Genomic DNA, 144,179 nt, shown 5'->3' with positions numbered 1-144,179 from the left:
ACCGCATAAATTGACTTTCAAGATGAACTCTTTTGTGGTTGTCATTCTTTATTATTAGGAATTTGTAACCCATTCCAAGGGTGCCACCAAAGTCATATCTGTCGAGAGACAGAGATCATAGCATGAGCTGGATTCAAGCCCTTGCCCAAGAAGAGATGGGCTCATCTGTTGTGATGATTCCCTCCAGCATGCATCTGTTTGAACAAGTGTTATTCCCTGTTTGGCAATAGGGTATTTAGCAGGCACCAGTCATCAATCAAAGCATTATCATTAATAATCAAAGTGAGACATTGGAAGAATGGGAAATTAATCACAAGTGGCAGGTGAAGCACCTCAGTGCAAGATGAGCTTTTCTGCATACTGGAAAAGATTTATTTTTTTTTTTCAGCTAGCCTTTACAAAGGAAAAACTGGGTTTAATCCTGAATTACGTCATATACCCCTTCCCTTTGCTGTGTAAAGAGATTGGAGTGCAATCACTCTATTGCTAAAGGATGTAAACTTCAGAGTGGCATAAAGTGTCCTTACACAGTCCAACAACAGTAAAGCAGGGCCACTATTTCTTTAAGCATTAAGAATTGTAGTTTCCACTGCTTGGCAACATGATTTGGATAATTTCAGGACTCATTGTATCTGAAAAACTTACTGTAATTATCATCTTTCTCCTTCCTGCATGGGCCCCTCAACAGGTACCAAAAGAACAACAATGATCAAAAAGACAGAGTAATAACTTTGATTAAGGGTGATTAATAAGGTAATAAAGATGATTGAAAACTAAACCCTTCAAATGGAGGTCCTGCTCTATATATCAACAGGTTGAACTTACGTCACTAATTACAGCCACTTTTTTTTACCCTCTGTCCTGGAATGGAAAATGATTCATTCTTTCATTATGATAGTTACGACCTAAATATCATGCTGAACTAATTGAAGCTTGCCTTTATGTTAGAAAAATCTTCAAGAGAGAGATATGGTGTGTCTTTCAATAACTGCTGTCCTAATGCTTATTTATTTATTTATTTATTTATTTATTTATTTATTTTTAACCAAAGCCTGTTTTACTCATGTAATTGCATGACATAAATTCATTCAGAATGAAAATAAATCAATGTATACTTACATTAAGTCACAGAATATACATTTAACCAAGAAACTTCTGGTATAGTTTTCAGAGCTCTAATACATAAACAATTACAAATCTGTTACTGGTACAGTTTCATTTTTTATTCCTCCAGCTTTTATCTCAGAAAGGCATTAGGCACTGGCTGGTGTTGTAGGATGATGGTGTTGTAGGATGATGGTGATGTAGAATGATGGCAACTGCAGTCATAAAAGCATAAAAGAAATGATGGTAGCTAGCATAGGACTTTGAAGATCTACTAGTCCTTTACTATACTACCAGCTAAGAAGAGCTGGACAGTCTACATTTGAAGCACTTGATATAGGTCTTCCTTTCCAGTTAGAGCTGTTTCAGTACTAAACCAAATACTGGCTGGGGGCTGAAATGGAAGGGTTTTACATTCTTTCTGAGATTCACATCCCATAAAATGGTATCCTGATCTAGTGTATTTGCCAGTATATAAGACTCTGGTTTTGCTGACATATTCTCTGATGACAGTAATGATTTGAAACATAGGACCATGAGACGAACATTCAGGGCCTGATCAAAAGATCAAAATGAATGTTTCCTCTTTTTTTTTTTTTTAATTTACTTATATTATTTAAAAGTGAATGATAGTGTACACTGAGAAAAAGAGAATAGTTCTTCCTTTGATCATACATGGCTTAGATCACCACTAGATGAAACTATCTGGAGCATAATATGTGATAGCTTTGATAGATTATTTTATTAATTTGATTAGTTTCTTCCCTAACTCATTCATTCATTTGGCTTTCACAACATTCTGTGGGAATTAGTTCTACAGAAGCATGAAAATATATTATCTTTTTCGTATCTTAAAGGGGCACACAACATTCATAAATGTATATAGATAATGAAAATCTTCAGCAGATTCTTTTTCCCAGGTAAAATCTTACTTTGTATTTCCTTTGTATTTCCTATATTGTATTTCCTTAGATTGTCTTATTTCAGCTGATCAGTATATCATTCTGCAACTGTAAGGAAGAGGATGCTTGAACCATAAAGACCTAACTTCTTACCACTTCTACACCACACGTAGGGACAAACAGAGAGAAGTTTAACTTGGCAATTAGTTAGAGCAATTAACAACCAGCCTAATAAACATAGAAGCACTGGTAGCACTGAGACCATAAAATGCCAAGCCTTCAGGCTCATTGCCCTATGACAAGACATTGAAATGACTTTTTATGGTTTCCTGGATTACAAATAACAATGTGTCTCTGATCAGCTCCTCTGAACTCCAGAGCAGAAGCTGAAGGAATGTTCAGGAACATTCTTTGGGGTTGCATTTTGCAAGTTATGGGGAAAAACTTTATAGATCACATGTAGAAACTAACTTTCCTGCAGAAATTCAACTAAGTCTGACCAGATGTAAAACTCTTTCAATATCTAATTCTCTTGTACAAGATATGGGCAATTTCTTCAGGAGCTTTCCTTTCCTTCATATCATCTGCCTCTGTTGATAAATTTTCACCAGAAGTCAGAGAAAACCTTGTTTCCCATTAGAAAGCATGATATGCATTAAAGACAGCTAACCAGATCTTATGGGTATGAGTGCTTATGAAATCTGTACAATAATGCATTTTAATGGTTACATTCAATAATAATAACAATAACTAGTAACCAAACCAGGCAGATCTTGTTTTGCACTGCAGGGATGTTGAGTTGTTTTAAAGTACTTGGTTGTGCTTCATTGACACAGAATTTGGGGTTCATAAAGACACTCAAAAGTGAGGCACATTCCTTAACTGGGGTAAGATTACCTTTGGGGTTAGTGAGACTGGGAAAAGTGCCTGTTGAAATATAAATGACTTTAAGTCAATAGGGAATATCCTGCTGAAAAAGAAAATCAAAGACTAGTGGTAAGCGAAATGTACTGTCATTTTCTGTTAAGAAGTTCATTTTTTTGCTTCCAGTTACAACCATTAAAAATTACTTCAGGCACAATTTAATAATCTACATCAGTATCCCAGGAGTTAAGATAGCAAATGATATTATGGCAAAAATACCTTAAATAAAATAAACCTCAATAAGCCCAGAAATGTTGCTTTTTCATCAGATCCCTGAACAATTCAAGAGCTGTACCATTCATTTTTTTTAAATTTAACTTAGATGGGAATATTCTTCCTCCTAAATGACAAATGTAGTTTTCTGCATTAGGCATATACAGTGGAGCAGAATTGGGTTAAGATTAGGTGTTATGTAAGAGATTGTGTAATATAACTCTTTCACATGTGATTGTGAAATTGCCAGTATTAATTGTAAGCAATTATCTATGTTCTTTGGACACTGTTGTTTCCATGCTACCTCCTGGATTCTGTGGGTCACATTCCAAAATCTCCGTATGGAAGAGAGAAATAGGGAGCGTAGGGTGGCAGTGGTGAAGGGAACTCCTGCTGTGTTTCACAGCCAAGACAGCCACAATTGCCCCAGGGTTCCATCACGCTGTTGCACAATGGAAGTGGGCTGGGTGATCCTGCCTTACCAGCCCTCCTTAACTTCCTCCCATATCTAAGAATGTAGCTACTTGAAAACTCCCATCCTATGCACAGACTGTCCCACAACCACAACATTATCCTGGTACAAGAGTTGTCACACAGGAACCCCATGTGGCTCAGGTCACAGATTGGTCATCCTCGCCCGCCACTTCATGCACACCATGACTTGACTAGAGGGAGGAGTTACTTCTTGCAGCCTCATCTACTAAATGCATGATAAAGAGACAGGATAATTCCAACAGAGGTTGAATGCACTTAGGGGAACGGTCTGAGATGATCTGAAACCTTTTTCACACTCTTTTTGCCTTAAGCTTTCAGCAATATGACTCCAGCAATGGACTGTTGATCTTCAAAGTATTTAAATGTTACAGCATCCTTACTTTTTAGATGTTAAATAAACCAAATTTGCAGGCCAGCACACACTTTTTTTTTTTAGCACCCCTGTTGAAGGCCATAAGATATTTTGGATAACAAGATAAAGACTAGGAAGAATGGAGGGAGAGTTACACTGTGTCCTGGTTTCAGTTAGAACAGAATTAATTTTCTTCCTAGTAGCTGGTGGAATGCCACACTGGCACTACCTTTGACAAAGCCTTACTTTCAGGTCTTTTAAGGGTGGTTTGGATACTGACACGGGGGAAACTGTTTTATTGTGGTCTTCTCAACTTGTCACCAAAAATGGATGGGAATCACCTGACCAAGTATAGGTGTTGACAATGAATGCATCTATATCTGTGCAAGTCATTCTAGTTTCTCTTTACATTCAATGGAGATCTAGATGACATATCGCGCAAAGCCCAGAGCACTGTTCATCACATTCACAAATATTCTTCTCAATTAGGTCAGATGAATCACACCTAGAAGTGCCTATTTTTCTCCCCTTAAGGCATGGAGAACTGAAGAAGAAAAGTTCTGTTGCAGTTATCAAAAATACACATGCATGCCTAAAATTTGATTAAATGAATCATATTCTAGTTTTCTGTTCCTCAGTGTCTAGTGTGAAAAAGGAGATATTATTACAGCCTTAGCATTGTAAGGTTCACTACTTGAAAAGTATTTTTTTTTTCTTTACAAAAACTCACTTTAAACTCTAGCTTATAAACTTTACAAGTGAAATATCATGTCCTACTGGCAAACAAAACACCTTTCTAATCTTATTGACACAAACTTTCCTCCCAGTTGATGTTATCTCTTTTGAAATTGCATCAGATCATATCTTACCAGGAGAGCAGGCTGGTTAGGTATAAGACTGTGTCTGATGACACACCAGTTTTACTGCATTTAGCTACAAAATTTTGAATAGAGATTCTGCTATTTGAATAGAGACTTCACCAAGTAGATAGAGCTAGATACACATTCATGTCTTCATTCTTTCTCTAGAGAAATCATGAATTTTACCTGTAAGAATGCTTAAGAGCAAAAGTTTCCAGATTGGAAGGACAGAAACAGATAAAGAAAAAGATGTAGAAATCATTGACTTGAAACCTGTAAATTTAAAATTGCCATTATAGAGACAAGTGTTGTCAAAAACATTCTCTTTCTGGCCTACATGATGCCTCAATACAAGTCCGACAAATCTTGCATTCACAGGTACCTTCCTTGTGCTCTCCAAAACATGTAAAATATGCCTTTAGCATCCTAGTTCAAGAATACCTCTCTGGGGGCTTGTGCCATAGTTGTCACATTGTTCCAAACCCTTTGAACTGAAATAGAGGTCTATTTTAATTTAATTAATTGTGTATCTTAAGGTCTATGATGCAACATAGAACACAACAAAAACCTGAGCTGAGTTTGAGTGTCACTGGTTAGCCATGAGAGGATGAACTCCAAGCAGTGGAAGAATGATCATCAAGTCCTTGCATTCAGAAGCCAAAAAGTTTTTTATTCTTTTTGAACTGTCTCCTTCAGCAAGATGGAAGATGAAGAAAATAAGAAAATAAGAAAAGAATTAAAGAAGGAAGGAGAAAAGAAGAATAAATGAAGAAAGGAAGGAGAATAGAAGAAGAAAAGAAAGGAGGGAGAAAAGGAAAGGAAAGGAAAGGAAAGGAAAGGAAAGGAAAGGAAAGGAAAGGAAAGGAAAGGAAAGGAAAGGAAAGGAAAGGAAAGGAAAGGAAAGGAAAGGAAAGGAAAGGAAAGGAAAGGAAAGGAAAGGAAAGGAAAGGAAAGGAAAGGAAAGGAAAGGAAAGGAAAGGAAAGGAAAGGAAAGGAAAGGAAAGGAAAGGAAGAGGAAGTCTGTCTGATTTGAGATGTAATACAGTTCCTCTGGTTTGTACGTCACTTTCAGAGCATCAAAAAAGACCATTTCCATGAGACCAGTGTACTGAAAATTGTGCAAAATTCTATGAGAAACAGGTTTTATAGCCATTCTGACACTCAGGTTATCAATGAACTTATTCATTGATGTGCTACTGATGTGCACTGTAACTCCAGGAACATAAAGCATGCCAAAATAATATTACATGTGAAACATAAATCTATCACATATCTCTTTGCATCAAGAACATTAATTAATGGTGTGATGAGAATGTGATTTTCATTTTACAGTGTGAGCTGGGAGAAACTACTAGTGATTCTTCTGGCTTTAATAACTGCATTTAGTTCAGGGAAGGAAAAAATAATTTACTTATTAAATTGAATAATTTTCTTCATCATTATGAGATAGAGCTGTAGGTAGAATTTAGAGTCTTATTGCAATGAAAGTCTATATGACTCTCTTGGTATTGGTATTTTGTTTTACTGTATTTTAGAATACTATGTAAATTCAAATTCAGGTTGCTTCAGAGTGGGGAACAAGGCACTGTGTGTTCTCTGACAGATAGCATGGGAATAACCATACAGTACTCCCCATATCCAGTTTCATCTAATCCTAATATTCAAATTTACATGCATATGAAACTGAATGTGCCTGACCCTGTTGCTTTTACTTAAAACACTTCTTCCACAAAACGATTTCCTTTGGTTGGTGAAAACCCATTATCAGTAAATCCCGTGTTTGTTACTGCAGATCATGTTGATGAGAAAGTTGAAGATTTTATTGATTTCAAAGACTGTGGGATTCTGTAACACAGTGTGACCAGGAGATATTTTTGCTAGCAGTAGAGAACAAGAGTACATGTACTTAAATCTTATAAAAATGGGTCCTCACAACTTACTCAGCTATTCCATTTGTAACTTACAATAATAAAAAAATCCAGGGTCTTTTATTAGCTGGCAAAACCCTGGCTACATACTTTTCTTAGAACAGCACCTCTAATGAACTCTCAGTGGTGCGACCTAATTTCATCATGCACTAACATGTCTCACTGAAGAGAAATCCCATTGATGTCTTGTTGATCTTTGAAAGCTAGAGATAAGAAAGTCTGTGTCAACGTCAATAACTGTATAATGAAATGAACTGCATATGTGCACCGACAACAGCTGTATCTATAGGGGGAGCAGCTTAGGAATTTTCTCCATGGGAAATTTTACTGTGGAAAAAGTGACAGCTCATTGCACCTACTTTTCCTTTCTTTCTTCCTTCCTTCTTTTCCTTCTCTTCTCCTTTCTTCCTTCCTTCTTTTCCTTCTCTTCTCCTTTCTTTCTTTCTTTCTTCCTTCCTTCCTTCCTTCCTTCCTTCCTTCCTTCCTTCCTTCCTTCCTTCCTTCCTTCCTTCCTTCCTTCCTTCCTTCCTTCCTTCCTTCCTTCCTTCCTTCCTTCCTTCCTTCCTTCCTTCCTTCCTTCCTTCCTTCCTTTCTTTCTTTCTTTCTTTCTTTCTTTCTTTCTTTCTTTCTTTCTTTCTTTCTTTCTTTCTTTCTTTCTTTCTCTCTCTCTCTCTCTCTCTCTCTCTCTCTCTCTCTTTTTCTCTTTCTCTCTTTCCTTCTCTCTCTTTCTTTCTCTCTCTCTCTCTCTCTCTCTCTCCCTCCCTCCCTCCCCTCCCCCTTTCTTCTCAAGACATTATTTTTGTTTATAGACTGATTAGCATCTAAGGGAAGATGGGGTAGAACAAGGAAGATATCAATCATATGCTATTCACAACAGTAAACTGGGAAGAAGCTTCTTTGAGTCCCTGTTCTAAATCACAAGGAATTTAGTTTTCTAAAATAAGGATAAGTACACTAAACATAAAACTTCTAATTACTTTTTAGAAAAGAGACAGAACATGGAGAATTTTGTTATGGAATAAAGCACATTCAAAAAATTCACTGTTTTTCTCCTAACATTAGGAAGAGTGTCTTTCTATAAGTACACTCTCCTGTGAGAACATACAGGTGAAAGAATCCTACATGATATGTATCTACAGGCGAGCAATGCCATATCTCATGAAGAAAAGGATTTTTGTCAAAGAGCTTAGTTGTTTCATGGACTTTGCTTCTGTATTTGGAAACCACCACCACCAACAAAAACAAATACACACACACAAAAACAAAACAAACAAGCAAACAAACAAACAAACAATACAACCAACCAAGCAAGCCTTTACCCAATATATTCTTTCTGTGATCTGGGTACGTCCCTTCCAGCAGTGCAGGTCACAATGTTTGGCAAGGCTTTGTTAACACAATGATGTACTTATGACACTGCTTCATTGACTGGACATTTTGATTGGAGAGTCTTATCAAAATAGAAAATGATAGATAAAGACCCTGCTATAACCTCTGGAAATTCCTAAAAAGAATAGAAATCTGTTTTCTATGTCCTTAAACATCCATGTGGGGATATACTTAGGACCGATGACAACTGCTGTTACTATTTTATTTATTTTATTTTATTTTATTTTATTTTATTTTATTTTATTTTATTTTATTTTATTTTATTTCAGTTATTTTTTTATACTTTATTTTTGGTAAAAATTTAACAATAGTTTTACTGTTGAAAACCTTTTCAGAATGTTTCTCTGTACCTTATTGAAGGAAGTTGTTAAAGTCCTTTTGTTTTGTTTGATAAGTTTTGTATTCACTTATATTCACTATTCTTTCTTTCTTTCCTTTTCTTTTTCTTTTTCTTTTTTTTTTTTTTCCTTACTGCATATTAAGAATATATTCCCATTTTCTAGGAAGAACAACTAAAAGTGGTATTAAAAAAAATTATAGTTTCTTCTGTTGGTAGCTTTTAAGAGAGGTAGAGATTTTTAAATCCCAATAATACATGTTTAAACATTTTTGAAGGCCAATATATAACTGATTAGATCTCTGAAAAAATAATTAAATAATGTTTTGAAACTCTACAGCAAATTGAAGCATTATCCATGGCATAAAATTGAAAATTTATTTAAAACAAAACAAAACAAAACAAAACAAATGGCCAAACATTTAACAGTTAACAAAGCTTGTTAATTATTTCAGCACAGAAGATCTGAACACATCATGAATTATATAAAGCAGCCAATATTTTGAAATAAGAAATATTATATTAGACTATCCAAACTGATTCTTATTCTGTGTACTTTTATTTGAAAACTGTGTGGCTACTGTTTCACCTGAGTTAATTGTGCTTCACAGTGATAAAAATATTAAAAGGATCAGGGTTAGGATATTGATATATCTTCTGAAATATGAGTTTCATAGTGCAAGCAGGGCAGCCAATAACATTTGCAGAGCATTTCTTGAAAACAAGCACAGCTTGCTTTAAAATGAAAAAAAAGTAAAGTGAAAAACTCATTTAGTTAAATGTCTGAATTTGGCTTCCTGTTCGCAGGGACTGATTGCTTATACTGATGTTGCTTTTTTAGGTGCAAGTTACCTTGATACAGAGAGAATAGAGAAACTATCCAGATTCTTTCATTTCAGCAGTGCAATTTGTCCAGTCATCAGCTGGAATCAGTTTGTTCATCATAGATAATAATAATAGTGAAAAACAGAATTGCAGGGGGTAGGAGATATTTTAAATGATTCACCAAAATAATTATATGAAAGTTTTGAATATAGAAATCTTAGCTTGCTCTGTTGTTGGCTACAAATGATGATAATAATAAAAGGGTAATTACATTAATTGATGTCTTTTTTAGTTTTCCTCATCAGGAATTGTCTCATTAGACTCAGAAGCTGTCAAACACTGTGGAGCAATTTATTTATTTAAAATGAATTCTTGTTTGTTTGTTTGTTTAAATTTTATATTTTGCTGTTTTGCTTTTACTGTCTCATAATCTGCTCCAGACTGTGATATAGTTCCCTTTTAGCAATATTTATTTTAACCAATTTTTGTAAGATATTCTTTCTGGGAGGATTTGATTTATCAGTGCTTTTTAAGATATGCTTCACAGTCTTTTTTTTTTTTTTTTTTTTTTTTCTTAAATGCAGGTAAAAAAACATCAACTACTGTTGAGTGTTATATGAAAACCCAACTAAAACAGACCTTGCCCAGAATAAAATGGCAATGGCATATTTGAGGAAACATTTGTCAAAGGAAGCAGAATGAAATACCTTCTTTATAAAATGTCATTTTGCTCATACAAGGGCCAATCTGTTTCATTTGTTGATGTTCACATTAGGATCCATTTGATTTAACCATATCTTCACTTCGTAGGAAAAAAAGTCAATGCATTATTAATGCCTCATAGTATATGAGAAATGAGTATATGAGTCAATATTGCTCCAGCACCGTGCATTATTAAGAATAAGTTAAAGTAGGTCAGCACAGCACATGAAGCTAAATAGACTAATAATACATTCTATGGGTAGACATTCATCTACCAGGAGTCATGCGTTATGTGCTGGCATCAATACAAGATAAGCATTTTGATTTGTGTATTTTCAAGATCACATTTATACTGAATAAAGGAAAAGAAAAAAGAAAACGAAAGAAAGAGCTTCTTCAGTTTCTCCAAAGTCTACTCATACTTTTATTAAAGGGGCATAACTGAGTCTACTTTTGCTCAAAATCCAGGGGTTTTGCAAGGGTTGAGGAGTGGGGGGAGGAGGTTGTTTTCATTTTTCAAGAAAAAAATCTACTTAGCGTATATAAAAAAGAGATAAGAAGATAAAACCCATAATTAAATATTCCCTTCAAGTGTTTACAAGGTAATCACAGAAATTTTATACTAGCTCATGAATGTTGGAACATACAACAGACTAGAAAAGAAATAGAAACTAATCAGTTTATTCTTTCTCCAAATTAAGAGACATGCCAAAAACAAACTAAAGAGCACCAAACAAAAAAGAGCTTCAAACCAAACATTTTTTGGCTAACTGGTATGTCAAGCACTGATCAGTAGCAAATTATTTATTATTATTATTTGATTTTCATCAGTAGCCATTCAGGGAAATTCCTCTCCAGAATGTATTGGAAAATAATAATATGGCATTCCATTGTTATTAAGTCTGAAAGTCCACAGAACATATCTGTTTAGATTACAAGTTAAAACTAGGTTATCATGCTCAATTTTTGTTTTCTTTCTTGAGTATCATTCATCATCAATAGGAGAGATATTATAATTGAAAATTATCCTTCCGTTCCTAATCTCTGAGCCAAAAGCTGAGTTGTCTCCCCAGAGCTAACTCAGAACAGTACTAAAATGCAGTTAAAATGATCTAGTGTGACTCAGATACATAAAGAGAAAGGTGGATGTCTACATAAAAGCAAGGGGATGCCAGCCTTTAATGGACTTTAAGCACTGTGCTTCACTCTCTGGCTGGCTGTGTTATAAACCCAAAAGGAAATATCTCCTCTTTTGTTTGTTTTTAAAGGATAGCTTTAGAGAGGTTTAAGTTAAATTGAAACAGCGTGTTGGATCCATGTTTTCCCAAACACTGAATAATAGTCCATGGGACTCTATTTGTTTCCGTAGCCTAGATTTGGGAGTGTTTTAGGACCATCATGTTTTTAGTGACCATCTTGCAGTTCCTGACAAATGTACAGCCAAGCATGGTTCCCAGCTGAAGTATGTTCCCTTTTTTGCTCAGTGGAAAGACAATACCATCCCCACAGGGCCCTAGGGAGCAATGTGCTGAGAGCTGTTGCTCATATTAATGCCATGTTTCACCTGGTTACTTGCTGAAGACTTGTTCCTCTCCCATGTTGGACTCGACATGGGAGTTGGGGAACCACAGGCATCTCCTGCTAACTGCTCTCGTCGACCCACCACTTCAGCTCAACTACAAATGCAATCAAACTCTGACACAGGTTAAAAAAAAAAAAAAAAAAAAAAAAAAAAAAAAGTCAGTAAAATTTAACTACTGAGTTCATACATGAAAAGCTCTAGAATTCATATATTTATTACATGTCTTTAGTGTCTAACCTATAAGTAACTTCTCCCAATGGCTGCCTATCATCTAATTTTGATGTGTCTGAAGCCTGAATGGTATGTTGTCAGAATATCATACTATGATTGTTTTTTGTCCTTAAAATCAAGTTAATAAAGAGGAACTTGCCAAAAGAATTGGGCACTCCCTGGTAGAGCAAAACAGAGGATGAACTCGGTGCACTTCTTAGCAGAACATATGCTTGCATAAGTATTTAATGAATCATGTATATTGCTTAAAGATGAGCTGCAAACAAGAGAAAAACAAGAAATCATGTGAGATTTTCTCCTGCTTTGTTAGTTTCAATGTATGTGTTAACAGTGAAAGATATTGTCAAGTTTATTACTTTAATAATGTTGTTTTTTTTTTCCTTGCTTTTTATACGTACCAAAAAAACAGATGGGTGGTAGACAATTAGAAGAAATAATAACAATAAATACATTAAAAAATAAATATTTTAAAAACATTTTTTATTTTTATTATTTTTTTTTTTCCCACTGCCTACTGAACACTTGGACATAGAACATCTTTTTTATATACTTTTAACAAATCCCATGTTTGATTTTTCAATTAAAGAGCTACAAAATCTCTCCATAAGAGGCATGCTGAAGTTCTTGAACTTACAGGAAAACAAAGAAAAAATAAATAAATAAATCTAATGTTTCTAGTATTTCTTAATTTGAAAATATAATCAGAAAAGTCTTATAATAAAATACTCTAGAATGAGTCAAATTAAACTGCAACTGGGAGTTTTATTCTATTAAAAGGCACAAGGAACGAAATCTGAATTCTAAAAATACCCCATAGTATGTTAACCTAATTATATTCATAAATAAATAAATAAATAAAAAGTAAGCATTGTAAATCTGCTCTGAAATACCAGTGTGCTTATATGCATTATTTTACAAGGTATTTTTATTATTTTGTCATGTAGGTAAACTTTGCAAAACTACTTCAACTTTTTTTTTTTTCATATAGAAAGAAGAATCGTCCCTTCTGAGTATGTCTTAAGAACACATCATTCTAAAACAGCTTGGAGAATACAGGAGATTGCTTATCTTGCTATATTTAATAGGATAGTCTTAAATTGTGAGTTCTGGTTTTGCAATAAGAAAAACAGATCTCCTGCCATCATGTGGAATGTAGCAGTATCTCCTTTTTGAAATGATCTCCTGATATTTGAATACCATGACAATAAATGCATCGTGACAGTGACATTATTTTGTGCCTCATTTGAAAACCGAACCACCTTTACAGAGCATGACCATTTTAGGGAAGTAGTGTCCTAGGCCATCCTCTGTGATTGTGATGGGGGAGATCTGATTATGAAGCACTGGTAAAATAGATCAATTTCTTTTATTTCCTGATGTCAGGAGTATTAAATTACATGAAAGTTTTGAGACTCCTCCTTGCAGGATTGTGCCTGTATTATGTATTTAATTGATTTTGATAAAATTATATGAGGAGGAGGTTTGTTTATATTGCTTTCTTTTTCTTGCTATCAGACTATTTGAAAACATGCCAGGCCTGATACCTATCTATTGGTATCACTTATACTGTTTTATATCTGCAGGGCAGAACAAAGCCAAGTTTGTCTATAGAATATCTTGACCAAATTCCAGAGTCTTTATGCATACAAAATATACATGTATACAAATTTTGCTGTCAGAACCTCTATGTCTTTAAAGAGAATGGACACCTCCTTGCCACCCAGTTAGAGGTAGATGAACATTGTAATCCTAAGGGAATGCAGGTCTTTGGCATGTAGAGATTGATCTTGATGGGACAAAAAATAAAAATAAAAATAAAAATAAAAATAAAAATAAAAATAAAAATAAAAATAAAAATAAAAATCTAGCACATCTCTAGTTATCAGGTCAATTGGAGAATCACAGTATGGCTGAATTTAAAGAGAGCCTCTGGAGATTACAAAATCACAGACTGGTTGAGGTTGGAAGGGACCTCTGGAGGCCATCTGGTTCTACCTCCTGCTCAAGCAGCAACACCTAGAGCAAGGTACCCAGGACCATGCCCAGGTGGCTTTGGATAGTCTCTAAGAAGGGAGAGTTCACAGCCTCTCTGGCAAACCTACCTCAATGTTCATTCACTCACACAGCACTTCTTGATGTTTAGATGGAACCTCTTACAGTTTGTGCCTATTGATTCTTGTCCTGGCACAGGGCACAACTGAAAACAGCCTGGCTTCTTTGCATCCTCCTTTCCGATACTTATAGACATTGGTAAAATATTTTTCTCCAGGCTGAAAGTCCCAGCTCTCAGCTGGTAGAAGTCCTCTCAGGAGTTCTCCCAGTTCTCTCAGGAGATGTCCTTATAGGAGAGGTACTCCAGTTATCTTTGTGACCCTCTTTTGGACTCTTTCAAAGTCCCTGCTTGGGACAGGATCAACTACGGAATCAGGCTCATGTCCACTCAGGTTTTAAAAAACTCCAGATTCCACAAGCTTTGGATACCTTTTGACCTCCTTTTTTTTTTTTTTTTTTTTTTTTTTTTTTTTTTTTTTTTCCCCTGGAGTGACCTTAACCCCAATTTTCCCTCTTTCTGCTGGCATTTGTCTTTACATAGGCCTCTAGAAATTGAATAGAAGGGATTAATCTCCATCTTCTCACTATGCTTACTACTCTACTCTGCTCAGTCTTTTCCAAATTAATTTTAAGCTTCTTTCTGTGATATTTTTCAGTACTGAGATATTCTTCTTCTGTTTATTTATCATTTTATTCTTTCCCATCACCTTTTGTAGCACTTTCTCCTTTACATTCCATTGAAGTCAGTACTCCTGTTTTTCCTGGTAGAACCTCCCTTACCCTTCTTGGTTACTGGCTGATGATTTTCTGAGCTGAATCAGAAGAGCCTTCTTTACTCAAAGTGAAGGTGATATATGAATTCTTTTGGAAATAGAAATTGTTGATAAAATGGGAATACAGCCTTTCAGCTATCTCTGAAATTTCACATTATGTCCTTCATTAAAGCTACCACTTCAGAAAAAAAACTCTAAGAAAATCAACATCACTGTGCACAGGTTTTGTCAGATAAGGTGATTCTGACTACATATCTTAAAATATCTAAGCTATAGGTTGCCTCATCGCTGCAGGAACAATATGCTATTGAGGGGTTATCTCAAGATATGTTGTACCTCCTTCAGTTGAGTATCAGTTCTTCATTGCTTTTGTTATTTTGTGGCTTTCAATCTGTTGATGAGTTGGTAGACTTGATATAACAGGCAGTAATGCTAACTGCTTCAGAAGTTAGAAATCTTAATAGGCTCTGCATGTGACCTTATGTCTTTTTCACTGGGAAAATTGACCTTTACAAAATATAACATCCACTGAATTTGGACACTAGAGCTCTGTTGGTGTCTTCACCTGGGTTTCCGAAAGATTAGATGCTTGGTTTGCACTTAAAAGTTCACTTCAAAATTTAAGTTTTCCCTAGCAGAGGAAGGTAAAGTGTTTTGTAGGTCCTATTCATCACACCTCAGTGGAGAGCCTTCATCTTTTCACTTTCCTTCCGGGAAGACAAATAATCTACTTGAGGTAGATATCCTCCTCTTCTGCTGAAAATAAACGTTAAGTGTGAACACATTTTAGGATTCTGCCCTGTTCAGCATACGAAGGAGACGAGGAGAAGGTGAATTTGTGAAACTTTTGACCATGTCAAATCTTTGTGTTTGGAGCTTGTATCTGATTCTGGAGTCTGTTCTTGCTGGCTGCTTTGACCATAACATGAGGCAACTTTTCCCATCCCGATATCAAACCATGGAATAAATCATTATCTTATTTTTTCCTTCCCCTAACCAAATGCAGTTGGACAAGTTGTATAGGCTGAATACAAAATCTTTTAAAAATAAACCAGTTTTGTCTAAAGAAAGTTGAAAAAAGATGTAATGTATTGTATTTTTCCAATACTGGTTTTCTCAGTGGATAAACACTGAACTGAGGAAAAAGCTGCATTCAAGCATAAGAGAACTTCTGTCTTGCTCCCATGGTTTTCTGACTGCTACTAGCTCTGATTTTGCTGTGGTGCAAACTCTAGTTTGGAAAGTAAAGGGATTAAGGCAACAAAAGACTTGTTTGTTTGTCACATATGATATTGAATACCTTGCAAAACAATTTAACATTGGACCAATTTTCTTGACCATTGTGTAATGCTGGCTGCTTTTGTGGCCCCTGCAAACCATTTGTGAATTCTTCATTCTTTCAATGATTTTATATGTAACAGTGATTTTATAGGTTTCATCTAAGCAGTGTTTTAGCTTTCTCTTGTGTAACATGGGCTTTTTATTAGTCCACATTATGGCTGTGAAGTCTCAATCAGTTTTTATTCTTGGCTTAGACTCCAGGCTGAGAGGTGTCCTTGAAGAAGTCTTTTTTTGTTGTTTAAATGCTGTTAGTACTAAATATTATGGTAATTCTTAGGTCAGATCATGAACTCTTTTCTTAGTCAAGATTTAAACTGACTTAACTTCTGAAGTTATGACTGATGATAAAAAATGCAATATTATTTGGATTTGTTATTTACAGTGAGAAACACAGTGTGTATTTACTTGTGTGTTTTTTTTTTTTTTTTAAAAAAAAAGAACCTTGTGAATTCTTATCTATGTTCATGTGTACACTTATTTATTTCAAACTGTTTATACAAGATAACTAAAATGACTAAGAAAGAAAAAAAAAATATCTTACATGTGTTTAAATAGACCAATGTGATGCATTGGCTTTTTACAAATACAAACAGTACAATGAATATGTAGACTTCATATTACAAGTTCAAGTGGAAAAGTAACACAGAATCAAATTAATCAGGTCTAAAATTCTTTCTGCAATCTCTTGCCAGACAAATAATGTTCCTTGTGGCTGATGTCAATGGTATTCTAAAGTTTTAAAATCAATAAATGTGCTGTAAAATTGCATCTGTAATCAGGATAAGGAACACAAACATTTACAGAGTAACATGCAAACATAACAAAACACTGCAGCCAGCTAAAATTGAATGAGACACCCTGTTCAAATGCCATTATTTTTAAATGCATGTTTAATTTAGAATCTCAGCTAAGATAAAATGCAGACAGAGCCATGCTAAATTGGTAATAACAATTGCCTGAAGATATTCCCAGATTAACCCACCTATCCACAACCCATCTATAGTAAAAAATAAATTAAAACTAAACAACACAATTCAGGCTTTTTCGTCTTTTTCTTTTCCCCCCTTTTGGTATTGTACATCATTGTTGAAACATTCAGAGATAAAGTTTAGCATTGCAGTGAGCTGGTTAGTATTTAAACAAGCTATAGAATCATCACCAGGAAGTTCCCAGGTGAAGATGTGTCTTAAAAGGTCTCTATGTGTTACAGCAAGTCCCTGTGAGTGAAATGTTTTGGAGCATTATAACAGGTGTTTTGGGAACACATTGTGGTTTAACCTAGAGCTGCCGCTGCTCTGCAATCTGGCCAGCTTGCTCACAAATCATGTAATGTATGACTGATCTTTCCAGAGCTTGGGGGAATATCTCACAGGAGTGTGAGTTAAAGAGAGAGAGAGTGAGAGAGAGGGAAGGAATATGGGATGGGGTGGAGATATGAGATGGGATGGGGTGTAGGGGAACTAGAATAGGAGAGTGGGAGGAATGAGGTGGGTGATGAGCTTCTTTGAAATAAAACGTTAAGGATAAAGGAAGAACTACATCTTTGGGAAAATGAGCTGCTTTTCTAGGTAATACAGAAAGAGTGATACCAGATAAGCAATGGATTTTTTAGGGGAGATTCACCTTTCATTGTTGATGTTTGGGGGATAAACCTGTAGCACTCATCTCTTTAAAGGGAATGCTAAATTGGACCAAAGATGCAATTTGAAAAAAAGGATTATGTCAGTCTCTAACTTGCTGTAAATTCTTATATTTACAAGGGTATACTTGTTTGTTGTTTGTGATTTGCATTAAAATCTCAGGTCCTAGAAGAATGTGATTATGAAACAATCTCAGACTCCAGTGCAACTGAAAGAATGATTCTCTAAGGCGAATGATGGTCTTGGGTTTTCAAGTCCTTCTCTTCTGTGGACTTCCTAAGTGATCCTTCAACAAGTTGTTTTTCCTTTCTGTACTTCAGTTTCCAGTCTGTGATATGGGAATGAGTGTACTTGATTTCCTCATAGGAGTGATGTGAAGATAAATACATTCAAAAGCATGCAGTGCTCCAGTAATCTATTGCATAATTGACTACCACAATATATATATATACATATATATATATGTACAGGACAAATGAAATGAAACTAGATGATGTGCCTGTACCTGAAATCCCCTAAGGGTGCAATAATCAAAAAACAAATGAAGGAAATAATTTGATGTCAGTCTCATACGTTCTTGGAACTGGATTCTGGTTCTTGTGTTTGCTTGACTGGCAGTGTTGCCATCAAGAAATTTATATAAGTTATATCTGCACTTTAGATTGAAGTATAGTGTTGGGATATCTGTGTTAGCTTTAAGCAAGCTAGCAGTCTAACCACTTCCGCACAGAGCTCAGAGCAAGGAATTGTATAAGTGAAAAATTGTGAAAAAATATTCCTCTGTAGGAAAAACACCAAAGAATATATGGTTTCTCAATACAATCATACTGTTTGCAGGGAACGTCTTTGGTACAAGTGGTTTCCAAACCTGTTTTGCATATTTCAGTAATATGGCAATAACTATGAGCAATCGACAGTGCCAGATAAACAGACGGAAAAGTGGGCCAACAGGGTGATAGACAAAGGAAAAAGAACAAGAGATTCATCTTATTTACACTGTACTATTCATTTAGGGTTCTTATGTGTTCCTTCTATTGTCTCCAGAGAATTTTCTATGCAAGAGATGCTCATACTTCCAGATAGTGAATCAGACGTTTAAAATACCTAAAAAGCCTGACCTAACTTCGGTGTTAGCCCTGCTGTGACCAGATAACCTCCAAAAGTCTCTTCTAATCTATTTTTTTCTGCAATTCCATTATTATCCAACTTGCTGTCTGGGTGTAACAACTCTCTCCACTCATTGTCTAGAAAGAGAAGGAGAAATGTTTTCTTACAAATGCTTCTGGTAAATTAAATGGAACCTGGGCCAAGAAAAAGGAATGTTTTAAAAATGAGTAAGAGAGTAAGGTAGGTGATTGCACATAGGTGGAGTCCTTGGATGAGCATTGTCATTCTAGAATACAAGAAATCCATCCACCCTAAAAGCACATGGGATGGATTTATTATTTATATTTTATTTTATTTTATTTTATTTTATTTTATTTTATTTTATTTTATTTTATTTTATTTTATTTTATTTTATGTAGAATGTCTTCTAGAAAATTAAATTTATCTCATTCATGAACACTTTGAGAAGGCGTCTAAACTCTCCCATATGCTTTTCTGAAGAAAATTCTTAATGTCCATTGCACCTCACAGGAGCTGCTTCAGTTCAGATACTAATTATAAACCAGGATATGTCAGTGCTAATCCATCTTTTAGACAAGATGAAATCATATTGCTTGCTAGCTGGGGGGAGAGGGGGGGAGGAAGGAGGGGAGAAAGGCAAAGGAATACTTACTTTTTGGAAGAATATATATATATATGTTTTCCATGGAAGAGAAATACAAAAATATTTATTTTTGAAAATGTCATTGAAAGTTTAAAGTTTCTTACTGGGTAAGAATTAAAGTTTCCTGCAAGGCTTTTATCTTATTTAATGCAACTAGTGACTAATAAAACTTATCTTGTTTAGTAATAGATGAACTAATTATCCCTATACATGTTTAATCCTTCTTAAAACCTGCTAAGCTCTTGGACTTGGGGCTATCATGTGGCAATCAGTTCCACAGGTCAATTATCCATTGTGAAAAAGTGTCTTCCCTTTTATCATCTCTGAATGTCTTGCTATTCAGATCCATAAGGTATTTCATTATTCTTGTAATATTAAATAGGGTAACTGGGAACAACCAATTTCATGATCTCTATCTCATCCCTCATGTTTGTTTATCATCTTTATTTCCTAATCTATGTTTCATTATAAGCATGTTTTCTGTGCCTCAAACACTTTCACTACCAAGCCAAGCCCTTGTTTTGCTCTGTTTAGAAGGTGACAAGAAGTTAGCTCAGAATTCTACTGTTTTTTTTTTTTTTTCTCTCTGTTTATGTGATAACTCCCTAAATTGCAATGCTGAATTTGTCACTGTCGTGGCCAGTCTTATAAATATTGCAGAGGTTATAATTAATGGTTTTACTAAGTTGCTTAGCCCATATGCAACAATTGTTATTAATAAATCACCACATATCTACAGTTACGTCACTGGGGAGTTATTCTTTCTTTTTTTTTTTTTTTTCTTCTCTCTTTTTTTTTTTTTAATTAAAAGAAAATAATTCAGATAGCAGTGTTTTAGGGACTAGAGCTGCAGAACAACTAGAGAATTGCAATGCTCATTCTGCTAGTGTCTAACTTTCTTTGCTGACTGCCATATGAAACTCTAAACGAAGTTTATAGTCTTCCCACATAGAAGTATACATATCCTAAATTAGTTTCACAAACCCAGTGCATCATAATCCCATATCTGTTAGATATGGGATTATAACCAAGTTTACCTATTCTACCTATGTCTAGAGTTGTTATATCTTCATAAGCACAATGAATATTTAATTAGAGTGGAACAGATTTACTGGAAAAGATTATGAGACCCACAATCTTCAGGACTATCTTTTGGTGGTTAGGGTATTCTCCTGGGAGGTAGAGAAATAGAGATGTGGTTTCAAATCCCCTCAGGAACAAGAGAAACTTGCACCTGGGACTGCCCTGTTCCAGGTGAAGCCATGAGACTTTTGAATAAAAAGAAGTCAGCAAGAGGGTTATAAATCTCATTTTTCTTGGATGTGTTTCTTTGTGCTCTGCAAATGTTTCTGGCTTAGGTCCTGCGGGCCAGATAGGCAGGGAAACCACCTACTTTGCAAATCACATCCACAGAGATAGGTGTGGAGCATCTTGGCAATACAAGACTGCCAGAGAAATGTAAGAGATTTTACTGGAAGCATGGTAGCTGTGATAATTCTGTTCATCTGGGAATATAACGTGAGGTGAGGTTTGTGAACAGGTAATATCTGTATTCAAACCAACAGATATCAGTGGGAAAAAACAGGTAAGTGTTTTAAGCAAATATTCCCCTCACTTTTTATTTTATTTTTCTTCAGGTTTGCTCTAAGCACAGGAACAGTTAATGCAAACAGCAAATTATGAATGGTTATTCTGAGTTTAATAACTTTGGTTGAGCAAACTAGTATAGAGGGAAGGTAGAAACTGGTTGAAAACTAAGTGTCTACAGAGTTAGGGAAAAATAGATAGTTTTGAGGGTCTAAAATATGACCTTTGTCTTTTGCCAAGTTTTTCTATGGCCATGCTTTTGACTTTTTAACACTGTTTTTCAACAAAAATCTTAAAATAAGTCAATAGCTACACCAGGCTCTGGATGCTTGCAAGCAGAAAACGTTAATTAGTGTTATTCCAAGTTCCAGTCCTCCATGAGGGAAGCACTAAGGACAACACAGAGAAGGATGACAGTTAGAAGCAGATGGTGAGTAAACTGTTAAGAGTCCAAATTCATTAGCATTGCTTTGATAGATTAATGGTGGCCTGAAATCCTGCCAGGCAGGCTGTTGCCAAAGGTACCATCTGTGTGGAAAAGCATACACATCAAGAAATTCAGTGGAAAAAAAAAAAAAAAAAAAAAAGAACAACTAGCTCCATCAGTCACACCCCAAGATATTTCCACCCACCATGTGCTGATGGATAACCAAAAAGTCAGTAGTAATCATAATAATGCTGAATTACACTAAAAAGGAAAAATGATACTTGAATGTCATGCTCTGTATTTCCAGGCAGTGGGTCTTCTCAAAATTAATGTAATCTTATTTTCTATTATTATTGTTATTATTATTGCTGTCAGCAACATCAGCAACATTTTATTTATTATTTTACCACTACTTGCAATGTAGTGGTAATCTGGAAGCCCAATATTTGTATGACTGTGCTTTTAACTGGCAAGTGGTAAATGCTGTCCCAAAGAGTTTAGCAGAGGATTTTCAAATTCTGTTCTAGTTTGTATTTAGTTTTAACTGAAGTTACTTTTGTTTTGTTCCAGTTTAAGTCAATAATAGTTTAAAAATCAGTTTATTAATCCTGAAGTAGTTTGGTATGGTTCACAATCAAAAACATAAAATATTTGGGAAGAGGTAAGAGGTGGGGAGAGGTGGCTATGGCTTCAGCTGAAGGAAGTTTGAACCTCCCCTGACAGATCTGTTGTATTTGTTGTATAAGGAGCTTTTTCTTAGCTCCTTTCATCTGTCTGAAAAGACTGACAGCTTTGGTGCTGCACTGGATTACAAACATGAGTGAGATCAGTGTTGTGGTGGGCAAGTAGGAGATGGCAATTAAAAGAGCTAAAACTCTTTTAGTTCTTTCTTCCTCCCTGATCACTCTACCTGCAAATAAATCAGTGATTCATTTCTGTATAACAAGATACAACAGTGAGATTATTGCAGAAACCTCATCAGGCTTTTAGGGTTGCAAAGCATTATCTCTGATAACAAGAATCACAGATCCAGCCCTTTCCCCATGGAGCCAGTTTATATATATATCAGTCATCTACAGTATGATCAAAAAGTTTGTGGGCTACATGAGTCTAACTTAGAGTCTTTAAAGCTGCCCAACCATGTGATATAGAAACAAGGACCAAATAATATAACACACCACATGGAAAAGAAGGGGAAAGCAAAGGGACAGAAAAGCTGCAACAAGTCTTGCAGACAGAAGGGACACCCAGTTGCCTAAACACAGGTATCTAATGCTATTTGAGGTGACCTGAGGTATTCAAGGTGGATGGCAGATGAACAACAGAAACATGAAGAGAGCTGTGGGAGGCAATCACCTGAAATATCAGCTGAGGTGGAATCTGGTGGGATGCCCTTGCATATCTCAAGACATTTTTAATGTAAACAATAGAAACAAACCCAGGTAAAGAATATCTTGACTCAAGGCTCAAATGTCTAAAACTCTATTCAGGTGTGTATGTCAAATGTCTAAACTTTTTTTTTGCTTTCTTCCCAGTGAGAGTGATTCAACTTAACAAATGTAAGCATGTGATCCAGATGCTTAGCCATGAGTTTCTACTGGCATTCACAGTGCCAGAGGGTATCCCTTCTGCCTTCTGTCTTTCTCTCAGAACGAGCAGGGGTCTACTCTAAGACCTGGTCAAATATGTTTGGCCCACAAACATTTTAGGTGTGCCATGGTGTCTCAAATTACATTAAATGTCTGTGTGGGCAACTGACTCAACTCTGTGTTCATATAATTATACCCCTGAATTTAAGTGTCTGAATCTGAAGCTGATTTACATATGATAAAACAATGTGCTGAATGAGCCTTTGACAGAAGACTGTAGATTTTTCTGGAGAAATAAATAAATTAATTAATTAAGACTTAAAATTAGTGGTTTACTACTGAGAAGGGTGAATGAACACCAGCATATATTTCCCAGAGAAGTTGTGGAGTCTCTCCTTACCGTTATTTAGAAGCCAGCTGGACATCATCCTGGACAACCTCCTCTAGGTGTCCTTGCTTGAGCAAAAGGGGATTGGACTAGCTGGACACCAGAGGTTGCTTCAACCATTCTGTGATTCTGTGATTGTTCAGTTCAGGCAGGCAGGTAATACATAATGGGAAATATTGCCTAAATCTCCTAACTCTGAGTCCAAAGAGGTTAATAATGTATGCCAACTGTGTATGATGTATTAGGGAGTTCATCACAAGCCTAGACTACATTCCAGTAGCACCTAAGCAAAATTTCAGTCAGTGGTGGCAACAGACAGAAGGAGCAGATGAAAAGACAGATATCAAAGAGGAGGATAGTAATATTGATGGCATATAATTATCTGCAATGTTAGCAAAGGTTGTGCAGGTGGGGCAGTCTCCATTACAAATGTTGGCTGTGTTTAACATGTTGGTGAAGTTTGAGTCACTTGCACAATGTTGACAGTGACCTGAAGTCAGTTTAGACCAAGCTAAGTTGCATTCAAAGCTTAGTTCTCAATTCTCTACCTTGCTTAAGAATGTTCTCAGATCTCACCAGCCTCAAACCTAGTTAAATCAATGCATTAATAGAAATTAGTTGGCATGATGATACATACGGTCTTTCATGACTTGTGGTCAAAATCTACAGCAGGTATAGTCAGATGTACACAAAATTTCCCAGGAAAGAACACATCCAGAATGTCCAAAGTTCATGTTCATGTTGATTCACAGCACATTGATTTTCCAAGGAAGCAATAAATCTATTGGGTATTTAATGTTTATTCTGACCTATCCTGAAGCATCCTGGTAAAGAATTCAATAGAATCAACTATTCTCCATTAAAGCATTCTTTCAGCAGTGTTTTTACCTTCATGATAAATTAATAGTATCTGGATTTGTAAAAATTATTTTTATTATGAAATAGTCTAGACTAAATTTAGCTTTGCAATTTACATACTACATCATTGGTCTGTAAGAAAAAAAAATTCATTATTTTTTATATTTTAACCTGTTAAGTTTCTTTTTACTGTTAGAATATCATTTCTGCATGTACTCAGTTTGCTAACAGACTTCCAAATTTTTCTTGACATTGTGAAATCAGATATAAAATATAGATTCATAAAACAAAAGAGGCAAAAGAGAACTTGGAACAAGAACCTGATATTCTCTATAATAGCCTATTAAATATGTCTTCACTCTTTTTACACTGAGTCTCATAACTGTAGCCACAGTAAAAGATCTCCATTCTCTTGAGTCTGAAACTGGTGTTTCCTGGGGTGGGGACAAGAAGCACTTGGACTAAGAGGTGGGTAGGATTTTGAACTATTGCTTTAAGTCCTGCTTATGTCCTCATGTCACTTTTTTCACTGTTAGTAAAGTTCCAGGGAGACCTCGGCTTCTTAGAGAGCTTGTGGTCTGGCTTATTAAAAGAACCCTGAAAACGCTGCTGGTTTAGGTTAACACATTCCGTGGTAAACTGTGGTTAAGCATGAATGGCTGGTCCCTGGGGGATATCCATAGAAAGTCTTGTGGAGGATAGAGAAATTGTAGAAACCACCATATCTGTCCTAAAGTTGGATAGGGCCATTTGTGACTACAACTGCGAAATGCCAAAAATATTTTCAGCCCTTCAGGAAGATATAGTTGCTTAGATGAGATCTTCCCAGATCTTCTGGACACTGGAAAAAGAGGAGGACACACCAGATGAATGTTCTAATGACAAACTCATCAGAATTCTCTACATCACTTTTGAGGCCTAGTCTGTCTTATTAACTACCTATATATTTTCTATTGGTATTGATCTCCACTGTGCCTAAGGTCTACACTGAAAAAATTGTCAATATACTAAGGCATATCAGATTGTTTGATATGATGTACTTCAGATACCTTGTGTATTATACCACTTTATATTTCAATAACTATTCATGGTGTCCCAGGATATCACATATTTTCAGTCTCAAATATAGTTTCCTTTATACACTCTGATTTAAGGATAACAAATTTTCTTCATTTCCCCCCGGTTTTGATGAGAATAATTTCTGTACTTTCAGCTCTCATTTATTTTCAATTTCTGAAGCCCAGGCTAAGGAGTGTCCACACCCAAATAACAGTGACTAAGACTGAAATAACATGAGGCATCTTTAACGTATTCTCCAAACGTTTAGTAATGAGTGAGGTGCTGCCTGAAGAAACTGGGTGAGACAATTTCCCAAGTAATGAATTAATAAATGTTGCAATGCTTGTTAGTGCCAGCCAAGATCTCAGCTTGGCAAGCTAGAACGTGATCAGAGCTCTTCTCAGACACCTTAACTTTGCTAGACAAGATGTTCCAGTTGTACGCAACTAATATTAAAAAAAAAAAAAAAAAAAAAAAAAAAAAAAAAAAAAGGACTTGGTAACTGAAATGTGTTTTAAAATTAATTATTTTGAGGAGGTTCATGGAACAATAACTGGAATACAATACCAGGATTAAACTGTGGGGCTGTGAGATATAATTCAGATATATACCTGTTTCACAGGAGAGCAAGACTTCATGTGAGTCCCACACCAGCTGACATTGATAACAACTTAACTACATAACCATTTGCCCTCACCAGTTACAACAGCAGAAGTCACCATCCCAGTTTATCACAAGTGATTTCTTTAGCATCCTATAAGACAGAATGGTATATTCCTCATTTATACTATATTTGCCTGATATAAATTTAACTATTTTAAGCTTAGGTCTCTAGTCTAGACTAGCTATCTAAAGTGCATCTGTTGGCTAGAGGGAGGGTGGAAGGAGGAAAGGGAGAGAATGAGAGGGGGGGAGAGAGAGAGAGAGAGAGACACCTTCCGGGCTAGTGCCAGGAAGATGGTGACTTCATTTGAGCTAAATTACCTTGGAGGTGCTATACATGTATGTCTCAAAGGACAAGAAAGGAACTATAACCAAGTAGTCTTGGATAAATACATAACATTTAGGTGACCAAAGGCCATCATAATATCACAGAGATTCAGCTGGTGTACTTTGAACTAAAGGAACGTTGTGAAATAGTTATGAAGCATCATCTGCTAGTTTGAGACAGATACAGTTTGTGGTGAGAACACCTCATTCACTTAAATGAAACACAAAGAAGCAGAATGAGCCCTCCCAGAGAGATCTGGGAAACACTATGTTTTGAAGAAATCCCACTTATTAGTTTAAGAAAATTCATCATTTTATAAAATTCATCATTTTATAGAAGCCTACATATTGCAGGACTGTGTGTGGCCTAGTTTACACCAGAGGACGGTTCAGGGCAGAATCCCTTAAGATGCTCAAGAATATCTCTACTCCCTGAGAAGGCCTGGCTTTCCTAGGTGAGGGTTCTTCTGTGAATATTTCCCCCCACCACATCGGTCCAAAGGGTCTAAATTTTCCAACTAAAAAGTGAACCAAGAGATTCTGAGTTTCTAGTCAGGCTCTTGAAATCCAAGCCTGGGATCCAAGCGGCTTTTTGACTTGCCATCTCCTCAGTTATATGTTTGCAGTGGACCAACCATTAGCTTTTCCACGTTATTTGCATTTCATGTGAAACATATGTTTAAGGGCCACCCTGGCTTGTAGTCTGCAAAACATTAGTCTCCTAAAGGCAAATTTTCAACAGCAGCCTGTCACATAGTAAGGAGGGAGACTCCAGCTTTGGTGACCAACTTTATCCCATCATATTTGGTGTCAGAGGCCTGCTCACTTCCAAACCAAAGCACACAGTATTCAGGAGCTGGGGCTTGTCTCGTATTTCATCTTCTTTATGTTTTAAAAAAGGATATTAGTCCTTACTTCTCATCCTCAGATGGTTATTATGAAGATTTGTTAATGCTTTTAAAGCACGGTGAATATGTAAAATATTACTATATAAAAGTATTATTAAATGCCTGCAGGGTTCTGCTGTCTAATGTGGCTGAATAGGAGAAGCTCTGAATCAGGGATATTAGATAATTTTTAAAAGTTCTTTTCAAATTACATTATTTTGCATTATTTTCAACTCTCTCTCTCTTTCTCTCTCTCTCTCTCTTTTTTTTTTTTTTTTTTTTTTTTTTCCTAATAATATCTTCTTAACATGGTTGGAAATGTTTACTCTGTTACTCTGTTCATTTGTCTTTTTCTATTTTCTCTAACACACACTTCTAAATAAACACACATGGCCTAAGGTTTTATCTCCATACTGAGTTGTAGTGGCTTAAATAAAGGTGTGATTTTACACCAATTTCATTTATCCTAATCCTTTTATTTCAATTTTAAATTAAGCTCATTTCAGTTCGGCATAAGCAGATTCAGAATAAGTTTATGATAAATTGAGATAAGCCACTCTAAAACTGAAATTAGTGTGTCCACATAGGGATTTGCTCTGGTTTAACCAAGGGTATGAATGCACACACAAGTTATCATGTTATAAGCTAGAAAATGAATTTACAGCTTGAAATGATTAAGCAGTACCTGCCGGTGCACTTACCCCCCAGCACCTTCTCTCCAAAAACCTTCTATTTCAGTGAGAGATAATCTACCTCCAATTACTGTGTAACATAACACAGGGTGAAAATGTTCACACAGGAAGCACTGTGAAGCCATCAGGATTTGACATATGCCGAATGTGAACTGAAAAAACAGGGCAGACATTTGGGCAAGGGACCGCAACCCACAGCTTAGGTTGCGGTCCTCTACTTCACAGGAACCTACAAGGGGTAATGGAGGAGGGGGTTACGATACAGCTTGATGGTGTGTGTCTAGCTGCTAAACAAACTGCAGAGTCACCTTTCTTGTTCAATCTTATTAATGTGCCTTTTTGCTGCTTTGTCTGACTTAAATCCATGCAAATGTGTGCATAGAAACACTCTGAATTGCTGCTGTCCCAATGAGTCAGTGTTACCCTAATCAAAATGGTGGCATTCAACACTGTTTTTGTCTAAAGACATGTAATTGCACAACTAACAGATTGATGGGCGGTTGATGGAAACTCAAATGTATGCAAGGGTGTTAACAGAAAGGGAGAGAATGGAGCTGGTTCTGTTACAAGAACAAGAAAATATAAGTAAGGAAAGAAAAAAACAATAATAATTAAAAAAAAAAAAAAACTTAGAAGAAAAAACAGAAAACCTTCTGTGCCAGTATTATTAATTAAAACATTGTATAAAAATAAAACAAAACATACTGAAATATCATTTACTTTTCTATTATTGGATAATATTGGGTCAAAATATCTGATATAGAACTCTTCTAAAGAATCAAAATCAGAGTACAAATAAAAGAAATATACATTTTTCTACTGTGTACATTTTCACTCTCCTTAAGTGACTGGATTTTTAGTTACCTGGTTGTTGTCAAGTACAGATAAATTTGATTAATGAAATAAATAAAAGTATTTATAGTTTTCCCTTTCATTTAAATTTTTATTCTGTTCAAAATATACTGATGATTTTATAAAATCAAAACCTAAATTTAGGTTCCCAAATCCTTATTTAGAAACTTAAGTGAGAACCTTATTTAGCAAAGATCACAAGCATATGTTTAAATTGATCCTGGTTCAGGAATGTGTTTAAGAATATGCTTTAATCTGATTAAATATGTGTTTAATGTTAAACACATGGTGAAATGCTCTGCTGAATTGTGGCCTGATTTTCAAAAGTGTTAAGTACCTTGAACATCTCATTAAGGTCAAGAAAAGCTGCATGTGTTCATGCTCTTACCTATCAAGGCACTTACTTACAAGTTTAAATTCAGATTTAGGAGCCTAGCCATTTTTTTAGTAAAATTTTGGACACAGTAATGCTGAAGATAAACACAGAAACATCTGGATTCATACCTTATCTGAACTATCTACACCTAATGAGTTTTCAAAGTTGGACTGAAGGACTGAAAACTCCAGCTCAGCCTTGGTGTGTTTGGTTTTGTTTTGTTTTTGTTTTTAAAATGTAATTTTTAGTGCTCTCTTTTTCCATTTGGAAATTCTCTGCTCTTTCCAGTCCCAGCCAGCACCAAGAAGTGAAGAGGTGTGTGAAAAGAAGTATTACTATTAACATTATTTATGAAGTGCTGACAGCGTGCTTAGTTTGGTACAAGACACAAGTGAAGGCAGACCCTTCTTTGCAGATCTTACTCACAGGTAGCCTGGATTCATTTCAAGTTCCAGATGGCTTTTGAAAGTGGTTTCTGTTTTATCAATAGCTCTCTTCTTCCTGTGAAAAACAAAGGGACAGTTTAGGATTAGAAAGATTTTTTCTCCTCTAATCCAAGATTATAGCACGTTTAAACCCACCCATATTCTGAATTCTTAAATTTAATATGTCTGCTCAACCCTTTTATTTTTCTTTGTCATTGTTTTTAAGAGGAAACAGTTTTTAAACTGCTTCACAGTGCACAAACCTATATTTGCAAACTTTTTGCATTTTTTTCTTTCATAAGGAACTTTCCTTTCCAATAATCTTTTACCCACATATTATGCTTTATATCAATGGCAGTTTTCTTATTGACTCAGAAAGGCTTTAGATCTAACCTAAAAGCCTTTCTACATCTGAGCCTTGCTAAAAGTAGTAAGTCTTAGCCTGTTCCCATGTTTCCACCTGCTTTTTTTTTTTTTTTTTTTTTTTTTTTTTTTTCCAGTCCCCTTCCTTGCAATATTAAGAAATTTCTCACCTTCAACTCACAGACAAAAAGTGCCATCAGAACAGCTGCTGCCTGACCAGGTTTTGTTAATGTGCTCTGGAGGAGAAACCTCTTGCTTTTAAGCAAGCCTGGAACTGTGTGATATAGCAGCACCATGACCACACTGAAGCTTATGTGTATGACACCAAAGAGTACCCAAGCAATCAAGAAATGAGTCCTAATGACCTGTTGCATTAAAGATTCCAAAATGGAACAACTTCATCCAGGAATGAGCCATGATTGTTCCCGAAGGTTCACATCAGCTAGGAAAAAAAATTACCCTAAGCCCTTCCCCGCGGTTCCTCCCTAACACTGAAATACAGGGTCTTCTCGTAAAATATGTTCAACTATTTTGAGATTCTTGGTAATACTTGATATATTTTTGTATCTTAATTAAAAATTTAAATGGCAGTTCCCCAAACTATTGTGTGGTCTTGTTGACAATCCAGATAGTAAATTTTTAGGGTGCATGAATGTGGTGACAAGCACTTGGGAGCAGACTGGCATTTGTCATTTTTCTACTGTGCTCCAGTGAAGGCAGAACATGACATTTGACTATAGTCTTTTAAGACAGTTCAGAATCTTCAGCTTGATCTCACATAACTTTAATTACCTAAAATACTTTTTGTCTAGTTGTCTAGGCTTCTTCAACGGATAATGGAGAGAATCCATAAAGTGATTCATCCCAGAATAAGTAGTTGGTTGACTCATTTGATGCATGATGACCATTTTCATATATTTCGACTACAGAGGAAATTTAGACAATAACCTTCTACTAAAGGTTAAAATTTTAGATGCCTAACATGAGATTAAGCCATCATAAAAACCTTTATCAACAATGCTTAACTTTCAGATGGGAATTGTTTTGGTACTCTCGCTCCACCTCAGATGAATCACAAGCTTGTTTCTTTATCGGGACTTGTTTTGTGTGTTCCAGATTAATGATAATCATGATAATTCTTCAGGGAGATTAAGTAATCCTTGCAGTCACCATGTGTAATAGGTAAATATAGATATCACAGATGAGGAAATAGACAGTGAGAGTTTAGGTGACTTGTTCTATGTAATTTAATCTTGTCTGAGCTAATCTAATCTATGTTTTATAAATAAATCACCCTATCACTGTGATATGTAGGCAATAGACAATCAAGCCAGTGCTGAAGATGGTATTCAGGAATTCCTAGCTCCCAGGCCTGTCTTTGTCCCATAAAACCATTGCCTTAAGAAATAATACATACCAGTAAATGATATTAAAGATTTCCATGAAGTATTTCTAGGTCATGTACTTTAATACAACTGAAGTTCTGGTAAAACTGCATTTTTTCTTTCTTTCTCCACATACGTTAGGATGTTTGTTGCTGCATAGAAGAGGAAATAGATGAGAGATGCATAACATAAATGACATTTATGTTATTTCATTGGGATATTATGTGAGAGAAGAGATATCTGAAGAGAGAAGAGGGATCTGGATAGGTTGGAGAGCTGGTTGATCACCAACCGCATGAAGTTCAATAAGAGCAAGTGCCGGGTCCTGCACCTGGGACGGGAAAACCCTGGCTGCACGTACAGACTGGGAGATGAGACGCTGGAGAGCAGCCTAGAAGAGAGGGATCTGGGGGTCGTGGTAGACAGCAAGTTGAATATGAGCCAGCAGTGTGCCCTGGCAGCCAGGAGGGCCAACCGTGTCCTGGGGTGCATCAAGCACGGCATCGCTAGTAGGTCAAGGGAGGTGATTGTCCCGCTCTACACTGCGCTGGTGCGGCCTCACCTCGAGTACTGTGTGCAGTTCTGGGCACCACAGTATAAAAAGGACATGAAACTGTTGGAAAGTGTCCAGAGGAGGGCTACGAAGATGGTGAAAGGCCTGGAGGGGAAGACGTACGAGGAACGGCTGAGGTCACTGGGCCTGTTCAGCCTGGAGAAGAGGAGGCTGAGGGGAGACCTCATCACAGTCTACAACTTCCTCGTAAGGGGGTGTCGAGAGGCAGGAGACCTTTTCTCCATTAACACCAGTGACAGGACCCGTGGGAACGGGGTTAAGCTGAGGCAGGGGGAATTTAGGCTTGACGTCAGGAGGGGGTTCTTCACAGAGAGGGTGGTTGCACACTGGAACAGGCTCCCCAGGGAAGTGGTCACTGCACCAAGCCTGTCTGAATTTAAGAAGAGATTGGACTGTGCACTTAGTCACATGGTCTGAACTTTTGGGTAGACCTGTGCGGTGTCAAGAGTTGGACTTGATGATCCTTAAGGGTCCCTTCCAACTCAGGATATTCTATGATATAAACCTCTTTGAGAACAAGGCAATACAACTTCAATATTCACTCTTTTTCTTAGGAGCATTCCCTACTAAAAGTGCTATTAAAATTAATAAATTAAATCTATGTTCAAATTGTTTTTCTATGTTTTATTTATTTATTTATTTATTTATTTATTTATTTTCTAAACAAGAAGTTCTAGTGAGGTAGTACTTACTCCTGAAAACTGAAATCCAGTTGTGAGATGGGCCTGTATGGGCAGTACCCCTGTTGTGAAACAGAATTTCAGATCTATAATTCACTTTTGACTTATATAAGTGAAAGAATGAGGTCCACTCTGAATGAGTTGTGGCTTGCTGGAGCAAGGAAGATGTAGGTTCAATCCCCTTTCCCAGCTCAGAAAAAGTGCAGATACAAACAGATACAAACCAGTCTGGAATAAATGTTTAACCCTACGAGTATTTATCTCAGAGCAAATCTGTCTTTTTTTTTTTTTTTTTTTTTTTTTTTTTGTGTGTGTGTGTGTGTATTATGGGAAAAGGTTCTGGAATCTCACAGAGACACTTGGAGGAGGAAATAAAATTTTATTCAATTTTTTCAGCTGCTAACACAGATCTGACAGAGTTACGCTGGAATAGAGTACATTATAGTCCATTTGAGGGACTGGTTTCTGGAGGTTTCCCAAATGATAGGGTGCATTTGCAGAGTGAGATGGAGTTTTCAGTCTGTTCCATGAGAAACTGATATCCTCTGTTAAATGAATGATTTCTTCCCTGTTCAGTTTTTACTGCAGGTATAATCAGTGCGGCCGTCTGTGATTAGCTCTATCTCGGAAGTACGGGGCAATCACTTCTCCACAGAAACATGTTCTACCTCTTTCAAAGCCTCTGGTTAAATTTTTATCTAAGTCATCAGATTTAGCAATTTGTAACTGATCTAATCTCTCTGCAAAATCCTTGCTCACCGAAACTGTATCCAACAGCTCTTCACTGTAAACCTTGTTGTTCATATAAAAATAGAACCGCAAATTATGTCATTGTCTTTTCTTTATTCTCTCTCTCTCTTTCTCTTTACTTCTTATGACCTATCGCCCTTTCTTTTAACCTAAATCAAACAGATTTACAGATTTGCTTAACAATACCTCTTTATGAATCATATCACCAATTGCCAGCTATCATTCTGTGAAACACCTAATAATATATAATTAACATTATAGGCAAGTAATGAATCACATCATCATCACTGACTGTCTACCACATTATTAAAAGGAAAGATTTAGGCAATCACAATGACCTTTTTATTTTCTTCCCCGCTTTCCCCAAAGTACTGCAAAAAGAAAAAGAAATTCCAAGTGTGTATATCAGCTGTTATTTCCATGAAACAACATGACACTTCAATATGTTATCTGTAATAGTTCACTTAGGAAAAAAAAAAAATAAGATGGGTGGATAGGTTAAGACTTTTGGTAACTTATAGTTACTGTCAGTATGTGCATTCAAAAAGAAAATTTACTGAGCAGAATATCTGTGAGCAGAAGGAATAAAAAAATCAGTTACGAAGACACACAAAAATATATCTTTAAGAAGACACTTTCTACATTAAAAAGCCTAGAATTTGGAAAATTATTAGAAAAAAAATCACCTCTGGGTTCCTGTTAGGCAGTGTTCACCAGCTGTTGCCTAGAAAGCTAACAAAGGAGTTCATACATGTATCTGAAGTTGAGGTCCTAATTTTTTCCCAAGGTAAGCAAGGGATTTGAACAGCCTGTTTCATATCTCCTGTACTAAATTCTCATTTCGATTTTTTTCCTTTTTTTTTTTCTTTATTTTTTCATCTCAACATTTTTCAATTTTGCTTAATAATTCTGCCCAGATCTCAGCAGAGACATAGAGACATAGTGATTTTTCAGCTCATGTTTCCCTGAAAATAATGTTTCTGTGGAAAGCTCTTCCTCTTCTTCACATAGAGGAGAAACATTTCACTGTCCCATGAATGTCACCAGAAACCTAACATCTTCTCTTAATGTCTTACAGCCCTTAATGTCTTCCTAATATGTGAATGAGGAGAACCACGTTAATACAGCCTTATATAATACATGTAATAGGTCAGACTAAAAGTGCTTGCCAAGCAGTTTCATTGACCTATTTGCCTCATTCGAATTAATCAGTGGAAGAGCATTGGAAGAGCAACTACTAAAGCTAATGAGAAAGCTGCACAACAGTCATCCTCCATGACCCTAAGAGGAACCGAAGAACTCACCTCATTAAGACTGTTTACACAGAAGCTGAATAAATAATGAACATATATGAACATATGACATTTTCACTATTTTTCATGGTCTCTTTTCTCACAATGTGGAATCTTCAAAATACGTATCTTTCCAACATTTCTTGCATTTGCCTATATGTAGGCAAGTTGATCTTGTAGTTAAGTATATAGAGAATAAATCCCTTCTCAATCTAAGTCTGTATCAGCCAATGGTATTGAAATGTAGTCTTCTGCTTCCCTACCAAATGGTTTAGATACCAGACTCGCTCTCCCTCCATAAAACTTTTTTTTTTTTCTTTTCCAAGTATTTTAAAACAAATTACAATTTATTTAATGAGCATATTTTCAGCTCCTTCAACAAATTCATTTATATATATGTATTATTATTATTATTATTATTATTTTTAGGAACAGAAACTTAGAAATCTTCAGTTTTAAAATATTTTTCCTTTTTCTTTTGCCCCCACTCATTTTTATTTTTATTTTTTTATTATTATAATTTTTTTTTCTTCTGAGGAATTCTCTCCTCTCTTTTAATTGTCTATTTTGTTAATGAAAAAAACAGAAACTCTGGATGAGATTCATCTTCTCTGATGCTAAACTAGTCACTGCAGTCTGCTTTTTCACTAGTGGAAGCACGTGCAGAAGGAAGATCCTCTGATTTAGCTGCTACCTCTTTCAAAGATACTTGTAGCTGTCCTTTGAATACACAGGATGCCTATGGCAAATACCTAAGTATAAACACATAAATTATAGAAATACCACCCAGGAATGAAAACATGAAAACTTGAAATAAATTTGATATTCTCTTTTCCTTTGATATTTTTCTCTCTCTCTTCTCTCTCTCTCTCTTTTTTTTTTTTTTTTAAATTATTTTTATTTTTATTTTTTTTATTTTTTCCCTTTTGCAAGCTGAAGTAAAAATGGGAAAATTGAGAGAACATGAAAATCACTAGCAATCAGATCACTAGAGGAAAACTGGAAACATATGCTTATGAAGATTGCCATCATTAGCTTTACTTTTTTAAAATAATGGTAACAAAAACAAACTAAAGCAGAGCCTATCGTAAAAACACTGAGTTCAGTATACTACAATGGTGTAGTATATGACTGATTTCTGCAAAGTAATGGGCAGTTAAAGTCAATCAGAAGGGAAAACCAAGCTCATTCCTCCCTGAGTTTAAGAAAGTTTTGTATATTTAAGACTCATTTCCCTCAAGACTGAAATGACACTGGCGAAGAAGAAAATTGCAAAGAAACTGGAAAATGGGAGCTTGACTTGATCTTGTAGCTGTTCAGATGCCCAGTTGAGAAGGATCATGTCTGTATTATGACCTCTCTTCCCAGGATTGTTTATGTATTTTGCATTAGACATTCACTGAATAAAACAAAAATGGGAGCTGTGTCATGATTTGTCCACACCCATCTAATTACAGAATTGGGACCTCAGTTTTTTCCCACAGATATATTGTGTCATCCCTTTCGCACACACATGCACAAAAAAAAGTAGAATTTTCTCCTATAGGGTCAGTATTTATTCCGATAGTATTTAAAGCAACTTAAATAAGCTTTTTCATTGATTTGTAAATTATTTTCCCCATCAATTTTATTTCAGATGTGTTTTTGATATTGTTCCCATTTCCCAGGCTTCTTGTCAGATATGATTTTTTCTTCTTAACTACTGAATAATTTATTGCTTTAGGTATTATAATATCCAAAAAGCAAACTAATTCTAGTGACTTTTAGCTTTAAGAAAAGCTTTCCACAATCTACTAAATTATATTTTAACATATCTCATTGAATTTAAATAGAATTTCTGGTGTTGTTTAATATACTATTGAGTTGACTGCTGGAAAAAAATAATGAAGCTGGTATAAGTGTTAATTTTGAAGTAATAATTATAGTTTTATGTAGTAAAGTATTTATTATACTATCAAATTAATACACCTTTTGGCATGTCAGGGTCTGTGGGTAATTACAGTTTAGTATTGTGGTAATAATTTGTATGATTTATGTTACCTATAGAGCAGTACTGAAAGCCAAAAAACTGTCTGGCATAATTACTGTTAAGAGGGAAGATCAGCAGATATCCCTAGCCAAAGGAACACAGCCCTAAGGGTGATAGACACAAACAAGCAGAAGTCACCTCAGGTATTTGCTTTGCAGCGTGCCTTTTCTCACCTGAGAGATGGCCCACCCAAGCTACATTAACAAGAATCACTTGCTTTTGAGCTGTTGTTTTCCATCGACCCTGGAGTTCTCATCTGAAAAATGAGATATGTGTGGTGTGTGTGTCAGAAGGTGTGTGTGGGGCCCCTTTGCAATGCTTAATTCTTCTGAAATGGCAAGAAAAAGTTGACAAGAAAAGTGTTTGCCATGCAATGAAGGTGGGTGAATGATTTTGGATCTTCTTTCCATCTAGGCACTTTTTTTCTTTTTTTTTTTTTTTTGGGGGGGGGGGGAAGGAATATATACTTGGTTTTATTATTATTTATTTATTTATTTATTTATTTATTCTAAGCATTGTGCAAACAGAACAGAAAGTCTTTACAAAAAAAATTTTTGCAAAGTTGATTCCGTGTAGTTAAGGTTCATTGCAGTTAAAGCACATTCAGAAGTGACTAAGCAGCTTGGATAGAAATAGTTGGGGATTTTTTTTCCAAGTTACTGTATATTTGTTTAAATAAATGCATAGAAATGTTAAAAGTACCTTCATCCCCTTTCAAAAATCAGACCTTTCCTGGCAAACACTTACCACTAATTTTTTTTTTTTTCTGAAATAAATATTCTCCAGCAATTTTACATAAATAGGAATATCTCAGGAACAATCTACAAATCTTGCCAATAAAATCATGATCATACAGTCCAACTAAAACTGTAAAACTTTTTTGCTTCCCTCTTACTTCCATTCTCAACATTACCCTTCCAGACAGAAAATATGTCTGGTGTCATGTTCTCTGAGGGTTATGGACTGAAGCTTTGACTAAGGAAGATTATGAACAAAGGCCAATATCCACAGAGGTATTTAAATGCATAATTCTAATTAATTTATGTGCCTGATCCTGAAAGCATTTGTCTATGTTCTCAACTTTCACTGACTGTATGATCTTCTTGAAGTCAAAGACTCACCTGCTAAAATAGAGGTCTGTATATCATGGCTCAGTAGAGATATATCAAATGGACAGTGTCCTGCCAACAGGTCCCTCTTTTATTAAATTAAAGAACGTCACAAACTCTTTCTGAATCTTGTCATTTCTTCCTTCCCTTTCTTGTGCTATTTTACATGTATTTCTGAAATTCTGCCCTACCTAGAGAGAAAAGTATCAAAACCAAACCAAACTAAACCCACAACAAAGACCCTTCAACTTCTACTTTTTCTCCTTTTTCTACTTGTTCTATTTTTTTTTCGTGTGAGACTGTGAAATTGTTGGGATGTAACTTGAGGAAAAGAGGATTCATCTGACAGTATTTTGTATCAAAAAAAAAAAAAATTGCCCAAGTGTGATCTAGGTCCACTTCTTAGTCAAGAGAGAGAAATGGGCAACTTCAGGGTCCCATTCATCCAATCATCCAATCTATATGAGACATCTGTGACGGGATAAGATGAATCATTCTCTGGAGGTGCCCATTTCTCTCCGCAAAGGGAGCTTGGGTTGACGAGCTCAGACTTAGCAGTTTAGTTTTTAGACATCCAAGTTAGGGCAGATGAATTTTACCTCAAAGGCTTGGAGTGTTTTCCTGAAACTCGAATCAACCTTTTGAAGTTTGCTCCTCATCCTTATAGAATACAGGTGTGTCAATAGTCAATGTCTAATGTTTTTAATTCTATAGGAGTAAAGTTATGTGTGTATGTGTGTATGTCTATACTTAATGGGTACACTGTCAAGTTGACCTTCAGCAAATTATTAAAATACATTTTCATCCTGCTACATAATGTTTTTGTTGGCAGGTACTCCAGAGAAGGTACTCTCCTACAAGGAGGCAGCTAGTGAATTTCTGCCCACTGTATCATCATTACACAATAAGTGGGAGCTTAAGTAACTTATAGGTCATCCTACTGCTTGATAAGGTTGCTTTGTAGTATGAAGCTAATTAGTATAAGGCCTTCACTTGGACAACTGTTATGCTTTTCTCTTTGCTTTCTCTAACTACCTTATATAATTAATGTCATTAGATATTACCAATGGTTATGCAGTATCTCTGAGCATAGTTCTAAATACAAGCTGGCCAGTGAAGTGAAGAAATAGAATTAGTTCTTCAATGCATGTTCACATGGCATTAGATATCTATACTATTGTATAACCTTAAGAGATAGAGCTATAAATAGTATGATCAGGCAGATTTTTATTTATTTATTTATTTATTTATTTATTTATGGACTATAAAGGAATCAGAAAGGTTTAATAAGCAGGCTCTAAGATAGTTTTTATTATTATTATTATTATTTCCTCTTTTTCATGGTGGTTAAATATCCTTTCCATGTGTCTTCCTTGCCTTGAAGAAGTAGAAATTCAGAGTGCTTTATTGCAGTAAAGTTTGGCTGAGAAATAATGCCAACACAATGAAGCACATGAAATTGAAGCAGCCAAGGCAGTAAATTATTTCACAAGCCTGGTGAATCTGGGTGACTCATTGAATGGCATGGAGCAGGCTGGTTGGTTAGGGTCCTTTAATAAATAAATAAAGCATAGTTGATCCTAAATATATATATATATATATATATATATTATATATATATATATATTATATATATATATATATTATATATATATATATATATATATATATATATATATATAAAAAATCCATCTTGTTTTGTCATGTTAGTATTTAATGAAGCATGTAATTATGATGTTACCAGTGATGTTTCCCAGGCATAAGGCATGCTGAAGTGGTCTCAAAACAGGTCAGAAAACCCTGTTTCCTAATGACTGAGCTCAGGTGCTCTTTCTAATGCTCTCTATCTCTTTTGGGAGATAGGATAAGTAACTTAACCTTGTTTCCTCAAGTAATAATCATAATGATATGTATAATGGGAATAATAGTTGTCTCACCTGCCTGACAGGGAGAAGGTGCTGTGAGAATTAATTAGTTTTTGAAGCACTTTGAAGATAAGTGCTGTGTTATTAATAACTAAAACCCACTGCACTTAGATACAACTTGTGCGTGATTGTATTATATTACAGTGCTTAGATAACACAGAGATAGTTGCCTTAGAAATACCAATAGGTGATAGAGTGTTGAAGACATAAATAATCACCAGATTTCTTGTGTTTTCATTTTGCATCACAATTCTACTGCCTTAATGATATTTAGCTACTAATATATATTCCAGTAATGGAAATTATTACTCCCATTTTAAAGATGTCACAAAAGAAAGGAAAAATAGTGGGCTATGGTGAATAAATACTGCTTGCGAATGAAGAGATGACCTTTCCAGGACACCTTCTGGCTCTGTCATGCAATCTTTAAAGATAGTCCATTAACCTTCACAGAATCACAGAATCACAGAATTTTCTAGGTTGGAAGAGACCTCAAGATCATCGAGTCCAACCTCTGACCTAACGCTAACAGTCCCCCCTTAATTCAGGTCATCCAACACTGCTCACCAGCCATGTCTATTATATGGAAGAGTATGGCTCAGAGGCTGAGTGGATAATATTGACTAATGAGCAACATTGCAGATGTGTGAAAACTGTCAAGAAGAGTCACCTCTCAAATGTAATTAAGTCAGTGAATGAGGAAGTTTAACATCTTCTGGGTCAGTGATACAATCCTGTGATGTGAATTATTGATACGGCAATGGGAGCTACGAAATATTGTAAATCTGGAAGTCTGACAAAAGCTTATCAGAGGAAAATCAGTAAATAGGTAGAAATAAGTTAACGTAAAATTGCTTGCACTTACCTTTCGTTGTCAGACATCATTAGCCTGTATGATGGAAAGACTAAAAGGAGGTAGAAAGGCAAAATCCCTCAGAAGAAAGGTAAGCTAGCTGTCAATGTTGCAAGGCTCCTGATTCCACCAAGTTGACCTGACCCTCGAATAACAAGGTCCTTGGACAATGTTATTGAAAGTTCTGTCTCCATGTGCAACCTTATCATGTTGTCACTGGGAAGTATCTATTATATTTTTACAACAACATTAATGCTGTATTTCTTACCTGCTTGGCCAATATTGAAAATGAGGAGCTACCTGAAGAGCTCAGTGTGGCTGATGAAGTTTGCATCCAGTTTTAAGTGTGATGTAGAACATCTACATCCTTCACAATCTCTCCTTATTTATTAAATAAACAAACAAACAAAATTCCATTATGTATGCACATATAAATAATGAATACCCTGAAACCCCAAAACCTTAAAAAAATAACATGATGCTGAAAAATGTTAAGCAGTCAGAATTTAATAGAGATGGCAAGGATAGCTTCCTGATCCTCTTGTGTCTAAAAATCAGGAAATTTCTTGTTTCTAAAAATCGTGAAAGAAATGGTGCTGCTTCTAGATTCAGCAGCACAGGACCTCCAACACCCACCTCAGCAGTGCAGATACCACCCAGAGGAGGGTGGTGGTATATGCAAACAATGACGACTTGATTTTCTTTGAAGACTGAGAGAGACTGGAGATAAAAAAAAAAAAAAAAAAAAAAAAAAAAAAAAAAAGCCTTTTTATTCCATTCTCTGCTGAATATGGGGCTGTAACTGCCATAAATGTTAATGAGAGATCACGTGCATTGAAAGAAACACATCCTCTTTTGTGAAGATGAGATGAAAGCCTTTTATACACATGACCTAACGGTGAAAAAGGCATATGTTCAGATGAAACCTATGGGTTTATACTGATGGGTTAGATTTACTTTTTTTTAATACAATACATTTTGTTAAGAAGAAGGATTAAAGTATTTGCCAAATGATTTGTGTTGACAAAATGGCTTAGTACATTTGGCAGGTTTATTTTATGAAGCAGAATAAATTAAGGTGTCTAGTAAAAAGTGTGGGTTATATCCAGTGAAACAATTTCAAGTATTTCAGAAATTCTATTTTTATTCACTTTGCAAATGTGCTTAGTTGAACTGCCAGTCACTGTTACATTTCCATTTCCAAGCAATTAATTAAAATCCCAAATCAGGTTTTTTCTTGATCATGCCAGCAGGAGTTGGTTGCCATGGTAATAGGACGATCAGTAGCATTTGGGAGGGAGGAGAGGAAGAAAAAACCTTCTGCATTTGGGCTTTTATTGTTGAATCATAAGTGCAGGTCTGGAGGAGTGTGTTGGCTGATCTGCGCAAGCCTGTGGCCCCAACGGTAACAACTGGAAATGAGTGAGGGTTCCCAGGATTGCATTATTGTCAGGGTTATCATTTGGTCCAATGTAGAAATCAGTGAAGCCTTTTCAGTCCTATGTTCTATAGGTTGAAACTGTGAATGCAGCTGATCACAGAATTTCAGTGGTGCTAATGAGGATTTTTTTATCTGTAATTGCCCACATTTACAGAGATCTATCAAACATAATGTTTTGTCTCCCTCACAGGCTTGCAAACCATTAGATTTGAAGCTCATTTTCAGATTATACTCTAGATCCAGAGTGTTGTAAGAGCGGTTGCATATACGGGCTTAAGAAAACATTAAGTATGTAGTCAAGGTGGCAAAGTTCTGTGGGTTGGTGTTGGGACAGGCAATTTTTGAAGGACATCTGGCAAACCAAGTAGTAGAAGGAGGGGAAAAAGTCCTTTTCTGAGGCAAGTACCAAAAACCGAGTCCTTCCTGAAAGGCAAAAAGTTCAGGAGAGAGGAGACCTTATTGGGAAAACTCGCAACCCACAGCAGAACTGCCTGTGATTTTAAAGCCATTTCTTTCAAATAAGACCAAACTTCCTTACAGCAGCAGGAAACATGGCCTGTACATCAGGCATGATTCACAAAACCCACTGCAGTTAATAGAGGTACTCCCATGAATATCTTTGAGCTTGGAGTCAAACATCTGTGTTGACAGAGACATCCAGATGAGTAGATAGTTCAGCTCTGGATCCTAGGTTTGTTTGTGACATGACTGCTAACATGCCAAATGTGTTTTACCATTTGATATAATATCCTATGCTGACCTCATCATTACTACTGTTAATGATTCTTTTCTCAGGTCAGAACCAATAGCGGAGAGATGAGAAGCTCTTGCCTCCAACTGTCCCCAGAACCACCTGTAGTCCTCTGTACTGAGAGCTATTTAATGCAGATTGAGGTAATTTGGAACTCTTACACAATCCATTAGTTGTGCCTGAGTTTCCAGCATGAACACAGCAATAGCAAGGGTTAGGGAAAGTGGCATCCACCTAGTGCGTCACCTGTGGAAGGGTATCAACTGGAAGCCTATAGGCCAAACCTCACACTGGCATAACCGTCAGCACAGCCACACTGTGAAGTGGTCCTAGGGATGCGACCAGATTAAATAAAGCACCAAACCTCAGTTTTCCACACCAAACCTGATCATTTTTAAATGTAATCAGTTTCACTACATGTTCATAGGGTGTCCCGGTGGTGGGAAAGTAAAGCAAGAAACAGATAAGAAATGTGGAGGAATAAATTAAGGGAGTATGAGCATAAAAGACCTGTGAGTTCAGAGCCTTGGCTGAAAGGGAATGGTCAGCAGGACACACTGAGTTGTGAGTCTAAAGCCTTCTCCTGCTCCTCCCACCATGCTGCTCAACACACCAGCTTGAGAATGTTCTGGCCTGGTTGATGGATGGATATATGGTGCATTAAGGTCCTTTGCAGCCTTGAGACACAGAAAATAGACATGAACATGGAAAACATATTTCAGCAGACCTTGGAATTGCCACATTTGAGATTCTGATGGTGTTGTAAAGCAGGATAGTAGCACAGAGATTCCCTGGATCGTTAGGCATTATTAACGCAGAGGAACTCAGTGCTTCACATATGGTGTTTGTTAAGCCCCCCATGAAATCAGGAGATTGGTAACAGAATTACAACATGCTTAGGGTTATAGGTCATGAGCCAAATTTTATCCTTATGTATTAGTTGGAAATTAATCTGAAAATAATTAAGAAAAAATCCAGATATTATAAAGAAAAGATTTTGAGAACATTGGGATTTCATGTCTTGCTGCAGCATAAAATTTCTGCATGAGAACAAGTCTGAAAACACTGATGACCAAATAGTTTTTCTGGAGGGAAGAATGACTTTAATAAACATAGATGAAAAGGTCCTAGCTTTGCCATTGCTTCACAAAATCTCACCTGGCCCCAAGATTTGTTACTTGCTTAATGCTTGCACTGTCTTGGTAGGGGTTCAGTGTGGCTGGTATCTGAACAAGTTCAGACTGAGTTAAAGAGGCCAATAAGGGATTTATTGATTTGGATATACCAATTTGCACTAGTCCAAACAAGTTGGGTTCAGGGTCCTGCAAACTCTGAGAGCTGCAGGGCAAAAGTTGAGCTTTTGATCTTGTATATATTAGGATGCAGTACAATGTAATGATACAGGGTTTCTCTAATGTCTCCAGATGGGGGTGGAAGGAACTTGAGAATAATTGCCCTCTTTGTCTTTCCCACTCTGAAGAACTTTATAAAAGTTTCATTGTATAATTATTCTTATCATTATATGCTGAGCTCATTTGTGTTATTTTCCCTCTTTTCCCTGACATTTATCTAACTCTTTATTGACCTCAGACACCCAGCTCATTTTCATGATCCATTGTATAGGTATCTAAAATTTAAGGGCTCTAACATGTAGATTAAGATATTTGACCCACAAAATAACAGTTTGCCCAAAGTATATTTCTGGTGCCATTTGAAAGCTCCCCAGATATTCATATAGGGATGGGGGGTGGGATGAGATGCCCCTGTGGAAAAACAGTTGGAGGTCAGGTGAATATTTTACAGTACTTCAGATGACACTTGATACTTACTCTGAGTCAAGCCCTAGATGACCAGAGTAGGCATTAATATTAAATATGTAAGTGCATACATATTTAGGTTTATGCAGTATATATGCTATGCTTATAGAAATGCTACATGACAACTAGCATGTTAAAGTGAAAATATGAATTTTAAATACCTTAAATAATATTAGGTTAAAATATCTTGAAGGCATATATTCAGAGGGAAGAAAAAAAAAAAAAATATATAACAGAACTAGAAATCCAAATCTGTGGTTTTATGTAAAAGCATGATTATGGAGAAATTAAGGCAAGAATCAGGCTCTATTAACTCAGCCATGTAGTTTTATTACATGCTAGATACGTGTTTAAGTCCACAGATCTGCTTTTTTGAAAGTGTGTTGTTTTTGTTCCTAATAGGAGTGAAGCTAAAGTTTGTTCATGGAGTCCAACCATCCTGCCAGAGAGCTAGAAGATCCACTGTGAGAAAATGTTAACATCCTTTCTTGAAATACCAGTCCCATTAAGTGTTGTGGGGGCACCAGACTCCTGCAGAAATTGGAATAGAAAAAATCTGCAATCTCTGTTGAAAAGCAAGCTTTTAGAGTAGAAAAATAAATAGAGAAATAACCTGTCCTAAAATAATAAAAATAAGCCTCTGTTATTGTCTGTGTATGAGATCCCATTGAATTTCAACAGCATACAATATTTGAAAAATGTTTTATAACTGAAATCATTTGGCACAAAAACAGCCCTAATAACAGATAAAACATTTTTAGAGGGCTTGTTTTAAAATTCACAAGGTCCAAAAGTTTATTTGACATTTAAGGAATAAATGCCGTGATTGTGGAGGTCATGTTACTTTTTTTTTAAAAAAAAAAAAAAAGCTAATCATATATTTAACTCATTCTAAATGTCAGACAACTCCTTCCAAATGAGAAGCCAAAACTATTTTTTTCTACATTTGAGAGCTTTAGTTTTCTTCCTACTATCCTATCACAGTGTAAATTGTATGAAGTTTTACCCCCCAAGGCCAGAATAAAATCCCTCTATTTAGCGTTGGACTGGTTTGAATTATTTGCTATTTCTCATAGACTTACTTTGGACAATTGAGGTGTCTCTCATATTTTGTTGGTTGAACACTCTGTAATTTTTTCAAGAGAATACATTTCAAAATGTACTTTTGAAATTTGTTCTCAATGTACCTGGTACAAATTTAATTTAGATGGGGTGTTGTGTCTTTTATTGCTGTCAAGCTGAGAGGTATGGTGTGATTCCGGTGACATAGTTGTGTATGTTCTCATGAAGATAGAGCTAAGTCTACATGTTCAAATAATTTTGATTAAACAGTGTAAATGTGATCCTTATAAATTTACTGTATATAATTTACTGTATATACTGTATGACTTGGAAGCCATTAAATAGTTTCAATCAAAAATTACATAGAAAAAGAAAACTTAAAACATTTAACCACCATAAAGATTTATAAGTACAAATATTTGTAAAATTATATATTAATGAACATATTGCAAGATAAATATTTTGTACAATCTCAGATATCAGAAGACTTGATTCAGTTCTGTGTATAAAATTATCTAGCATCATTTGAGATGCCATAGAATATTTGGTCATAGACATTAGTATGGGGCTGGAAGATATAGGACCTATTGTGGACTGACATCTTTCTAGAGCAATGCACCTAACAATACACCTACTAACAATGCACTTGCTGGGATAAATTATCACCTCAAATACAACTGTACCCCAACAAATGTAAACTGAATTGAGCCCTTTTAGGTGCTTTAGGTTATGATAAGTAAGTTCCAGGCATAAATATAGGTATCCATATTTGGAACTGAATTCTAATGGAGGTGTTCAGAAACAATTTATCTACTGAGACCATAACGTTGATTGGGCTCAAGGGCTCTAAGTTAGCTAGAATTCACTATTGTCTTTACTTTTTACATGATACAGTGTAAATGCAGTTGTACATCATGCAAGCTTCCTCAATACAGCATGAAGTTCATTGTTTCTGTTACTATACCTGAAAGGTTTTATCATATTTAAAAAATATGGTAATTCAGTGAGAAACAGAAGATGTTGTCTGGTTTTAAGTGAAACGTTATTTAAATGATAACACAATTAATTACAATAGAAATTACAATTAATTATAATAGAAAGTTTTGGAGGCAGTAAGATTTAAAGGTGAGACCCTTCAAATAACGTTTGCTCATCAGCATGAAAACGGATCTTTTTGTCACTTACTATCTAAAAACAAAAAATGGCTTGACACCTCTGTGTCTGCTTCTCTTCTTGTCCTTTATGTATTTTTTTTTAATTATTATTATTTTTTGATATCTAGAATCAGCTTTCTAGAGTAAAAAAGAGAATAGGAAGTACTTTGACCAGGTATCTCATGGGATGGATTGGTGGCATTTTTTTACATATAATTTTGAGAAAGCAACTAGGAGTTCCTACCAGTGAAGAAAGTGAAAACTGGTAGAAAACACAATGCCTGATGGCAGGGTGCATGAGAACACACATGGAACAGCAGAGATCAAGGTGCATAAGAAGTGAGCAGAGAAAAAAATATAACTAAAACAAAGAAAGAAAAAAAAAAAGTCTAATAAAGTAAAAGAACTGGGAGATAAGATCTCATGGAAATGAAGGGTCAGGAGGAAAGTTCCTCAAGGAACCTGTATTAAAGGACTAACTACTCTAATATACAGGAATGAAAGAATAGACCATGTAGGGGTGAAACTGGAAATAACAAGTAATAGACCAAAGTACTGCTATTAAGGATACAAAGAATAAACAAAAAGCATTTTTCTATAGAAACATTAACAAACAAGAACCAGAATAAAGAGTTGATCTGTTATTCAGTAGAGAATGAAAATGACAGATATTTTATACCCTGAAAATAGCAGAATATTTTTAATGTCTTTTAACTTCAGTTTTAAATAAAATGACCAATAATAATAAAGCAGCTAATATAATTAATACTACTAACAAAGAGAGTACAACTGTTGAGAAGAAGTGAGGATAAAGAGATTAGACAGTACTTGGATCTTTTCAAATTGCCTGGACCTGGTGAAGTTCAAGTATTTAGGCAACTTCTGGAATTGGTTGCAGCAAACTCCAGAACATGGGTGTTTTGTTTGTTTGTTTGTTTGTTTGTTTTTTCTTTTCCCCAGTAATTATGGAGTATTGACAAGAAAATGATTATCACCTATTTTTAAAAAGGAGGAAGAGGATAAATATAATTTTTGAGAAAATATTGAAAGAACTAGTCTTTTTAGAGCTTACACTAAAAGCTGAAAACAATGCGATAATGATATTGAGAGAGAGAGGAAAAAGAAGGTAAGGCAAGAAGGCAGGAAGGAAGGAGAAGGAAAAGAACAACTGCTGTGAGGAAGGGAATTGTTAATAGTTAATTCTTTACATCTATTGTGATCAGCAGTAAAGATGGATCAGTTTAAATTCATTTGCAAAGATTTAGTCTAAATACTGTGGAGGAGGAACTTCCTACTTGTAAGGATAAGTAGAGTACTGAAGAATCACAGTGGGAACTGCCATCTGTAGTAGTTTTGTGTTTTTTTTTTTTTTTTTTTAAAAAAAAGGCCTAGACAAATATCAATCCAAAATTAAGCTGCAGGGATTCTTCCTTGGACCAGCTACCAGCTGAGATACTTGGTGACCAATTATCTGAGTTTAGTGTAGTCCAGGAAAGAAATGATTTTTCCTCTATGCTCAGGAACATATAATGCATATTACATCGGGTCTCTAGCCTCTTCTGTGACATAAATAATAAATTAATTTTATTTTTCTATTTTATATACCATTCTTAAATGTCACCAGCCCCATAATGATTCCAGTCATTAGACACTCATCAAAATAGTAAGATATAGATTATTCTCATCTGAATTCTGCTTATTAAGAAGGTCTGGTTAATTTGATAGAAAATGGGTTCTGTTTAAAAAAAAAAAAAAAAAAAAAAAAAAAAGGGTTAAAAGAATGAAAATCTAATAAGCAAAATATTTTTATTGTCACTGTCACTGCTCATGAGCAAAATATAAAATGTGAAATACAGGATATAATGCATTTGTCTACATAAAAAGTCTACTTCAATTAAAACATTTTATTTTGCAAGGTCTTGCAATGTCAGAAATAAATACCTGGGCATTTATTCATATAGCTGACATGAGTTTTTATTAAGGCTTTTTGAAGGTTTGCCTAGGACAGCCTATCATCAGATACCTCAAAGGATAAGATGTTGACATCCATAGCCAGGCTTTATGCTTTATCTACAAAATAAACATATATATATATATATATGTATATATATATATATTTTTTTTTTCTTTTCTCTGTGATAATTCAATTCCACTGGCAAACTTGAAGACAGAACCTGGATCTTGGACATTTCTTACCACAGTGTCCTCTATGGATTAAACAACACAGATTAAAAGGTACTTCCCTGGTACTTACCTTATTAATCCTGCACCACTATTCCTAACAGAAGAGTGACAGTGAGAAAAGAAAGAACTTTTTATTGTTGATATAATCTTAACCATGAATGTGTTCAAACACAGAACAGACCTATGAACAAGCATTTTTTTTCTTCTCTTCCCTACAATTCACCCACATACTACAGCTAATCAGGCTAGTCATGCTAAAATCATCCCTGAAGATGTTTCTGCTATTCTGTTACTACTTCTGCTCATTAACTATTTTCCAGCAATATCTGTAAAACAATAAAGACTTCTAACACAGCATTGTGCCAATACTGGTGTGAGGAAAAAACAAACAAACAAACAAAAAACACTGATGGCCCTGCAATACTTTTAGAAGTCCAAATGACCAAAAATTGATTGCAGGTATTCACATATTCAGACGTAACTAATCTGATGGCAAAAGAGATTTTTCTTATGGGAATGGAGTTAGAGAGTAATTTTCCATAAGAGAAATTACAGCTGTAATCAGCTTCTCAAGAATCAGATCATGCTTCTCAAGTCATTGCAAGGTGGCCTATTATGGTGGGCAGCAGACAAAGGAAAGGCTTACTCAGCTATAATAAGGAAAGATTGATGGAAATAAAGTTTTAGATGACAACCTGAAAATGAAGTTGATCCAAAATGGGATGTGCCTCAAAAGACTGAAATTTCTTATGTTCTCTATAATAAAAAGCTATTAACAAAGCATTTTAAAGAGTATTTTATCTAGTATATCATGGAATAAAGATCTAGATATTGGCAGTAATTAAAGATCAACTTTGATTTTGATAATCCTTTTTAATTGCTTTTTTAATTGTGGTGAAATTTTAAAACATTTCTGTGAAGTGCTCTGTGGAAAAAACGCTGATGTAGAGAGATTAACTAATCAAGATTGCTCTATTCTGTTTGAATAACTAGAAAGGAACTTTGAGTGGGTAAGTGTAAAATAAATCTTCTAACTAATGTATGGCTCCATGTAATCTCATCTCACCTTCTGGGAACAATGTATAACAAATTAAGCTTGGATCATGAAATGTCATACAAATCTGGCAGTGAGATTTCATTTGGAGAGAAGAACTTCTATTCTCTTGGTTCTTAACAGCCGTAGAAAATTTCAATTATGTGAGCATCTTGACAAATTCTACCTCCAGGGTATAGAGGATTTTTTAAAAGTTTTCTTTAACTGACTACAGTGTCCTAAAGAATGTTGCCTGGTTTATCCACCTTGACTTGTACCTATTTGCAGCGTTCCTAGAATATTTGATAGGAAAACCTTGAGAGAAAATTAGATTATGATATAATAGATTCATATTTTATGCATCACAGTATATGTCTTCTAAATAAGCAGTAAAATAAAGGCATTTTCATAATGGTATACAGACTTCTTTCCTCTTATTCCAAATTTGATGAAACATTGAAGGACTGAATATATACCTTGAAGTTGAACAAAATTATCCTGTTAAGAAAGGAATAAATAAGTTGACTCAGAGAAAGATTCCTAAGGAGACACCAAGTGAAACAAATTGAAAATTTATATGAAATTGAAGTGAGGATGAAGGAGAGGAAACAGAAGAGGAAAAATGTAACCTAGTAGTATGCACATAATATATACCAAAAATATGTATCAAGATGGCTTTTTTGCATCTGGTTCTTCTATTGCTTCTACATAGAACTGGTTTTGTTAAAAGATCTAGTAATTGTAGTACATAGTAGTATTGCTTGTTTAAAAGAATTTGTTCCTGGCAGCAGTGAGAGATATCTTTTATGTCAGAGAAAAATATACTAAATCTGGATGAATTTGGTAAATCTTGTACATGTTAACAGTTTTTCTTGGGGGGGGAAAGTTGGTCAAATTCCAATGCTGTGAAGTTTAGTGTGAGATTCAAAGAATGACTTTTATGTTCCATCTGCATGAGTTCCATACAGTTCAAACTTGGACCAAGAGGAGAAAGAGTAGGAGTGTGGAGCGTGAGTTCATAATAATGAAAGACTTACACTCTTGTATCCTCCTCATTGCTAAAATGTACATCCTAACAAAATACATAGTCACTTCCTATGTAATTCCTCTCTTTTAAAACATAGGAATCAAAGTCATTTTAGAGTTTGCAGTTAATGGTTAAGTAAAATGATCTCCAACTTAAATACTCTATATAGATCTTCATATAAAATAAGTTCAGGATACAAACAAGTAAACTTCAGCTAAACTTCAAATATCACCATTATTTAAAATATCAACACACACTTTTAATTTCCATTGGTAAAATCAAGAAGCTTTCATTATTAATTAAGCATCTAATTTTCTCTTGCTATATGAAAGAGGGAAAAGCAGCTAATTGCATTTGAGATTCCCTTTAGCATAATTAGATCTAGGCAAATAGATAATCCCCTTGACACCAATGACATGCATCGGATTCATTTTAAGCAACCATTTCATTTGGGAATATCACACCTGGAGTAATTAGTCAAATGCATCTCATTCTCTTAAGAAACTATTTGGGTAACACATGGAATTACCTTGGGAAATGGACAAAATGAAAGACCATGTGTACAAATAATAACATAGTTGCTATAATTAATGTGAATAAATTATATTTTAATTTTCAAATATGAGTTTAAAATACAATAAAAATAACATTGTGATTAACGTATATTGTTTGGGAAGAGATAATCTATAGCTCAGTGGATAGAAATGTACTTAAGAACAGTAACTCCATCTTACACAGAGCTTTGAAATGAAAAATTGATTCAGGCTAGAATGAAGTTCATTAGAACTTCATTTTTTATTTTTTATTTTTTTTTTCTGTCTATTCTATCAACAATTTTTCTGCCATTCCTGAATAAGTCATTCTTTCTTTTCTGTTTTGAAAATAAATGGAATTTATTTTTGAATTTCTTATCATTGTGTTTATAGTAAGTATATGGTATAATACAAAGTGTAAAAATTCCAGTTTGATCAGCCTAATTTTTTTCCAGAGGGTTTTTCCTTCCAATTCAGAAAAAAGCTATTTCTTCCATATTTCAAAAATGTCATCATTTTTAAGTTGTCACCTTTTTAAGTTGAAATACCTGTATGTGTATATGTGTATGGATGTATGCATGCTTAAGAGAAAGATGGAGAAATTTTTCTAATGGTAGGAAAAGATGTTCTTGTAAAAATAAGATATTAACTGTGAAATTATCTCTACTACATTATTTTACTCTTCTCTGTGGCTATACTGATTCTTATAAATCAGCTGCTTACTTAAAACTACTTCAGGTGTGATTGCACTCCATCCTGGGAGACATACATCCCTATATCTTCCCTGATAGACCATGAGCATTCTCTCTTCAGGAATCTGAGGTCCTTCTTGTCATCAAGCACTCTTTATATTTAAAGGTGATTTGTAACAAGACAGAAGAAACCAAAATCTGATTTTATTGAGGTTAAAACTATTTTGATAGAAGTTTTCAGCTTTCACTTCCTAACGAGTGCATTCCAAACTGAAAGACAGAAAAGCCAAGTTGTACATTTGAATGGCTTGACTGAGTAAACTGGAGATTAAATAGAGGCCAGATGTGTTTGAGCCAGTTTAGTGCAACTGGAAGTCTACATTGCCCGTTGGACACCAGATTTTCAGAATTCCTTAACTAACATACTAAATCTAAAATCGGAATTTTTTAATAGTAGCCAAGTATTAAGGAAATTACAGTAGCTATTAAAAAGAAAATATTGTGGGTAGTACTGTTCCTATTAGATCATCAGCATCAGGAAACCTAAAAAATCACCAAGTAAACAAACATAAACTTTTAGAACCTTAAAACTCAGTAACAAGAAGAAGAATCAAAGCTAATAACTCTTAATCAAAGATCACATCCTTCCACCGAAAATGTTGCCTTATCTAAACATTGAAGTCTATGCAAACAGCTTGGTTAACAAAACTTATGCATAGCAAATATATTGCTGTATCCTGGAATCAATGTACATGAGATGAAATAAACATTACTCCAGAATGTTCTAGTCTGTTCTCTGTGCTATGACTGGCTGTTGTGTAAGAACAGTGAGGCAGACTATTTCAAGGTATAAAATAACTCTAGTCCATTAGCTGGGTTGTTGTAATCCACCAGTCAAGAATCTATAATTATAAAATCATGCTAATGATATGGCAAATACATCCAAAAATAAGTACCACTGAAAGAAATAAAGAAAGCTTTTTTTTTTTTTTTTTTGTAAAATATTTTAAGTAATTAACATATATTATTCTCTCTAAAATGCGATGTTAGCAAATAAGTAAATAAATACAAAGTTTCCTCTCATGTGGCTCTAAATGAGCACTCACTAATTGGCTGGATGGTCACTCACAAAGAGTTGCAGTAAACAGCCCAGTGTCCAAGTGGAGATCAGTAATAAATGGTATTCCTCAAGGGTCAGTACTGGTATCGTCACTGTTTAGCATCTTTGTAAGTGAAATGGACAGTTGGATTGAGTGCACTCTCAGCAAGTTTGCTGATGACACCAAAATGTGTGGTGTGGTCACTGCACTGGAAGGAAGGGATGTTATCCAGAGGCCTGAGAGGTGGGCCTGCGCAAGCCTCATGAGGTTCAACAAGGCCAAGTGCAAGGCTGGGTTGGGGCAATCCCAAACTCAAATCCAGGCTGGGCAGAGAAAGGATTGAGAGCAGCCCTGAGAAGACCGGATGAGAAGCCATGAGCCAGCAATGTGTGCTTGCAGCCCAGAAAACCAGCTGTGTCCTGGGCTGTATCAATAGCAGCCTGGCCAGCAAAGCAACGGAGGTGTTTCTCTCCATCTGCTCTACTCTCATGAGACCCCACCTGGAGCCTTGCACTCAGCTCTGGGGCTCCAGCACAAGAAGGACATGAAAGTATTAGAATGAGTCCAGAGGAGGTCCATCAGGGTGATCAAAGGGCTGGAGCATCTATACAATGGAGCCAGGCTGAGGGAGTTGGGGTTGTTCAGCCTGCAGAAGAGAAGGCTCTGGGGACAACTTATAGTGGCTTTTGAGTAACTAAAGGGGACCTACAGGAAAGCGGGGGAATGACTCTTTGCCAGGGAAATCCACTTTCAGCCTGTATTAGTCTAAAACAATGTTGTTTGTTTGTTTATCTTTGTGTGTGAATGAAACTATTCTGTTTCCCTTGTTAAGGATTTATCTGCATTTTAAGATTTTTTTACCCAATTCATGTTAACTTACTTGTGAAATGGTATTTTGAAATACAATAGTATTTACCTTGACTACTTTTCCTTTTTATTTCTCTTTTTCCTCTCCCCACCTTTACTCTGCCTGAAATTGTTTCTAAATATGGATCAAACACAGTGAATAGTTATGATTTCTTCAGAATTCTGTTCACAGAATCACAGAATCATCTAGGTTAGAAGAGATCTCCACGATCATCTAGTCCAACCTCTGACCTAACACTAACAAGTCCTCCACTAAACCATATCATTAGAACGGTAACTATTTGATTATTTTTTTTTCTATCCATCAAGTTCTATCCTTTAAGGCCCCATGAGATATTTAGGTTAATCTTGTGACTCACACATTAAGCATTAAGTTCAGCTATACTGGTTATATTTCTGCTTTCCCTACACAAATGAAGCTAATTTCTTCTTGTGGGCTCTGACAGTTTGGGTACAAAATTAAATGCCATAGAATTTTAGCTCATCATAATCACGGAGCGGCACTGATTCTGTATGATGACATTGTGTTACCTTTCATGAAAACAAGAACTTTGGGATTGAGTGGTGATAGTCTTACCTTTACACCAGGCTGGGACATGGCCAACATATCTACTCAGGCCTCAGAATTTGGAGGCACTCAAGTTTAATAATATAGACACAGCCAATACATCCAGCTTTTACCACTGAGCTCTGAGTCTCATAAGATAGGTTCAACTCAAACTCATCCTGTTAATATGAATATACACTTTGCCACAACGTGTTTCATTAATACAAAACAGCCTCCCTGATCATTCATCACTTGAAATTATACACACAGGTGTTGAAGTGAGGTGCAGCTGTTGATAAAGGCTGAAGCCAAATTATTTTCCTGAGGTAAATTGGCTTTCAGTTATGTTGTTTTTGTTTTCTGCATTTTTTAAGAGAGAGGAAAAGAAGAGAAAGGTTGAGATTTAAAATCTATTTTTTTCTTCTTTAAATAAAAATGACTGTAATTTTCTTTTTATCCATTAGAGACAAATACGGGTTTGATAATTCAGCAGCTTCTGAGGCTGCGTTCACACTATTAGTAAGTGTTGCAATTTAAAAGTAGTGCTGGTTAAAACCATCTTTGGTGGCTCTTTCAGGTAAAACTAGGAACTCCCAAGATGTGAAAACATTTACTATAATTTTCAATTCTGCCTTTGATTTTTTTATTATTTTATTTTATTTTATTTTATTTTATTTTATTTTATTTTATTTTATTTTATTTTACTTTATTTATTTATTTTATTTATTTTATTATTATTTTTGCTTCTACTTTACATCAGGACAAACTGACAAGGTTTTCAGTTTTCAGGGGGAAAAATATAGGTCTTCACTTTGATGTACACAATGCCTTCTGGAAGAACTCACCAAGACTGGAAGAATAACCACCTTTGAGTCCTTCTCCTGTTAGACCAGATTTCAGCCTCATACTTTCACTGTCCAGATAAGAGTGCCAAGCATGGGAAATCATCTGTGTTCAGGTGACAGTGACAGTACGGAGGTAGATCTCTCTCAGAGCTTCCTATTAAAGTGCCTCCACTTTCTCTAAATAATCAGTCATAAAGAAATAGTTTTAAAATATAATCATATGATCCATACAAACACATTAACTACTTAACCATATTGTCTCCTTATTCCAATGAATAGTTAGTTGTTTAATATAAAGTGGAGGCAAATTTCCCTCCACTTTCTATATGAAGCAGTACATGAAAGCAGAAATCTATCATAAACTGTCCATGTAATTTCTCATATTTGCTGTTAGTTCTGGTTGCTTTCGACTGGTAAATGACAATGATGCTAACTGTTCCAATGTAACCTTCTCTGTTAAATGCCCTCATCATTCCGTTTAGTGGGTGTTTCTGTACCACCTCTAAAAATTACCCAGATGGTTGAGGGCACAATATAAGCACACCCTAAAGATACCATTTCAGAGATGGTATGTCCTGAAATGTAGCAGATCCTTTGAATTAGTGATGCATTAGCTCATGATACAGGCTCTTTAGGAAAGACAGGTTGGGTAGATGAGGAGGAGATGTTGCTCTCTTTGTTAATGAGCAGCCATATTGTATGGAGCTCTGCCTGTAGATAGATGAGGAGCTTATCTAGAGTTCATGGGTTAGGATTAAAGAGAGGACATGGAAAGGTGACATTATAGTGGGGGTCTGCTACAGACCATCTGATCAGGTAGACTAAGCAGATGAAACCCTCTGCAAACAGATAGGAGAGGTCTCACATTCACAAGCCTTAGCAACCACTCTGATATCTGTTAGAGGAACAACACAACAGGGCATAAGTAATCCAGGAGATTACGAGAATTCATTGACGATAACTTCCTTCTCCATGTGGTAGATGAGCCAACAAGCAGATGTGCTATGCTGGACCCCATTCTCACTAACCAGAAAGCTTGTTGAAAATATGAAGGTCAAAAGCAGCCTTGACTACAGTGACCATGAAATGGTGGAGTTCAGGTATCACTGTCCTCTTCAGTCACCTGTACATTATGCTGAGTGAACACGGTTTCAAACTACAGGTTTGAAGTTGTTAAAACATCCAGCTAAGTTTTAGGCCACTGACTGATTCCAAAGGACTGTATGGGTCAGGTTCATCACTTCAACATTAGTCAACTAAAAGTTAAGATACCAATTTAAGCAGTTGTGCAAGAATTCTTCTTCCTGAGGATAGCTGAATACTTCTAGAAGGTGTTTTCTATTACCCATTTTACAAAACTACCTCAAGACAGGATGAGTCTCTCTGTAGCTTGTTTCTCAGTCTCTGTCCAGAGAGAAAATCTAGATAACAAGCTTTGATTAGACAACTCAGATTTACATATATGAAGTTAAGAGAGATGAAACTCATATTTCTCTAAAATAACTGGATTTTGACAACTTCTATTTCTTCAGGTGATAAGTATAAATGTCATGTCGTAGCATACCAATAGGCATGATATGAAATTCAATGGTTTTAGTCTTGTAATGAAGATACTACAGGCAAAGAGAAAAGTCAAGGAACATGGAACCACAAAAGTCAGATAAGTGTGTTGAGATGGAAGTTTGAAACATAACAAACCAAGAAGACTCATCTACTTTATTAGTTAAATAAGGTTACTGATTCTAATACTTAGAAAGGACAAATCACACAGATTTCTGTTTCTTCCCTGGTGCATAAAATTGATCCCCAGAAAGGGAGGGCTGTTTTGTCACCACATTCTTGTTAAAATATTAACAGAATATTTTCCCTTATTTATCTCACAGCTGGAAAAGGTGCTCAAACCACCTCCTATTTACATCCTGGCTATATTTTTCAGAGGTTTTTGTTTCCCTGTTAATTGAAAACTCTATTTAGGGATTGCCAGAAGTTGGCACTATTTCAGATAGAGCTGGTGAACTGCAGCATGACACAAGAGATTCCGAAAGAAGGAGGTATATGGCCTCATATAGATCCACAGCTTCTGGTGGCCATGTTTATGAGGGTGGAGATCTGTCTGGCACATCCTGTTAAACAATCTATTTTAACACTCCTAAACACTCCTATTAAAACAATGGCAAATACCCATTTCAGTATGCCAAGTGAACATCCAAGTGCATAACAATTTGATCCATCTTTCCTCCCAGATTGCTAAAGCAGCTTGAGACAGTCACATCCATGACCTTGTAAAATGTCTGTGGTATTGCAGCAACAACCAGTTTGTTTTTTTCTTTGTAGTAGAAAAGGAGGGTGGGCTTTTTGGAAGGAGGGGTGTTTTTATTTTATTTTTCCACCTCTCCCTCCTCCCTTTTCCTTGAGCAAATCCCCATAACAAATAAAGTTACACTTCAAGACTGGATTACGCAGATTCTTAGGTTTGCATGCCAATGTTTACTTTAAGTTAAAAATGATACTTCTGAGAATTCAAATAATATGTTTAAAGTATTTCCAGACTGTTGCTTTGCTTGTATTTGGTTTGGCACTGATTCCCTCCATGAATATGTCAGTTTTGAAGAAGAGATGAATGCTGTTCATTTACAGCCTTTGCCTATTGATCATACATTTAACATTAGTTGATTTTGTTTATGTGCAGGTTTGGAGGGATTCAAGGCAAACTTAAGAGCTCTCATTGCAGAGAAATTTTGTTGATGAGATCTTGCCTCTTTCAAGGCATTCATGGATGGCAATAGGTGGGAGTGGTAAGAGCCCACAGCACAGCTTGTCATAGATCATAGTAGGTAATGAAAACAGTCTTTTTTGACCTCAAAATTTATATATCTATCAAAAGGTTTCAGTTCAATTTTTCAATGTAATGGTTTGTCTGGGACTCAGATGAAAGGACTGTAGAATACATGTCCCACTTAACGTCCTCTGGAAGATATTCCTTCTCATAGCTGCCTTTTCTCTGAAGCCAGCTTGCCTGATATCCCCAGACAACATGCCAGATCCTGTACTCTCAGCCTTTATTTAACTTCTCCCCAGGCATGCTTATCCTGTGGCTGCATACACCTGAATTGTCTCCTCAGAAGTTACCCCTGTTATCAGACCAGAGAGGAGATATAGGACAGGAGCTACCTGCCAGTTGCATGTGCATGTAAAGCTTTTTAACTCAAATTGAAAACAGCATAAATATGGCTGAAGACATCTGAACCCTGAAGTGATGCTACAAAATAGCTTGGATTGTCCCGGCATGGAGATCTCCATAACCCATTCCATTTCACTTATATGGATTTGATGCTCCCAAAATTGTTATTCTGTGATTTATTTCCTGCAGCTTTGTGCTTAACAAATTATAACACTCAGCACTCTAACAGGGTGGGCTTTCCAGAAGAGAAAAAGGCTTTTAAAGAAACAGGTACAATCAGGTTTTACAATCAGTATTTATTTATATTCTGTAGGTATCAAACTTCATTCTCTGATACACTTGAGAGAAATAAAAGACTGACTCCCTGCTCTTGAGCTATATGATGGAACATTTAGAAAGCATAACACATACTTGTGGTCTATAGAAGCCTCAGAAGTAGAGCAATAAGTGAGAAAATCTGTAAGCAAAATTATTATATATATATATATTTTTGTCAGTTATGGTTTTCTCAGGTAGTCTCTAAGCGTGGTCAATGTTTTTCTCCTAGAATTTTTGAGAAACATAAATCGTCAGGGAAAGCAGGAAAAATATCCTCCAGCCTGATCTGGAAAACAACTTAAAGCTGAACCTGAAACTTTCCCTACATTCCATCTTGAAAAAGAATAGGATATTTGCAGACCTGCTTGGGAATGATTTGTAGGAAAACTTCATAGAACAAGGTGGACATTTTAAAAATGCTTCCACGGAGTTTCCTTAGATTTTGTATTTTTAAATCTTAGAATCATAGAAACATTCAAGTTGGAAAAGACCTCTAAGATCATCTAGTTCAACCTTTAGCCTAGTCTAACACTGACAAGTCTATGACAAGACAATGACAAGTCTACCACTAAACCATGCCACATAAAAATAATACGTAGTAGAACAGGAACATGAGTCTTGAAGGAAACTGGACTCTGTAAATATTTCAAAAGAATATAGGAATTAAACTAATTAGACGTGCTTTATTATATTTAAATAATGGGTGAAAAAAAAAAAAGGAAAAAGTTGAAAAAGTTGTCAAGTTAATTAGCACATTAAAAAAAAAAAGAGAGAAAAAGAAGACATCACACAAGTTTTAGAAATTACTTGACATTGAGATAAAGGAATAAGTCATTATTTGGTTATCTTGTTAGGGCTACAGAAAGAGTTCTAGCAAGGTCACCACGACTTTGACAGTGACCACAGCTATGCTTCTTTTAGGAACTGAAAGTAAAGAGTGAAACACAAAGGGAGAATAGTGATAAGGAAATTGGATAGGTAATTATACAAAGGTCAGGAGGGAGGGTCAGATGATTGCCAAGCTGGTCAAAGGGCATGGCATGTCATCAAAATGGCTGAAATGATAATTGTCTGTAAACTCATTGTCCCTTTTCAAATTGACATCAAAGAAAATGGAAAGCATTGATAATCTCTCTAAGAAGATAATTAAGCAGATGGGCATAGAAATTGAAAAGATAGATAAATAAGCTAATGAATAATGTACCAGAAAAAGAGATGCAAATGTTAATGTTGAAGTATAGACAAGCTCAATAGCAAAAGTTTACAGGTTGTGATAACTTGGAAATTTTAAATAATGGAAATATGAAGATTTTATTTCTTAATGATGTAAATGTATTCAGTGGTTGCAAATTACATGGCACTGGATGTCTTCTGCTTCTGGAAACAGTTTTGCTGTTGATTGTGACAACAAGAACAGATGCAAAACAAGAGCCAAACCACTCCTCAAACTGTTTCAACATATCAGCATGTGGATTTTTTTTTGAAAGTTTTTCCTCCATTTATAACTCTCATTTTTCCTCCATTTATAACTCTCCTTTTCCTCTCCACAGCTGAATACAGGCATGGATTTACTGGGCAGACACTTGCCTTTCTCTATCAGCAGGAATCTTCTTTTTGTGATTTATGTTTAGAAGTAAGTAGCCCAGCTTCATCCTTGCAATGGTGGACCTCTCCTGTTAAAATTAAAGCTGTCTGTCACTGCCTCACAGCACTATCAAAATCCAGCCAGAGCCAGGAACTTAGACCTCGATCCCACAGCCTTATAAGTTAAATTCAGCTTAGTTCTGTAGCCACAAGATGTGTTTAAGTGTATATGAATGCAACAAATAAAGATGCAGCAATGTATTTCACTTTAGACAGTAGGAAGGTTTTTCTGTTTTTGCAGAGGAGCAAACTGTTTCTCAATTAACAGTTATGTTGAGGTCTTTAAAACATCTTTAAAAGACGTTTAGATGTAGAGCTTAGGGTTTAGTGGGTTTAGGTTTAGTGGGGACTGTTAGTGTTAGGTCAGAGGTTGGACTCGATGATCTTGAGGTCTCTTCCAACCTAGAAAATTCTGTGATTCTGTGATTCTGTAACTACATCAGTGAGGCTGTCACTCCCTAAAGGAAAGGAATCCCGTCAGAATACAGAATGGTAACTTATATTGTTATAATTCCTTTCTATTCAATTCCTTTCTATGTAGGAATTGATAGCATTCTAGTTTATGGCGTGAAATCTTTGATATGACTTTATTTTGCACTCAGTTGTGTGTTCATGATGGGAGCACTGAGTCACTTTATAAGTATAGTTAAATACAGAGATACAGAAGAAAAACAACAGATGAAATAGAAAAAGGAACTTAACTTTTTGGTTTCTTTGTTTTCAGACTGATTCAGGTTGCTCATGTCAGCAGAATAATAAATAACCACAATTAGATTTTCCTTTGAGCTGAACAACAACAACAAAAAATCCAGACATGAAGAGTTTTTATTGGAAGTTCATAGCAGTTGTCTCGAAAGAATCAGTGACCTACTGGATGGAATGACTGCTTATCTGTGTTCTGGTGTGGATACACAGAGCAGGAACTTGAACTGTAATTTTCTTTCACTGTGGCAGTTTCCTGTTTGCCAGGATAGTGGAGAAGGAAAATATTATAACTTAAATCATTTTCTAAGGTCAGGCATATATTTCTATGGAAAGATTTAGTTTCCATTAAGTGACACTTCTCAGTGAAAATCCATCTTTTCCAGTTCTAATGATGACATGAATTTCAGATAACTTCAACGCTAGCAGAAAATGGGAGTCTCCTGCAGCTGCAATTCTGATTTTAAAAGGCAGTTTTCAATTTCTGTTCTGCAGATGAGGACTATATATATCAACACTTTTGGCACCTACTCCAATGTTCCTGGATGCAATATGGAGAGTTAAAAGCCTCTGAAATTCTCTAGATCTCATCTAAGTTGCCTATCTAAACTCCTTAAGGGATCTGCCTCTGAAGACAGGAAGACTGAAGGTTTTCAAAGCACCCTTCTTATTTTTATGTAGGAAGTTCAGGTATTTATGAAAGCTTCCTTTACTTAATGTCTATAACTTAGGTCCAAAGTAGGTGTCTAACATGTTTACTAGGTCTCTGCAGCTATGTCCACCTTCTCTTTGCATTAGTTTTTGACATTTATGTAACAGCTAGTGTAAAATCTTCAGACTTGGTTAACTCTATTTCCAATTCCACCTCAGGAACCACAATGGTACCACAGTGATGTTCATGGAAACCAGAGATAAATCTGGTTTATTTATTTCTTTGATGGGGGGGGGGGAGGGGGGGGGGAAGGTCAAAAGGTCTTTAGGACTTTCTGTTCTATTTAACATTTTCATAATGAATTATGATGAAAATATCCTTAAAAAGGAACTTTGGGATCCCTCTTAGCTTGTCTCAAAATGCTGTATCCAGAAATTGGTATAACAGGAATGTTATATCGATTGATATGACTGGAATGTCACATATATTCCTATTTGCTTCCACCTTTATTTGCTTTCATACTAATGATTATCAATTAACAGCAGGATGCAATATAAGGACAATTTTGCATTTTCTATGTTTATTATCCTCCATTTTATTTCAAGCAAAAGTCATCTTTTGTCTAAATCTGAAAAAAACGTTTGGATCTAACATCAGGATTTCAATTTTGTGTCAAGTGAAATTCCTTGGACACAAATTTCTTTGGGCAGTTAAGAGTTGCTGATGCTCAGAATCCTAAATGGTGACTTAGTTTTCACATACCTCTGAATTTGTTATAAAAGAGAAAAGCAAGGGAAAAAATAATAGTAATAAAAAAAATGGAGAACAGAGAAGAAAATATAATGAGCTAAATCCTCAGAGAAGGAAACAGATGACATTAGGACCATGGAGAAGACCTGGTGTTTGTGTTCCTGCTTGGTGATAACTATTATTTGCATTTGGTTAGTTTGGTTGCATATTTTCCTTTCTGATAAAAGTAGATAAACGTGTGAAACACTTATCTGCAGGTCATCACCTGTGGTCATAACTTCAATGGAGCTCCCTTTCTGAAGCTTCCAGGTAAACTCAGGAGTTAGACTTTCTATCAGATTCTCCCTGGAAGAGCTGGACTCCAAGCAGTAATGCCTTGTCTCCCTCAGATTCTTTAGGTGTCTTCAGAGGATTCTTTGATGGACCTTGGGCATATCCCCTACAATATAACTTTTCCAGAATTCACATGCAAGCCATGTACAATGATGTGTGCTTTTACCAGAATGCAAGAAAGAATAAATGGTGCAGAAGCTGAACAAAAGCCTTTTGCTCTTGGTTGTCACAGCCTTAAGTCTCACAGGGAAGATCATTTTGTACTTAAACAGAAAATATTTCTGCTCCCCACACACTACCTCATCAGGCTTCTCATGAAACCCTCTTTATCTCAAGTGCTTGAAAAATGGTTACTTGAGTAAGAGCACACTGTGTCTTCTGTGACTTTCAGCTGTCTTTGTCCCATCATTCTTTGATCAGCAGGATGATAACAGCTTTTGGGCTCTGCTGCCAAGGAAGCACCTCTACTGACAAAACAGCTGTCCCTGACTGGCTCCACATCTAAGATGTTTGTCTCTGGTTAGATCATCCTGATGCTGGCAGCTCTGAACGTTCGCATTTGGGTGTTCCACCCCATAAAGTGATGAGGAGGCTGAAGGCTACATGCATTTGAAGGAGTTCTCTGATGAAGTAGCATGCAGGAACTAGAAGTGCCTGAAGTCCCCCTTGTCATACTGCTCAACTCTTCCCCCATTGCAAATGCCATTTTTCATGCCACTCCCAGAAAACTGCGGAGGTGAGGATGTGCAGCTTGTGTAGCCTTCTCACTACAGAAAAGCTGATTTTAAAATCTCTCCAGATTCTAAGACTTCAAGCTCCATTTATAATGCCAAAGCACTAAGCTATTTTTTATAGTTTTAATGCCATCACATCTTTTAATGTACTGTTTTAAACAGCTAAAAAATAGTATTGTTACTAATCAAGGCAACTATATTTTCTACACAAGCTATGACTTCTTTCTAGAGGTGTTAATCAGATTTCATTTATTTTTATAGCATTAGGGACATTAACATTACTCTGGAAATGTTCCCCTTTCTATTTGTCCTTGGATAAGATATCTCCTGTATTAGGATAACTTTCATCCTGAAGATAAATGTTTCCCGATAAAACAATATTGTTAACCTGTAACAACTGCAGCATGAAATAAATGCAGTTGTCAAGTAAACTTTAAAGGGAGGAATTAAAAATCAAAAAAAAAAAAAAAAAAAGAAAAAGAAACCTAGGACACATTAAAATACTGAAAATACTGTTGTACAGTTCTTTGCTATCCCCAAATGAATTTATCTTCCAGGCAATCTCATATGATTGAATAGGAGAGAAGTCACCTGAAATAATGCTAAATGACAAAAGATGCATTAGCATCATAGGATAATGTGCTTATTCTCAGAAAAAGGAACGTTCAGAAGTCTTTCACACTGTGACATGTAAAAGAAATCAGTGTAGATGAAGTATGCCTAAAGTTACTGTAAATAAACTATAGGGTAGTCTTCAAGTCTGCAAATATTTCTGAGAACCTATATCTCTTTATTCTCGTTCTGTAGATTCAGATCTTCTCAATAGCCACTGAAATCTGTGGAAGACTCCCTGAAAACTTCAATGAGTTTTCCAATACTCTCTTACTTCTTTTAAACCTTGATCCAGAAATATGCTTAATCATATGCATAACAAGCAAGCAGTTATATTGTTGTATAGGAAGGCTTTGCTGGGTAATCACCTGTCTACTCAATACTTTTATATATATAAAAATATATATATATATATTTATTCTTTTTCTCTTTCCTCTGATTTGCCTCTACTTCTCTTCTGAGGAGGAAAAGAAAAAATATACAGAGTTGTTTAAATTCAATAGTACAATCAGAGATATTGATTGGTGTTATTTAAATGTCCCCAGGAACATATGGTATTTATAAACAAAGAGAGGTGTACATTATTTTGTGAATAAGAGGGGAAAAATCTTGCATGCAGGTGGTCCAAGACTAGGATGACAGAAGTGAATAACATAACATTTTTCTTTTGATGATTTCATGTTTCTTTTTTGTTTGATTGATTTACCCAATGAAGAACTGAAAATTTCTCATTTATTTTTTCTTAATAATGTTTTCTTTTTCCCCTTCCCTTCCCTTCCCTTCCCTTCCCTTCCCTTCCCTTCCCTTCCCTTCCCTTCCCTTCCCTTCCCTTCCCTTCCCTTCCCTTCCCTTCCCTTCCCTTCCCTTCCCTTCCCTTCCCTTCCCTTCCCTTCCCTTCCCTTCCCTTCCCTTCCCTTCCCTTCCCTTCCCTTCCCTTCCCTTCCCTTCCCTTCCCTTCCCTTCCCTTCCCTTCCCTTCCCTTCCCTTCCCTTCCCTTCCCTCCTTTCTCTTTCTTTCTTTCTTTCTTTCTTTCTTTCTTTCTTTCTTTCTTTCTTTCTTTCTTTCTTTCTTTCTTTCTTTCTTTCTTTCTTTCTTTCTTTCTTTTTCTTTCTTTCTTTCTTTTTCTTTCTTTCTTTCTTTCTTTCTTTCTTTCTTTCTTTCTTTCTTTCTTTCTTTCTTTCTTTCTTTCTTTCTTTCTTTTTCTTTCTTTCTTTCTTTCTTTCTTTCTTTCTTTCTTTCTTCCTTCCTTCCTTCCTTCCTTCCTTCCTTCCTTTCTTCCTTTCTTTCTTTTTCTTTCTTTCTTTCTTTCTTTCTTTCTTTCTTTCTTTCTTTCTTTCTTTCTTTCTTTCTTTCTTTCTTTCTTTCTTTCTTTCTTTCTTTCTTTCTTCCTTCCTTCCTTCCTTCCTTCCTTCCTTCCTTCCTTCCTTCCTTCCTTCCTTCCTTCCTTCCTTCCTTCCTTCCTTCCTTCCTTCCTTCCTTCCTTTTTCTTTCTTTTTCTCTTTCTGAAATAAATAAATAAATTTATTCTTGAAATTTTGGCTTCATAATGAAGATCAGATTTAAAATGACTTGGCTCCTTTTCTAATTCAAACTTTTATCAGAATACACATTATTCTTTACAGATTATTTATGCTTTTTCATTTATCCAGACTTATCTCATGCTGATATCCTCTGTGATTATATTTTTTTAGAATTATTGTCATCAATGTTTGTAACTCTTCCTTCTTCAACATCAGCTTTGTTAGCTTTGTTAACTTTTTTACAGGTGGGAAAATAAAAGAAATATGTGTTACCTGATTCCATATCCTTTCTAATCATGGATGCAAAATTCTGCAGATTCAGGACAGAAAGTGATCTGCTTGTTATATTAAGCCAAAAATAAAGGGTTGAAATACAAAAAGGTTCAGTTCCCCTTCAGGCACCAAGATCATGTTGTGGTCCAAGTGGGTAGATGCATAAAATCACTATGATTTATTTATACATGTGGGTATATCTGTGTGGGTATACCTATTTATACATGTGGGTATATCTGATGGAAAATACATATCAGTAGGTTGCAACCATGCAGATCATATATTTCAGGATTATTTTATATTTTGAAATTATAATAAACCAAAGACTACACAAAGGCAATAGGTAATATTATTCTCTTTGTAGGACTACCTGCGTTCAGTTCCCCAAGTTGCTGAAAACCTTTTTGATGCAATTTCTCCACATGTTAAATTCCCACTTGCAACTTTGTTGTGACAACACTACCCTCCCTCTCTTCTTGTGCTCAGATCTGGAGGCGGGGAAGCCATATTTTATATCACACATAACTGGAAACCATGAAAATTTCTCCATGGGTACACACATTTGGCATTTGTCTGTAAGAAATATATCTTTGTCTGACCTTTGCTCACCTTACCTTGGCAAGCATGTTGGCCCTGTCACCAGGGTAAAATGAACAGGATTTCAATCTCTATTCTGCTCTGTAAGGGTATCATTACATTACCTTAGCTACATCTACAAGAGTCTCTGCTCTGCTGCTCTCTACTGCTGAAACTAGTTTTCTTGTTTGGTTTTTCTCTTGATCTCTCTGTTCATTTGTCATCATACTTTCTGACCTTCAAGACAAAAAGTGACATCCCATCACCTAACCTCAGAAGAACTAACTGGATGCCATTCTGTGCCCTGAACAAGTATTTTGATGTGTGTTCTCTTTGTAGTTTCACAGGAAGGAGGAAGAATGGGGGGTGGAAAGGAGGTTGGGAGCTTTTATAATTATAAGAGCTTTTCTTAGGGCTTTAGCTAACTATTAAGTAAATATGTTTCTTATTTTAACCTCTGGTGTGCCCCAGGCCTCACAGGGATATTTCACATACATGGATTTCTGCGGTAGGATGTAGGTCATGCTATTGCACTGATTAGCATGGACTCTGCCTTTCAAGATATGCCTCTGGGTGGGATGTTCTTCCAAGGAGTAACTGGATTAGTCACTAGGTCAAAGACTAAGTGCCCAGTCTTTGTGGCCTAGAAATTCAATACCTTGTCCCAGGCTGGAGCCACTGAGACTACAAATGATCTCTTTCTGAGACCTTGCCCAACATCTACCTGTTCTATGTTTAAACAACAGGAAAATGACCCTTAGTATATTTCCTAGGACTCTGGTCTTAGGAAATGTTGTTATAGGAAAAGGTGATCGACTGTCTTTTCTTAGTGTTCAATGCATTTTATGAGATGTTCTATAAGCTAAGAAATCTCAAATCCATTAAGAACTGTGAGACAGATAAAAAATTGAATTTCAGTTCCAGCCTGATGTCTTAATCCATTTCTGACTAAACGTTTTACACTGTGTTTAGTGTTAGGGACATCTACAAATGAGCACACACATACACGCATTGCGCTAAGCTTCTTTTTTCTTTTCCCACTTTCACAGTTAAGGGTATTCTTCTCACTTCTCTCACCCCTTTTAAGAGAAAAGACATAGTCAGCAAAACCAGCATTCTGTGGCTAATGTGAATCAAGAAGGATGTGTCATGTATAATGAGACATGAATAGCTAAGGAGATTGCACAGCCTATATCATAGGCATATGGAATCGGATGGTGAATCCTGCTTTATATAGGTCATCCCCTTGCTAAAACATATGATCATATCCTTATTTCCAGCCTCAATATAGTAATGGAAAATTTATATCATCCTTACTCATGAAAATGTTTTTGTTTAGATTGTTTCTCTTTTGCATTCAACTCCCAAATGTATCAGTAGACCACTGTACCTATTCCTAGACTCACAGTCTTTTCAAGGTTTCCTTTCCTATTTAAACTAAACTTTCTTGAAAATGCATTAGCCTTGTTCATATTAATCTAGACAAAGGTTGAGGTGTGCTTGCAAATGACACTGGTGTGCTTGCAAATGGCACCTGTCTCTGAGAAACAACTGACTTAACACTCTTAAACTGGTAATTGCTTTTTTTTTTTTTTTTTTTTTTTTTTCATTGCCAAATCATTTTGTTGGTTCATTTTCATCCTAGTTGGGAAAAATTTCATTTCCCTTTCACATTCAAAAATTAGACCTCTTTTGTAAGTTGATCATGTGGGCTCTCTATCAATTTAATGGAGAGGAAAAGGCACCTCAAACACAAGTTAAATACCTCTAGGACTATCTCACTTAACCTCAGCACTAAATATGACTTGGAATGGAAGAATTTGTCTTTTCTTGGTCAGCTAGATCACCCACATATCTCTCAATGCCATTTTGTAGGAAAAAATTGTTCATTACATGTGAAACAGAAACACGACAATATTGTGGTAAGAGCTCTGAGAGGTGAAAGGAACACTCTCGTCTAATTCATACTAAAGATATTACCAAAGTCTCAGTGAGCTACTGTCAGAGACTTTTACTTTCCTGCATTATGCAGTGAACTGGTTACATACATCTCAGTAAGCTGACCAATGCAGCCTGCGTCTTCCAATTAGATATATGCAGGTCTGTGTGGAGTTTGTGCAGAACTTGGGGTCAGTACAAATAGCCAACAGGGCCCATCTTAGCATCATTATTATCCTGTGAGGATTCAGATCCCTACCTGCAACTGAAGAATTGATTATAGATGCTTTTACAACAGGGATATGTCTGGAGTTGAATTATTGGACCAAACAGTACCTGTTTGCATGGTATACTTTTTGTAATATCCTTAGACCCCCTATAGCATCTTCCCAGAATGGCTGTCATTGTGTCCATGGAAACACTGTAAATATGATTTATCAATTGTCCTTCGTTTTTTGTTGCATAGTACATTGTGGTTAAAATGAACCAACTACCCGCCTGCCATAGAGGCACTTCAGAAAATCATGAAATTGCAAAATGGTGGTGGGAAGTCACCTGGTCCAAGTCATCTGGTCCAAGTCACCTGCTCAAGCAGAGCCACCTAGAACAGGTTGCCCAGGACCATGTCCGTATGTCTTTGGAAGATATTCAAGAAGACTCCACAGCCTCTCTGGGAAACCTATGCCAGTGTTCTGTCACCCACACAGTAAAGAAGTGCTTCCTGGTGTTTGGACAGAATCTCTTGTGTTTCAGTTTGGGATCATGGCCTCTTATCCTGGCACTGAAGTTAAGACTTTGGCTGGGAAAGAGTTAATTTTCTTTGTAGAGGCTTGCACAATGCTGTGGTTTGGATTTTTAATGGAAATAGTGGTAATACACTGATATTTTTAGTTGTTGCAGAGCAGTGCTTACACAGAGCCAGGGACTCTTGTGCTTCTTGTGCTGCCCTGCCAATGAGAAAGCTGGGGGTGCACCAGGAGCTGGGAGAAGACACAGACAGGACAGCTGGCCCAGGCTGATCAAAGGGATATCCCATACTTAATGGTGTCCTGCTCATCAGTAAAAACTGGTGGAAGGGAACAAGGGAGGACGACTTGATGGACTTTTGGAGTGATAGCATTTGTCTTCCCTAGGAACCATTAAGCATGATGGAAGTGACTGAATACCTGCTCACTGATGGGAAGAAGTAAATGAATTGTTTTATTTTGCTTGGACTCGCAGCTTTTGCAGCTGTCTCTTGAGCACCACTGAACAGAGCCTGGCTCCATCTTTTCATCCTCTCCTCAGGTATTTATAGGCATTGATAAGATCCCCCTGAGCTTCCTCTTCTCCAGGCTGAGTGATCCCAGCCCTCTCAGCCCCTCCTCATAAGAGAGGTGCAGCAGGCCCTTGATCATCTTGGTGGCCCTCCACTGGACTCTTTCTAATATGTCCAGATCTCTCCTGTACTTGACTGTCTCTTGAACAGTCACCTGTTCTGAAAGAGGAGAGAGCTTATAACTGGTCTACTATTTTTTTTTTTTTCTCTCCTCATGGATATTTCTAAATTTTTTGAATGCAGCATCTGGGTTTCCATTGTGATGGCTGATTGTCTAGGAAACAATTTTAGTCTCAGTTATTAACAGTTGACATACTCCAGATGTCTAGAAGGACCTGGAAGAATATAGCAGTTTTAAGAATACCTCAAAACCATCCCTTCCAAGAATGGACAGTAAAGAATACATTACTCGTTCTACCTGCTGTATTTTTTTATCATTTAACTTAATTCAGTGCTTACCATTAATATGAAATGAATGGTGTTACTGACATAAATAAAATACAATTCAATCTGATATAGCAAATGAAATTGTTTCATCCATAGCACCTGAATTACTATCAGTTTTTTGATATTATTTTCACTCTTTATGCATATCAGAAATCAGTCTGAAAATATAGTATTTGAGAACTTGACCTTTTATACCAACACAATGGTCAAATCTTAACATGTGCATTAGCACATTATGCTCCACAGGTCTAAAAATAACATACCTTTTTCCAGATAGGTACTATCCCCCCTATTTCTTAGAATTTATTTTTCCCCCTACTTTTACCACAAAGCCACCCACCTGTTTTTTACTGTACTCCTGTCTGCAAGTGCTGATGCCAAAAACAATTGATTTTCTTACTCCTTTATGTAAGAATATGCATTTTCATTCCCACTTGATCTAAATTTGCTGTGTAAATGCATTATTATGAATCATTTATACAGAAATAAATCTGGGCAAATAATGTTACTTTATCTTGTCTTTAAGTATAAAAGAGAATAGAGAAGGAGAATTGTGAATAGTGGAGGGCTGGAGGCTGACATAATTTATTTTTTCCAAAGGCTCAAAAGAAGAAACTCTCAAAAATAATGAATTAAAATTTCTTTGCTCTTCAGGTTTTCATTATTTTTGATCAGAACTAAAATATTTTGTGAGTGTTACTGATTTGGGCTTTTTTTTTTTTTTTTCCTAGCTTTCTTCTCACAACAAGAAAAAATAAAATATTAGGAGAGAAAAATTAAATTAAGTTGTTTTGTTTTGTTTTGTTTTTTTAACTTTCATTGACATGATTTTAAATTTGAGCTAAAATTTGTCTTTAACAATTGAAATGGAGGGCGATTTAATGGACACACATTTAACTTCTTGATAGCCAAGTGTTGTTTTAAAATACAGACCAAGATTGTACATCTGTTTTTGATAAAGTTATAACCTACATTTTGATTTGATTTTTGAATTCTAAAGCTAATACATATTGGTCATTGCAGATATCTCATGTGTTCACTTGCTGATAAAACTACATGATTTACATGTAAAAGTATGTGCACTTTTACACAGAGGTGAAGAAACATTTACCTGTCTAAAATATGCCCAATACTATATCTTCACATTTCATGGCCTAACAAACACATTGAATTTATCATTTATGTCTTTAATTAGTATTTAGCACATCAACCAAAACTGGCATCCATTGTCATTAGAGGGAGGCCACAGTCACACATCCTGAGTCATAACTCAACATTTCTCACCTTCAAAGCAGTTTGTGAACAATCTGAGCGACAGTCTTGAGAAGCAAAGTAGTGTAATAATTCCAGAGTTAAAATGGCTTAACCGAGGAAAAGAGATTTGAATACTGTCACACAAGCTGAGACATTTCCAAAGATGTGTCATCCTGTCTATTTTGGTCTTTTTTCTCAGACCGTGAGGAATTGTGCAGTGAAGGTGCCTGTCTCTTGCCAATAGGGATCGTAGATGGGTAACTTAGGCTGCTTACAGGATGCTAAAGTTCAGAGGGATGAACACCAGCCCCAGTGACTCATTAGGAAGGATGGGATTATATTGCTGTTAATGTGATTCATGATAGATGCTAGAAATTTCTTTAAATTAGAATTAGTAATATTAAAACATGGTGATTGTATTGTGCATTTCAGAACAAACTAGTGCTCAAGTGGAAGGGAGAGGCTGTGCAAAGAAGCTTGGTTTAAGCAAACATGAATTTATTCTTTTAGTGTGGTAGTCTTGGGTGGGGTGGAGAGAAGAAAGCTTCATCGTTTCCTTGGAAAAATAATAAGTGAGAAATTATCACAAAACTTTCCCTTTCATGGGTGTGCTTGAATGAGTTCAACTTTCATTCAATGTTCAGACTTTGAAGGCTTGGGATTATGAATGATTTTGAAACTATCTGGGACAGGTTCAGCAGTTGTGATTTGAACCAAGCAATACATATGAAGTGGTAGCCTGTGAGCCACCCCCAGATGTTACACAGCATGGAAGTGACTCAGACCTTCAGACATATCTTCATTCACGAACGCGGTGGGTATAAAGAACTCTGCTTACTAAAGTCTGAAAAACTGTTTTGCCTTGTACATAAAGCAATTTGTATAAATTGCTTTTTTCATTTTTTTTTTCAATTAAATACTTTTTTTTTCTTTCTTTTTTTCTTTCTTATGTTATTCTACAATCTACACACTGCTAAACCTCACTGACATGTCATGTATAAAGGCATAAGGGCTCGGTCATGTTCCAATTCATAATCATTGGAGTAACTCCATTGAGTGTAACGGATCTGTATTAAGGCCTAAGGAATTCAACACTGGCTAAATGAAACCATCCTGAATTCTTCCTTATGTGTCCTAGGGAAGAATTAGGAAGAATATTATTAATTGTTACCAAATTAATATAGTTCTTCTTCTGGATAGACTGTAGAATTCTTTCATTTTCTCTCTATGAGAAAATGTGTTGTCTATATGTTTTATAAACAATGGGAACTCAGAGGTTCCAGAAAAAAGACACCATATCTCTGTCATAAAACAAAATTCCACATTCAAATATAAAAAGATGTGTAACACTCTGATAATAATATTTACCTGAGAAAAGGTGCGTGCAGGATTTGAAGAATTATATACATAAATATCTCTCAATTAAAAAAAAAAAAAAAAAAAAAAAAAAAAGCATGTAAGTAGATTTTAGGGTGCACGAAAATCCAAATCAATTACAGAAGGTTCTTCTGACCAGATAGAAAAAGATTGTTCCTTTGCAGTATGGTTTGTTTTTCCCTTTTCTGTAATTATTATTATTATTTTTCCCCCAGAAAATATTCATCAGCAACATTGAAAATAACAGTAATAAATAGATGGTATCTCATTTGTAATTTGTGAGTAAAGTGATTGTACCTGCAACATAATGTTCAGAACATCATGTGTTTTTTTTTGTTTGTTTGTTTGTTTGTTTGTTTTGGTTGTTTCGTTGTTGTTGTTGGGTTCAAGAAAGGATTTAAATGAAAGACCTTCACATACGATGAAGATGCCATAACCACCAAAGTACATCATCTACTGTCACAGTTCTTATAATGCATAACCAGCCCCAGTTTCTCCATGTATTTACTAAAATTTCCTCTTTTGAGGTCAGTTGGGCACCATTTTTTTCCCCTTCCTCCGTTGCTTTAAAAGATGATAGAGGAAACAGAACAGTTTTATCACAACCAGATAAAAATCATCTTGGACTTCACAGGCTCTCTGAAAATCTGTGGTTCAGATCCTTGTCCTGACCCAGCAGAACTTGAACTCAGATTCTTAACACCACAAGTCAATGAGGTGAGAACAAAGTCTTCACTGACATCCTGTGTGAAACTCTTTCATACAACCATTACTGTATTAGAAATATACTGTGTACATACATATATATGTACATATAGGGCTTCATCATTGTGGGAATGTAAAATTATTTGATTTTTTTTTTCATAATTTATCTAAATGTTAGTTGCCATTGTGATGATACCTCTTGGTTTATTAGACAGCAAAAAGACAACAGGGAAGAAAATTTTGATGTGCAAGAATGCAGTGAGAAGAGGAAATGTTTGTTCTTGAACTGTGTTATTTTATATTTCTTGCCCAGCAGAATTGGATTTTCTCATCTATTTCTAGTTTGTGTAATAATGAAACCTGTCTTTAGAAGTTGAAAGTATTTATTTAAAGGAGAGGTGGGTGCAGGTCCACCTCAAGTGTCTGGTCTAATAGGGGTCAGCTCACAAGGTTGGTTTCTCCCTACCTGTACAAAGCAGTAAAACCACAATTCAGCCTGGTAAATAAATCTGACTAGAAAGATTTGACCTCAAAGGTATCTATCTATCTATCTATCTATCTACCTATTTATATATATATTTTTTCCTTATCATTTCACTCATCCTATGCTTTCAGTCCTTAGGGAGCTGTATGACACTCCCATTATATAGTACTTACTGAATTTCCTATATAAACTAGGATACCTTCTCTGGAGTTATATCTGTTCTTTGATGAAGCTGAACTGTAACTATATCTTTGGAAAAAAAAAATAAAAAAAATAAAAGGATATATTAGAGGATCAGGGCCATGTGACTGTGCAAACACACTGGGCTCTGAGAAAAGTTTTGTTGATGTTGTTTTATAAGAAAACCTGTTGCCATTAGTCTAAATCAGATCCACTCCCTAGCAGAGTTGCAAGCCCAACATCTGAAACCTGTTAACAACAGCTGGTTGGTGGGATGTTGTTTTCCTTTCTATTTTTAATTTCATAAGAAATAGGAACTGTTGCTTTTAACAATCATGTAAGAAAGATTTATGTTCAAAAGTATAGCTAGGTCTGGTCTGAAGCTTAATTTGGAAGAGGAAGAGTTTCAACTGGTATTTTATATAGCTAATTGGTAGTGATGCCTGACCCTACCTCATCACAGGGACCAACGTTTTTGTAAAGAACTGAAGATACATGCTGGGCTTGACTGCAGACACCCACCTCTAGTGTCAACTATACTTGCTTCCAAAATCTAAATTTGAATCACCCATCAGACATACTAGCTGAAAAAATGTATATAAATAAATAATTGAATCTCTATTGCACTTGCAGAAAATTTTAACATACATCCTTTTAGCTTATTTACAATCTTAGTTTATGAGTTTGTGTGTGTGTGTGTTGTCTGTGTGTGTGAGTGCGTGTAGTAGAACATCTTATCAGAATTCAGAAGTAATCCTGAGGACCTGAGACTTTACTTGATCTTGATGTGGGAGCTGACTAGACCCAGCAGAAGATATGCCATGTCTCTTATATACCTGATCTGTCTCCTATCAGGAGTAGGAATGTGAGCCTAGGTGGCCCTCAGTCTTGAGCCAGTCTTGGAAAATTATTCACTTCTTAAGATATTTTTTTTTCCTAAATCCTAACTTTTATTAAAAATGGAACAACAATATCAAACTCTTTAATTAAATACTAGTTCCATGAGAGCCTGCTGTGCTTTCTGGTCATGAAAAATTGGAGTTTTCCACCTTGAAGCTTAATTCAAAGTATCCCAGCATCTTTTTTCTTATTTTCTAGGGCAGCTTGGTAAGGCACAATATCTATAAAACAAAATGGAGAAAAACACTTCCAGTCACTGTTCAGATTAAATCAATGTCCAAATAAGTAGCCAAAAACTGATAGCGGATTTATTTTATTTTTTTTACATATTGTTATTTGTATAGAAAATCTCCTCACCTAAATTTACTTCCAGTGTATTTTCTCCTTAGTTTTTACAACTAAATTCAGAGGTTTCAGGCAAGATCAGAGTCATTGACTACTTAAGTGATTTACAGAAGCAGCTAATCTTGTAACAGTAGGACCACTATCTGAGATCTGCACAAGCATAGAGGAACTTGGGGAAACTTGGACTTTATCCCTTCTAGAGAAAAGGAAGTTAAAACGATTGTGAAAATCCTCAAAGCAATAAAGAAGCAGAACTATTAGTTCTGAGGGCTAATGAGGGAGAGTAACCTGAGGCTGGAGGCTTTCCATAATCTGTAATGGTACTTGCTTGGTACTTTCCGTATCTATATTGGTACTTGCTTTAGAAGACAAATTTAAATCAGATTTTAAATTAGAATTATTTCCTTACTTATTTTTAATTTGGAATTCAACTTTTCAACTTGTGTTAAACTGAAAATATGGTTTTCATAAAGAGAAATGCATCTAAAATTTTTTGGCTGAAGACTTTAATTTAATAATTGAAATGTTGAAAAATAATAAAAATAACTCTATTTGAAAAAAAAAAGCAACGTAGAAAATCAATCTTTCAAAAAACTTTAGAGTCAAAACACATTAAAATGAATTATTATTGTTATCAGAACCATCTCTTTATTTTCTAACAATTTTCCTTAAAATGATATTAAGTCACAGAAAGAAGTACAACAGAATACCATGTCCTTTTGTTGTTGAGACCTTGGAAGGACCTGCAGTTTCCATATGTAGCAACCAGAGGAGGGAAACTTTACTAATAATTAATAATTCTGATATTCCTCAACAAACCCAAAGAAAAGTAGTTCCTCTATTACTGTTTCTTCTTTCCTTTCAAGTCCTTTCCTTCAGGGCTTTCTGCATTTCTGTCTAGCAGTAATCCTCTAGACCCACTCACTGCAGTATCTTTGCCTATTTTATTTATTTATTTATTTTTAAAAGGTCAGTTTAAAATCTATACAAGTATATTCACAATTTGAAAATAATATATATTACACAGATCTATTTCTGTGTGATTTCTCATAGGCTTTTTCTATGTATTTAGTATTCAGACACTAAAGAATTCTTAGAAGAAAGTGAATAATACATATTTTTGAAGTGAATTCAGCAGTTTTCATGTGAGCATCAGTAAAAATCATGAAGTAATTGACATGGAGCATCATCACAATAATTAACATTTGTCTGAACTGACAATTCCAGGTTTGGGTTCAAAGCAACATTTTTAGTCATGGTCATTTTAAGAGCTGAAAAACAACTCCTTACCTGCTATTTCTCTGCCCTCAGAGATATGTTAAGTTGTTATTTATTTATTTCAGACACTAATAAAAAAAGAAACTTAATGATAGCTAATATTCAGAAATATTCAGACCTTATTTAATACATGGAAAGTATCAGTGTTCTAACCACGTAAAATGTGTAGTGATGAATACTTGATTTTTTGTCACAGAATGATGACATTGCATCTGTTTGTCACATAACAAGCCATCATAAAGAGATTTATTATGGAGCAAAACACCTCTGATGCTCTTAAAGTTGAAAAAAAATAGAAAAATAAAAAGGACAAAAAGGAAAAGAATGACTAAAAAATAAAACAGGAAAATTTTTCAAAAAAAAAAAAAAAAGAATCAGTCTTAAAAAATAGCATCTTAATCATATATATACACTACAGAATATAGTAGATAACTGAATATTTACATCTCCTCCATGAAATTTTAAAGTTCTGGAAAACGAAGTATCTTGTCTTCAGTAGATCAGGTGGAAATTTACTACCAAAGATGACAGTTTTTGAATAGTTCTTTGCCTTATGTTACTCAATAACATCAAGCTGAATGAAATTTACAGTTTAAAAGTGTGTTTATTCATCTGGGCTTTCTCTCACTGATACTGCTGCATAGGGAGAAACAAAATCTGTCACCTGCTACTATGGCTCTGGTTTCTGCCATTATACAGACGTTTGTGGTTGCCTAAGAACATAAAACCTAGGAAGACTGAAACCTCCCTCCCTCTCCCTCTCCCTCTCCCTCTCCCTCTCCCTCTCCCTCTCCCTCTCCCTCTCCCTCTCCCTCTCCCTCTCCCTCTCCCTCTCCCTCTCCCTCTCCCTCTCCCTCTCCCTCTCCCTCTCCCTCTCCCTCTCCCTCTCCCTCTCCCTCTCCCTCTCCCTCTCCCTCTCCCTCTCCCTTCTCTCTTTTAAATCACACTAATAAATATAGTCCATTGGAAGAAGGATGTGGAAATAGAGCCAGTGTAATTAACTCCATGCATGTTAGCAGATAGGTTTAGAACCTGAGACATGTAAGAGCAAAGGAAAAAAAAATCTATCTTCTTCAGATAACATTAGAGGTTTGAGCATGGAGGGTTCTAGCTAATCCGGCAATTGCCCAGCAAATCACTGACATGTATGCTTTCAGTCAATATAGTATCAGAACTAGACAACATCTTGTGCAATCAAAAACTAAGTCTCAGGACTAGAAGAATAGAACTCAGGACTAGAAAAGTAAAATTTCTATTCCATTCATTAGAGGGAACCAAGACAAGTGCTCTACTAGGAATCACTTCGTTGCCCCATTAACATAGCTGATTGACATCAGGGCTTGAGTGGTAGAAATACCCCTACAGTGAATTACATAGTTTGGGGATTTCTGTACCAGTGCTAATATCAGGTACATGCTGGCATTTACCTGGTCTGACATGTTTTTATCTTGTGGATCACAAAAGAATTGATTTGTAGTTTGCAGGAAACCATAGAAACAATGTTGTAGTGTTATTAATTTTCAAGTGATAACATACTTCTTGACTATGCAGAAACCAGATTCAAGGTGGGGTTAATATGAAGAATTTGTTTTAACATATAACTGATGTGTTATTGATGTTATATAAATATAACACTAGCAGCTTCAAAAATAGGTAATCTTGTGCGGTTATTTTGTTTGTTTGTTGCTTTATTTTTTGTTTTACTGTGGACAGCTGCCTAGGTAACAACACAAGCTACCTGCAATGAAAACGATGAATATGGACATTTCAGTGAAGTTCATTTATCTGAGATTGTCCGTGTCTCAGGCTTCTTTACAGAAGGAAGTTATGAGGTGTGTTTTCTCTAGTCTTTGAAAAGGATGACCACCATTTCCAAGGTCTTTGTGTGGCATCTAAATAAATTGCATATATGGTTGTATCAACATTTCACACTATTGTGAGTCAAATCACTTTAATGTAAGATTAGCTCCTGACTCTTAGTATACTAAACCTTTAATAGACTTACAATTTTGAAATTGAAAAGATCAAAGCAATCATAAGCAGTGTGCATAATACATATTTTGGAAAGACTAGAATCTTTCTGGTATATAGTTTCCTTTATTTGTTAATCAGTAGGGAAGGAGCAACATGCTGTAACAACAGAAAGGGAAATAGGATTCAACTACACAGTGTGGCATTCATAAATCAGTTCCACCTATTCCCTCCCTTTTCAGATACTCATAACTTTCTCAAAATAAATTTAAGGGGCTGAAGCTCTCCATGCTTGGGTTCAATGGAAAGGTAAATACTTGATGTTGTTTGTTGTTGTTTTGAGTGTTGTTTTGTGTGTGCGTGTGCATGCATATGTGTGTATGTGTTTGTTTGTTTTTTTTGTTTAAGGTAAAGTATTTGAGTGTGAATTATTCAGGAGTGAACCCAACATATTTTCTTTGTATGTTTCAATTAAAAAAGCAATTTGTACAAATAAAAAATGACTAATAATCAAAAATTTAAACACAGACTTGCAAATATTTCTTATCGCATTTATATTAAGGAATGGTCCTATTTCTTTTAAAGGCTTCAAATAAATGTAGTTGAGTTTAGAAAGCTGATTATGTGCTTATCTGTTTCAAAAATTGAGACCATTCTTTGCCTGTCCTTTCGCAACAAAATTAAGCAGAATGATGTCTAGGAGAATGCTTTGAGAATGACAAAAATGGGTCTGTTCCATAAGTGTTTTTATTAAAATGTGAGCAAATTAAAGTTTGGTTCCTTGTTATTTAGTTATTTATTTATGAATTCCCCAATGATTCTTTTATTAATTTAACCTTCTTTTAATCTATATCTTGCCAAACTAATTCAGATGGAATATTGGAAGTGCTGAAACAATTTTCCTGGTCTCAATGAGTTCTATAAAAGAAATACAATTTGAAGAAAACTGTACAGTTAGGACTAATGTCTTACATGCCTGAATTCAACATTGGCATCCAATTTGGGAAGAATTTAATAGCTGTGTCCTAAACGTTTCAATATTTCCCATAGTCTGAGACAGATTAAGATGACAGCAGTTTGAATAAGTATCATGACAAGAATTTGTAAAAGGTCTTGTTATCGATATTATTCTTGGTTTTATATCAACTGACAAGAAATAGCAAACAGTAGAAAGGGAAAACGGATTTTGAGATTAAGATAATTCTGCAAATTCAAGGTGAAATGCTAGAATCCCTAGTTTTCTTGATATTTCAACATTTATATATTTACTTATTTAGGATATATATTCTGTGAAAAGAATTATAAATCAGCTTTATTTATATATAGTAAATCAATATGAAGCTACTGCCTTCTATAATTTTGTACAAAACTGAAAGGAGAGGAATATATCTATTTTTCACCGGAGGCATAGATGATCATCAAAATTCTTAACATCAGCAGTTTTCTGAAGCCACAGGTTTGATAACAACAGCTTATTTTAATACATTGTTTTGATGTTTGACAAATATGAAAAAAAATCCCTGTATACCTTAAAGTATGTCGATGTTTATGATTTAAAGAGTAACAGATTTTAATCTTTACTCCCATTTTTAAATGCCACAGTTTATATTCATAATATTACTTTTTTTTTTTTTTTTCCAGTTTTGACCAGTTAATTAGCATATTGGCATAGTCCAAACTTTTGTTGTTGTTGTTTTTATTAACATATAGCCAAGTGAGTTTCAGGATCCAGCCTACAAATTCTGATTGATTTGGCACAATGACGGATTCTGATTTTTTTTTTCCTCTATGTCACAGAATCTGTTTTTCATGACTTGTCAAGCGGTCTTTGATTAATTGGCCTGGTGGTACATGGAGTAGAATCCAGTATTTTTCTTTTACATTTCCTAAAATGTATTTGACAATTCACTGTGCACACTCCAGTACCCTGGCACTGCTCTTTGGCAGAGCCCAGTGTGTTGCTTCTCAACCATGGCTAGTGACTTGTGCTCATCTCTATTCTGCCATGAACATTTCTAACCATTATGTAAACCCTCTACTTGTTAAAGCCACTACAAAAATGGTTTCCTATTAACCATTTTTATTTTCCCTTGTTTGCCTAGCAGAGTAGGTACCCTGGAAATGCAAAGGCAATCCAGTAGATTATCAGCATTTAAAACAAGGCTACCACATACTGTTGTACTTGCGGTCAACAGTAATGAGGGTAGTGATTTTGACAAGAAAGCCAGAATTACTGAAATGACATTACCAAATGACTGTGTGTCATGACTTAAAAGAAAAAAGAATTTAAAGAGATGGAAAAGACCTATTTTATCAATTTATGATTTTATTTTTATTGTTATTTGCCAGAATGTGTGTTTCCCTGTGTATTATACAGGGAAGATAGCAGATAGCAAACTTCATTCTAACCTAGGTTTCTCTCAAGCCTCATAAAAATTTAGTTTACAAAGTCTCTTCTTTATTTGTCAGCATCTGTACATCCAATGAAAACAGATATATTTATATATATTTTTTTTCCCCTACTGATTCTTTGGGGTTCTTCCTGTCTCTTTAAAGTAGCCAGTGAGGCTGAAATGTCCAAGGTCAAAAGAATCAGATTCTTTAATTGTCATCTTATTGAGCAATGAAAAAAAATATCTTAGTGTTTCAAAATTGAAGACACTTTTAAAATGGTGCCTTTATATATATGTTTTTAATCCAGCACAGGTATGATTCCCAAGAGCGGCACAATCCATAAAATCTCTCCCTAGACCATCATCTAAACTATTGACGTCATGGAAATATATAACTTTGCTTCAATAACCTTATTGCTTTTGATTTTTCTCCTCAGCAGAAGAGTTCCTTCCACACAGAGTTTCTTTCGGAATTTGGCCCACATTTATTAGGAAAAAAAAAAACTTTTTTTTTTTTTTTTTTTTTTATCAGTTTTACTAGAATTAACCCAAATGTTTATGGAGTGTCCTAATTCTGAGATGACAAAAGCACAGAGGTTTGCATTGATGTCTGCACCCAGACTTTCGATATTCACAAGCCTGCTGCTGTACTGAGCTGCAATCTCATGTAGATATTCAGGACAGATCCATTTTGCATAAGACTCTGGGTTCATTGGAGGATGTGACCAGCTGATCTAACACCAGGATTGTCTGCTGATATGTACCATTTATTATTTCACCTCAGAGTACTCAGTACTCCTTCACCAAAATACAAAAAATAATAGTTGCTGCTGTTTGAGAGATATGAAGAGAAATCTTCAGGGCTGGTTAACCTCAATAATATGGTACTACTTCTTCCTACTTTTTATGCTAATTCATCACCTAGACTGAAAATGGTCAAGAAATTAATATTCTATTCACAGACTTCCTACATGACAGAGCCCTATTCTGATTTATTGTAGAATCTAACAGTTCAAAGAATCATTTGAGTCATTGTACATCAAAAATGGACTAAAACACCTAACTATCCCCAGGATTTGACTCATGGCCTGCTGTCTAGGATCACAACACCTTCAGTGTTTCAGATGGCATTTGAAGTCTATAATCAGATCTTCATTGACCTAGATCACTCTTGCAATGGCATCTTCCAGTTAAAGAAAAAAGTTTGACCTCAGTGTGTTTTGGTATTTTTTTATTATTTTTAAATCTCAGGCTGTCTTGGGAATTTCCTGTGATTTATACTGTGGATTATATTGGTGCCATCTCCAAAAACACAGCACAAAGACCTGCAGAAAGAAGGCTGTAGGCTATAGCTTTTAATACAGTCAAGCAAATGACATAACCCATATCTGTCCTGATACCCAAAATGGAATAGAACAGTAGAAAAGTGAATATTTCAAGTTAAAGGTGAGAAAGCCTACTGTATTGTTGTCTGATCTTAACCCCATTTCCCCTTCCTGCCATGAAAGAGCACTCTAAAGTACGTCCAATTCATTTCCTCGTTCTTTGCTCACCACACAACAACTATTTCTCTGTGTTGCCCTTTCAAAACAACCATCTCTCCTCATTAGAAATAAGGAGGAGGGAGGAAGGATTTTTTCTACCGAAATTCATTTTTTTCCCTGAATTTTATGTACCAGGGTTGGTTCACGGTGGTGTGGATCTTGGGCATGGGTTCTTCCCTGCAATTAATGTCACCCTGAAGGGTGATTCAGGCCTCCCTAGGAGTTTATCTTTCTCCAGTGACTATAGGGAGAGCCACCAGCAGCCAGGATTCTGATCAAGGTGACTCAATGACTACCGAAAGCCAGGCGATCTGAAATGCAGCCTGAGGGTTGCTAAATAGATTAAGAACACAACGCTGCTTTTTAAGATTCAGAATTGCATTTTCTCACTTGCCCAGGCTGATCCAGTGCTGAACGCAAAGTTCATTTTTCTGAAATCCAGGGACATTACTCTTGTCCCTAGACAAGAAATATGGGAAAAAAAAAAAAAAAAAAAACTTCAAATTCCACCTTAATTCCCCCTTTCCCAAACAAGCTGAACTCTCAATCCTGAGCAGTGCAGGATCTTTTTACTTTTGAAATGTAATTTGCTGAATGATATTTTGATAAATGATGATTATACCATGCAAAGCCATATAGGTTCACATCATTGTTTTAAAATTCTTTAATAGTCTCCTTGCTCTAGTGTTGTAGTATACAGTCTTTCAAGGAAATACATTACGTCTTCTTTAAAGCACGAGGGCTTGACAGCTATTTTGAGAATGGATGTCATAGTATGAATTGTATAAGCATGTGCAAAAACATTTAAAATTCACAGGATCTGAGTATAACTTTGCAAAGTTAAATTACTGTAATGTCAGAAGGATAAGAAATGTGTTCAGCGTTATGAAATGAACAGATATCTATGTGCTGTTTTCAGTCCTTATCATTTAATGGCATATAACAATGTTTTGCTGTTAGACAAGCAATCAAAAAAAAAAAAATTTAAATGTATATAACCTTGTCTTAAATCTATTTCACTCTGATCACTGTGTGACTGTAAAAAAACCACAGTGCAACATCATTTTCAAATGGTTTTCAGTCTAGTGGGATAGGTGTCAGTTGTGGGCGTCTTTCAGATGCTGGAGGTTTTAATCTAAGAAAAAGAGATCAATGTGCAGCACAGGAAGGAAAAGGCATTGCAAGAGTCTTTGAGAAGTTTTAGGCTTTTCTTCCCCTCCCAGCCCTTTCACTACCCTGCTATTTAAACATGAAACATTGCCCTTGGCAGTGCTGTTTGTAAGCTACGGAGGAATTCTCCACATTGAGGCAAAGTTAAAGCAGAACTAAGCAGCAGAGTTGTTTGAGGGCTTCCTCCAAAGCTCCCTGAAACCCATGTAAAGGCTCTCATTTTTTCCAACAAACACTCAGTCTGGCCTCAAGGCTCCCACTGAGTAGTCTGAATATTCTTCTTCCTTTTTGCTTTAAGCTTTTGCTCATTCTAGCCATTCTTTGTAACTTCTGTGGTCAAGATAGTAGGGTTAAAGAACTATAGAAATCACGTGTCCTGAGAAAACATCTGTACCACAGAAACTGCAGGTTTTGCTCTGTCCCAAAACAGAACAGTTCTTTGACATAAGAAAGTATCACCCTACTACAATATTTAGTAAGAAAAGCTCAAATGTAGTTTGATATGTCAGTGCAACACAGTTACTTCACTGGCATTTGTCAGCACACATGAGAGCAGATTTCAACACCTCAAGTCTCCTGGACATGGTGATTTGGTTTTGTTGTGATAATTCCAAGAAGCTCTCTAGAAATAAGCACTTCACACTGAAGAAACACATTCTTAAAGAGATTGCAGCCTAAATTGGAAAGGCAGATGAAGGATGGGAAGGGAAACAGGCAGGAAGAGATGACATAACCACTCTTACCACTTTTCAAGGTAAGTCCATAGTACATGCTGAACTAGGTTTCAAATCTCTCAGCTGCTACATTGTTCATACAATGCTCCTCAGATGCAAACTGTGACATCCAGTGAAAAATGGAAGGTTGGGAAAAAAAAAAAAGTGATGTCATAGGGATTGCCTGAGCTGTGATGACATGGTTGCCATAGACCATGGCAACCATGGCTGGACTTGTGATTTTGACTTCACTGAACTACCCATTCACCATGGTCAACATTACTGTTGTGTTACAACATAGCTTAGGACCAGCCTCTCTGTCAACTCTGGGTGAGCAGTATATTCCCAGAATCTAGCAGCCATAGAAAGCCATTCAGACAAGCCCCCAAATCCCATAGGATATCAGTTTTGCTAAAAATAAATAAATAAATAAATAAATAAATAAATATTATACTTCTTGCAAGAGATTATGCTTAAGATAGGTTTTCTGTGGAAGGGTTCATGGTAATCCCCAGAGGAGACTGACAGAATGAGTCAATTTTCTCTAAAATGAAAATAACCCATCTCCAAATGTCAATAATTATGTGATTGCCTTTAAGTTCCCTAATTATAAATTTACTGTTTCACATCTTTTGAAGCTCTGTTTTTAACCTGTTTTGGTACTAAGGTGGGAAACATTTTGACTGACTGTTAGTTTTCTAAGAACAAGTGGCCTTTCTATTTTTTGTTTTCCTTTTTTTTTTTTTTTTTTTTTTCCTCAAGTTTGGTTATAAAACGATTCATAACTGTACTAACACCCACAGACAGTATCTCTAAAAATGATTTAAACAAAATGTATTGCATTTTGCACCTTTTTTCCATTGTTCTTAGAACTGCATTTGTTTTCATTAAGCCTTAACAAAGATCAGATTGAGCTGGAACTTGGGTAAGAGAGGTGATAAGTTTGCAGATAATAATGTATCTCATCAGTCATGAATTGCACAAATTAATCTTCAGATAGGGGCATGTCATACAAGAATTTACATGCTAGCACTTTAATTGTCAGAAGCTAGTTTCTATTAGGCAGATGGACTGTGAATGAGTAACAGCATTTCCCATTAGTGGAGGGAAAAAGAGAAATGAAGGTAAGTTCAAAAACATTAAGAAAATGCTTTAATAATATTGTTTAACTTAGCTTGTAATGAGGGGAAAGAGCAAGACCTTAAGCGAATTAAGACCATGTCTGCTTTGTTTAATATATACCGTCTCTCTGCTCAGAACAGAAGATGTGTATGGAAAAAGACAGTGAATTAAAGACGTATTACACAGGAAAATGCATACAGAAAAGCAAAGATCTATTTAAAGGAATACTTTGAAAAGAGCAAAAAGAAATTCTGTGAAAAACTGTGCCGAGTTTTTTTGTTTTGTTTTGTTTTGTTTTTTTGGATAAAATTTGAATATTTCATTTTTTTCCGACCATTGCTGGTAAAAAGTGGGTTTTTCCTTCCTGTAATAAAGTGGACCAGAAGGGCCTTTGTACTGTGCGTGGTTTGATTTGCATAGGGAAAGAATGTGGTTGCTAGACACAGGCCACAACTCGGTCACTGTTTTTATGCTGTACTTTGTTGTTTAACATTTTGGAGCATGAATTGATCACTGTGTAGGTTCAGAAAAGTCCATGTCCATACTCTAGTGAGCTCTGAGAAAATGCAGTCCTACCTTTATGCGATACCAACTCTTTGGGTCATGCTGGAGAGGCAAGTGTTTGTGGATCAGTGCAGCAATGCTGAATTTCACGCTCAACTGTTAAATAAACAGGACAGCCACTGCTGGCTCACATTTCTGAAAATAAAAGGATTTGGGCCACATCCTTGCTTGGGATAAACTGGCTTCAAGAATAAGTACAGCAAGTGCAATAAGGTGAACAGCACCAGTTTTCACCAAGTCAGGGATTACCTTGTACATACATGCTTCCTTTGTAATTAAGGACTTGTTCAAGATAAAGCTCAGCAGATCATTATGATGACAGTACTTTTTCCTGTTGTGCCTTTCAGTTATAATTTGAAAATGTTTTTAAAGTATTTATTGCACTTAAAAATAAAATAAGATTATGAGCCAGCACCCCAGAGGCAGCTCAGAATTATTACAACCTGTTGTTTTGCAGGTGAATAAAGGAGAACGAATATGTGTTATTAAAGCCTAGGGTTACTGTGAATAAGGAAAAATGAGGATTAAAATCAAGGTGATACGGTTGCTAATCTTTGGCTTCAATAACTAAACTGCAGCGGGACCCACCTGTACTCAGGGTTTTTGGTTGTGCATTTAGACAAGCAATTGAATAAAAGCTAAAGTCAATCCCCATTCCTGCTACAGTTAGGGAGCATTATCATGGATCTAAATGTGACATGAAAGCCTACTGAAGCTTGTCAGCACTAGGATATATTGTAGACTTTTTTTTTTTCCCATCAAAGTAATTGAATAAATACTTAAATACATGAGTCATTATTCAAACAATTGCCCATTTTTTAATATACATTTATCATTATGCATATTTGTGTTTACAGCAACAGAGGTTTAGGACTTCAGAAATAATTTTTCCCTTTCTTGCAATCCAGTCTCAGGTAGTTCTGTTGTCATTCTGTATTTAAGAATCAGTTATATACTTATAGAAAGTATTACATTATTTTATCTTAACACATTAAAGTATTGGCTTTTGGGATGATAGCCCTTGTTTTTATAAATATTTTTTTCAGTCACTTTGCCTTTGCTTAATGTCTGTGCAAATGTAAGTCAAACTCCATTTTTTGTTTCGATTTCCTCCCCAAAAAAGTAGCTAACCTGTTATTTGTTCAATTGATTCCCCACCCCCACTCCCCATCCCCAGTGGAACACATTAATAACATTTTAATTTCTAATTTCTAATAACATTTAGTATCCTGAATATAAATGTTCCTGTATATCTAAGACTGATGAGATACTTTGCCTTCACAGTAATGCACAGAAAATATTTTCATGCAAAATGTACCGAATATGAACTCATTTCTGACAGTTTCCATAAGTGATAAGAAATGATTAGGGACACCTAGCATTTTTTTCTAAATTTGATGAAACTGTAAAGCTAATTTATTTTGTGTATTCCTCTTCCTTTTAGAAATGTTGTATGAACAATTTTGCTAAAAAATTTCATAAAAATATTTCACTTCTCAGACAATATTTGGACTACTTTTGACAAAGAAAGAAGAAATTGCAAAATTGGATGAATTAATCTTTATATTTAAGGATTTGTATTACATTTTTATTCACCATTTTAAAATACATAATTGTAATAGGGGCTCTAAGGAGAAGTGTATACACGAACAGTTACTTTCTCTTTTGATTCCTCCATTTGTTGTCTTGTAAAACTTAAGTCTTTAAGAATCGAATACATATGTATCAAGAAAGAAACGAAAATTTTCTGACCACCCTATTTTATCACCAGTTTTAAAGTATCAATCTCCACACACACACAAAAAAAAATATCTTAAAGGCAGAATACCTCTTTTTTTCCAACCTCCTTTCCTCTAGGCCCCCAACTTTGCAACAGTCCATTGAATTATGGAATATTTGAGAATTCATGGGAGTATCTTCTGCTCATCCCCTTTACAGGTAGCTACTTCCAAACTAATCTCTCTGCACAGATTATTAAGATAAAAAGATTTTCTACTTTTTCTTTTCTTTTGATGAAGTCAGAGGAACCAAGTCCTAGAAGCAACCATTTTCTTTTGCTGGTACTAGAGGACATCCAGTGTCACAAGCTCAGTGAACATATGTACAAAGAATTGTCCTCCTGTAACAGCTTCTTTGTGTCTATGGTGGAAATAAGGTTTATTGAATGGAAAGCAAACTCCAAGCACCATACACTTTGTGCTGATGGGAGTTTCTTATGAGTAGGAACATCGTAAGTTGTGGCAGGATTTTACTTTACGTCATGATGTGTTATTAGGGTAGTGGTTAATTTCAGATGGTTTTTCCAGTGACTTCAGTGAGATTTAGATAAAATGTCAAACTATCTATTGTCCACATTTTTATTTATTTATTTTTTGCTCAGCATAAAAAATCAGTCCCTCTAATACTCAAGAATTGGACATATTGCAGTAAATACATGGCTGGAAGAGGTACTTTATGCTAACTAGTATGATAAATTTCACTCACAAAATAAGGTTATGAATCTGTGAGTAAAATCCTTAAGATCATGAAGGCAGATAATTAAACCAAGTTTTCTAATATAATTTTTAGAGATAATTATGTTTTATGAAATTGTTTTTCATTTTTGATGAAAAGTAGAAACACGAACTGGTGAGTAACAGAAAGCAAAACCTTCATTCAGTGATAAATAAAGCACACACTGAGAACTTGAGAATTTACAATGAATACAAAGGAGGAATTTCTAGATCATGCATGGTTGATATTAGTAGATTTTTGGTAACTAAACAGAAAATTTTGTCAATAGTCATCCAAAAAGCTGTTAAAACCAACTAAGAAGTAGAATCCATTCTGCAAAATAGAACAGCTACAGTCACATCCTTTGTGCGTGTGATTCAAACCCACCAATATTATTAACCATAGGCTGATAGATGAAGCTAAAATATCGGTAAAAGAACAGAGTTTTTAACTGTGTGTAACACAGAAGAAAAACTGTTAAACTTACTCAGTTCTAAAGGCCTTTTCCATAATTTCTGCTAATGCAAAAGACTCCTGAGGCAACAAGACAGCTTACCTGCCAACTTTGACATTTCTATAACCAAATCAATATTTCAGGAGCCTTGTGTTATAAATCTGATGTTGATTTGAATTTCCTGAAAGTAATAAATGATCCAATTAGAAAACAAACAAAAATGTGAGAATAATTATGGTGTTTATTCTACTGAGATGATAAGGTGGGCTTGACAAGACAGAATGCTCTTTCTAAACCTGGAGTCTGTCTACACTTGCAATTGATCTTAGGATTTAAAGTGTTTTTGTTGTTGTTGTTGTTGTTGTTGTTGTTTGTTTGTTTTAATGTACCAAGTTAAAATGTATTACCTTGGTAGAGATGCTAAGAAGCAGTTTGCTTACAGTATCTCATACATTTCATTTTATATTCCTCTCACTGATTGCAAATTTTAAAATGCAGTTGTGAATATATTATTTATGTAGAAGTAGGCCTTATGTTACAATGATTTACAGTAACATAGCTTCTAAAATCCTTTCCAAACAACTCTTTTCTTCACAGTATTATTCACAAATAAGAATTGTTGCATCATTTATTTATTTATTTATTTGAATGGAGAAACAACATAAAAAGTAAAGAAGGCCATTTTTCCAGCTCTTTTTCTGTATTTGCAGGTGCAATCAAAATCAAAGACTGTGTTGGTACATGATTCTTTGATTTATTATTATTTAGGATTTGAAGATGTGTAGCTTGTAAAACCTAAAGGAAAATTTGGGGCAGAATTTTCTTTAGACATTGGTAAGTCCAACCCAAGGCCAGATATGTTTCCCTCAGTGCAGTCAGACAGGTGGAATTAGGAGCCAGACTTCAGAAAGCACTAGGCCCTAAAGGGCTTCTCTCTAGCCTCAGTAATTTCTTACAGGTGCATTTGTTATGTAACTAATCTGTTGGGTTTCTTCAGAAGGAAAATAACAATAATAATAAAGTTATTGATGAGTCAGTTTAGACTTCCTGTGTATTAATGAACTTCCAGTGAGTAGCTCTTGCTTGAATCTCCTCAACATCGAGGTCTAGAGAGCTCTGTTGTGGTTTCTACTTCATCTATTCCACAAGAACTTATTCTTATCTTGTCTTGACTTTTCTGTATCAAGGGTACCAACAACTCAAAATAAAGATCCTCAGGTAAAAGCAAGACATTTCACAAGAGTAGTGAAACATACTGTATTTGTGCCTAGTTACAGACTGAATGAGTGTACCAAGAAGCTGGTGGTTGATAATTTGATTCAAGACACCTTGCTTTATCTGATCAGTAAGAGCTGTATTGTGACATTAGGGTTTAAGATGAAGTCTCATGGAACTTAAATAGTTGACTTCTCATTCAACATAGCAAGAAGTTTGGCTTACAATAAGGGTCCCAAAGATGTTACTGGATTCGAAGTTGGAGTCACCAAGTACCACAGTTCACATCAATGGGAGAGCAATGAAGCCACCAGCAAGCTCATGAAAATTAAGCCAAAAAGAGGCAGGACCTTTGTTCAGATCTGTATTCAGGAGGTACAGAATATCCTTGCTATAATTCAGCAGTAGGGAAACCTACGCTGAAATTCTTGCCAGATTGAACTCCATTTAGCCCACTGGAAAGCTTCTGAGGACTTCAGTAGTTTCACAAGTCACAGAACTTGTTTAATGTGCTTGGCTTTTACATGTACAGAAGAAAACAAACAAAAAAATATGAACCCATAATATGAAAGTCTCAGTTTTAATTCAATAACAGCAGCACCACCATTAACTTAAAAAAAAAAAAAAAAAAAAAAAAAAAAAAGAGAGAGAGAGAGAGAGAGAGAAGAAAAGAACCATGGAAACACATAAGAAAATGGATAATCTGCTGTTTTGCATAGAACCATGGCTACATCTTTCCGCTGTGTTGTTTTTTGCACTCATTTGCACCAAGCAAGGTGGGAGTAAAATAAGCCTGTGCTGGGGCAGAGGATGCTAACAATTTCCACTCCCTTTGCTTTCTGATTGTGCAGAGTGCAGGGCAGTGGTGAATCAGCCCCAGAGCCCCAGCAACTCCATTCCTGAGCACTGTTCCTGAGCACTGAGGTTGCTCTAAATGTTTTCAAAGCAAGGTTTTGTGTTGCTGCATCTCAGAAAGAAAAAAAAAAAAAAGAAAAAAAAAAAAAAAAAAAAAAGCCTTGCAGTTATTGTTCTCACAGTTTTACTGTTTTTCCCTGCTGTATTGCTATGAAAATTATTTCATTCTTATTCTAATATTGTGAGCTTCAAGAATAGATCTCCTTGCCTAGCATTCCTCTGAAAAATGAAAGAAATGCCCTTCTGCAGCAAGCTTAACACTGCTATCATCTGCATAATAAAGATAGGCTGTATGTATAGAATATGCATATACATGTATAAATTTATACTGATATACTGTGTGGGCACAAAGATAAACAGAATAAGAATCACAGTAACAGAATAGGGGAGAGGCCTGTAACTCAGTGACTGACATAAAGCACAGATCTCATCTGTCAAATGACTGAATTGAGAGGTTTTTATGAACATCTCTTCTTGGACAAAGACTTTATATGTTGAAAATAAATGTATACATGATGATAGTGTGTGATTTCCTCAACAATTCCATAAAAAAGTTGTTTCTAATTCTTTCAATTTTTTATTTTTTTATTTTTTTTTTTCCTGGCAGTTTTCTCTCACATCATCTCCCAAGACAAAATAAAATAATGGGATTCTTAATGTGCTAAATTTTGGATCTCAGTATGGGTAAAATTATCTACTTAGTCATGAGTTCACATGTTCTCAGCACTACTCTAAACACCTCACAAATAATTAAAAATAGTACACTTCAGAGATATTTTTCTTCCAGATCTGTTGGGAATTTGCTTACTTGATTGTTATTTCTTTCTCTTTAGGGATGTAAAGTAAGGTAAAACGGTGTAAAAAGCTTAAAAGTTATCAGAATTTTAGCATTATTTTTACTGGTTTTCAGGAATCTTCTGTAAACAAAGTCCATATAATCTAATTGAGAACAATGTAATATCCATCTACTTGGTAAAGAAATTAAAAAGAATTAGCGTGTACTGGAAATTTTTGATACATCTTGCAATTCAAAGTTTTGTAACTTTCACAGGGTCTTGATTCAGAAAGGCAGTCACATATCTAACCTTATTCATGTGATTGTGCCCCCGTTTATCCCAGTCGAACCACAAACATGCTCAGGTTTCATACAGGCTTAAGAAGTTTGCTCGATCAGAACCTTGACAGCAAGAAGAAAATGTCCTTCACTGTGGAATCACATTAATGACTAAATAAAAAGTCAAATATTTTCAGCTAAATACTTTCTTCTCAGAGAAAATATGATACCCTGCACTTTGCAATATATCTGTTTGCAATAAACTCTTTTCTTCTTCATCTGCTGACTTTTTCACATGTGAATTCTTAGTTTTAAGGAAATTTTATCAAACTCACCCTGAGTTTCTCATCTACCATTTAGTCACATTAGGCTTCAGTAACCTGTAACATGGAGATTCTTGTTTGAAAACAAGTTTTGCTGAATCAACATGACTTAGCGTAAGCCACATCTGACTGGAATGAACAGCAGTATTTTTCTATCACCTTGTCCCCCATTAAGGCATCTTTAAATCCTGATGCACAAATACATCAGATGAAAAGGAATTAAAAATCAGGATTTCTTTGCAACAGAGTCAAGTAGAGAAAATCTTTTTTTCTTTCTTTCTTTCTTTCTTTCTTTCTTTCTTTCTTTCTTTCTTTCTTTCTTTCTTTCTTTCTTTCTTTCTTTCTTTCTTTCTTTCTTTCTTTCTTTCTTTCTTTCTTTCTCTGAAGAAATGTTGGGGGATAGCAAAACAAATAAAAGGATTGGATTTGCTTATGTTCTTTGAAGCTTTTCTTTGTAGCCAAGGGATCAGTGTGTGGAGAGGGGAAACGAAACCAAAAATAATTTAAGAAAACACTGAGTCCTGTCTTTGAATTATATAAAAGCATCTGCATTTCATTTATTTTTTCTTTAACATAACGTGCTGTATAATCACAGGCTTCATCACCCCCTGTGCTTGAGCTTCCTCTTAGCACAGGCTTTGGAAATTGTACCACAGAGTTTGGTGGAAGCAGAATCTGGCCCATGCTTTGTTTTAAAAATAGACTTTTATGAGTTACCTCTCCCCTTTTAGGAGCTTTTTCTTTTGAGCTGTTAATACGATCCTAAAAATATAGCATTTGCAATACCATCAGCCTTCTGCCCCATAAGCAACTGAAAGGAATCAATAATTTACCAAAAAGTTAACATTCCATAGGCTTGTTAGTTGGAAGTGTAAATAAATAGATGCAGGAGAAATGGTGCAAGATGTCAAGGGGACTGACTGCAGGACTTGTTTCAACCCCAATTCTTAACATGAGGAATGGTGAGGGAGGAAGAGTACAAGGGAGTACTCAAAGAGATAAACTTGCTTCTCGGTATACTTAAAGGCTGGATCTCATTCAGAGTTTAACTATTAACCATGGAAAAATAAATATTATTTGATACTATTCCTATATGGAGTCAATAAGAAAATTTCCAGCGCCTTTACTAAAAGCAAAGTCAGAACAAAATATTGTAACCTTTAAGCCTGAAAATGGAAATAAAATTAGTAAAAGCTGATAAATAATAATTTGTCTCTCCTGCTATCTGGAGAAGTCAAAATGTACTCTAAACATTGCTTAATTAAACCTTACCAGACCCTGGTTCAGTAAAAAAGGGAATTATTTCTTAACTGCTATTTTAGAGAAGAGAGCCTTTGACCTTCAATTACTATAAATTAGGCAGAGAACAAGCATGAACAAGCAGGATTGAATAGCCTTTATTCAGCTACGTCTTCATGGATCTGGAAAGTGAGGTTCTTTTTGCAAGTTTTGCAAGAGTAGAACTTGACTCTACAAGCCCTGAAGTCATAGCTAAGGAACCCATAGTCACAGACCCCCGATGTCTGCAGGGTTAGGGGTGAGCATGGACTTTGCATTAGAGCTGTTTTGCAACATCAAAACTTTTTTTTTTTTTTTCAAAATGTGGATTTCCCCCCCACCACACATAGTTCTCAACGCGGTTTCAATGTACTCATCTTCCTGAGATCAGTTCTACCTGATAAAATTGCAAAGCTATTATGGCCTTATTTGTCAATTTGGTGTGTGGGGAAGAAATGCACGATTGAATGTTGAGGTTCTGCAGCTCCTCCAGCAAGTGGTGATTCATTAGGACATTATGTGGTAGGTAGTTGCATTCTGGCATGCTCTAGGCATCATATATACCGCCGTTTGAAACAGAGCAACATAATAAATCCTTTTGTTAATAACTCTAAATGATGACTTATGCCCTGGAAATTCCTTTTCCTCCTGGCACAAACAACTATAATCTCTGTGGAGCTGCAGAATGGAGTAGATACCCTAATACCTGTATTGGAGTTGAAGCAATATGTACCTCATTAGTAGGCCATAGATCAAACTATTAGCAACATGGTGCAAAGCAAGCTAGGATTTGGTGGGATTTATAAAAGTTCATCTGGAGGCAGCATGCAGAAAGCTTTTTGGTTCTGCAAATACTTCTAATCAACTGATTTCCCACTTAGTGGGCACAGGGAGGACATTTTATCCCATTGAGCAGAGTAGTTTGGCAATGGTGATTACATGAGATTAAAGCTTTACACACATCATGAAAGCTGTGGCAGTCCCTCCTGGCAAATTAACCTTAGCATTTTGTGACAGAGAAAGCCCATCAACTCATCTTTGTTTCCTTTATTCTTTACATCTCTGCAGCATTCATAGTAGGATGGAGAGAACTAGAAAATACATCAGTATCTGCTACAAAAGAACACTGTCCTCCAATAGCCCAGAGGGTTAAATCCTTAGTCTAGGTGGTACTCAGCAACTAAATGAAGTGTGGGACCTTCTGCTCAATGCACTATAGCTGCATCAGCCAGCTTCATCTTTAGATGACTCTTCATGTTTGTATTTTTAGTGGTCTTGATTCTTTGTGTTTAAGGAAGGGTTGGATGTGGCATTTAGGGACATTGTTTAGTGGGTAATATTGGTAGCAGGGAGACAGTTGGACTAGATGACCTTAGAGGTCTTTTCCAATGTTAATGATTCTATGATTTTTAAAACACGTCTATCTCTAATGTAGTAAAGAAGAAGGTTAGCATTGTGTTTTTGTCATATCAAAGGGGGAACCGAGGTAGGAGGCCAACTCACCCTAAGGTCATCTTGCAAGGCTTGCAGACTCTGCATAAGTGCCACCACTCCCAAAGACCCAGGAGTTTGGTCACTGAAGAGGAAAATATTTATAATATCTTACCTTGTTCCTTGCAAGGAGGCCCACTCACTGTGAGCTCCTGCTAATTACTTTGCTAAGTTCATCAAGACAGAAGATGGCCTGTCCTGTGTGTGCATACTTTCTGGCCCTGGGAACACCCAGGTCTCACTAGGCACCTCACAAGATCTGTACATGCTCTTTAAATGCCTCATGCATCCTTGCAGAGCAGCAGGTGTTGGTGATTATCCCACAGGAAAGGAGTAAGGTGAAGGATTCCCTGCCTAAATTCAGGTCAGAATCATCCTTATTGGTATAAAAAAAATAAATATTTAATTATCTAATGCTTTTAAAACACACAGATTAGCTTCTGTCTATGGTCTTTGGTTCATTCCTCTCATTTTATAAAATAACTTTAGAGATGTAGCAGAATCACAGAATCACAGAATCACAATCTATGTTGGAAGAGACCTCCAAGATCACCTAGTCCAACCTCTGACCTAACACTAACAAGTCCTCCACTAAACCACATCACCAAGCTCTAACTCTAAATGTCTTTTAAAGACCTCCACGAATGGTGACTCAACCACTTCCCTAGGCAGCCTATTCCAATGCCTAATAACCCTTTCAGTAAAGACGTTCTTCCTAATATCCAACCTAAACCTCCCATAGTGCAACTTTAGCCCATTCCCCTTTATCCTGTCACAAGGCACATGGGAGAATAGACCAATCCCCACCTTGCTACAGCCTCCTTTGAGGTACCTGTAGAGTGCGTTAAAGTCACCCCTGATCCTCCTCTTTTCCAGACTGAACAATCCCAGCTCCCTCAGCCGCTCTTCATAAGACTTGTTCTCCAGACCCATCACCAGGTTCATTGCCCTTAACAAATGGCCAATGAAAGGAAATCTGAAGCTTGGTTGCTGCTTATCTAACTTTCTATTAAAATCCACATTTGGGAAATTCTTATATAACTGGTTCCTCCAAGGTCTGGAATATTTAAGGTGTGCATAAGACATCAAGACATGAAGATACAGAGCTAAATTGTCCACCTTATTCTAAAAAGATGCCTACAGAAATTTTTAGACAGAGTTTTTTCACTGATGTCTGTATCAAGAGGATGCTTTGTCATTTCAAAGGGCATGCAAAGCAAGAGGGAAGAAGAATAGTTCTCTGATATCTTTACTAGCAAGAGTAGAGTGACAGTGAGAGATAGCAGGCCTACATCAGAAAAATTCTGATTCTTTAGGGTTCTTTTCCTATCTAACCCTGTTACCGAGCCTAGTTCATTTAAATCTTTCTAGGTTTCTGTTTACTCACTTGTAAAACAGAAATAATGTTATTCTGAAATTCCTTAGAACTACTTCTTTTTTTCTTTCTTTCTTTTTTTTTTTTTTTTTTTTTGAAAATGACAAACCCTTTCACTTTGACAGTATCTTCCTTTTACATAACTTAGGAAAACAAGGGGTAGACTACTGATACAGTCTAAAATCAGTATTTGATTAAAGTTAGATGATCAGGGAATAAGCAGGTCACACCAGGGTTTAAAAGCACCTAACTTAAGAGGATGTCATTGTCCAGAGAGTTTGCATTGGTCTTCAAGGGATTTCTAGGGGTAGGAACAGAGAAAAAGTGACATTCTCTGAGTTTGTGACAGCAAGTATTGGAATCAGTAATTCACTGTTATTTGTAAACTCAGTATTTGTGAGGTCTCTTCCCTTCCTACTCCTCAATCTCAGGCTGAGCAATACTAAGGCTGTTATGAGTCACTGTGCTATCCTCCAAGAGAAGGTAGGGTGCAATTCTTTCTTTTAACGGCCTACGCAGAGGTTTGCTGCTATGGCAAAATGATTGCAATCGTTACCTCCATCCACGGACCTGCTGCATTGTGCTGAACATGCAGGGCATAACCGGGGTGACTCTTGCTACAACTCTATCTTCATATCTCCTCCTTCTCTTTCCAGGACAAAGTTATAACAAAGACAGGGTATAAGGATGCAAGTGTGAATGTATCAAAATATGTTCACCTGAGGTGCAAAGTGCTAAGTTTCACAGAACTTTCAGCTGTCCATCTATGTAAGACAAGCAGCATCCACACCATAACGTAACATGGTATCATGCCACTTTTCCATCAGTAAAGACATGGTTCCCAAGGGCTGTTCTGCAGTCACAAAACACCATTGTTGCTGTCATTATTGTTATTATTATTATATTAGTGTTATTATCTAGTTTATTGTTATTATCTGGTTTATTTTTAAAGTTTCTGAAATAATGCAAGGGCTGTGCTGAAGTCCACCAAAGCAGTATTTTCATGGCACAACCTGACAATATGTGTTCCCCTGCTGGCTGAGTGACATCTGTGCGGGTATAAAGCTCACTGGAGCAGTGTTGGATAATTATGTAACACAAAACAATATGGGGATCTGTGCTATATGATGGTGGAAATGTACCCAGTGTATCCTGGGTCTCATGTCCCACCAAGGTCCAGCTCTTCTGAAGCCATACAGACAAGATCTGGTTTCTGGTACAGCAACTATTGGCTAGGGAGGAACAAGATGGTGAGAAAAACAATCAAGCTAATGTTCTTCCAGTACCTTGCTGCAGCTCTATTCTTTCTTTATTTATGGTCAGAGGAAAAATGGTGGCTTATTCAAGCAGTGTGTAAGAATGAAGCTTGGGAAGGGGTACATGCACCACTTCTGCCTAGCTCTCCCTTAATAGGATTAAGATAACACAAATTAAGAATGTTTTAATATTTCGGTATAGGTTCTGCTTTGGAAGCATTCAGACAACGACTTGCTAAAGGGCCTTGCAGAGTGATTTCCCTTTCAGAAAGGACCATTAAAACTGTAAGCTATCTTATCTCTTCACAACTTATATTGTTTTAGGACCATAGGACAAAAATTGCTGAATGGAATTTCTGAGGGATTGGTAGAAATCAATATATCTTTTTTTTTTTTTGTTGTTAAATGTTTTAGAATCTATTTTCCTGCAATATAAATACATTTATAATATCCCTAATACTGATAAAATATCATCTTGATAATCTATTCAAACACCTAAGAGAGCTCAGTTTATGTTCCGACATACTCTGAATTTCAGTTAAAAAATGCATTCTGGTTTAACTGCCATCAATAGCCTAATGCAATCTCAAAGAAGCAGGCACTGTCTATTCAAATATGTTTCCAATATAAGTCACAGATTGCCAGACAAAGAAGAAAAAAAAAAAAAAAAAAAAAAGAAAAGCTTCACAATTAAAGACATAAACGTCAAGAAAAAAGAACAGAAAAGAAAAATATGGGAAATTCTTATTTTTTTATATTACATTTTTCTGGCTTAGGTCAATTAATCATAAATTAAAATAATTTTAATAAAAAATACTCTACAAAGCGGAGTTAAAGAGCATGACTTCGTTCATCAAGATCTAAGAAGGTTTTTCTTTGCTGTTGAAATTTTAATTACTCACTCTTTCAATATTCATAAGTCACTTAATTTTCTAAATATTGAGGTGAGCAACACAATCATCAAACTAAAAAATTAAAAAAGATAGTAAATTTGGGGTGTGTTCCTGTACTTAGGTATTTTTTTATATTTCCATGTATAGCTTTGTATTTGAATATTCGCAATACAAGCTTTGCAGTCTTAGGGTCTGAAGCCCCACTATCACAAAAACTGAAATTCTTATGTAACAATATGACTACAGTAAGTGAAAGTTTCTGAGCTGTGCCAGATATTCCAAATCTCAAAAGGAAATTATGAGTTACAGTCTCTGGTTGTTACTAGAAAGTGAATTTTTTAACTTTCACGATGGATCTATGTTAATAATATGTTGGTAATGACACTAATACCTTAACTGTACACTCACCAAATCTCAATCAAGGATTAAAACATTATGGAACAAATTATAGCCATTAATATAATCATTTCGATTTTTGTTTTAAAGGTCAGTTAATGAGTTTCAAGCTGTCCTACCAAACTACATAATTGTGCAAATAGAAGTGATATTTCATTCTGCTACTTCCTCTCTTGTATGACAGCATTATATTTACATAGTACTGAGGTGCAAGATGAAGACTCTGGATAACCTAGCAATTCCTAAACTGTAATACCATACCCATTCTTTAAAGCCAATATTTTTAGCAACACTCTACCCTATTTTGAAGAAATGTCAAAGTTAAAAAAAAATCATACTAAAAACCTATTCACGCTCTCAATGATAGCCCCGTGTAAATGGAGAAAACTTGACCTCAAAGGATAAGTTTGAAAGGGCTGTGTAGGTCACAGATACTTTTCTATTACAAAACTATTTGAAAGACTCACAACCCTCTATTTTGCCTTCTGTTAGCCCCACAAAGCAGCCTCAGAGACACAGACAGAGAAGCTGTGGCAATTTGCCCTGAACAAAAGATGTGGCTCTGATAGCAGGATCACGTAGCTTGATAGTTTTTGTCACCATTCGTCTGTTTGTGGGAGTTCCTGTTCACCAAAAGGGGCCTTTAAATATTTGGCTATTCTGCATATTTCCTCTCCCACTAAGCATATTATCATTGGTGGTTGGGTTGTTTTACTTTTTTTTGGTTAGGCCCACTTTCTTTTTTTTTTTTTTTTTTTTTTTTTTTTGACTTGTGACTAGCCTTTTCCATGAGAACCAGAGAGTTTCTGGGTTAAGAAAGATAAAGAAAATAATTTTCATATTGGCAACTCCCTTATGTTCTACTTGCTTTCCCCAAATATTGCCTCTTTTTTCTATGATAAAATGATGTGCTAATAAGCATTAATAAGAACGTGTTGATGTTTCCTATTTTTCACATGGAATTCACTTTTCTCCGAAATATTCCCAGTGAGATAATTTTAAAGTCACACTGTATATTTCTTTTTTTTTTTTTTTTTTCCACGAGTTTGAGAAGAAATTAATGTATTGAGAAACACAAAATTTTCTTGAACGGATTGAAAAGTCCTTGAAATCCATTAAGATCTCAAGGATTTATTTGGAACCCACAAATGCAACGAAGAGAAGTAAGTTTATTGAGCAAGTTTCTTGTTAGGAGCCTTCACTGTGGGATTCCTTTCCATTTGTAAATTTCTAGTACACAAATCAGAAGATGAAAACTGTGGAGAATCAGAGTACCTGAAAAACAAAGCCTTATAACTATTTGAGTTAAAGTGTTCAACAGAAGTCCAAGGCCATCATTAGTATGCTTGATGTGCCTCCGATCCAAAAATATACTTCCTAGACAGGATGGTGCCTAGCTTCACTTTCTAGACATTAAATATTGTTATTTTTTTATCTGCTATATTGAGTTGAACTCTGGTGCATTATTGCTCTGTGCTGATAATGGAGGAAACATGCTGATGTCCTTAGATTGTTTTTTATATTTGTAACAGAGATGTTCTGTGGGGATAGATGGCCACACTTCTTTCATATTTCTGTCTACCAGATACTGCACATATTTATGGAAAGCACCCATAAAACAAATCCTTACCATTAGAATAATTATACAAAAATAGTGTAATTCAAATAATAAGAATGAACAAATATCTGTCCTACATATATCTCTATATAGCCATCTGTTCTCTTACAGATTTTTTAACCTACTTCAACACTTCGGTTCTTATAGAATACATCCAAAGACACATTTTTTTTTTTTTTTTATACTAAATAAACAGCAATAAAAAAATTCCCCATATTAAGTTCAAATCCTGATAATGGTACAATTTTATTGCTTTGTACTGAACTTATCAATCAGTGCAATTATGAGCTAATTCATTCTCATCAGTTGTGGAAAGTTTTTTTGTTTTTTTTTTTTTCAAATTCATATCTGATATTTTTGCATGTGAAATGCTTACAAAGGGAAGTTAATAAAAGAGCAGTTCATCTGCATATACAAAGAAAGATCATAATATAAAAAAAAAATTGCCACATTAGAGAAGTCTAGACCTTGACTATCTGTCATATATTTTTATAGCATCTTATCATTGTGTTATCTGATTAAAAAGTGAAATGGTTAAGATAAATGAGACTTAATTAGCGGAACTGATACCTGTCTGTTGCTAGTCTTAAATGTGCATCTGGGAGCTCTGATTTTCAGAGGTGGAAAGCACACGACTGCACTCCTTCTTCCCTTTGAAATCAATGGGAGTTTTCCCTGCAGTGAAAACAAATTCTCAAGGTTTTGTTCAAAGCAGACTGAAACTTCTGCAGTCTACTGCAGAAGACTTTGGGTCCCTTTGACCCATAAGCTAAAATCTGTGGAGACAAATACCAGAGCTCTGAGATGGAGAGAAAAGAAGAAGAGCCTAGACTTGACTTCTAATGTGTCAGGTTGCAGAGCTCAGCAGCATGAAGAGATAAATAAATTGTATCAGGAATAAGGGCTGGCACATATTATTTTCTCTCTGGAACAAGAGTGACCACAATGTGGCTCAGATTTTTTCAGCTTTGCTTGTGGAGTAAAGTATTTACATTTGAGCTCAGGGATTAGATGGCCAGTTGCCATCGGTCTCAACTATTTCAATAGGAATGGGCTGGAGCATAAGTTCCCCGCCAAACGCTCTCTGTGCAGAACAAACGATTTACCACAGAGCTCAGAGATGGGGTATTTACATTCATTTAAGTTTGGTATAAACATTTACAGAACATTAGGACAAATACCGGCATTCTCAGCTAAATGTCTGACCACAATTATTTTTGATGAATAAATGTCTTGTAGAGTGACTCTGAGTTGAGGATTTTTTCTGTTTTTCTCCTCTCAAACCAAAGGACTTTGAAAACACAGTGCACAATGCAACTAAACACACTGTACAAAGGTTCATGCAGAGTTAAAGAAAACCATAGATGTTTGAGAGATTAGGGAATGAACATCTAGATTAAACCAGTTTATGGTGTCCTTCATCTGCTGTTCTGTTTTTTCCTTCAAAATCTTACCTTAAAATCTGACCCTGACAGACATGTCTAGCTCTGTGAAGATGTTTTGTGCTGAGCAAGTACTTTTTTTAACCAACAATTATGAGCTGGCCACTGCAGAGGTTCTTTTCCCACTGGAAATGGTGGCATGAGGGTTGTTGACTACAGCATGAGAGTCCATTTACTAAATATTTCTTAGAAACACCTGGCTGTGAGAATAAGGAAGCCATTCAAAGGTGTCTGGAACTGCCTGGTCTAAACTGTGCTTTTTCTCCTTACTTTTAGTACAAGACACAAATGTATTCTTTCCATTCTGTTTTATTTATTTTATATATATATATACATATGCATATGCATATACATATACATATACACATACACATAATGTATCTATAGATATAGATATAGATATAGATGATATAGATATAGATGATATAGATATAGATATAGATATAGATATAGATATAGATATAGATGATATAGATATAGATATAGATATAGATATGGATATAGATATGGATAGATATAGATATGTTGTGCCACAAGTAAAGAATGCAAATGCAATTATTTCTGTTCAGTGCTGTCTCTAGAGCCCTTCTTCTCATGACCAATTCTTCTTCATGGTAGAGGCAACATTGACCCCTCTGCTGGACAGCATCTTCTTTAGGGTTCAAGAATGAAACTCTTTCCTACCTGTGCTACAGGAAGGGGTGAAGATAATTCTGAAACAACACTGAGAAACCAAGCTTCAGCAATTCAGAGAAAGAACTTCCCAGACATTTTCTACCTTAATTTTGTAGAAAAAAAAAAAAAATCATGGTGATTTCATAAAAAAAAAAAAAAACCACTGTCATTTTCTGAACGTTTCTTACAACCAGAGGAGTTCAGCAATTATAGGACTAACTTAACACATCAGAAACAGTTCTGGTTTCAACTCTGACAGAACAGGGAGTCAAACCTGATTTTCAAGAATCTTGGCAGAACATGTAATTATGAGTTTATTGACTATTTTGGGAGGGGTCTGTCTTGGTTTGGGGGTGGTAATGTCTGATTAGTGTTGTTTTTTGTTTAATTGTTTGTTTGTTTGTTTTCCCATTACACTAATTTCAAGCATCTAATGAAAACATCTTATTAATAGCTCAGCATTTCTGAGTGAAGTTAAATACTTTTTGTTCTGGATACAGAGACAAATACTTTTGTCTCTGATCCTTTCAGGTTGTTCTCTCAAATACACTTCTCCCTGTGAAAATACTGGGCACAAGGTAGATAAATAAAATCTCTCAGCACTTCTGGCCATTAAAACACAATTCATTATCCCTTTCTCCAAATATCCCTATCTGAAAATACATTCCCAACATACAATTGCAGTAAAACAAAGAATAGTCCCAGTAACCTGACCTCATTGCCAGTAGTGTTGTTTGAAAGCCAAATTTCTTCATTTGTATGTTCAGTGTACAGCATGGAGCTTGCTGGTAAGAAAACAAAATCTAATTCCTATAACTAGACCAAACATTGAGATTACCAAGAGTTGTTTCAAGGCAGAGCTCTTCTGGACTGTTACAAGGTAGATCACCTTGTTTGGTAGGGGTCAGAAATCTGTGAAGCTCCCGTGGATGTTTGGGAGCATCAATTTTCTGGATCAGGGCCTTCAAAAAACTGGTCTCCAGGTAGAAAGGGACTTCATCCTATGCTGTTTAAACCTATAGACAGAGACAAAGATGTAAAGCAAGTTTTTGTTCTGTACTTGTTTTTCATGCAATACTATGGCAGATTAATCTTAGCGTTCAATTCCTGATTTCTACGCTTCTCACTGACATAATTTTGGTTAGGAGCATATTATTTCATCAAAAGAGAACAAAAAACGTCACTAACACCCTACAACCCTATGAACTACTGAGGTCAAGTAGGATATATCACAGGATATAAAAGCAGAAAGAAACAGAAGAAAAACAAGCTGCAAGCATTTAGGTGAGGCTTAGATGGAAATTGAGACCACTTTGTTCCTGTGTATTTCACAGCACAATGAACTTAAACTGAATTTAAAATTGTGAATGCATCTCAGAGGAAGTGTTTTACACTCTTTATCTGAAGGTGCAAAATCCTGTATGACAGCCTGAGCAGTGGTGAATCTTGTCTGAAAAGTTACACACATATTCAGTGAGGGGGTGTGGGAGGGAATTTTAATTAGTTTGGGATTTCTGTCTTCAGTAGCTTTAGCCATCAGGTCTCTCCCCAAAATGAAGAATATTCATGCTTACAATAATTAATACTGAACAGGAGATTTATATCAATCTGACAGATAGGAGATGAAATTAACTGTGCTTTCATGTTCAATTTTAAGTAGGTCAGATAAGAACATCTATTGTAACCAACTTTTATTTTATAGATAGATATGCTCTGACACATACAGACCCACACGTACACATTATGTATGTCTATAAAAATCTCCCACACAGCAGAATCTCCTTAACCTCATATTTACTAGCTACCCATTTCTTTCCTTCAAGCTCACCTCTCTTCCCCACATTGATTCATAGGCTGTAAGGTCAGAGGGGACACTTGTGATATACACAGATCTTCTGCAAACACAGGACTTAGAATAGCACACAGCAATTCCTACAATGCATCCCATCGGCTGAGATTGGACAGGAGCATGTGGAAAATATTTAAAGAATAAAACAACCTCCTATGCTGCATTGATTTTTCTCTGTATTTTATTCTATTGCCTCCTAACTTATACAGTTACACTAGATCAGCATCAGTGATCTAGACAGGCTTCCTTTCTAAGTAACATTTCATATTAGGTAGTGAGAGCAATGGTAAGAATATAACTGACTGATTAAAAAAAAAAAAAAAAAGGGTATTAGAATATAACATTGATGTGATGGGGTTTCAGTTGACTTAGTTCTCTGAAGGTGTTCATTAGTTGTTCATAACATTTGGTACTTTGGAATTGAATTCCTTCAACAGATAATGGAAATGCAAAGAAAAGATGTCTCTATCCTGCAGTGTATTCTACTTGCATTTTTTTTTTTTTTTTACATGAACCTAAATTATAAAGAAATGAACAGCCCCTTGAGGTGTGCAGGCTTCTTTTCAATGATGCTGTTTTACCTCTTTTGTAAAATGAAAAATTAAATCTGTTTTTAATATTTATTTAAGACTCTAACTGTTGGCTGTGTTAACATATGGCTGCTTGAATAAAGTAATTTATTTGTGTGTGAATCATCAAGGGAAAACATTAGAACCTGAAACCAGACTCTGAAACATTGTTTGCTAATAGTTTTGGTTAAATGTCTTGTTCTACTTTTCCATCAGATGTTTTCTTCCTTGTTGAAAAGTAGAAAGAAGGGGAATTGGAGAAGGAAAAAATAAGAATAATCTCAATAGACATGGGAAGAATCATTATAAAAAATAATATAACTGATTAAAAATGCTGCCAACATTTTCTTATGGAAACTATACAAATCATATTTTGAAATACTACAGTGATCTGCCAGATGCGTCCTTATTGTTGGGCAAATGCTACAGTGATGTGACATAGTGACATAGTCACTAATCAACACCATGTACTTAACTAATCATGCATATAATCATAATCGTGTCCTTAATTACTTGCTGAATTGGGGACTAGTCCAAAGTCCATATAAATCCATGGCAAGCCTCTGCATGGGATTTATCTTAGTCATCTAGATTTTCTAGACTTTCTTACTAGTTAGTGGAAGAAGATAAAAGGATCAGAGAGACTTCATCCCACCAGTGACCCAAGTGTCCTCTTGACCCCATGGCTTCTGAGATTCAGCTTCACAAAGAGGGGTGCAGTGCTTCCACATTGGGTATCTCTCAACTTGGGGCTGGAATCAGTTTTGGGAGGTGAATCTGCTCTTGTTGAAGAGCATGCAGAGATCATTGGAGTTATGGGAAGAAAAATAGTGCCACTAATTTTCAGTAGGAGTTGAAATTAGATATAGTGGACCTGTGTTGGATTTTCAGTTGGACTGTTTCTCCTAAAGCAGCCCAAGAGAGGTGCTCTGTTGAAGTGCCTGAAGGTAGTTCACCTGCACTGCTGACCTTGGGACAGGACCTCAGGCTCAGACAGACCTACAGACCTATGCTTGGATGGGTTGGAAAAACTCCCCATCTTATGCAAAAAGCCACTGCCTGAGTGGGCACTGGGGTCCTGCAGGTTTCAATTGAGGAGGGAACAAAAAGAAGGGCTGTGAGTATGTAATAGTTACTTAGTGTATTTCCTCTTGTATGTGAGCAAAAAATGTATCACAAAAGCAAAGGGAGAGATAATCAGGACAAGTGGGTTGCTTTTTTTTTTTTTTTTTTTCTTGTTAAGAAACTTTATTTTAAAAAGTCCCTTTTGGTAGCTGCAACCTTAACTTATCATATGAATCAAAAAAAATGAAACCGAGTGAGAAAAAAGGTGAAATTGTCTAGACTGAATGAATTGCAAACAGCATGGTGAAAAGTAAATTAGGAAGTTTAACAGGCTTTCATTTTTAATAAGCTGAGGTGTTATCAATAATGTCTGTAATTAATTTTTTAAAAAGATGTTCATTTTAGATCAATAACATCCCTATGAAACAGCCAAGACATGACCTTTTATATTTAAACAGTAAGGTATCAGCTCAATGGTGGAATTGTAGCAATTAACATTAGTGAGGATGATACCATATTATCATTTCAAAGTTGTCAACCAAATATATATATATTTTAACATTGATAATATATGTATTTCCCTTTGTCTATTTTCCTTTTTTTGTAGTGATGCTTTTGAAGTGTGGAAAATGAGTGCTTGCAGAGCTGACAACAAGTATTCTTGAAACTGTATAATTTCTGATTCTCAGGGAAGTTTTCTGTAGAGGTGCTAAAAATATTAGCCCCCAGAATAGCACGAGCTGACCACTGCAAACACTGTAATTTAAGGACCTGTGTGCTCTTGGGTCACGTTTAATAGTTATATGTGGGCATTTGAGTTTTTTTCCCATGAAATACTTGTCCTTGAGATGCAGGCTTTGATGCAGTTGACAGGCAAATAATAAATTCAATAGCACATATTTATGGGTTTGCTATTATAAACATGAGGGCAACATCTCCATGAAGATACACAGGTCTCTCCTCCCAAAACAAAACAAAACAAAAAAAACAAACAGCACTGATCATGGCAGAGCCAAAGTCTGGTGAATCAGACCTTTAGCTGGCTAAGCAGCTAAATGAAGCTCCAGCTCTTTGCTGAGGAACAGATCCTGTCAGCCCCTGCAGGTAAATGACTGTTTTTGAAATCAATGCCATATCAATGACAGTCATTAGCATGAAACCATAACATTTGTGAACTGCCTTTTATATGGTGTGAGCTGCTGGCATTTAGACCAACAGCTACAATTTTGCTATACAGGAAGCAAAGTACTGCAACATCACACAGCTAGAGACAACTTGATTATAATAAACCTTATATCCTTTTTTTCATATATTTTTTTCCCTTTAGTGCTCTGTTCTTGTCTTTCCTCTTTTTTTTTTTTTTTTTTTCTTTTCTAAGAAATTTCAATGAATAATCCTAGAATCATCTTAACATCATATACTTGAAACATCTCCGTAAGCACCCTGAGCATTACAACAAGACAAAAATACTGAAGATGACCTAAGATATATTTCTTTATGATTTTTTCTAGAAGGCTTAGTTTTATAAGGGATCCACCCTTCATATTTCCTTTGTTGTTGTTTATTGTGATCATATAAGAAAGCAAACATGGCTGTATACAGTACATAAGAATACATTAAGAGAAACTTCAAATTAGCCAAACCATAGCTCCTCATTTGAAGGGAGGGGAAGAAGTATATATATATACATTATATATATATATAATGTATATATATATACATGCGCACAAAGTTTATTTTTTTCCCTTGCTGCTTATGTTGGGGGGAAAGTACCTTGTTCTTACAAGATAGTTCTACCTCCTGTTTTGAACATGCTGTCTGGGAGACAGTATGTAGCTAACTATTTGCTTGTACATTATGAATGATTTTTCTATATGGAAAACCTGAAGACTTTCTTACTTTGTGTGTGTGTGTGTGTGTGTGTGTGTGTGTGACTTTAATGTTTTTGATAACTAAAGTTCATGAAAAAGCCATGTAATTGGTACAGAACATTTTTTTTTACTTGCATCAAGCACCCTAATCTTTGAACATTAGAATAATTTTGCATCTAGCCTGGGGTAAATTAGTTTCTACATTTTTTTTTATTTAACCTCCCAGCATTATTTATTTTCAATTTGAAATTCTTTTAATATCAAAGTGGGTGTAATTAATTCTCTGTTTCTGATGATCTGAAAATTAAAATGAAAAATTACAAATAATATATCAAAGAACTTTCATAAAATATACCTGACCAAAATAGTTTAGGTTTACTGAACCTACATATCCATTTTTGTGGGGATTTTTCCCCTTGTATATAAAAGCCATGCTTTAGTGCCATCTAGTGCACGGAGAAATCACAAATGAAGCTTCCATGAATGTTTATACTCCTGTCTTGCAACAAACACTTAAAAACTCTAGATTAGAGACATGGTTATGATATTAAGTAAACAGTCAAATGACTCTTAATTACCCACTTGGAGTGTTACTGCGTATGACCAAGGGTGAGTATAAAGCAAGAGTTTCAGGTCCTCTCTTGCCAGCAATCGCTGAAACTGAAAAAGACTCAGCAGTTCAGATTTAATCTCTTTTCCTTTGGAAAATTAGGGTTGTCTTGAAAGAATTCTAGCTCACAGCTGAAGGTTTGATTATTGTTCAATATACAAAATATGGTGTGTGCACAGCCTGGGTTCCTCCTATTCCATAACTGAACAATTTTTGTCTAATGACAGGAAAAAATAAATAAATAAAATCAACAACACCAAAAACCCACTGGTAGAAAATACACCTAGTAAGAATAAAATCATAAACACATATTTATCTTATTTTTTATCTTTTTATTTTATTTTATTATTTTTTTTTCTCAGAATTCATCAACGGTCAATCAAAATTCAACCAGTAAGCATAAGCTTGACAAAAATGTCTGACCCACATATCAACAGGTGAGAGATACTGCCCTGAATTGCTCTCTTCTTCATTTGATTCATGGTGGCAATCCCAAGAGGAGAGTTTAGGCAGCAGCATGTGTCCAGCTAGCTGTTTTACCAATGGTCTCTGTATTTTTGAGCATTACATTTGTTATCAGCATAGGCACTCTGGTGGTGTGTATGTGATTCATAAATAGCTAGAAAGGTTTGAGAGGTTAGAGGATTTGATTAGATGATCTGAGGTTAGATATTTTTATTGGAGAGGTTAGATGATCTGCTGAAAGCATTCAGATCTTTGGAGACTGAGACACAGATTATCAGCACAGATTTTACAGCAGGTACACACAGGTTGTCAAGTTTGACAGTTCCAGTGCTTGCAAACAGGTGGAATATTTCCTACCCAAAATCAGTGAAAAAACACTGCACTGGAACATTTAATGTTGGAGGGGTGGTGGTGGTGATAGTTTTGATGAAATAATGAGACTTCTTCTAACAGTCTTATTAAACAAGTTATCTGTGCCGATACTCTATTTGTGTCCCTGATAAAGATTCCTCTACCTTTCTTTAATATGCATTTAGAGTCTAGCAAAGCAAAATATTTTCAGGTAAAACCAGATATTCACAGTGAGAGATCACAGTTCATTGCCTGCATGAATTGGTAACAGCTGAGGGTCAAGGTAGAAGCATGGGGAAAATGCAAAACTTCCCCAGAAAGAAACCAACCACTATGGGTGGCAACTTGGGGATGTTAAAACAATTTGGGAATATTGCAACCCCTTTTCCAATACAAAAGCAAATTGAAGTCTTTCTTCTGCCTTAGGACTTTTGGTGACCTGAGAGCAGAAATCAGGAGGAGTTCAGCTGAAGCACTGACAGCATCTCTGAGCTGGAATAATATGCATTGTGGTGGGGCCCCGACCTCTGCTTGGACTTCCAGGTGCAAAGTCATGATAATCATCCCTTCACGAGAACATATGCTGGGTATCAACTGGGAATCAGGACAGGAAGGAGGATAGGAAGGAAGGGTGCAGCATGTCAGATGATGCCTCCACTTCACGGTGGTAAAAAGGAACACGGGTAAATTCTTCATGCTGATGGCTGCATGACTTTCAGACCTATGAGCTGGATGTAGCTGTCCTGTACTGATAAGATCCTTCCCCCTCAAATCACAGCCTTCAGGAGCATCAGGAGCTCTGCTTACCACTTGCTGGCCTGCTCCTGCCTTGCAAATAGAATAAAATAATAGCAATCTTGTTAAAAGAAATGCATTTGTCAGCACTCTGAATTTTAATGTGAACTGGCAGCGGATCTCAGCGATAAAGAAGAAGTCTAATGTGGATGGTAATTTTGCAGGGACCTTGCTAACATATGTTATCCACTGGCTTTCTTTTGTTCACCGCTGTGAATTATCAACTGACTCAAGGCAATAGAAGGAAAAAAAGTTATATTTCTCACTATGTCACTTCCCTAACATCATCCAAAGCTCACTGCAATAATTTAATTTTGCAGAGAAAGCACCGAGTTTATTACATTTCTCTCCCTCCTCATCCCTGGTATTTTGTAGACAGGTATTGAATGGTGATTGACCAAAAGTTGTGACTCATGGTTAGCCACAGGGTCCCACAATATGTTTAACAAATTCATTTTTCCCAGGGGAAAAATAAATAAATAAATAGGAAAATATCACATTTCCTAGTCCTCAAGATTGATCCATGATCAGAACCAAACTTTCCCAAGGAAAATCCAAGAAACCTTGCAGAACTGGTATGATTAAACAACCAAAGGAAATCTTCCTCTTAACCTTTAACAGTTTTAGAGATAGCAATATTTTTCTATGCAAAATATCTCTGTTAAAAACAGGGGTTTTAAACAATATGAATAAACATAAATCTGAGATTGTTACTTTTATGAGAAACTTTGGTGATGATTTCAGAAATTATTTTACTACAAACAGTAGCTGAAGAATTGCAACAAATGCACTGAAGCTGTGCATTTATACTGTTCAAATTGTGAAAATTCTGAGGATGTTAGATCTAAGCAAACAGCTACTGAATGAAGATGTAGTTCCTTCTTTGATTCATTTTCAATGTCCAACATTTATGCTAAAATCATTTCTGTGGATAATCCTGAGCCATTCTGCTGTAGCATTCTGAGCCATTCAGTTTTTTTGTACAGTGAGGAATTCCCCAGGTTCTACATGCAAAAGGAATTTCCTTGATCATCCATAAATGCAGTCTTCCACCACTACAGCCTCAGAAGTTGCCTCACTAAAGCTATTGGTTCTAGCCACAGTTTACACCAGTCAGCAGAATTTGGCACATCATGTCAACATTTCTGTGCACTAGAAATCCCCGCTGTCCACCCCAAATTTAAGCAGCACTTCTTGAAAATGTGGAAAATAACCTTTAAAGTCATCATTAAGAGTATTGCTGGGAGTGTCATATAAATATCTTATTTACAAAAGCGTTGAATACCATATGTTCAGAGGGAGATGTGCCAAAAAAGTGCTAATTACACTGTTATTTAATGCCAACCAGGTAATTACGTTCAGCCCACTTAAATGCTTGCTGCAATCTGGGTTGCCTCAGCAGCTGAGGAAGGATTAGTGCCGCCCCATATTGCACGTCAGTGCCCTTTCCCTGAGGGCACCACGTATTGAATCAAACTTCTGATTAAGGATCCAAACCTCACTGTCCATTCATTCCTCTGCTCCTTCTCCTCCATTTTCTAGTTGCTTTTCTCCACTCAGATACTCAGGAGTTTTGTATGTTTGTCTTTTTTTTTTTTTTTTTTTTTTCCTGACCTGGTGACATCTGCAAGTCTTTTTTCTCTCTTAAAATCTTTCCACTCCTTTAAATACTTTCTGTCCTGTATAGAACTCTGCTGTCTTCTGAGTTATCTTCTGATAACTGGGAGAGAGGTGGCCATCATTTGCTGAACATGGCCCATCTTTCCAGCTGATCAGTAAGTGTCAGTTTAGCTCTGTTGAGTATTTCTGCACTCCCATTTTGAACTATTTGCTTAGCACAGATATGCTGGTTCAGCAATAGGATTAATGTTCAAATTCCTATTTCTCGAATCAATTTCTGGTCAAAAGGCCAACTCAGAGGCAAGGTAAACACACACACACATATATAAATGTATACATATTTGGAACATTCCTGGAGAGATTTTTAAGGATTGTGACAACAGATAGCTGGGGGGAAGCATATAAATATGATATGCAAGGCTGATCTGCAAATCTAATCCCAATCATTTGCAGGCAGCAAAACCACCAGGTATGGTGGTCCTGAGCACTATGCAGAACCTGTATGCAAAAAGTATGAAACATACCAAGCAACCAGTGGTAAAATTTGTCATCACTTTAATGCAGTCAGGAGGCAATCAGAGACAATTTAACAGATGTTTCCATATTTAAGCCAGAACAAACTAAACAGATTAATTTCCCCACTTTCTCTTCAGAAGCAAGTGCCAGAAAGATCTGTGTCTGCAATTTCACCATGTAACACAAGGAAAAAAAAATGTTTTGATCATGTCAGCAGCAGCAAAGTCAATGTATGTAGTCAGGGGGATCTTAGAAACGGGAAGCCAGGCTGCCATGGAGGGGTAACAAGGGTACAGTGAGATCTATTAATGCCTTATCAGACTACTTTGAGTACAATAAATTTAGAAATATTGCATGCTACTGATATTAACTAGAAATACTGGAGCAGATTGTCTGTGAGCATGAGAAAGAATATCTCAGCCCAGCACTAAATTTGTCATTTTTCTGAACTTCAGGGCAGGTTGAACATCAAGCCTTTTAATTATTATTATTATTATTATTATTATTATTATTATTATTATTATTATTATTATTATTATTATTATTATTTTATTTTATTTTATTTTATTTTTCCCCTACGCAGTGTGTTTTTGCCAGAAAGGGATGAAAAGCATGCTTACTCTCTGTCTGTGCCATCCCACTGATTGCAGAGGGGTGTCCCAGGGCACACATCAATGATGAACACAGCCCAGAGGTCACAAGCTACCTCTCAAATTGCAGGACTCCCACACTTAATTCACTGCTCTAATTATACCATCAGCTGTCATTAGTCCTGTTATTTAGATCTGTCATCCTGACCCAGCAGAGAGGGCTGGGGGTGAGCTAGTGCTCTGGGTCTTGTGGAGGCATTAAGGGTTGCAGTATCCAGGGATCTTGCACCCAAGATTGCAAAATGGAGCAGTTTTGAAGCAGCCGGAGTGGAAACTTCAGACGTGAGACGGTTTTTACAAAGCTGCTTCCTCCCTTTGTACATGTATACAAAGGGTTGCTTTTCTGATTTTCTCACTCCATGTGTCTTGAAGCTTATTAAGACTCACTCTCCAAAGCAAAGAGGTCTATTTTAATAATGACAGCAGTCCAGCATCACAAAAAACACCATGTAATTTCAAATATTCTCTTTTTAGTCATAATTTCCCCTCTTCATTGCTCTGGGAGGAGGGAGGAATAAACAGAATGAAGGGTTAAGTCTCCTACCTTGCCCAGCAAGCAGTGAGTTTGCGTGGGCTCACTCCTTCCTGAGCACCCAGCGCTCTCCACCCCAAACGTGAAAGTTGTGTAATAACCCCTTCCCTAACCTTGACTCAATCTTTGCCAGCTCGGTGATTCACCACGGCTCTGCCACCTGCTTTCTCTGGAACTGTGAGCCGAAACCCTAGCTGCAAACAGCTCATGTGGAGACGCAGAGAGCTGCTGTCCCCACAGCCCACTTCTGCTCAGGCTCCCAGCCCTGAATGACAGCTGTGGGGTTATATTTATCACAGGTGTGTATCTGACATTAAAAAAAGGGGGGGGGGGAAATGCCTTTCCTTTGTGGTAAGACTTCCCCTTCGTCTGCTGTTTTGAAGGTTTTACAGTTATTAGATAGTCATGTTCATGATTGCCTCATGAAAACTTTGCTGGAGCTTAAATGCATATTCTGTGTGACAACGGTTTTAGTCCTGGCAGGATCTAAAACAGGGTTTTAATCCTAGTTATGTTCTGTTCCACTTAATTGCCTTACTGAACGCTTGCACTCCATATAAAGACAATCCATCTTTTCCCCACTTGCTTCTGAAATAATCATTACCTTCCTCTGCAGAAATTAAAAGAAAAAAAAAAAAAGAAAAAAAAGAAAAAAAAAAAAAAAAAAAAAAAGTGATGTGGGTTAGGAGGAAATGACATAGAAAACAGACACCCAAAGATGTTTTTGAACAATTCCAAATGTTTCTCATGCACTTCACAGAGATCCTTTCTGGAGCTAAAGGAGTTTTAATGAAGGATTTTTCCCTCCTCCCTGCACCATGCTGCTTCCCCTCCCCTTTCCCATTCCACAGAGAAGTTTCCAAAAGTAATCCCAAAAACAATATTTAGATGACTGAAATGTTAGAGCATAATGTTACTGCATAACACAGCACACCCAGGACTTTCCTCTGGGATAGAAATCTTTTATTTTCTCTATATTAAAGGAGAAATAAACATGTGTTGAGGACAAAAATGGATGCTTGAAAGGTTATTTTGCATTTTTTGCCATTTTCCTACATTTTTATCACTTTGTTTGAGCAAAATCATTATTTTTTTCTAGGGAATGGATTGCTGGAAATAGAATCTGAATGCCTTTGGGGGCTGAAGCACTTTCTCTTGGTGATAGATGCAGGCCACTCTGCTCAGATCTCTCATGTGCTCCCTGCTCTTTGCTCCTATGTAATTTCTGAGTGTACGATTGGATCAGGTACCATTTATACAGCCTACTAAAAACACTGATATGTTTTCCTTGGCTTTCAAGACAACCCAAAACTAATTCTTTGGTCTTCATATGGCTTTTGTGTAGTCTCTAAAACAGTGGAGTCAGCCTTCATCTTTAGCAAGCCAAACCTTCATCCACAGAGTTGATCAGGTCAGTCTTTTTTGTTTACAGAGACCTGGCCACAAAATTCATAACTAAGATATTCCCAGAATTGTGTGGGACAGACATCTTTCTGGGATAATGAAGCTGTGACAGCAAAGCACTTTGTTGAGAGATGTTGAGATGATTTGGGGGCATCTCCTTGCTCTTCCCCAGACTTTCTGTTTGACTGTGGGCAAGCCCCACCATTTCACCAGGAAGTAGTTTATCATCTCCAAAATGGGGTTGATTAATCCTCTGTTTTACAGTCAGAGAGGGTGAATGAATCCACAAAGAAATATTCTGGGCTTGTCTTCCCCAAAGAGGTTTTGGTTTCAGTGGAGGTTCCCAAAACATCTCTAAACTGGCTCACATAGGTAGCATCAACAGTTCCAAACACACTACAGACCTGCTTTAAACCTAGCTCAGGTATATCACAATTATAGAACAGACACAACAGTGAATCATGTAATGAGAGGGATAAAGACAGATACACCGGCTGTTTTTTAAACACTGAATCTATGGCATTAACATGTTAAGACCAATAAAGAACCTGTTATTAACCAGTTTTGTTTTCAGAATCAACCTGCTTCTCATATTTATTAAAAAACTTGTGGTGTGGTAAATTGGTCCCGACAAGATTTTTATTTTTATTTTATTTTTTGATGTGTCTGGGTTTTGGTTAAAAAATGCCCACTTAAAATTCACATTTCCCATTGCATCAGAGTGAGCTTAGGTCTTGAACAAAGGAGATCACTGGTTTTTCCACATGTGAAAATCTCAGTGGAAATTTGCAGGTCTTATAACCACTTTGCTGACCTAGTCAGCTGGCCACCTTCTTTGATGCAAAATGTTTCACGTGTACAGCTCCTGTTTTATGCTTTGTAACATTTTAATGTGACTCATGAGAAGTGATTCATATTTCTATGGTATTCACCAAAGATCATACTTAGAAATTGAATTCTTAGAAATTTTTAATTCCCTTGTGTAGGAGGCACTGTGGGTGCTGCACTCAGGTTCATTATGATAATGCGATCTCAGAAGGTGTTGCATAAGCCAGTTTACAGTAATAAATAATAATAATCACAAAATTCACAAGAGTCTCAAGCTTCTTATTTAAAAAATATGTAGTAGAGCCAAGAATAATATATCTGAGAGTGTTATTTTGTAAGAGTAACAATAGTTACTCTTACATTTAATGTGTGTGAGTGAAAAAAATAACAGTAAATTACCTAATAATTGAGCAATAGGATGGAATTTGAGGTCCAGGTTTGAGTCTTTTCCTTGCTAATGTACTTCCAGTACAAATTCATGCAAATTACTGATGCTCCAATAGTATTTTCTCCCATAAAATGTGCTATTTGATTATGTTTTTGTCCATTTTGATCTTAAATTCTCCATCTGGAAAAAAAAAAAAAAAAAAAGTGGGGTAATTGTTGAGCTTATATATTGTTTATCAAGGCAGTAAAGTAATGAGTAAGGATACTTATGATTTTTGCTAGGAATGCTCAATGCTGCTTTTATGTAGCTAAGAATCAAGTAATCATGAAAATGAAGTATTTTCATATATCTTTTGGATAGCAGTTTTTTTCCCATTGCTTAAATGTATCTTGAAATTGAAACAATATATGATTTAATTTTTGGTACTTGGGTGCTCTGCACAGTCAAATAATGCATAAAAATTTCCTAATTTAACTATCTTCAGGCTCTTTCACTCTCTTTCTTTTTCTGTGTGTATGCAGTGAAGATGGGGAAAAAAAAAAGTGTGGACATTAAAATCAAGAACAAGAGAAGGAAAAGAGATAAGAGTGGCCTTTTATTATTATTATTATTATTAGTGTTTGTTTTTTTTTTTTTTTTTTTTTTCCATTTATGAAAATTCAAATTTTAGATGAAAGTTGGCTCATATTTTCTATTTTGTCAGAATTAGCTGACCCTTGCAATTTCCATTTCTGTCAATACAGTCATCTTATGGTAAGCCCTCAAATGATACTAATATCTGTAGTGGGAATGAAGCAATACTCAGCTAGAAGAAGGGAACCTCTGACTTTGATCTCATATATATCAGATCCTAGATTTTTACATTTTACATTAAAAGGTCATTGGACAAAGTACATTAAAAACCCTTGTCACATCAGAGAATTTAGATTCTATATCAGCTCCAATCTACTGTAATGGCAAACCCTTGCAACAGGTTGCCCTTAGATCCATGACAGCATTGTTGACATGAATGTGTCCACCCTGCTTGGACCTCTCTTTCCAACAGAAGAAATAACACAGGGATGAAGATTAAGAAGAGTAGAGAAGGCTCCAGGGTGACCTCTTTGCAGCTTTTCAATACTTAAAGAGGGCTTATGAAAAAGATGGAGATCAACTTTTTGCTCAGTCAGAGAATGAAAGGACAAGGGGGGATGATTTTCAACTAAAGGAAGGGAGATTTAGATTAGAGGTTAGGAGGAAATTCTTCACTCAGAATGTGGTGAGGCACTGGCACAGTTTGTCCAGGGAAGCTGGGAATGCCCCATCCCCTGAGGTGTTCAAGGCCAGATTGGAGAATACCCCAGACAACCTGATTCAGTTTGTGGCATCCCTGCCCATGGCGGGGGGGTTAGAGCTAGATGATCTTTAAGGTCACTTCCAACCTGAGACATTCCATGATTAAAGTAATGTTCACGCAGTTGCTATTTTTCTCCAAATAGAACAATTTGGCATAACTACAGTCAAAAGATGATTGTAAAAGCCAGGAACTTTGTCAGAATGACCTTATGAATTATTTTTGCAAGGGATGCCTTGATAAAGGTAAGATCCCTTTCATGCTGTGTCCATGGCCAGCAGCCCCCTCCAAACTCTTACACCAAAACCTGCCACAAAAGGGTTCTATGAAGTCCTTACTAGGTTCCCTTCATCTTTGTCCAAGCTTTCACTTTTGTTTCAAGTGAAAACTGAGATTAGAAAAAATGATCTGGTTGCAATATACTGTAAATGTTCATTGTAAAGGAAATTTTTTTTTCTTTTTTTTTTTTTTCTTCCTGAGCTGTTCACCATATTCTGCATTGAACCAATGCATTTGGCTTATGTGCAGCTCTTCAGCTTCAGAAAGGTACACAGAAGCAAATTTGCGTGTTTTAAAATACAGCAATAAATATATAGGAATCTGTTGTTATTATTGTTGTTGTTGTTGTTAGTAATAGTAGTATTAAAGACTGAAAAGGGATTTTCCTCTGTCTTTTCTGAGCTTTGGAGTAGACATTTAGGGAAAGAATAAAAGAAAAAGGCCATGCAAATATGCCTACTTACTACTCTTATTTTTCTCCTTTCATATACATTTTTGATGTTTTAGTTAGAAAGTATTAAATATGAAGGTCTTAACCCTAATGACCACATTTAGTTCTTAGAATTTTTTCACATTTACCGATTAACTCAGAAACATTTATTTAGAAGCAGTAGAAAGTAAGTCCTCCCAAACAGTTGTCAAGTGACAAATGCATTAAAGGTTAAGATAATGTCCATGCCTCACTTAGGTAAATACTATCAGTCTGAAATCTCCTTTTAAGGAGGAGATAACCAAACCCACTCAAGAAATAACAGCAAACAAAGCAAGACAAAGTAAACTCACATTAAAAGAAATTAGTACCTAACAAAACAGGGTAACAGCTTAACAAGCTACTGGTGCAGCACAAATCTCCTTTAAGTACCAGGAAATAAGCCATTGAACCTTCATCACTAAAGTGAAGTCCCCACTTGTAAAACTTCAGATAGCTACAAACTCCTTTGATTTGATGCAAATCAGAAGGTTTTTTTTTTTTTTTTTTTTTTTTTTTTTTTTTTTTTTGGGTGCTATTAGCTTCTAATGTATCTAAACACTAGGTGAGCTGAGAAAGACTGGGGATGAGCAAACACAGGATAGTGTATCCCATTGACGATGGGTGAATTTAAAAACAACAATAGCAACTCTTAAGTGTTTGTATTTCTGTTGATTTCACCCTTTCATCTTCTGGCATATGATGATGTTTAGTGTGATATCTTGTTAACCACTCTAAAGTCTTTCTGCTTTGTAATCTTCACTTCAGAGATACCTAGCATTTCCAACTTTAAATAAGGTATTATACCCACACATAGAGAGGTAATAATATAACTTCTGTTATGACTCAGTGTAAGGATAGATTCATTTTCAAATTACATCTTCCCTGGCATATGCAACCCACTGCTCACCGTCTGGTCTGCCTTCTCCTCTATATATGATCTATGGACAATACAAAACTGTTTCAACTCTCAGTAAGAGGCTTAAGTCTGTACCTCAGACTATAGGCTCCCAGAGACTAAGCTCTGAATAGGCTATTGGATCAGCTAGTGTGGCCTTCTTTACTAGGCAGGCCCTTACATTTCATTCAGCTACCTCTGCAAGAAGTGTTTGAGCTTGTTTGATTTAGGACTTCCACATTGTGAAATATATCTCTCAGAATGTGCATTTGAAAAAAAGCCGCAACTTGCCTTCATACTGTATGTCAATGCTCAATCTGCTTTGCCTAAAAATAATCGCCTAAATAACAACATACATTTGTCTTCTACCAGCCTATTGCTCCAAAAGTTCTAGACTGAGCTGCAGATGTTTAAAGTGTTCACTACTGCGTGAATTATCACCTTAGGTGATAATTTCCCTTGATATGTCTCAAGGTCTTTTTCCATACTGGCAATATTTTCTCTGCTTTCTTTCAGTCATAATGAGTCCTTTAAACTGTCAGGTTTCAGGATGCTCCTTCCTGAGTTACTCCTTGCTACTCAACTTCCTTGTCTTTTTGGCTTTGCTGAGTTTCTATTAACCTGAAATCACTATATTAGATTTGTACTGAAACAGTGCAGCAGGTGACATAATGCCAGTGGGAAACAGTAGAAGCACTGCACTGTGAAATAAATTCGAGTGGCCAAGATACTTAAATTGAAGTTAAGGGTTACTTCATATGAATAGTTACTTCATATTTTCCCTGTGTATGTAGGACAAGCTGATGTACTTGATGCCAGGTTCAAAAGTAAACACATTCAGGTACAAATACTAGCTTAACTATGTAGATGCAGTCCAACAAGCAGCAAGCCTGGCACAGTTCCACTGTGCAAACATGGAAAACATACCAAAAGATCCCAAAAGTGTCATGGTGAGCCCAGGAGTATGAACCTATGCAAACGTATTGGCCAAATCCTTTCACGGTGCAAAATTTCCTGTCTTAGTGTATCAATAAATACAGGGATTTGTGTTAGCTATAACAAGAGGATAACAATACCAAAATATAACTAAACAAGCATATTTTTCAGTTCTAAGGGCAATTCACAAGCCTACTATATAGTGTCACTTTAAATAAATGCAGTGGTAATGATAGATAAAATGAGTGTTTCTGAGCTGGAGAGGGAATAAAGCAGGGCAGTGCATAACATAGGTTATGTGGTATTTAGTTCAATTTTATTTCTTCTTAATTTTCCCTGAGTTTTAAAATCAGTCTCAGAGGGGTGACAGACATTTCTGGAGAAGAAGCTCATGTTAGATACATCCTGGAGCTGACCATCTTCTCTGCAAACCATCACTTGGCTTGACGCAGAGTAGGTGTTCTTCTGCAGGAGCACCAGGAAATGGGAGCCAGCTCAAGCCTAGTCCCTGCGGACCTCAGCTCCGTGTTTATGTCACCACTTAGTGGAATAATGAGCACTGATGGGTTGAAATGAATCCTGATCCCAACAGACTGAATTTAGCCTGTCCCATATCAGCCATCTCTCCATTTTTAGGGATAGGGTTTCAGTAAAGTAGAGGGCAAGGCCAAGTTCAGAATGGGACCCTGAACAGAGATTGGTATTAATAATATCAGTTTTACACATTTGTCTGAGGGATTTTTTTTCCTGCTATTTATTCAGCATGATTTTAACATCTTTCAGCTGATATTGATTTATTATTATTTTTTTTAATTAATCAGAATAAAACAGGATTTACTGATTTCATATAAGTTATTTTCCAAGGTCATTGTGAAATTTCTCTATATTATATCTTCTATCTCTAATAAGGGAATTAATGATATTTATCTTGCAACTTTGCCCAGTGTTAATTTCTGATAGTGGCCTGATAAAGTAAATTACTGCATGGCAGAGGACTGGCATTTTCAGTGTGGTTAAGGTGGAACCAGCTTTCTCTCTGACTCATGGTTTTGACAACTCATCTCCACCCTTTCTTTTTCATGTCAATGGAGCAACACCCGTCCACTGAAAATCACTGGTGTGTGGCTAAATGCGTGGCTGTATTGCCCTCTAGTGCTGACCCTCAGAGGAGAAGTGCAAATGTTATTACTATTGAGGGTAAATTCAGCCGTTTTAGGAGCTATGGGTCCTCAGATCCACTACTGAGACAGGTTGACCAACTCGGGAGATGATGTCATGCCGGGAAAAGAAAAGAATTTAGTGTGACAAGTCCCAGCAGCCAGTGAAGAAAATGATATCTGCTTAAAAGAGCTTTGAGCATCTTATTGCCTCAGTAGGATGTGTGTGTGTGTGTGTATGTGTGTATTTCCTTTGGGCGAAAATAGGATACAGATAAAAGCTTTTCAAATGTTTCTCTTTTAATAGGAAATATTGACTTCTGGAAACACCACAGTTTATAAATGGGGACCAGAGAGGGAACGTGCATGTTTTCCGTAGTAAGGATAATATTCTTCTTCAAAGTGGGGATCATCCTTCAATACCACTGCATTCAAGTTTCTAAAACTATCAGGATCCACAGGATAAGAAACTCCTTTGGATAGGGAAGACCGAGGATCAGACCATTCTTCTGTCTGAACCAACACAAGAACTTTAATCTTCTCCATCCCAGCTAAGATATCTATACACTGGAGTATTGTCTTATTTAAAAATAAGGCTACCAGTGTGAAGGGTATATTTCCTTTTCACTACGCAATTAATTGTTTATTTATTTATTTATTTCTCTTGATGTTTTTCTTCATTCCCCATTCTGGCTGCACATCTATTTTCATGACCCGAGAGCCACAACTGACCTAAGTGCTTGGGTTATTCATGTCTGAACAGCTGCAAAAGTGATTGGTGTGTTCTCATCTCAGTACAATGCACTCACTGCCCAGTCTATCACCATTACCATTGTTAGTCACATTAGCCCTCACTCATTCAAGATGAAGACGTGTTTTGAATAAGTGGGATAGACTATCAATGTTAAGGGACATGCATCTTCATCCTCTACTTCTATGAAATGCATCCTTCATGTGATAGCAGCCCATGTTCCTTACAGCTACAAAACCACATCTTAGGGAGCATTTTGAGATACAGTATTTCCCATAAGCCTTTTTCCTTCCTATCTTCAAATCATATGAGTAAAAATCTTAATTTACATAATTACAACATCATCAACACAGATGCAACCAAATCTAATGAAGGAGCTTCATGGTTGAGTGAATATGACTGCATTACAGGCTGTAAGAGTACACACAACTCTGGTCAACCCTTGTCTCTCATCCTGTTAAATGTTTGCCAAAATAGCCAAATATTTTCTTCTTTTTCTTCCTTCCTTAGCTAAGACAAACTAACTAAGTAACTAACACTTTAGGGAAAGATAAACTATGAAAAACGGAAAGTTGCAGAAAAATATCAAAGCAAAAATATCCTATGAGGAAAAGAAAAGTTTCCAAAGAAAACAAAAACTTTTCTGATTTATTTTTTTTTTAAATCCCACTTTTAATCCAGGAGTAGCAGTATTGAACAACTTGTATGAACATTACTGATTTGTATTTGTATTTTATTTTATTTTATTTTTAATGACAACAATTTATTTGATGTAATTATCACTTTTCTTTGAAAAAAGTTTGTTGTAGAATCATTGCATAAACAGCATGTGCTATATCACAGCACAGCAAAGGAAGCCTCTTCACAGTCTTGGCTGTGTGACATAAGGGAGGAGACCTGTAGAAAAAAAAAAAAAAAAAAAAAAAAAACTTTTTTCTAATGTTATCTGGATGGCTATCAGGGTAAAAGTTTTTAAAGAAAAGAAGTTACCAGTGAACATGCCTATACAGGACATGCAAACTTACTGAACAAGTTAATAAAGTGTAGAATAATATTTTACCAGTTCACTTATTATTAGCAAGAGACCATACCCCACATGAAACATGACTCAGCCAGCTGCAAATATACCCCTCTTAGTCCTCTGAGGTTTCTTTCTTTGATGCTCAACTTATTCAAGATACTTCCCACTGCCTGCCTCCAATTTTGCTTTTGTGGTAAGTTGTTTAGACATGATTTAAAAACACATTACGGGCTATGGAGTGCGATAAGATGTAAATCAAGCTCATCCAGTCATTCAATCCAAAAATAATATGCTGGCATGGCGGGATATTAGAACCTCTGTAGGATCCCAAGTGAGAAGTCTTGAAACAAAATCAAAGTTATTGTTGTTGTTATTATTACACTACACTGAAGAGTGGAGGATTCTTCCCTATCTTCAATGGGCATCTTGTGTCAGGTTTCCCACACTTTGGAAATGAAAGCAAACCCTTTGATTAGAAAGAATAATACACTGTGGCATATGTGGTGTGGTCTACTGCTGCCTTGTTGTACTGAATGCATGCTAACAAGAATGATGGGCAGGTTGACTTTGGTTAGGCAAAATGTGAAGAAAACTAAAAGTGCAATGAAATTCCCTTGGAACTTACTGAGCCTAAGTGCCAAAAATGTGAGGTCCTGCAATTATTGGATTATTTATATAGGGTACAAGTTCATATATAATAATAACCTGGTTAAAGAAAAAAAATAATAAAAAAATAAAATAAAGAAGGCAAAATCATCACCTGAAAATTAAATTCCTCAACAGCACTAAGAATGAGTTATGGATAAATATGATTTAAATTATCTACAGTAAAATACATATTAAATGTGATATATGAATATACCACATCAACTGCAATATCAATTATCCATGGCCTAGAAAGCGGTAAGGCCTGGAAATGCTTTCTTTCCAACCAATACCACTTAGCATTTCTCTGTTGACAGTCATGACACATTGGTAGATTTTCTTGTGAAAAAGAATAAATTAAATATCTATTCTGCCCAGAACAATGGACTGATGAGAGTTTTATAATATGGGGAAAACATAATGGAAGGTAATATCAGAAAATAAGTGCTTTGCCCTCTTTTATTTCAGTAATGATAAAATATTTCAGCATGGAAATGGGAGCTTGTTTGTAAATTCTGTGCTTGACTTGCCTATTGCTTACCTTATGATTGCAGGAGTTGAACTAATGCAAAGCCTGAATGAGGCCAAAAGTCAGTCCTGTCCATCAGAGAGCTTCCAGAAGAGACATGACCACTTTGATCCTTAAAAAAAGCCTGTGACAGACAGACTCATGGTTGGTAGTCATTCTTCAGCACAAAGTAGCTTAACCTTTCTATAGAAGTTCATTATATCAAGCAAACAAACAAACAAAAATACACCAAAGTGTACACATGATCTCTGTTCTTCAGTTTCGATATCCTTTAGATATGTTGGCCTTTGAGCACCTTGAAAAGGGAGAAACTTTGGACCTGATTTACTATTATATTCCAATCCCATATAGAGCATGGAAGAATGAACATATCTTTGGTTGAAGAGTTGCTGTGGTATTCACAGTGACTTGCAAAGGTAAATGGTGTGGAGCACAGGTATGGCATGTGCTGAAATTGTCCCAGGAAATGATGAAAGCAACCGAAGCCAAGTAATTGTTCACACACATGAAATGGGATTTCCTCCTGTTCTGAAAGCAGTGGAAAATAGTGAATGATAGACCCTGTCAACAAAAAACGTAGAACTGGGGAAGAACCCAGCTGTGTTCCTAACCTTCACATTGAACTAGAAAGTTGAGGATGTCTGTTCTTAGCTGAAGGAAACTGCATCATGGCAAAATACTTGATTCACTTAACCTCTGTCCTGTTCTGTCCAGATGAGACTAACTTCTGTTGCCTGTGGTCATACTAAAGAGAAGGTCACCTGTTCTGGCTGAGAGCAGAAACTAAACAATCCTAACCCATGTGTTTTGTTATTTGATGACTCAGGCTCTAAATGGTGAATAACAGGAGCTGAATGTGATTCAACCCAAACAAAAGTTGAACTCTTTCCCAATGCTGCATTATTGTCAGACATTCCTGAATAAGTGGTACAACCTTATGCAAAATCCAAACAAACCCAGCATGTGAAAATGGCATTTAAGCCTGAATAAAGTGTTAAAATAAACATATTAGGCAGCAAGGATATGTTTTGTAAACACATCAGGATTTGTGAACAGATTGTCATATTACATTAAAACCATTTAAAACCCCATTTGTGACTACAGCCATTTCATAACATCTTTTTCTAAGTGGCTAAAGAGACATATGTGTTTAGTCTATTAAAAGAGAGAGCAGGCACACATGGGGACTGATAATTCCTGTGGCTGAGCCTCTGTTACACCCTGAGCTAGCTGTAACCCATGTCGCCCCATCAACACTGCTGGCACACAGATAGCACCATAGCACCCCTAAGCTGGCAGTGGAAGTCCTTTGTTGCCAGTCACCTCACTGAACAGAGGTGACCTCCTATGCTTTTATTTTTTAACAGACTTCAAAACCAGGCTTTACGGTAAAATAGCACTACCAAACTACCACAGAACAGTGACAGGAAGCCTCGTTTAGCTAAAATGCTTTGGCCTCCATATCTTTGGCCTAATTCTTCTCAGCTTAACAGCAATGCACATTCTCAACACTGTAGCTTACATATGTTTGCTGAATCAAGGATCAGAGACCTTCCTAAACTTTAATTTTTCTGTCTTGCTCATTCTTTTCAAGATCTGTTCTACTCTTTCCATGAAGAGTAAATCCTCCAATATCAGTACTTCAGGCTGCCTCTGGGAAAAAAAAAAAAAAAAGTCTCCAGGCTCCAGGGGACCTTAAGGATCTTTAAAGGATTGGTGCTCTTCACATTGACTACTAAGTGGGAGTCAAGACATGCAACAGGACTGTGACTTTTTGATGAGTGAAATTAGAAGACATTAATTGCATTTGCACATTTAATAGCTAATATATACATATAATATTAAAAAAAAAAAATCATTCTAAATAGCAATATTGTCAAATGATACATATTGGAGTTTCATGACTGACTACTATGAAGCTTCTTTTTGATGGTACCTTCCCTGTTGGCAAAAACTAAGGATCTGGCCTAAGATTTTCCTGCTTGAAAAAACAAACAAACAAACAAACAAACACACAAACAAAAAACTACTATTTAAATGTTTTTATGTTTCAGTCATGGACTGATTTCTTATTCCAAATTAGCTCTTGTCCCACATCAGTTCTGTGAATTTCATGTGTTCAGAGTCAGGAGGCTGGCTTAATAAAAAAGGGGGCGGGGGGGGAGGCAAAATATCAGGATCATGCAGGTGTCTGAAGCTGTTTGTATACATTTAGATTTTATTTTATTTTATTTTATTTTATTTTTTAAATACAGAATTAAAGAAGGAAATAAAAGGCTAAGAAGCAACTGCGATGATCTTATAATAAAGTTATTCCAGCAGCCTGGGACTTGTATTGCCCCTGTTCCCAAGCTAAGTTTGCAAAGACATCTCTGTATTACAGTTCAGAACTTAACTGCTCTGGTCACTTGGAAATGGGCCCAGAGACAGCTCTGGTAAATCACAGTTTATCATTAGTTGCAAACTTTTATAGGCTTAGTTATGTGTGTTGTTGTGAGATGCACACTAAGTATTTTACTCCCTTCCCAGCCTGCTGTTTCCAAGTTTGGAAACACTAGGTCCCAGCCATTGACTTTTCATAACAGAATTTCAGTCTAGCTGAAGTTAATTAATTTAAATTGGGCTCCAACTCCCATTCATCTTTCATAAGCTATCCTTTTCCTCTGCTTCAGCAAAATCTTAGTACCTCATCTGCTGGACTGATCCTCATGAGCAGTGTGCAGCCTGGGCACAGGTATTAACCCTTCTCTAGCACTTGCATTGCCACTGAGATAACCTGCAGAGAGACCATTTAAAGCTTATTATGAAGTATTTTTTTCAGATGTAGAAATGCTGGGAAAACAAACACAAAGCTTGTTTATTTGATCACAGTATATAGGAGACATAGAGATTATAAGGCAGTGATGATGATTTACAATTGCATGGGTCCTGCCCCCAAAGGACATATTTTGTGTTTAGGGTAAGGCTCCTTTGGCACTACAGAGGGACCCCAAAATGAAGATATATCCTTGATCCCCCTGAGGTTTCTTTCAGGGTAACTGAGCTGTTGAATTAAGGAGTCAGACTCCAAGTGCTTGCTAAACCGTAGGCAAAGAAGAACTGTTCAGCCTGCCTCCAGCTATTTCTACATGTACTGTTTCCAAAACTGCCACTGCTTAAAATTCCCAGAGCATGCTTTCAGAGATGTCTCTGAAACTCAGAAGCTCCTGTTTGGAATATTAACTGTAAATAACCTTCCAAGATAAGTTTTGTGTGGCAAAGAGGAAAAAAAAAATCCAAAAATCCTTTGACTCTTCCTTGATGATGTAGCACAATGTTCCCTTACTGTAAACTTCTCACATTCATCTATGCTGCAGATATGTCTAATGAAATGTCTTTCAACTCCATAGACACTTGTTATACACATCCCCATTAAGTCACTGCACTTAGTCATAGCAGATAGATCCGCTGGCACAATAGGACAATCCAAATGAGGTGATGTTGTGTTTCTCAGCTGCCACCGTCCGGGAGGATATACAATGAGATACAGGCGAGAACTCAATTAAAATTGGCATTTTAATTCAGATGACTTAAGAATTTCCTTCTCCTAAAGATGGATAAAGAGGTTTCCTATCTTTACATTTCAACTCACTGGCTGATAAATTCAAGGCACTTCTTGTCTGCAGATACAGCTAGCTGCAGAAGCTGCCATGCCATCAGAAATCACTTGAGAGAGACAGCCAGGGATTCAAGCTGCTTCTTAGCACCACTAAATAGGTTGATGCCTATAATTCCTAAAACCATAACAGCTCACTAGTAATTTCTGTCATTTCAACAATATAGTTTTAGAAGAGATTTAAAAATGTATCACCACTATTTCATCAAATGCCACATTTCACCTTCTGTAGCCACTATTTTGTATCCTTCTTTGCTATTAAATTGACTTCAGTTCTTCAAATGACACATCTGTTTAAGCCTTATCTGTTCAAAGAAAGCTAATAAGCATAGCTAGGTTTAAAAGGATTAACTTGGATGGGAATTCTAAAAGTTTTCAAACATTCTTGATAGTATTTGCTATTAAAAAAGGGAAAAAATGAAAAAAAAATGCATTTACCTTCTTAAAAACTCTCAAACTTATAACGATGAGAGATTAATTCCTTAGCAGGTTAAATGGATGAGGATGACATTTCTGTGCTTAGGGAAGCTCCTGATATCTATCTAATGTCTCTCTCTGTACTTTTAAGATCTGTGCTGGAAAAGAGGATAAGTTGCATTTTTATTTTTTTTTGAGCAGTAAAATTCAGAATACCTATACATATATGAATGCTTTATTCAGTTATATATAGATATATCTGAATTGCTGAAAAAAAAATACAAAGAAAAAAAAATGTTACTGTATGAAATGTTGATAAGCCACTTCATTTAAAATAAATAAATAAATCTTTAACCAGTTGTTTTCCTGTTTTTGTTCCATAAACATATGTTCCTATGCTCTGTACTGTACACCTTGCTGTAGCCCAAGTTGCATATCTTTAACAGGCACAATAATAAGGTTCAAATAGTCAGAAGTCATCTGAAAAACATTCAGAATGATTTTAGATACAGAGGACAAATTCACATCTATGTCAGATAAGCAGCATGAACTGCACATTGGGCTCCAGACAAAACACTCAGCTCTGCTGAAATCAGTGTCTGTCTTTCCGAAGAGTTCAGCAACAGTGATGTGAGATATGGAGAGCTGACTTTCACTAGAAAAAATCCCCATATAGGGATAAAATATGGATGAAAGAGGTAAAATCCATGCATTATAAAATTGTGTAAAACTCAAGCTCAGACAGGGCAAGACTGCAAAATTCGAACTTAGGATGAGATGCTTCAGAAAATTATCTTCCAGAGACAATGGAAAATTGTCCCAGATTCTGAAATAATGAATCCCAATGCACTGAACTAAAGAAGAAATAGTTGACACTTAAGAAATAGAAAATATTGCTAAATTTACTTGTTGTCTGCCACCAGCAACAGTTCAGAACAAGAATAAAGTTTTTGTTTGTTTGTTTGTTTGTTTGTTTGTTTTTTAAATGAAAATTGAAAGCAAAAAGCTATTGCCACCATTTCTCCAGGAGACACAGACTCTCACGAGTAATTCCGTCTCTCTCTGTATATGGATTTTAGATGCAATTACAACTGAAAGAGAGAGAAGCCAAGCAAAGCAGACACAGGCACTAATACTATATCTGTCAGTCACAAAGATGAGCTGCTCACCTCTAGCTTTAACCAAATTAACACATCAGTGACTTATGCATAACTTTGGGACTTTAATTCACAGCTTGACAAATGATAAACAAGAAACCAAGGTACGGATTTCACATTTTTCAGTAAATGCTTCAAAGGCAGCTGGATCCAGTGAATAGCCCAAGTGATGCAGTAGGTGTGCTTCCTGTGGCAGAATATCCCAAATTTCCCGATCTGAGTTTTCTTACCATACAGAGGTAGACCAGGAGGTAATATACAGAAATGCATAAAGAGAAAATAGGGCTTTTGATTTAGGTTTAGGATCAGCTTAAAGACAACCTAGAAATCTCTTCAGTTGTTCTGCTGTGGTAAAACTAAAACTATAGAAAGTGAATTCAGAAGGGAAACTTTTATCAATTTTGTCTGTAAACCAAAAGGCAGACCTTGTAAGTTGGCTCAGCCCCAAAGGTTCCTGTCAGTATCAGCTTTCATCAGTAAGTCAGAGTGGAGGCTGAGAACCTGCTCTGTGTCCATATTCATTTGTATGCACAAGAGAGAGACATAAACCCACTGAACGTCTAACCAAGAATCTTTGGAAATCTAGTTTACTTTCCATCCTCATTTCCATCTTTCTTAACATTTTTTCCCCCCCACTGTAATCTTACGATTGACTTCAGTGGATTTATCATGATTCATTTCAGGTGAAAAGAGATGAACTTTTATTTAATCCAACCTAAATATTGTTTTCAAATACAAATAATGTAAAAATACATTGTTTTTTTTTGGATTGGCAGCCTTTCTAAGTAAGTTGTGAAGCTCCATGGGAACTGTAAGAAAATGGACCTCCCCATAAAAATCTGGATTCAATTCTAAGTTGAATTTCTAAGCCATTTCCCTTCAAAATTCAGCATGGTTCAGCTTCTAAGACATTGCATAACTTTAATTACTAGTGGAAAATGATCATTTCACCCAGTTAATCTAGTTTGTCTTTGAAAGTATAATAAAGTACTATCTAATAATAAAGTATGTGCTTATCATCTGACCAAGCTTCTAGCTAAAGTACTGTTTACTGATCTAATGATCTGGCTTTGCTTTAAACAATAACATCTAAATATAAACATTATTCCTCCACTTGATCTCCTACACATTTGATTTTATGTAGGTCATTAATGATGCCAGAAAGGATAGGCTTTAATGCATTTAAATAAAATAAAGTTGAAGAAACACGTGGGAGAAAAAGAATCCAGCCCAGCAGTTGAGGTATGTTGGCTAATAATTTCAGTCAGTGCAATGCCCAAGAGGCAGGTGTCGTATTTAGATATAGGCTCTTCTAGCGTGTCATAGTGTTGGGCTAAAAACTACGGACCGAAAGACCCATCAGAACCTGGCTGACCATTCCTTAGACCTAATACAGAGAATAGGCTTGCATTAAAAAAAAAAAAAAAAAAAAAAAAAAAAAAAAAAAAAAAGTTGTTACATCAAAGAATTATTTGAGCAGGTGAGCAGGTATATAGAAAGGATGTGAAAAAAAGTCCAAAGTGTCTGTTTTTTTCAATGAGATGAGTCCAAGAGACTGAATCAGCATGTTTAAGTCTCACATAAAACTCCAGCATCTTCACTAAATAAACGTACCCATAAATATTGTGCTGACAGTTCAGCATGTCAGTAATTGACAACTGCAATTACTCCTCTTTTGTCTATTCTATTTTGTGAAATAGAAGTGGAACTGTTATGAGTAGAATTCTTTGGCAGAAAATCACCAACACAGCCGAGAAGCTGTGTGAAAGTCCTGTAAGTCATAGAATAAAATAATAGAATTATAGAATAACTTAAGCTGGAAAAAAACTCCATCATCAAGTCACTGCCATTAACCTAGCAGTGCCAAGTCTACTACTCAACCATGTCTCTAAACACGATATCTACAAATCTTTTAAATACCTCTAGGGATGGTGACTCAACTATTTCCCTATCCAGCCTGTTCCAATGCCTCACAACCCTTTCAGTGAATAATTTTTTTCCAAATATCCAACATAAACTTTCCCCGGTGTAACTTGTGGTCATTTCCTCTTGTCCTATTGCTTGTTACCTGGGAGAAAAAATCAACGCCTTCCTCACTACACCTTCTTTTGGGTTAACTGTAAAGAGTAAGGTCTCCCCCAAGCCTCCTTTTCTCCAGACTGAATAACTCCAGTTCTATCAGCTGCTCCTCGTAAGACTTGTTCTCTAGACCCTTCACCAGCCTCTTTGCCTTTCTTTGGACAAGTCCTCATAGTGATGTAGCCAGGAGAGCTTCTGTCTCTCTGAACAGGAGATGTGGTAGAATTAGGACAGATTCCCTCTGCTCCCATGGGTAGAGAAAATGTCATGTCATCCCAACTTTATTTCCTGTTGGCTGAACTTCTTTCAGTAAAGGATGAGGTTAACATTCAAGCATAGTTTATAACAACATTCAAGATGATATTACTGAAAGAGAAGCATACCTTAGTTAGAGTTCAGAGGCCTTGATTTCAAAACCATGAAATAACATGAGACTCATGTAGAACCCGATGTGAGAGTTGTAAAAAAACAAATGTTGCCAGACATTTGAGAAAAACGGGAAGCTGGTGGTTTAGCTCCATAAGTCACATTTCTGAATGAACAAGAGGATTGCTGGCAATAATAGTCAATGTGATAAATGTGTACATTTGAGTGAATTTTTCACTCTAAGCATTTGCAGCAAACAAGCAAGATGGTCACAAGTCTTGTGGTCACACCCTTTGAGACACACATGGTAGGGCAGAAGTTGGCCTTGTGTTAGAAGCAGGTATGTCCAATATTCCCAGAAAATCTAAGTGTCCATATAACCATGACAGACAATATATCATCGGAAGAACATTTTGGGTGTCTTTGGCACAGCATATTAAAAAGGAAAGAAGCAAAACACAGTTCTCTGTGGCTTGAGGGTCACCCAGAAGCTGTTCCCACAGTTCTATTTAGCTAATGAAGTCATACAAACTGTGCACAAAGTGGCACTAGTGACCCCTGTGTTGCTGGATGCTGAACTTTAAAGGTAACACGATAATGGTTTAGGACATAGAAACAAAGGAAGCCTATGTGTAACCACATAAGCAGGAGACTGACAAACAAAGATGCTATAGAATGGAAATAGATAATTTCAGGCAGGGAGAATGTAAAGTAATCGCTCCTGCTAGTTCCACTGTTCATTGCCATGCAGGCTTGGCTTCTGTTCTCCTCTATTTTTCCACCTTTTATACTCAATAAAGAGATTTGTTTTCTAACATGGAGCAAAAGCACATAAACAGAGTTACTAATTCCCCTCCAATTTTCACATATACATGTGAACATAGGAGTATCCTACTCAGGGTTGTGAGATGCACTGTCCTCTTGTGTAAGAAGCCTTGACATAAGACACTGAAAAAAAAAATGCCTCATTAAACTTTTATCTTCTCTCCTTATTGAAGTCCCCAAACAATTGCATGTCTTGCTTTCTCTTTCTTTTCTTTCTCTTTCCCTCTTTCATTTTGTGTTTTTCTTTTAATTCTTTCCTTTTTTTTTTTTTTTTTTTTTTTTTTTTTTTTCTTTTCTCTCTTGTTTGCTCTCTTGCTCCCTCTTTTTGCATAAACTTTGAAAATAAGAATGGGAAAAAAAATAATCTTCATGGGTTTATAGTCAATTTGTTTTCAACCTTAAATTCTATAAAAACTTTGGCAATAAATAAAGAAAAATTAAACTTCTAAAGCAGATCAGAAGAACTTAGAAATATTTAAGTTCCCACACTAGTTTCATGAGTTTGCTGGTATATCAGTAAATTAACAAATTAAAATACACTAAAAACATTATTTTTCATTTCATTTTAGCCCAATTTTTTTGCTAAACAATGTAAGATAAAGGGAATAAAAACGTATATCATCTTTTTTTTTGAAACCAGAGTTGCTTATGTCTTATGTGCCTTCAAGTCACAAGAACAGGAGGGTATACATTTTTCATGAAAGCTGTACTTATACAACTGTATTTTAGTCTTTAATGCATTCTTTTTTTTCCAGTTTGCTCATCCATAGTAAAGATTTGTTGTGGTCCCCGTTTTGCAGCTGTAGTCCTGAGAAGTGGACACATTCACACAGCACTTCTCTAGAGTTGAACAACACAAGCAAGCCTTGTGCTCCAGCCCTGAGGCTGAGTGGAGTAGCCTGACTCATGTCCACATGTCTAAACTCTCCTTTCCAGAAAAAAAAAAAAAAAAAAAAAAAAGGAAAAAAAAATGTGGCCACATCCAAATTGCCTGCTGGGGACAACACTTGTCTTGTGCTATTATCTGGAAGAGTTTGTAACTAGCTGAGCCCAGATCAATGTCATGAAGTGTGACGATGGCTGAACCAAGTAGACCATAGCCACTATCCAGTCTGCCCCACTGCAGGTAGGTCAAGGACACAGCCACAGGGACTCCCAGAAGGAGAAGAGTTTGGTGACTCAAGACACAAATTGTTATTTCAGACACTGAGCAGTCCTTCAGCACTTTTTCTTACAATTTTCATGCAAACAGGAAACTTAACAGAACCTCTATGCTCTTGTGCTAAAGGGTCTGTAAAGACAAAACTTCATGTAAGACTTAACAGCACATGAGCCAACTTTTATTTGGAAGTTTCCATGGATGCATCATCATGATGTTGCATATGGACCTTGTTGGGAGGCCCATCCAGACAGAAGACAGTGCAAGCTAATGCAGCTACATATTATTTCCAGACCAGAGCTGGCTTCCTCCTGGCCAGCTCTGAGCAGGAGGAAAGATCACATCTGTCTATATCTATCTTTAAAGGCTGAATTGTCTGCTACAATTTTGGGACCTGTTCCCAGCATAGCCCAGTTCATGCTCCCTACTTTGGACTTATGGTAAAAGCAGACTTTAAGCAATTTTTTCAACTAACTCCTGCATGCATGTACTAATATATAAATGTTAAAAAAAATCTGCATTTCTATAAATAGAGTTATTTTCATGAGACACATAAACAATGTTTCATTCAAAATCTACAATCTGAAAGGACACATTTTGTCTTAATAAGATATGTAGTGGGTTTCCTGTGTGTGACACTGGAATAGCGAATGTTTCCCAACGGACCATTTAACTACAATAAATCCAGGCTTGTTCCTTATAAAGAAACATTGTCAGCAACAAATTGTTTAACAGTTGTTTTAAGGTCATGCTTTCTAAACCCACCTACTTCCCACAGTATTTACAGCACCACTATTTAATATAGTTAAAACGTGATTGATTGTACATGTGTGTGGGGGCGTGTATGTGATTATTTTCATTAAACAAAATAGTTCCATTGCCATCTTATCAGAAATTGCAGAAAGAACTGAATGAAAATGAACTGAATTAATAATAAATTGAAAGAGGATTGTGCAATGCCAGGGTTGCTACTAAAGGCGAGATGAACTTGAATCAGAACGTTTCTCAGAAGCACTTGTTTCTGGGATGCATTTGGGTTCAAACAGTTCCCTATCTGTTTTGGTGGGATAGTAGATTAAAAATTAACTAGCACCTACCTTTGTGGGGACATGGAGTTAAATGGAACTCTCTGATAGCTCTTTTCTCCACAGCAAAATATTTCTGTGTGCTGAACACTTCTGGCTTTAGGTGAAGCTCTCTCAAACCCTGCATTCTGGGATTCCTCACATTTACACACTTATAGGGTAAAAATTGCCCCATTCTTTACCCTGTTAAAAATCTTTCCAATCTGAAGGAGCTATTTGTTTTCCTGAGTTTACATAAATATGATTTTCAAAGGATTTTATGACAGTGCACTGGACACAAACATCAAATATTTACACACATAATAAAGTGGAACATATTTACCATACAAATGCAGCTAGTTGACTCCAGAGTACCAATACTATTGCCACTGCTATAAAGTTTTAAGGACTGAACAACTTAAATATGCATTTCACAGGTTACAGGGAATGAGCCTCTCTCTTTGTTTAAATATAGGAGTAAAATAATGTAAATTGGGTCACACCCAGGCTTGAACTAGTCAAACATTATGGTTGAGACAGCTGCTCAAAAACTTTGGACAGTAGATAGTTTAGAAAAACACCTTATTTTGTATACTCAAGTTTGAAATTGTTAGCCTGTGAATCTTCAACATATGTGGAGAATCCCTGCAAGTCCCTCTGCAGTGGAATGGAGAACCTGCAGCTCTACCCACCCTGAACCTAAAATTTCTTCCCCTGTGATAGAGCTCATAAGCTTTTCCCAGGCACACAGGGAGTACTCAGGTGAGACATGCGGCAAGTCCAGACCTCTTCCATCCCACAAAATTAACTTGATTTTATTGTTGCTTCATTCCCCACACTCCCAGGCCAGCCCCCGCTTGTCCATTTAATATCCAGCATTGCATCCTGTCTGACATATAGAAAGTAGATTTCCTAACTGAGGGACTGTATCTTTTTTTGTACCGGGGCCCTGATTCTCAATAGGAATTCCTAGCCTCTTTTTCATTAAAATTGTAAATAATAAAGTACATCAAGACTTTGTAATATTAACCTATTAGTCCTTAGTGGGTGGGAAGGGCACCCAACCCTTAACAGCCTGGGTTTGCTATTTTTTTAGGTACTTTTGCAACCACAGGTCACCAACTAGCTATGAATCTACTGCCATCTACCACAACTCCAATTAATTCTAGCCAATATATTTTGAGCCAGCAGTAAGTTAAAATAACATCTTATTTGCTTGCATAACAGCCTTGCACATGCAATGGTTTTCCTGTATAACCGCACCTTCTGACTGGTCATGAACAACACTTTAAATAATGGCCACATTATGATTTTTTAAGGGAAAAATCTGGGGAAGCATAGGCAGTTGTTATGCAAGAAAATATGATAATCATATTTATCACATGTTAACAGAAATCAAATATGTGACTGGCTGGCACTTCCATTGATTAAACTCTCAGAGTAAGAAGTAGGCTGGGCTTTTTATTATTATTTGTCAGGGGATAGAGCTCCCATTGTGATAGGCATTTTATATATGCAAAATGAGATGCTGTTCCTTCCTTACTCAAGAGCTGGCAAACTCTGGGCATAGACACATTGCCTGGTCACACTGCTGGTCTGTGCCAAAGCTTTCAAGTCATTAGACCACACACCTTTTCTCAAATAAAATCTGTAATAATGTCTCTATTATTAAAAATGGACTTTTGCCATAAAACAAACTCATCATATTAAGCAAGTCTATGTGAGTAGAGTGGCTTGCCACATGACCTCAAAAGCCTGCGATGCCAGCTGCAACTATAAGCTATCTTTTTCTGCTCAACAGCTCACTAATAATTCAGACAACCCTTGTTCTCACTAAATTATTTTTGTGAGCTGAACTGGGAGAGCACTTGCAAGAGGAGAGCATTTTGTTAGAGTTTTCAATGCTGCTCTGAATGTGACTGGCAGCATGTTCTGGCAGTCCTCCATTTGGACAGCACAATGGTGTCACTTCTAATAATAAAGAACGTACAGACATTTCATGAGCTTTAAAGCACCCGCTTTGCTGCAGACTTCAGGGGCCTCTTATTGCCTGGAAGTGCTAATAAGAAGGATGGAAAAAAAATAGTCTTTATTAAAAGGAAATTTTAATGTTGGATAATCTGGCCCTATAGTTTTATCTTTTATTTTATTTTATTTTATTTTATTTTATTTTATTTTATTTTATTTTATTTTATTTTATTTTAAAGATGATGATAATGTATTTTACCTAGAAATACCTTGATTGGATATCAGATTACTTTCTAATCACATTTGAACTGTTTGGTGACTGTAGGTAGCATCACTCTGGGGGACGGGAATTGCTTTCTCTTTCATTTCTCCTCCATTTTTTGGATTGCTATGTTCAATTGTTTGGCTAATTTATTTAATCTTTATCCATGGAGGTATTCCAAATCTCTCTGGACATGGTCCTGGGCAACTTGTTCTGGGTGGCCCTACAAGAGTATGGAGAGTTGGACCAGATGACCTCCAGAAGTCATTTCCAACCTCAACAATTCCATGATTACTAGAATTATATTTAAGGATTTTCAACAGAAAGAGTGGTTCTCATTGTGTAATTGTGCAGTGCCCTGCTCCACAGTACACACAGAAACAAGTAAAACCAAAGGCCAAACACTCATTTACTTAAATTGTGGCACAAAAACTGATTAAAATATGAAAAAGTTATATTTATCTGGCATTTACATTCTCTGGATGTATTCTTTGAAGAGAGAACTGCTTATTTCCAGGTAGTCTGATGAAAAACACTGTTGGATTAACTCAACTGAGTAAAGCAGAATGACTAATGCAAGAGATCATATTCCTGAGAAAATTGCATATTTTCTGAGGAAGGCTGATGACCTGGTCTTTAAGACATTTTGGAGCCCAAAGAGCATTAAAACAAAAACTAAGATTCCTCCAGTCTGTCATCCACTTCACTATAAAACACAGGTACAGGTCTCACAGTTTTACTTGACTTACGATTTTTTCAAGGCAAGTAAAAAGCTACACATTTCATTGTTCAGTTCATATGAAAGCAAGCTGTGAGCTTTTGTATATGCTGTGTGTCTATCCCAAAACATTTGATCCTCTGGCCTGGCCTGACACCATAATTTTACCATTATCACTGAACAGAAGTAGCTATATTTTTCCAGTGTTTCAGGTAATATCCACAAAGAGTGTTTTAACATTGTGTGTAGATCTACAGCCTTCAGTCTCATTAAAATCATTGGCAAAGAAAATCATGTCTAAGCTAAATAAGAAGGGCAGGGCTTGGGGACTTCTTTATGAGCCTTTAGTCTGATGTTAACATTATTTCTTTATCACTAATACATATTCTAATAAAGGTGAAATAAATGAAAAATAAACACACCTTACCAGAATACAAGACGTTCTAAAAGTAATGCATTTCCAGGAAAGATGTTAATGACACCGTGAGTCAGATAAAACCTGTATATAAAAACATATATTTAGACCGAAGCTACCATTTAACAATGGTAGAATGGTAGTATTCAAGATACTATTTTCTCTCCTTTAACTAGCACTTTTATCTGACAGCTGTAAAGGCTTTCAGCCATAATAAATCTCCCTCTGACTTCCCAAAGCAAACAGTGCTGAAGAGAGTGATTCCTCCAATAACATATTGTCAGCTCGAATCACTACTGTGTTGTGAGTTACTCAGACAGTCTGTGCTGGTTTCTTCCCAGGTTTCTTTTGGTCCTTATTGTCTATATCTGCCCTCAATCCTAAAAAGACATTTAACTGTAGCTATACCTGCTGATTGGGTGAATTGCTCTTTTCCTGTTAAATCTGGCAATTTTTAAGTTTGAGAAATTCACCAGACACGATGTTTGTCTTCTCTGCAAAGTTGTTCAGTGGGTTACTTGTTCTCTTTGCAGATAATTTAGTCATTCAAATCTTAGGTTATTTAAGTAAAAAACAACACCCAAAAAAAAAAAAAAAAAAAAAAAAAAAAAAGATTACATAAGGATTTTTTGTATACAACTGATCTACTATGCCTTTAATAGGAAGACCAGAGTGTGGTGTGTATGCAGAGTGTGGTGTGTATGTATATATACATATATATATCAGGTCCCTATGTCCCCATTAACACTGCAGTGTGATTAACTGTCCAGCACAACTCAAATTCTTCTGTATGGTTTTAAGACATGGGAAATGGAAAAAGTAAAAGAACTGGAAACTAATCAAGACTTAGACCTGAGTACCCCAGATCAGTTCCTAGCTTGATAAAGGCAATTCCTGCTGATTTACTCAGATAACACTCCATTTGCAGTCCTAGTTACTGCTAGTACTCTCTTACACACTTCACAGTCTCCTTTTGTGTTATAGGGCACCTAGGTACCTCCTTTACCTCTGGAATTTTGGGGACTGCCTTGCTGGAGAGCAGCGAAGGGGAAAGAGATTTGGGGGTCGTGGTGGACGGCAGGATGACCACTGTGCCCTTGTGGTGTGGTTAGTAGGTTGAGAGATGTTCTCCTCCCCCTCTACTCTGCCCTGGTGAGACCTCATCTGAAATATTGCATCCAGTTCTGGGCATCTCAGTTCAAGAAGAACAGGGAACTGCTTGAGAGAGTCCAGCGCATAACCACAAAGATGATTAAGAGAGTGCATCTCCTTTATAAAGAAAGGCTGAGCTTTAAAAGTTGGGTCTCTTTAGCTTACAGAAGAGGAGACTGAGGGTTGACCTCATTAATGTTTATAAATATGTAAAGGGTAAGTGTCAGGGGGTTGGAGTCAGGCTCTTCTTGGTGACATCTAATAATAAGACAAGGGGCAATGTGTACAAGCTGGAACATAGGATGTTCTGTTTAAATATGAGACAAAACATTTTCATGGTAAGGGTGACAACACTGGAACAGGTCACCCAGGGTGGGTTGTGGAGTCTTCTTCTCTGGAGACATTCAAAACCCACCTGGATGCATACCTGTATGACTTGATCTAGGTGTTCCTGCTCTGTCAGTGAGATTGGACTAGATGGTCTTTCAGGGTTTCTTCCAATCCCTAACATTCTGTGATTCGGTGTGATTTTCACACAAGGAAAGAGTGAACTCTAGAGAAGAGTTTGATGCAGAATTTTCTCAACCTACTTTTCTCTGGCATTGGAGGAAAATGTTCATCACTTTATATGCACCATGTGCCACGTCCTGGCAACAGCAAAATCTCCACAGTGACAGAAATCCTGTAATGTGGATTCTGGGTAATATATAAGGTCAGCTGCACAGATAACAAACCGGCTCAGGGTAACAGGGCCTCTTCAGAGGCATCAGATGGCTTTGGTAGACATACACACTTACATATATGCAATTGTTCTCATTTCACCCTAGTGAGATATGCAAATCTAACAGTGTGGAAAATACCTTCAATCATCCATGAGTACCACCAGAAACTTCATTAATTACTTAGATGTGAGTAACAGTCATAGAGGAAAATGCTTTGAGAAAAGTATTTATCTGCACCAGTTCAACTACCTCATGAAGCCTATGGCTGAAGGCACAAAGAGAAGAGGAGCTGGCTGTTGAATATTCATATCAATATACTGTTAACTTTTCCTTTTTATATGTAGCTTCAGTATCTGTGGTAAATATTTGAGTGAAAAGAAGTTACAAATTTTCTACGCTAAAAACACTTCTTATTTTTAAGAGATTTCTTATATGCAATTATTTTTGCTCTTCTTTCCAGTGTCTGACAAAAAGCTATGTTTGTTAGAGTTTCTGTGTTCTTTAACAGTGCATGCAAGTTGGAAAACTGAAGGCACCCAGGCTGAAGAAAAGAGTTATGGCTTTTGCCAGATGAAGTGTAAGAGTCCTAAATTTCTCTAACATACAGATATCAAGTATTTAAGAATCTGGAAACACTCTGGAGACAGTCTCTGAGAAAGGAGACACCGAAGTGGCCTATTCTTCAAAATGCCCTTGCTGCCAGTAGCAGCTCAATACTATTCTGACTGAGCTTTAGACAGATGCACTCATGCAAGTCCCAGCTATCATCAGGCATTATAGAGTAGCTGAATAATGTTGTAATGGGCTAAAACTCAAAGACTCCTCTCAAAATGTCCAAATCATTGCTTTCCGTATGCCACCCCAAGGTAGAGGTGGATATACCAGAAAGATTTCAATGGAGGGCCACCAAAATGGTAAAGTGACTGAAGCAGCTCTCTTACAAAAAGAAGCTGAGAGAGCTGAGACTCTTGAATCTGGAGAAGAGGAGGCTCAGGGAGATCTTATCAAAGTCTATAAACACCTCAAGTGAAGATGCAAAGCAAACAAAATCAGTGGTGCCCAGTGCCAGGACAAGAGTCAATAGACACAAACTGGAACACAACAGGTTCCCTCTGAACATCAGGAAGAATTTCTGTGCAGTGTGGGTGACCAAGCAGTGGCACAGGTTGCCAGGAGAGGTGGTGGTGGACTCTCCCTTCTTGAAGATCTTCAAAAGCCACCTGGTATGGTCCCTGAATACCTTGTCTGGATGTCCCTGCTTGAGCGGAGGGATTGGACCAGATGGTCCCCAGAGGTTCCTTCAAACCTTAGCCATGTTGTGATTCTGGGATTCCATGGCTTCAAAATGTATTAAGAGAACTTAGATGAGAACTGAACTGAGAAAGTCCACTGGCCTTAAAACTGAGATAGATCTTGGTAGTCTACTTCTAATGAAATGGAAGATCCTACGTAGATATTGACAATTCTCTGGTTGTTTTTATTGTCTTCCCATTCAGTATACTAGCTTGCAGGTCCAATGAACATAAAGTCTTGTAGGTGCCAAATAAAATGAAACAGTAATACAATAGAAGGAAGGTATGTCACCCAGAGGGACTTAGACAGGATTGAGAAATGGGACCATGTAAGACTCATGAAATCTTACAAGGCCAAGTGCAAGGTTCTGCACATGAGTTGGGGCAATTCCTGGTGTAAGTACAGACCAGGATTGAATGGATGGAGAGCAGCCATGTAGAAAAACACATGGGGATATCAGTGGATGCAACATTGGACATGAGCCAGCAGTGTGTGCTTGCATCTCGAAAAGCCAACCATATCTTTGGCTGCATAAAAAGAAGCATGGAGTCACCAGGTCGAGGGAGGTGATTCTCCTGCTCTACTCTGCTCTTGTGAGACCCCACCTTGAGTACTGCATTCAGTTCTAGGGTCCTCAGCAAAAGAGAGCTATGGACCTGTTGGTACAGGTCCAGAGGAGGACCATAAAAATGATCCAAGGACTGGAGAGCCTCTCCTACAAAGAAAGGCTTACAGAAGAGAAGGCTCCAGGGAGACCTTATTGCAGCATTTCAATACTTAATGGGGGGCTTATAAGAATGATGGAGAGAGATTTGTTAGAAGGGTATGTAGTGACAGAACAATGAGTAATGGTTTTAAACTAAAAGAGGGTAGAGTTAGATTTGACATAAGGAGGAAATTCTTCATTCAGAGGGTGATAAGGCACTGGAAGAAGTGGCCCAGAGAAGTTGTGGACATCCCATCCCTGGAAGTGTCCCATGAAAGATATCTCTTCCCCTGGCAGGGGGGTTGGACTAAATGATCTTTAATCCCCTTCCAGCCCAAAACGTTTTATGATTCTATGAAAAATCCACTATCCAAAAAAATATCTTTTGGTATTGTCATGGCAAACATGCCTTTAAAACAAAGTGGGGTTCCAACATTTATCCAAAGTGAATTACCATATAAAAAGTTATAGATGAGTGTTTTGCACGAATTACTTTCAACTGCCTTGGTGCATATTGTAAGCTTAATGTAACAATGCAATCGCTAAAAGCAAGTATGGAAATCAAAGTACTATTTGATTTTAATCATCTGTGTTGTTTTCCAGGTACTTGTGGGCATTTGGTGGTATCCCCTAGCCTGTGGAAGCTCCCCTGTCTAATTCTAAATCAACCAGTTTTATCAACAAATATACTGAAAAGCAGATCTTGGCATCGCCAGGGGAGGTTTAGGTTGGATATTAGAAAGAAATTCTTTACTGAAAAGGTTGTTAGACATTGGAATAGGCTGCCCAGGGAAGTGGTTGAGTCACCATCCCTGGAGGTCTTTAAAAGATGTTTAGATTTAGAGCTTGGTGATATGTTTTAGTGGAGGCCTGGTTAGTGTTAGGTCAGAGGTTGGACTGGATGAACTTGGAGGTCTCTTCCAACCTAGATTGTGATTCTTTGATTCTGTGATTCTGTGATCCTCATTTGTAACTGATCTGTTGACAAATGTTATCAAAAAACTAGTACTCTAATGGGTTGATAAGGTTTTGGTCCTCCTTAGTCACTATATTTTTCTTCAATTTGCTCTTGCTCACACATGCACTTTTGCACATGTTCACATCCATATTTCTTTCAATCTAATTTTTTTTGTGTGTGTGACATTTCTCATGGTGATGAACAAGTGAACAGAACAGGTGGAGTTTTCCAGATGTCAGGTGGGTCTGTGCTGCTCAGAAAAACATTTCAAGGAGAAAATAGCTCATGTTGA

General features: G+C 36.2%; 1 long non-coding RNA gene across 3 annotated transcripts; it reads left to right on the top strand.

Annotated features, from left to right (window-relative positions):
- Positions 1 to 85,856: 85,856 nt before the first annotated feature.
- Positions 85,857 to 123,705, top strand: LOC311430192. 3 transcript variants are annotated; one of them, XR_014688611.1, is made up of 6 exons: positions 85,863 to 86,000; positions 98,619 to 98,701; positions 109,767 to 109,841; positions 110,647 to 110,763; positions 114,467 to 114,632; positions 115,433 to 116,298. It is a non-coding gene; the product is annotated as an uncharacterized lncRNA (long non-coding RNA). The 3 variants fall into 3 exon arrangements; XR_014688610.1 differs by lacking the exons at positions 98,619 to 98,701; positions 114,467 to 114,632; positions 115,433 to 116,298 and adding an exon at positions 122,333 to 123,705 and having other exon boundaries at positions 85,857 to 86,000; XR_014688612.1 differs by lacking the exons at positions 98,619 to 98,701; positions 114,467 to 114,632; positions 115,433 to 116,298 and having other exon boundaries at positions 110,647 to 111,843.
- Positions 123,706 to 144,179: the final 20,474 nt, after the last annotated feature.

This window comes from Aythya ferina (assembly GCF_964211825.1).
Source record: "Aythya ferina genome assembly, chromosome: 1".
In the NCBI taxonomy this organism is placed as follows: Eukaryota; Metazoa; Chordata; class Aves; order Anseriformes; family Anatidae; genus Aythya; species Aythya ferina.
The sequence above is the reverse complement of the archived record's forward strand: the minus strand, read 5'-3'. Positions and strand labels throughout refer to the sequence as shown.